Genomic DNA, 117,256 nt, shown 5'->3' on the forward strand with positions numbered 1-117,256 from the left:
GCAGATTCCTTGGGTGGGCGATCCAGACGCGTGTGGGGTGTGGGAAGAGAGGCTCGGCAAATCAGGAAGTACCTGGGCTGCCCTGGGACCATCCCCTCCCCTCCCCTACTACTTAAGGTGGGTGATCCAGGAATGTGCTGTGGAGACAGGGGCGGGGGACAAGGAGGAGAGACTCGGCGAATCTGGAGGCACCAAGGACGGTCCTTAGGCCCTATCTCCTTGTCGACCCCCTCTTCCCTCATACCCTCTCCCACCTTGACTACATTTCCCGGCGATCTGTGAGGCGAAGAGCCGCCATCCGTCCGGGGCCCAGAACGCGACGGGGGCGGAGCCAGAATCAGGGCCTGGCCCCCTGCTTCCCCATTCTGGGGCGGGGTCGGAGAGAAGGCACCTCCCACCGCCTCCGCCTCCTCGGCGGCCGCCGCCGCCGCGATGCCGCTCTTCATCGAGGGGCGGCGAGTCCGGCTGCCGCAGTCCGTAAGGGAAATCGTGCGGGCCCATCCGCCCCTGGAGGTGAGCGGGGCTGGGGCCCAGGAGATGGGGGCCGGGAGCCGGGACGAGACACGGCACGACGTGACGGGCAAGGGAACCCTGGCGGCCTCCCTGCTTGAGCCATCGCCCTCGGTCCAGCTGAACGAAGCTGCGGGCGAGAATCGCGAGGCTTCCGGGGCCGCCCAAAGAATCGAAACAGAGGCTTCCCCTGCGCCCGTAGCGATGGGAGCGTCCGGAGCCTGGTCTTGTCCCGCCCCCGGCCCCGCTTTGACTGATTGGTTCATTTCATTAAACTAAAGATCTGGGGCGGATTCGGGTACTGCGGCTGCTCATCCCCAATGAAGGGACCCTGTGAAGGCCTCCTTAGGCATAGTAGTGATAATAGGAATGATAGAGAGCTTGAAGGTTTTCAAAGCGCTTTACAGACGTGTGATTTTCATACAACCTCGAGAGGTAGGTATTTGTATTAACCTCATTTTACAGATGAGGAAACCGAGGCACAGAAGTTAAGTAACTTGCCCAGGGTAATACAGCTTGTAAGTATCTATCAGAATTGGAACTCTTCCTGAATCTACCTCCATCACTATGCTCTGCCCCACCCAGGCTCTTCTATCAGTATTTTTATTATTGTCATGGCTTACATTCATATAGTAGTTGAAGGTTTGCAAAATACCTTACAGATATTATTTCATTGGATTCTCCCTAACATCTTTGTGAGCTGTGTGCTGTTTTCACTCCATTTTGCAGAGGAGGAAACTGAGGCCTGAGGTCACACCATTCAGTTACACATCATTGTCTAAAGTGGGATTAGAACTTTGGTCTTCCAGATTCTAGAGTCCAGTGCTTATTTATCAGATGTGGGCTAACCTGATGATTATTACTTTGACCAAAAAAAAAAATTCCACAGTTGCAGGTAAAGTGCCAGGTATTAAGATCTGAGTTCAAATTCACCCACAGACACTTATTAATTTGGCAAGACACTTAACCTCTATTTGTCTCAGTTTCCTCATCTGTAAAATGAGGATTATGAAAGCACCTAACCCCCCCCCCCCATCCCCTGGGGTTGTTTTGAAGATCAAATGAGATAATAATTATAAAACACAGTGCTTGGCACATAATAAATGTTAGCTATTATTATTAGCTATTCCCAAGGCAAGAGAGAATACCCAAATTAAGGGAATTGTAGAGTAGGAATACTAGATAATTGGCACAGTGGTTGGCCCATAGTAAGTGCTATATCTCTGGAGAATAAAAGATTATTACCAAGAGTCTGGCTTCCTAGTGGCAAGTCTCTGGTGCTCAGGCCTTTGAGGATCTAGGAATGTTAAAGGTAGGAAGGACCTTAGAAAACATCAGATCCATACTCCTTACTTTATTAAGGAGAGACCTTCAATCCAGGAAAAGATAAGTGCCTAAAGTCAGTTAGCCAGTAAGTGACAAAGGTAGAATTAGAAATGAGTTACCCTGACTCCAAGATCTCTTACCCCTTCACCATGCGGCTTCCTTTTTTTGAAGGGATATTATTGGGCATGACATTGCAGCCAGATCTATTTTAGAATCCTTTCTTTAGAATTCTTAAAAAAACAAACAAACAAACAAACCCTTATCTTCTGTTTTAGTAACAGTTCTAAGCTGGAGGAGTGGCCAGGGCTAGGCAATTGGGATTAAGTGGTTTGCTCAGTATCTAAGGTTGGATTTGAACCCAGGTCCTCCCATCTCCAGTTCTGGTATTCTATTTAATGTGCTACCTGCCTCCTTACCTCTAAGTTTGGAACCAGGTTTTCTATAAGAGTCTTGAATTCTAAGCTGAGTTTAGATTTTATTTCCTAGGTCAGTGATGGTGAAACTTCTCGTGCTGTGCCCCCTCCCTCTCACCACACAGAGAGGGAGATAGCACTCCCATTGAGCTGCTGGTGGGAGGGGCAGGTGAAGTGAGGAATGTCTTTAGCAAGTGTAGATAGGGGGAGAGAAGTGGCTCAGGTTCTCTGCTCCCCTCCAGCTCTGCTGCATGTGAGCTGCCTACCTTACCCTCCTGTTTACTCCCATTGGGCTGCTAGGCAGAGGGGCAAGTGATGGGGAAAAATGTCATCAGGCATGGTGGAGAGGGGGAGGGCAGTAGCTTTGTCCGAGTCCCACTGCCTTTCTAGTAATGAACTCTTGGAGGAGGGGGAGAGGATGGCACCCACACCCACAAAGAGTGCTTTGTGTGTCATCCTTGGCACCAGTGCCATAGGTTCGCCATCACTGTCCTAGGGCAATGGGTAGCCATCTAAAGTTTTTGAGGAGAAAGTGAACACTAAAGTGGTGTTTCAGGTGAATAACATTGCAGCAAAGTGCAGAATGGATTACACTGAATAGAGTGGGAAACTGGTTAGAAAACTATTGCAGGAATTGGGTATAAGATGATAAAAGCCTGGGGTGGAATAACCAGGATCCATAGGACAGATCTAAGAAGCATGAGGAATAGTTGACTGAAGCAAGAATTAACCCAACTTGGTGATTAATTGAATACAGAGCTAGGAAGGGGAGTGAGAGTTTTAGGGATGGATACTTGAGGGAGAAAATGGTAGAAAAGAATGGCAAAATGAAGAAATGAAAAAAAAACAATTTGGGGATGAAGGGGAAAAAGAAATAAACAAATATAAATTTGTGTGTCTATATATAGTGCTGAATATCAGTTAGAGTTAAAAGAATAGTATGATATTGTTTAGGAAGTGAGAGTACAGGGGGCAGCTGGGTAGCTCAGTGGATTGAGAGCTAGCCCTAGAGACCGGAGGTTCTAGGTTCAAATCTGGCCTCAGACACTTCCCAGCTGTGTGACCCTGGGCAAGTCACTTGACCCCCATTGCCTAGCCCTTACCACTCTTCTGCCTTGGAGCCAATACACAGTATTGATTCTGAGATGGAAGGTGAGGGTTTAAAAAAAAAAGAAAGTGAGAGTACAGTCTACTCATTTCAGATGTAAAATGTTCTGAATGCTTTACAGTATGTTCTGTTTATTTGCTGCAAAGATGGAAAGGTCATGTTATAGAATTTTTTCACTACTGGTTTATTTGAAGGTCTGATATTTGCTTTCACCTTTTTTCTTTCTTTTGGGAATCAGTGAAAGGTTTGTTAAAAGGGTTTGTAAGGGTTCTCTGCCCTTAGGTCCCTAAGAGGTGAGAGGGAAGGTAAATTTTGGTCATATGAATTTTGTAGATTTAACTGTGCCTCCACTCCGCCCACCCCTTCCTCTGGTCATATAGAAGAGTCATAAAAAGGAAATTCTTCAATTTGTATTTAGAAAATCTCTGCTTTGGAGATTAAAAGATTGTTTGGTCAATTTTAATTAAGTGACAAATGGGGAAAGAATCTAGTGATAGTCTGGGAAAACAGGCAGCAACAGTAATATTTCGGGGCCTTTTTAAAAAGTTTCTCTTACTGATATAGTTTTCTTGTGAAATTGACTTTAGAGTCAATTTACTAAGTTGGAGGTTTGGGGAATTTTAATCACTACTTGGGTTTTAAAGAATGGAGACTCCTTATAAGACAGGAACTCTGTCCAGTTAATCAAAGTGGTCTTTCTATTGATTGCACTTCCTTTTGCTTCATTGTTTCTATAAAACCATCAAGGAAGACTGTCAAGGCAAAAAGTACCCACGTCTTGGTTTGTTTGTTTGTTTGTTTGTTTGTTTGTTTAAAAGTTACCTTCTTTCTTACAATGGATTCTAAGTTAGATTGGTTCCAAGGCAGAAGGGTTAAGTGATTCCTGTCTCCAGGGCTAGTGCTCTATCCACTGGGCCACCTAAGCTGACCAGTGCATACGTCTGAAGTAAAGAAATGTTCTAAATGGCATTTTATTGTATCCTTCTTTTCCAATGGAAAGTGTGATCAGAGGGAATGAAAATTTTGATAACTTTTGCTTCTAATAATTTTGTTTAAATTTGACCCTTTTGAGAGAGGAATAATAATTCATTCAGCCTCAATACATCATTTCAAGGGAATAATAAAGTCTTAAAAATTATAAGGAGGCAGCTAGGTGACTCAGTGGATAGAGAGCCAGGCCCAGAGACTCGGGGTGGGGTAGGGGTGGGGGTTCCTGGGTTCAAATTTGGCCTCAGACACTTACTAGCCTTTATTGCTCTTCTGCTTTAGAACCTCTACATAATATTGATTCTAAGACAGACAGTAATGGTTTAAAAAAATTATAGTATATTTCGCTAAGTTTAGTTGCCCAGTATTAACAAAGCCTCTTAAATACACCATTCTAACCTCCTTAAAAATAAATCAGAGAGGGGGGCCGCTTGGTGGCTCTGTGGATAGAGAGCCAGGCCTGAAAACAAGAGGTCCTGGGTTCAAATCTGTTTCAGACACTTCTTATCGATGTGGCTTAGCCCCAGTGCCTAACCCTTACCAGCCTGTTGCCTTAGAACCAATGCATGGTATTGATTCTAAGAGCAGGAGCAAGAGTTTACAAAAAACCCACCCAAAGTGTCCAAGGGAGTCTCCACCCACCTGTATAATCCAATTTCTTTGTAATAATTCCACTTACAAACAATTCACTTGCGAAGTGCTGCTGTAGTCAGCATATTTTGGGGATTGGAGGGAATGCAGGATCCGGAGTCCCTTTCCTTATGGAGGTTAGTTTGAGCTTTTGAAATGGTCTTGATAAGGTCTTAGGAAAAGACCCCACTGTAAAAAGGAAGAATCCTGGCTCGGGGCTTTTACCGCATGTTTTCTAACTAAGCACGATTTCGTTTTATTTAAATGAGCTCATTTTTCCCTTGTTCTAACCGCGTAGCTCTGGCGCCTTTTACGGCATAGATCCCTCCAAAGATGTATCCATTCGCTAGCGCTAGGCTTGCGTCTCCGCGTCGCCTCCTGGCGGAGCCCTCTCTGACTGCATCACTTGTGTTTTCAATCACACAGGAGCGAGCCAAGCTCCTCCGGGGCCAGCCTGTCCAGCCTGTGGGCCCCCGGGGCCTCCTCTACGTGCAGCAGCGGGAGCTGGCGGTGACCTCCCCGCAGGACGGTATGTCGGGGCGCAGCGCGTTGGGCCCGGCTCCAGCGCTGCCCGGTGCCTGATTTTGTTTCTCCTTGAAACAGGCTCTATTTCCGTCCTGGGCTCTGAGGATGCAACGACGTGCCACATCGTGGTCCTGAGGCACACAGGTAGGGAGAGCCGGGAGGCAGCGCCTTCGCCGCGCCCCTGGGGCCGCAGGAGCCGGCCCAGCCGGAGCAGCCCCTGCTGTGCCCTGACTTGTTCCTGTTTTCCAGGGACCGGGGCCACGTGCTTGACGCACTGTGACGGGTCCGACACCCAGGCCGAAGTCCCTCTCATCCTGAAGTCCTTAAAGTCTTTGTCCGGCTGCGGCCAGGACGGCAGGTGAGCCTGTGGAGAGGGGTGGCGGGGGCCCAAGGGGACACCCGTCTGCCTGGGCCGTTCAGGGGCCCCTAGAGCCCTGCTGTCGGGCCTGCCTGCCCCCTTTTGTGCCCCCCCCCTGGCTCCAGGCAGCTGTAGCAGGCGCCACTCGCCCCCCAGGGAAGCTTCTTGGCAGGTGGGGGGCTCAGACCCCCCCCCCCCCAGAGTCGGGAGTGTCTGCCCTCGGCATGCAGACTTCCCAGCGCTAGGGGCAGGCAGGCAGTGGAAGCAGACACGGGGGTGCCACGGCAGTCCACGGCTTCCTAGCTGCCACCGTGCTTGACTTCTGCACTCGGGCGTCCCAGAAAGGATGAGGCCGCTGACGTAGTGCAGCTCTGACGCCCCTGATGGGGGGTTGCATTTCCCTTCAAGTACGAAGGTCAGCCGCCCGCCAGCCCAGTAGATGATCAGGGCCTCCGAGGGGCCCAGCATCCCAGAGGAGCCCTTGGAGATCCTCTGGCCCAGCGCCCATCTGAGACCGAGAAAAGCTGGTGCCCTCCCAAAGGCCCAGAGGGAGCACGTGGAATGGCTGGGATTTGAACCCAGGCCCCATTTTGCCTCCCAAAGACCCGGGTCCAAATGTTCTCGGATGCCCAGATCAGCCCGTTTGACTTTGTAACTGGCTTCTGAGGATTGCAGTGACTCGTGACCACCGGTAGGAAAGAGATAAAGGAAACAGGGCTTGTGGGCGGGGCTGCGCCGTGGGGCTGCCGGGAGTCTTGTTCCTCCTCCCCGGCTCAGGCCTTGGCCCCCGCCCGCACAGCCGCCTCATGGGGCCGCTGAATCGCTTGCCCCGCACGTGCGGGCTGATCTCCTTGGGTGCTTCCATTTTTTACTCTGCTGCTGTGCCAGTCTTGATAGTCTTCTCTGAAGATGTAGCTGAGGTCACTTAGGAAATCGGTCAGACAGGGACTGCTTAGTTGTTCTTTATAAGGACTCAGCATAGCACCCTGCACACAGGCGAGTGATTGACTGTAAAAGAAAGAACCACAATTGCATAGACACAGTCACTGTTTAACAGTAAGGGACCTTGGGATGCCACTTATAAAAGAGAGAGGTGTGGGGGCAGCGGGGCGCCTCAGTGGATGGAGAGCCAAACTCAGAGGGGAGGTCCTGGGTTCAGATGTGGCCTCAGACCCTTCCCAGCTGGGTGACCCTGGGCAAGTCCCTTACCCCCCATTGCCCAGCCCTCACCGCTCTTCTGCCTTGGAGCCAATACACAGTATGGATTCTAAGATTGAAGTAAATGTTTAAAAACAAAAAGATAGAGGTATGCCCAAGATCTGAAATCAGAAATGATCTTATGCCAAGGTGTTTTAAGAAATCCCTGAGTATTTGTTATACTACTTCAGATGGAGAATACGGCATGACATAATTTTTAATTTTGTGGTGCTCTAATTCTGTAGGCTGTAATTGTTTTGATTGAAACTCAAAATGTTAATCTAGTTTAATATTAAAATGTGAAGAGAACAGAATATAGAGTGGGTTTGGGATGACACAGCAAAACTGCTACCTTGTGGATGTATTTTAACTGTTCTTTATCATGGCTCCTTTTTGTTAGGTTAGAAGTGCATCTAGTTGGCGGTTTCAATGACGATAGGCAATTGTCACAAAAACTAACAAGCCAGCTTCTTAGTAAGTGCATATTTTTTCTTTCTTTTTTTTTTTTATTTCGGGCAAGAGGGTAGGAATGGAGGAGGGGAAGCATTTTTTTTTTCTTATGATCTGTACCAGAGCTCTGAATGTTGTCTGGGGGTGGGAGGGATGCCCAAACATCTCACCAAGAATGGCCCCTGGGTTGCTACTGCCAAATTGCTATTGTAAAGTTGTGGTTCGTCTTAAAGTTCGCCTATCTAGGAATAGGATGGAAAGAGTTTTCTAAGGAGAAAATTTTGAACCAGTATTTTCTAAAACAGCCTGTTCTTTGAATGAATTAAAACAGAATCACCTTCCTGACCTTAAAATTAAATGCCAGTTAAAAGTAGGATTGCTTGATATACAGTTGAATTGGAAGAAATAATCATTTATCTCTAGCTAGATGGCACAGTGGCTAGCACGCTGGGCCTGGATCAGGGACACATAAATTTAAATCCAGCCTGAGATACTTACTAGATGTGTGACCCTGGGCAAGTCACTTAACCTCTGTCTGCTTCAGTTTCTTCAGGTCTAAAATGGGGCAAGAACAGGGCTATTGTGAGATAGGAATCCTTTCTTCCTTCCTCTCTCCCTTTTTCTTTTCTTCTTTCCTTCTTTCTACCCTTCCCTCCCTTCCTTCCTTTCTCTCCTTTCCTTTTTTCCCCTCATTTTCTCCTTCCTTCCCTCCTTTCTCCATACTAAAGGAAAAGAATTAGTTTCAAATATCCTAGACATCATTTTACTCATTTACTCTTTTATGAGCAGGTGTAGCTTCCCATCTAGCACTAAGAGTTCTATCTATGTCTGAGGAAAGGGAGGGAGGGAGACAATTTGGATCATATAACTTAAGAAAAATTTTATGGAATATTGTTATTACATGTAATTGGTAAAATAAAGTATCTTTCCTCCCCCTTCCTAGAAATGGTAAGCAATTTGATCTGGGTACATGTATTATAATGCAAAACTTATTTCCATTTTGTTCATTTTTGTAAGATAATAATCATATGAGACTAAAAGCTCAAATAAACTAAAGTGCAAAATCATAGCTTTCATCTGCTTTCTGACCCCAACAATTCTTTCTCTAGAGGTGAATAGCCTTCTTTGTCATAAGTACCTCAGAATCATCCTGGATCATTGTATTGCTGGGAGTAGCTAAATCTATCAGAGTTGATCATTCCATGCTATTGTAGTTTTTTTGTACAATGTTCTCCTGGTTCTGATTATTTCACTCTGCATCAGTTCATGTAGGTTTTTCCAACCTTTTCTGAAATCATTCTGTTCATCATTTCTTACAACACAATAGTATTCCATCACCATCATATACCACAATTTGTTCAGCCATTCCCTAATTGATGAGTTTCCCCATAATTTCCAATTTTTGCCATCACAAAAAGAGCTGCTATAAATATTTTTGTATGAGTAGGTTCCCCCCACCTTTAAAAAAATCTCTTTGGTCTGCAGAATTAGTTGTGGTATTACAGGATCAAAGGTTATGCATAATTTTATGACTCTTTGGGTATAATTCCAGATTGCCCTCCAGAATGGTTCAGTTTACAACTCCACCAACAATGCATTAGTGTCCCAATCTTGCCACATTGTCTCCAACATTTGTCATTTTCTTTTTCTGTCATATTGGCCAATCTGATAGGTATGAGGTGGTACCTCAGAATTGTTTTAATTTGCATTTCTACAATCAAGAGTGATTTGGAGCATTGTTTCATATGATTATTGATAGCTTTGATTTCTTCATCTGAAAACTGCTTATTTGTGTCCTTTGACCATTTGTCAATTGGGGAATGGCTTTTATTCTTATCTATTTTCTTATTTCTCCATATATTTGAGAAATGAAATCTTTATCAGACATGTTATAAAATTTTTTTCCCCAGGTTTTTGTTTTCTTTCTAATCTTGGTTACATTGGTCTTTGTACAAAATTTTTAAAAAATATTGTCAAAATTATTCATTTTACATTTACATTTTACATCTTGTAATGTTTTTGATCTCATATTTGGTCATAATTTTTCCCTTCTCCATAGGTCTGCCAGGTGTACTATTCTGTGTTCCCCTTATTTACTTATGGTTTCACCCTTTATGTCTAAATCATATACCCATTTTGACCTTATAGGTATAGGATGTGAGATATATATACCTAGTCCATACCTAGTTTCTGCCATACAATTTTCCAGTTTTCCCAGCAGTTTTGGCTGCTTTCTCACTGGTGACAACAATAGTGGTCTTGGGTAATGGTCTCAGACAGACAATAGGATAATTCATAAAAGAAAAGGAGTTTAAGAAATAATTCAGGCTGCTCTTTTGCTCAATGCTGGTCGGAGTCTTTTTAATTTCTTTCAAAATTCCAATTTTAGGTGAATTTGACAGACAGGAAGATGACATTCACTTAGTGACTTTCTGTGTGACCGGTAAGTCCACAGGTGCCCCCAGGACCATGTAGTGGTGCCTAGCAAAGTGGCTTCCAGGAAATGTTGGCTGCGGGCGATGCTGCTGCTGCAGAGTCGGCTTGCTGATGGTTTTCCTCAAAGAAAGAGCTGGAGTTTGGCTTATCCCCAGAATACTGATAGCTCTGCCCGCTAGTCTGTGCGTGCAGCTGGTCTTGATGGCAGCCATACTGGTATTCCTAAAATTCAGACCTAACTCTCCCCCTCCTCACCAATGGGAGATTGCTGTCGCTTCTAGAATAACAAACCAAAGTATCAGGCTGAAGTTTGAAGCGGTTCCAGTCCGACTCCCTTTCCCGCCCTCCCCATTCCAGCCTCCCGGCCTGCTAGCCATTCCTTGCGCTTGACCCTCCCTCGTGTCTGGCATGAAAGCTCGTTTTCCTCTTGCCTAGAGTCCCTCCCTCTGATCGGGCGCCCAGTCCAGACGCCCCCTCCTCTAGGGCCCTTCCCGATGACTCTCACTTGTAATTACTTTGGGGGAATTCTTATTTTCTCCCCTGTGTACAAGTTGTATCCTTCAAGTAGAAAGCAGGCAGCTTGAGGCAGAAACGTCGTGATTTTTGTCTTTGTATACCAATACCTCACCGTGCCAGAAGTCACCATTTATTCTGTCCTATATCAAATATCCTGACTAAGCAGGGAAACATGAAAGCACAATGTATATGTATGTTCTTGCAGTTTTCACCTTTGAAAGATGGGGTGGGGGTAGCTGGGTGGCTCGGTGGATGGAGAGCCAGGCCCAGAAACAGGGGGTCCTGGGTTCAAATGTGGCCTCAGGTACTTCCCAGCTGTGTGACCCTGGGCAAGTCACTGGACCCCCATTGCCCAGCCCTTACTGCTCTTCTGACTTGGAACTGATATTTTGTATTGATTCTAAGACAGAAGATAAGGGACAGAACTAAAATTTGTCTTCGTCTTCCTCTCATACGATGTTATATTTTTCAAAGTTGCCCTAATTTACTTTGGTTGCTGTTTCCTTTTTCAAACAGAATTAAATGATCGAGAGGAAAATGAAAATCACTTTCCAGTCATCTGTGGGATTGGTAAGTACTAGTAGCAACCCAGGAGAGGTACTCAGAAACACCTTGGAAACTGTATGAACACGGGGGGGGGGGGGGTGGGGGGGGGGCTGTGCCGGTCTTTTCAAGATAGAGGTCAGGGCAAGCACAGGGGCCAAGAGAGCCGACAGGGGCCGCTCAGCCGGGGTTGGCTGCCTGCTGCTCTGTGCTCTGCTCTGGGGCCACTTTCTGGGACGCTCGTTAGTTGGCTTTGCTTTAATCCAGGGTGGTAGACAGACTGACCCACAGACCTTACTCTGGTCACTGCTGCCGCAGCAGTGGTCGCTGGGACAACATCCCATATAATTCACTTTAAGTTCAGCACCAGACTTGGGAAGAAGCTCACTTGGGTTCTGAATTTTAATTTTCAGTTCTATCGGCATGCTCGTTCTATTAACATGTTTTCCTAACGGGATGAAATTTTGATTGAATGTCAGTCTAGTTCCCAGAAACTTCGTCATGTTTGATGCAAGGCCCGGGTTTTCTGTGGGCCGGGGGTGCCCTTCACTGGTGCGTCCCCCGTTCTTCTCCGGTGTGATGCTTGCCTTTGTCTCTCTAAAAATCTTCCATAAATGGTTTCCCCGCCGTGATGGAGGTCTTGCTTGTTTCCCAACGTTTTGAGGGTGTCGATGCAGAGTTCACGTTGTTCAGCTCCTCTAGTCTTGCTACGTGAACAGCCTCCCTTGTTTTCTGGGCATTTATGTTGTTAATGATGTTTTAGAGTCACACCTTACATGCAAATGATCCTTGGTCACATGTCATATGCCCTTCTTTTGCCTTTTGAGTTAAATTTTTTTTTTGGAGACTCTGGTATTTTATCACTCTCAGACAAATAATATCCCTGGGAGAACATTGCTAATTAGAAAGACAAAAACTTTGTTTTTTTAAACCTTCACCTTTGGTCTTAGAGTCAATACTGTGTATTGGCTCCAAGGCAGAAGAGCAGTAAGGGCTAGGCCATGGGGGTCAAGTGACTTGCCCAGGGTCACACAGCCGGGAAGTGTCTGAGGTCAGATTTGAACCCAGAACTTCTTATCTAGACCTGGATCTCCATCTACTGAACCACCTCGCCCCCCCACCCCCCTTTTTTACTAAAACTTTATTAATGGAATGTTTGCCTAAAAGTTGGAAGCTTCAGAGGCATCTTTTACTTCTTCCTCCTCCTCAACATCGCGGTAGTTAGTTGTCAGGTTACTACTGATATTATCTCCACATGGCTAATCTGTCCCCTTAGTCCAGGTCTTCGTAACTACCTGACTTGTCGCCGTCTCCACCCTCTTCTTTCCCTCCTCGAGCCTTCCCACAGCCACCAAAATCATCTTCTGAATGTCCAGCTTCAACCGTGTCCTGTTCTGGCTCAGGAACTAGCGATTCTCCGCTGTCTCTGGGAGAGAACCTTTACCCCAGGCTGGCACTGAAGGGCCTTCCCAGGCCGGCTGCAGCTTCCCTGTCTAGCTTTGCCCCGCAGGGCTTCCCCTCCTCCTCGCCACTATCCTTTTTCCTTCTTGTCACAAAGAATTATGTGAGAAAGAGGAAGAAGACAATAGAGAAAAACTGATCCATGCATGGAAAAGAAGCGAGAGTCTGACACCCCCAGGAGAGCCGAGCCAGGCGGGGGGGCAGAGAGAAGCCGCGCTCTCTTCTGCCTCTTCTTGGAAGCCGAGTGTGTCCGGCGTCTTGGAACGTTCCATTTGGATGATCTTGTGCTTTATATCTATCTGTTTCCCTCTGCCTGCCTGTCTCTACATACCCTTATTCAGATGGAATCCTCGCCTTCTTGTCTTAGAATTGGTGCCCTTTCTGGTCTAAGGGAGGAGAGAGCAGAGCCGGGCAATGGGGGTTAGCGCCTCGCCCAGGGCCACAGCTGGGAAGTGTCCGAGGCCAGATTGGAACTCGGGACTTCCTGCCTTGTGGCCTAGAGCGCTGTCCCGGAGCCTCCTCGCTGCCCTTCCGACATCCTCTTAAAAGCACCCTCTCTTCTCATCTCCCGCACTTTGCTCCGCTCTCGGGCTCAGCGCGGCCCCTCATCCTCGTCTGTGTCCTCCACGTGACAGAGAGGATCCATCCGTGCCTGGGATCGCCCAGAGAAGAGGAGGGGGTGCTGGCATCTCTTAAGTGACCGCGTGGGGGCGGGGGCGCATTTAAGAAGCGCTCAGTGTCCTGGGAGGACGGGGATGGAGGCTGTCAGCGGGGAGATGCACGAGAGGCTCAGAACCCCGGGGAAAGGCCAGAGGAAGGGAGGCCACTGGCAGGCGTCCAGGGCTCTGAAGCAGTCACAGGAGCGCACGGACAAGGCTGCCGAAGGGCGGACGGGGGGGAGGCCTCCGTTTGCATTGTCAGAGGAGACTCCCAGATCCACGAGACCCCGGATTCACTTGAGAACAGGACAGGCTCTGATTCATGGCAGATTGTTGGAGATGTGATCGAACTACAGCGGTCTCCTTAGCGTCACCGGAAAGCAGCAGACCCCCACCAGTGTTCTTACAGTACATTGTGAATTCATTGCTTTGTTTTCTAAGTCCTGGATTTTTGTGGATATAAACATTAAGATGTCCCTTGCCGTCCGATTGCCTTTTAATTCCCAAATATCTTCTTGTCACAGCTGTCAATATTAAAACTGCGGAGATTTTCAGAGCCTCATTTCCAGAGAGAGGCCCCGAGGAAGAACTGCGTTCTGCTCGCTCTTTAACTGGAGGACCAGTGAGTGGGAAAAGTGTGATTTTTTTTTCCTATATTCAGGATTTACATTGAAAAAAATACATTTTGGTTTCATGTGTTTCACTGGAGCGCAGGACTCCAAGACTTACTGAGCCACAGGTAGTTCAAGACAGTTCAAACCCTGGAAATGAGATGTGTTTTCTAGCCTCCTAAAGCTGTGACCTGGTATCAGGACAGTGAAGAAAATGGATACTGAGGGCAGCAAACGGAACAGTTTCACCCAGTAAGAGTGACCCCCAAAGGATAAGTAGACGGCTGTAAACTCGGTGCAGTTTATGTGAGATGCAGAGCCCAGAGCTCTGGCACGAGCTTTTTCTTTTCTCCCTAAGCAAGACTTCCTCACCTCCCGCCTCCTCGCGGGGAGCCTTCTGTTCTGCCAGAGCTTTTTGACCTTTTACGCCTAGACTCGTTAAGCGAGGGAGGGCCGTGGGGAGGCAGGGTTCCACATTCAGTTAGAATGAGTGCTTACCCTTCTGGCCTGTGCTTCAGTCTAATAGCTAAGAAGTCAGATAGATACTGGATGCAAATGAGAGCCGTCGGGAGCCTGAGCAGGTTTGATCTCCCTGGAGGCCAGTTACTTTTCCTTGATTCTGTAGTCACTGACCAGTACCGCTAGCCAGCCATTGCATTTTTGTTTCTCAAGCCCTCATTCACTGGCCCAGTAACAACTCCTGGAACTTCGCAATCAGGGTTAAGTGACTTTCCCAGAGTCTCACAACTAGGAAGGGTCTAAAGACAGATTTGAACCCAGAATGTCCCATCTCTAGACTTGGCTCTCTATCGAGATATACTGTGTAAAGTTGAAACTGAATTAATAGCAAGTCCTAAAATACATTTCAGGTTCTTTTTGGGTTTCATTCTTAATTTTTTTAAAATCCTGAATTTAACAAAAACAAAATTAAAGGAATGTTTCCATACACGTAGAACAGAAAAAGGATTATACACAAAATTAATTGTGTTCATCTTGTTTTTCTTTTTATGTATAGTTATAATAAATTTAACATAGAACTTTCAAAGCTGTCATGCTTGTCTCTGATTGCTTCTGTCATCTTCTGCACATTTAAAAACTGCCTCAGTGACTCACTTTTCTTTTTCTCTTTTTTTGGGAGGAGGGGCAAAGACTAACCTCATGCGCTCCCTTCTCTCATTGGCTTCCCCCTCCACAGAGAACGCAGGTACTTTGTGGGGATGATAATGATACTGCTGATGAATCTAGTGTAGTGCAAATTAATTTAAAAGCAACAATTTGCCACTACAAACCATTCAGAGATGATTCTCACCTTCCTTTCCCCAATTCATTATTTGATAAAAGCGTTTTTAGTTCCTTTGGGACCAACAGCTGTTAATAGTTAAGCAAAGCGTTTCTTTAGACAAAACCACGAATGTTGTCCCACCTCCCTCCCAACGCTGCAGTTCAATTCAGCAAGCATTTATTATTGTCTGCTCCAGGTCTTGCACTGTGCTTATTCCTGGGAATTCAACAACAGAAAAGGCCAAGTTCACCCTCAAGTTGTGTATGTTCTAACAGATCTTATGTCCAACTCTAGGAGTAGTGGGTAGAAATTTGGCCTTCCCATCAGGAAGGTCATTATCATTAAAGCCATGACAAAGTAAAGTTAAATGGGGAGTGAAAAAATACCCACTTCCAGGTAACTTGCTGTTTCCTGGCTTTCCTTTCATTAGAGGTTCTCAAATAAACGCTGCTTGACTGCTTCGGGGAATATGTTCTAGGAAGGATTCCATTTCTGGTATAAATGTACTACGAGGGCTTCTCGAAGCCTCGTCTAGGCTAGGATGCTGTCATTTCACTTGTGAGTGGTGTGTTGTGTCTTAAAACGTGACATTTTATGCTTCTCTCTTGAAATTTTTATTAGATGATTAATATTTATGATGCAAAGACAGAACAACTTCATATTGGACCTTATTTCTGGATGCCCTTTCCTCATGTGGATTTTTGGCTTCAGCAAGATGATAAACAGCTATTAGAGGTGAGATATGACATGGCAGAGAGAACCCTAACTTAGTGAGAGCTGGATGTGAGTCTTGGTTTTTCTTCTGGCCATGTATGGTCTTGGTCAATTCTTTTCACCTCTTTGCACTTGTTTCTCATCTGGAAAATAAGGGGATTGAACTAGGTGATCTCCAAGCCCCTCCCCCTTCACTCCTGACATTTTGCCTAAATCCTTTTTCCTTAAGAATTATAATTAAGTTTTCAGGTGGGCCTAGAATAGCCCCTACTTAGTTTCCTTCTTTAGTAACAAATGATGTCTGGTACCAGAAGTGAAGTCCTCTTTTGAGAATGATTACATAACAAGACTGTTTATGCTGTTAGTGGGCCTACTGTGTCTTATCACTGTTGACCCTATGCTTCAAGTTTCCCCATCATTATCACAAAAATTTGGTTTTCTGTTGTTTGGAGGACACTTGCCTATTTTAACTTATATTGCTGTCAAAATAAGGAAATATAGCAAGGCTTATCTTTCCTCTCATCATTATCTTATTTTTCAGAATCTTTCCACTTCGCCTCTTGCCGAGCCACCCCACTTTGTTCCGAACATCAGATCTACCTTGATGTTTTTAAAAAAATACCCATTTCCAGGTAACTCACTGTTTCCTGGAAATAGGGCTCTGCTCTACAAAAAAAATGAAGGAGGATTATGGGAAAAGATTTCTTCACCAGGAAGCTAAATATAGGCATTAACAACTAAACTAAAAGGCTTACTAACTGTAACCCTGGCAAAGGCAACTGGCTCTGAGTGGAGAGAACGTGAATTTTGAAATCTGCTGACATGAAGTCTGATGTCTCATTCCTCAATGTCTTTTAAGTGCTTTTCCAAATAAACCTTATTTTGGCAGAGTTATTTGTTTATATTGTTGCTTTATGGAAAAAGAAAAAGTAAATGGTCCAGTTTTTTAGAATGTTTTTTTTTTTAAAGTAACCATTTTTCTCTTACTAGGCCTATATTTGCGTCTCCTCTTGTTTCTTTCTTGTTCTAAAATAATTGCTTTTCAGAATTTTTTATTCCACTTCCATAGCAAACAAGATAAAATATTGAACTTGGCAGAAATATCTCAAATACCTTGATATCTTAAATACTATTGTATTCAGTGGTGCTACTTAAAATGAGAGAAAAATGTCTAAGTAATGGAGGAAGAAGAGAGGCCCAGGATTTATGCTCTTTCCAGATTTTCTCCGTTCCATCCTGTAAGCCAAAAGGCTTGCATGGAGCATTTTAAAACGTTGTTAAAATAAATGTAATGTCACAACTAGTCATCATACAAGTTAAAAAGTTTTAGAATCTTTTCACTCTACTGAAGTTAGAATTCATTAAAAAAAAGTATTAAGTACCTACTATATGTTAGACACTAGCATTACACACACAAGAAATAGTTTTTACCTTTAAAGAACTTACATTCTATGGTAACTACCATAGAATATATGTGTTATATATACAAATGCAATATATACGTTCAGATTTTAGAGGCAGTACAGGCTAGTACAGTGTTTGAAAACCTTTTAGAGACAGCATGCCCAAATGGCACCTTCAAGCCATCTATGAGCACCACCCCTCCCCCCTGAATTTACAGACATTGGAGGAAGTGCTCGCATTGGGCAGCTGGACAGAGGGGCAGGGCATGTGGACATTGTCCTTTGAATGCAGTGGAGAGGGGGAGGGGAGCAGCCCCCTCCATGCTGCTGGGGCACGTGTGCCATACCTTAGCCAGCACAGGCCTCTAACTAGAGAGCTAGTCATTAGAAGAAGACTTGAGTTCAAGCTGTACCTGGGACACGTAGTCCCTCTAGGCAAGTGACTTAAGTCTAGGCAGCTAATGCTATTATTAAGTTCCAGAGAAGATGCTGACTTGCATTAGGAGGGGTTTCCTCACCATTTATCAGTGAGATAAAAGGCAAAGTTCCTATCCATATGTAACAGGAAACAAATGCAAGGGAATTTGAAGGAGAAAGCTCTAACTGGAGAGCTGAAGTTATACAGGGATGGGGTGATCCTGTGATTCTGAGCCACAGTTTAAGAGAGATTGCACCCTAAGTATAGGGAATGTTTATAGAACTACAAAGAAGTAGCAGGTAGAATGCTGATTGGTCAGAAGTAATGGGCCATTCAAAAATGGCCTCAGCCACTTACTAGCTGTGATCCTGGGTAAGTCATTTTACCCTCTTTGCCTCAGTTGTCTTATCTGTAAAACGAGTTGAAAAAGGAAATGGCAAACCATTCCAGTATCTGTGCCAAAAAAAACCCCAAAACCCAAATGGGTTGACTGAAAAACATTCAATCAACATTTATTAAAAACAACAAAAAAAAGGCCAATGAAGAGTGTATAAAGGGGAATAATGTGAACTAAGGGGAGTAAAGGGGAGATTGGAACCAATTACAGACATCCTTAAATAGTCTTCATTGAAATTTATCCTTTCAGCATAGGGAGTTACTTAAGATTTTGAAGTAAGGGAATGACAAGGTCAAGTGCTAAGGAAAATTCCTTTGGTTGTTATCTAAGAATGGATGGATCAGGAAAGGGAGAGACTAGGAGTTAGGAGACAATTAGAGAAATCTAGGTAAGAGAGGATGAAAACATGTAGGTTAAACAGGAGTTGGCCATTGACTGGATGTTGGGGGTTGGGCAGAGAAAAAGCAGAGGCAAATTTGGAGGAAAGGCAGTTTTAAGGGGAACGATGATGAAATCAATATTGGACAGTTTGAGTTTCTGGAAGAAGTCTCTTAAATTTAGAAGAGCTCCTGAGATTACTACAGAGATTGCAAATAGAAAAAGAGAGCCCAACGTAGTCTTAGGGGGCAGAAGACAGATGGATTTGAAACCATAAGTCAAAAAACCAGTTTCCAAGAAGGGAAAAGAGAAGAGTCAATAGTGTCGGAAGCTGAAGAAGGAATCTTTTGTGCCCTCTGAGATCCAAGATAACTAGGTATGAAGTAAGTTTTCCAGGGCCACTTTGCCAGCTGTGGTGACAGTGCCAGGAATGTAGATGCCTGAGCATATCTGCCTGAGCAAGCTTCCTCTAGCTGGGGTGAATGACCCAGTAATGGTCAGTTTAGAAGGGCAAACTAGAGCTCCAAGGGAAAGTGCATCCATCCATTAGTGGCAATCCAGCAGTGGGAGTCACACCAGAGTAAAAATGGCATGTGCACCCCTCCATATTTCAAAGACAAGGCCTGGGTCACAGAAAAACAATAAAGGTGGAATGAAAGGTTTAGCTATCACAGGGCCCGTTTCCAGGGAGGATGCCGACTCACTTAGGATTGCATCTGCATGGCCCAAGTCGGCTACAGCTTGTTGGTAAAAGTGCCTCATTAAAGTATCACTTGTGGAAAAAAAATAAAAGCTAATGAAGGTTGAAGGGTGAAATAAGGGAAATGAGAATATTTATTATAGCATTGGGGTTTTTTCCCAGGAAGAGTAAGGCTGTCATCTGTTGAATTTCAAGGTCCCTTCCAGCTTTATATCTTTGAGCCTATAAGAAGTTGTTGGTATTGGGAGCCAGAGGGGAAGATCTAGGACAGATGCTGTAGGGATCATGATGAAAGAATTACGGAAGGAGATTAGAGAAGGTGGCTTTGTAGTAGACCCAGTTGTGACTTTCTCTGGCATTCAGCACTGAGTAGGAATGGAGAAGGTGAATGGATGGTGGGGGGGAACTCCAGGTTTAGGACTGACATAGTATAATGGAAGGAAGGGACAAGAGATTAAAAATGAAGTGTAAATTCAGTCAACTAGAGTCAAGATTGAGGAAACACATAAAGGATGGAATAGAAGTAGTCATGCTTATTTACTTCATAGTAAGGTTTATTGTATTCATGAACTGAACTCATTTGTAACAATTTCAAGAACCTTTATTGAATCCAACATTCAAATAGTATCTAAAGGGTGAAGTTCTATTTCAGCAAAAACAAACCGTTTTAACAACTCCAAATATAAAAACATTAAAAATTAATTTATTTAAAGATAATTTTATCCCCCAATTCTTGTGAGTTAATTGCACCAACTAAACTGATAAGGAAGACCATTTGCCTTTTAATCGTCTGCTCAAGTGAAAAATTGTACTTTTAAGACAAGTGCCAAGTGTCAGGAATCACATTAAATCAGAAAGTAATTATAAGTTGAATGTGATGTAACTAAGACTCCCCAAACTAAATCAACAAGCCTAATGTGAAGCATGTGTAAATATACATCGTAAGAATAGTCCAGGTTGCTTGATTCAGTAGGCAAAAAGGCAAAAGGGCCACTGCTATATAAATGAAATATTCAGTAGTTTTAAAAGTTAGGATGAATAGTATATATAGGCCATTTTCATTTTAAACTCAACAGTAGTCCAGTGCTCATTTGGGGAAGATCATACTTCTGTTCCTTTAAAAACAGTTTTTGTCTTTTATTGATAGATTGGGTCAAATGAGGAAATGTAACTGAAAAAAAGCCACTGAGTCAGCTTTTGGTAAAGGATAAAGTTATGCTTAAATTAAAATTGTGGGTTTGTGTGTGACAGTGCCTAAGATTTGGTTTTATACATATCTACCAGGCTTTAATGTATTAAGTTAATCAAAGGAAAACAAAAGCTAGCACAATCTGTATATCAGTTTGCGAATTTATAACTTCCACCTGTAAAAATATACATGGGAAATAGACTTCAGTTATGGTTGCTCTATACATTTAATAATCTGTTTACAAATAGTGCATAGGGGAGAAAATGGATTTATGGCAGAGAAAAAAGTCTCAGGCTGAAGTACTGCCCATTCTAAGGTGCCTGACAGTCTTGTCAGGACACAGCTTGGTAGAGTGGACGCACTCCCTTCTTAAGTCTCCAGGACACGCAGCAGTGGGACAAGACAGATGGGGGCTCAGGCATTCATATTTACAAGAGCATTTAAAACCCATTTTTCTTCAAACAAAAGACATATGTCACAAGACCAATTTGGTATGAAGACGCTACAATTCCATAAAACAAAACCACCAACTAACCAGAAGTCCAAGTGAGTTCCTAGCAAGTGATGAGCTGTCTCCTTGCCTGCAGGATGGAAGTCCAGTAAGCAGCAGCCTGGAGTAGTTACAAACGAGAAGTGTTTATCAAGAAGTGACCGTGTGCAACCCAATCACTTAAGCTTGTGTTAGAAGGATGAAGACAATGATTTCAAGTGACAGACACACCTGAAATTAGAAATGTTGCTTGCAAATAAATAGCAAGGATTTAAATCAACTTAAAAAGCCCCACCAAAAACATTCTTTTCAGCTTCTTAGTGTTGCGAAGGATGTGTAGGGTTGAAGCAATAGCCACAAACGGGCCTATAAACAAATGAAGTGACCATCACTGAGAGAAGGCCTGGCTTTCAGTCACACTTCTGTGCAAGAATCCCAGTTAATTCCGAATTGCAGTTCTTAATGTACTTCATGTGGCACTGTTCACATTTCATATGTATCCTTACCATTCCTGGAACGTAGGGAATAGTTATAAGTCTTAAGCTACAAAGTCTGAATTTTATCTTAAGCTTTCTTGTTCTTCTACTTCAGTGCAGTCATTGTCCAGGTGCTGAGATCCATTCCTGGGAATGGCCTCCATTTGGTCTGTTGCCTGGGAGACGGCATCCCCAGGCTGCGGCTCGGTGCTGTTTAGATTTGGAGTCTCCTGTTGTTCCACCCCAGAGCGAGCTGGGGCCTGCTGTTCCACCTTTTCTAAATCTTCAATATGACTTACTGAGCTTGTCTCACTAAAGGCATCTGAACTTCTTAAAGATCTTTTAAAAAGTTTTTGACCTGGAGTAAATTTAAATAAACACACCATTAAAAGATAGAAAACGTTGAAATAAAGTCTTTGTATTAAAAAACAAAGGGGCAATTAGGTGGCTTAGTGAATAGAGAGCTAGGCCTGGAGTTGGGAGGACCTGGGTTTAAACTTGGCCTCTGCCAATTCCTAGCAGTGTGACTGTGGACAAGTCACTTAACCCCATATGCCTAGCCCTTGCCTTTCTGTCTTAGGGTTAATATCAAGACAGAAAGTAAGGATTTAAAATAAAAAAGTTAAAAATTGCTTTATTTAGGAACGAGTGTAGTTAATCTAAAATCCTGCAAAGGTAATGGAGGAGTCAGGCTATGTGGGAAAATTTGGAGCAGAAGAGTGTTAATATTAACACGGTACAAAAACAGAAGAGTTAATTAAACTAGTCATAGTGAAAAAGTATAGGATAGCAATAATTAGCTTAATTAATTCAATAGTTTAAAAGACCTCTTCTTCAAAAGGGAAGTACTGTTAAAGAGTTGGCAGCTTTTGCTACTAAAGTAGTCATTACTGAAAAGCAATGACTGGCACTGAATGATGCGAGGCAGAACTTTTGGTTCTAGAGAATAGAACTTGGTTCTGGAATAGAACCAGGAATGGAGCTAAGCACAAGAAATGTCTTTTAATAAGTAACAGAATTTTTAGGGAAATGATCTCTATGTGAATCAATGACAAAGTACTTCTCCAGAGTAGTAAAAGAGGTTTTCTTTGGTCCAATTCTGATAAGGAGACATACCTGGAAGTCTTTGTTTGGTGCGGTTGGCTAGGGGGGTTGGAGGTGGAGTGGCTCCTGTACCTTGTACCTTAGAAGCATATGTGAGCTCAGTGGATTCCAAAGAACCTGTCAAATGGAAAAAGCAGGGGCTGTGTGAGGGGATCAAAGTAGATCACAAGTGCCTGGCAAAGGTTATCCTTTGGGAAACCTCTCCTCCTCCTCGGCTCTGAGATAAACTTTTGCAAACATGTAATAACTCTGTTCTTCCAAAGGCTTGTCAGGTATCAGTCGTAACAGAATTTGACCACTTAATTCTTAGCCTCCTTGTGGTGGTCCATTCTTTTCATCTCAACCATAAAAGAAACAACATCACTGGTCACCTCGAGAAAACGAGGCTGTGAGAAAGGAATTGTCTAATTAAGAGAAATCGTCGGATTTCTGACTCTCTACTGAGGGATGAATCTTAAAATGATTTAAAACCAAACCATATTTTTCTGTTAATTGTCCACTGTCATCAGGACTTCTTGGGGTAAATGGGTAGACCACATTTCAGAAGTCAGAACTCCCAAAGAGACAGATATTTTGGTAGTAACTTTCCTAAATTCAAATGAGTGGCATTACTGCAAGTTTCCCAGGTAGAAATAAAGTTAACTTGGGAATTATCACAACCACAATCTTTTCCTAATATATATACTTGTGAGAAAGAGCAACCCAACCAACCGTTTTCATTTAACAATATATAAAGCCTACTCTGTTTTTCAGAGGAAATTCTGCTTTCCAACTCTTTCAGCATTCACAGAACAATAGAGAGAGTCATCTTACAAGATATCATAGTATACAATAGGAAATAGAGAATATTGCACTAAATATAATGTTCTTTGAGAGATGAGAGCATTTGACTAAATGTCTCAACAAAACAGATTTTGGGAGAAGTAATTTAATCCTACCTGCTGTTAAGTTAAAAGTTCTTCCTTTTTGAGAAGCTTGAACTGGAGAAAACCAATTGAGCACTGATCCAACAACTGGGATCTGCCGTAACACTCCCTGCAAGACATAACCAAGATCTCAAGGTTAGTCTGATGACTTTTAAGTCAAGATGGAAAATTCCTTCTGTGGGCTCACCTCTTCCAAAAGTCGTTCCTCATTTGCTTTCTGTAGTTGAACCTGTGCTTCCAGAATTCCTTTCCGAACAACTTCAGTCATGTTTTCTAGTAACTAATTAAAACCAGAAGAGGCCTTGTTTGAGTATGGTTATTAACAGAATACTGGGGACATTTTAAAAAATGAGATCAATGAAGAACTAATTCTTGCTTTAACTGAAAATATATAAAGGACAAAAGTGTTATAAGGACCCACATTCCTGCTATTGATATATTTACTATGGAATAAGTAGAGGGGAGATCAGTCTACCACCTAAAATTTTACACTAGAACTTAAACTACCAAGTCAAGGAAAAAATGCTCTTTTCCACCCCCCCTCTCTGTACTTATAAATGCATACAAAATGCTAGAAGTAACCTTAAGAAACTAAACCAGAATTTTCAAATTTAGTAGGTTTTTGCTGCTGCTGTTTTGTTTTTGCAAAGGGCTGTAAGTCATATGATGAATGGCTTCTATTACTTTTTCTAAATTAGCTGAAAAATATTGACTTTGCTGCTATGGTTCTGTTTTTCACTTCCTGAATATTTCGCCTAACTCAAATGTCTGATTTGAAGAATAGGCCCCTGGCCATCTTCTAGACTGTCTCCACATGATTTTTTAGAGAAGACAGTATTCTTGGTTGCTGAAAGAGCAAGTATCACTTAGAGAGGCAGCTTCTTCCTTTATGGCTTCAGCAAGCTGTTCTAAAAGGGCACAATTCCCTCCTCTTTCCTCCTGTTGTCCCAACCCTAGATCAAAAATTTTAATCCTACAGGATTGCCAAGATACTACAAAGAGCCAATGTCTCAGGAGAGGGGGGTAGGGTGGGGAAAAAAGAGGTCAATTTGTCTTACGAACCCTTGAATTTTCCTCTATTTCTCGGCCTGTAGCTGCAATCGTCTCTACTAGCTCAGAAACATCAAGGTCCTCAGTTGCCATACCAATATAAATACAGTTCTTTTGTCTTCCAAACTCAGGGCCTGTAGAAGATTCAACCAAATTCCTTAGTTCCATCATTAGCAAATTTTAGCTCTGCTTTCTTCTGTATTCCTTTATGTATCCTATTTGGCACCATCTTTTGCTTGTCCACAAACAAAAAGCTAAGATGGGGCAAGATCTGGGAATCAAATTCGCACATCTCTGTGATTGTTTGGGGCATTCAGGAGTGGTTTTCATCTAGGAGAGGGAAAGCCCACAACAAGCTGTACACAGGGAAGGGAGATGCAAGGCTGGGCAATGAGCTATACTTCCAACTGGAAGCAAATCAAAGCTTCTCCTGGCACTATCCACATCAGCTCATAACTTTAATGGTCAGGAGTGTTGACTTAAAAAGTAGCAGTTACCCAGTGAAAATGAAAGGTCAGATTCCAGTTCATTTAATTTTTTCAGGATTTCAGTATTGATTTTCTCTACTTCTGCTTCTGATTTCTCATTAATCTTCTCTTCAATTATGTGTTCATACCTATAAAATATCAAATAACAACACTGCAACTATATGGATGCGAACTATATCTTCATATATCACAGAGTTATAAGATGAATTAACATATACATGAAGCCAGGCAACAGGGATGGAAAAACCAATGGATGGATCCTCAAAACCTAAGCACTTTGGTTTGTAGAATGTAGAAAAGGAAGCACAAGTCTGTAAAGCTATGCAATCTAAGGAAATTTTAGTTTCCCCTGATATCAGAAGTTTAAATATAGTGCATTGTAAAAAACTTAGAATTTAAGCCCCTTGAGAGGGCTTAATTCATTCTTTGTTTTTCTATTCCCCAGCACCAAGCACAATGCCTGGCACATACCAGATGCTTAGTAAATGCCTGCTGATTGGTTAAATAGTAGAATAGAATGTCTAGCAAATATAGTCAAAGATGACAGAAACACCAGAATAATTCCTCATTAGGTCATCTTTCAACTTGGGTCTCTAGGTTACAAATCAAACATCAGCTGATGGAGAGCTGAGCCTGTACCTGACTACACCTAACCCAGGCCAGCTCAAGTCCTCAATGTGTGAGAGGCCCGCTGTTCTTCCCACTTCTTCCTTGAACTCTTCTCGGAGTTGTATCGTACACATCAGGATTGGAATCTGGGTTTTTAAGCATGCCACCAGCTGATCAACATCATCTGCTTGAGTTCCTAGAACTGAAAAAGGCCCATCAGTTTATCATCAGAAATGTCACCATAGTAGAAATTAGATCAAAATGTGGAGGAACAATATTCCTCTTTCACTGTCAAAAATGGCCCCCACAGAAGTTCCTTGCATTTTCAGATAGCCAGAGCTGGGGATTTTTAAATGCCTAAGTTCACTGAAGCCAGGGTAGGAATAGTCTAAAGCTATTTTAAAAAGGAAACATTGGGAAATTGTCCCTTGAACCCAAGATAAAACTTATTAACATGGTTTAGATATATAGCTCAAGAAAGGATGATTAAAATTAAATGATAATTTACCCTTTTTCTTAATTCCAGCAAAATATAATAAAGGAAACAAAAGCTTTGGAATCAGAAGTCCTAGGTTCAAATTTCACCTGTTTGGCCTTGGATAACTGATTTCCTTGTTCCTCAGTTATCTCATCTTGGACTGGATTAGATGCCCTCTAAGGTCCCTTCAAGGTCTAAATCTAGTATCCCTTTTTCTGGTAGTGGTCCTACTATTCTCCCACGGATCCAAGCTTGCCTTCTTTTTTTTCTCCATGACTAGTCAATCCCCAAAATTTCTGTCCATTCTGCCTCCACTATACTTCTCATTCTCTCATCACTGGGGCCACTACCCTAGTTTAGGCCTTCATTTCCTTTACTGTATTATCTAAGCAGTATCCCAGTTTCCATCACCTTCTTGTCTAATCCATCTTACACATCAATAACCTCCGAATTCCTCATTTGCTGGTCTGTCTCTCACTTACCTTTCCAAACGTATTTCACATTATTTGACATGAACTCGACACTTCAGCTCAACTGGGCTCCCCATACAAAGAGCTAGAAGAGGCCTCAGACACTCTCTGTTTAGAACAACCCAACCAAAGAAACTGTCTATGAAATCCCCAACAAAGGGCTGCCCTACTTCTGGAATGCTTTCAACAAAGGAGAACCCACTATCTCGCAATGCAGCTCATTCCAAGTCTAAACAGTTCTAATGGTTAGGAAGCTTTCTTTTATAATGGACCTAAATCCTTCCATCTATAGTTTACACTTATTGCTCTATTTCTGGGACCACGATGAACAAGTCTAATCCTTCCACAAGTGTGGTATCAAATGCAAATAGAAATGGGGACCACTAATTTGTATATAAGGATCCTTGCAGACCACAAACTGACTTATCTATGTGTCACTATTTGTATTTATTTTGTTAAGATTATTTCCTAATTACATCTAATCTGCTTCCAGTCACACTCCAGAGTGTTGTGGGCCACATATTCAAAACCTCTATTCTATATTATTGAGTTATCTTCTTAGTTTTCCATCCTTGAGGTTAAAAATTCCCAGTTCCTTTAACCAATTCTTGTATAGCTTGTTTTCCAGACCTCTCACCATCTTGGTCACTCTCTTCTGGACATGCTCTAGCTTTTCCCCTCCCCAAATGTGACGGCTCACAATTGCACACACTAGCACTAAAGGGGTCTGATAGAACTATAACCTCACTTGTTTGGGGTACTAGTATGTCTTTTAACATAGTTTGTAATAATAACATTAGCTTTCTTTGGCTGCCATGCCAAAGTTGACCAAAGCATTAAAATCATAAAATTTCTTTATAAGAACTGTTCTCTGAGTGATGAACTCATCCCACAGTTTTCAGATGTGTGATCTTTGTTTATTGGGAATGTGTTCCTAAATTCTACTGGTTGAAATTCTGTCCCTTCAAGGCCTGGTTCAAATGCCACTTTCTACACAAAGCCTTCTCTAATTTCTCTCTCCCTCCAACAAGTTGGAAGTGATTTCTTCCTCCTCTGTCCTTTTCAATACTTCCTTTAAGTTGTGGCAATTAAAATTCTATTTTGTGTTAGTTACTTGTATATACATTGTTGTTCTGAGTTACGTACGATAATCAATAGAAACAAAGAAAAAGACACAGCGAAACCAAATGTATCTGATGACGTGCTCTTGTTCTTTTGGGGGCAAATGAAAAATGACTTTTCTTATTCTCAAGAATCTGTTTGAATTATTCCTCCTCACTAAAAAGTGTTCAAATCTTAAGATAAAAACCCAGAACAATTATAATATCAACTCAATATTTTTTGTTGCTTCCTGATTTGTCTGTCAGAAAACAAAACATTTAAATCATAAACATCTAAGTGTTGTACTTGATAGATGGAAAAGTGACTTAAAAGGTTAGATCCAAAGTCAAAGAAAAATCCAACAATTAAATCCATCAAACACTGATTAAGTACCTTCTCTGAGAAGAAACCTGTGTTAGGCCCTGGGGGTGAGAGAAAGCAAAGCCTTGCTTAAGAAGGAAGAAGGGGAAAAAATAAACTCATTCCTGATGAAGGGAAAAGGAATGTTTATCCAACTGGCAGCCTACACATTAACCATGAACTCTCATTATTTCTTTAATAGGCCAAAAGCCCCTACACAACCAGAATTCAGTGGCAGCAATTACCTGCTGATGTCATGAGTGGGCTAAACCGTACACACGTGCCCTCATCTTCCAGTTCCACGACATCGACCCCACCAGCAGGAACCAGCTGTGCCAGCTGCTCACCAAGCTGATGGAAACAAGCAGGTGAAGGGGCTGCGGGAAGCCCTCCAGCCCTTTCCTCCCAGCTCATTCCAGAGGTAGAGCTCTCCAATCCCCGTTAGTGCATCAGAGAAGGTCTCTACAATCACGAGATGGGAGGACTACTTGTTTTGGAGCACATCTATCTTTCCCAGGGTGAAGGAAAACACTTGGTGGTTGGTGATCAAAATCAAAATGACCCCTCCCCCCTGCAACTTCATCTATGAAGTTTGATTCCTACAGCTATGCAGACACACATGTTGCATCTCAGAGACGACTATTATTATTATTGTTACCATCATCTCATCTGTTTATTGAGGGAGTGCTTATCTTTTTAAAAAATCAGACAGTATTATTACTAGTCTAACACTTTGTGTGTTTAAGAGCTTATTCAAGTAGACCTCAGCTGACATAAAGGAAAACTGAGGCAGAAGATGGAGAAGTGATCTGATTTGATACCATGTCTGAGTTAGTGGTTAAAAACAGCTTTTATATAGTATGTCAATATTGCTGTGGTAAGTAGTTTATGGCTACAAATGCAAATTCCTGACATGGGAAAGGGGAAGAAAGGGAAGAAGCATTTCTATGTATATTGCCCATCACGTTCTAGGAACTGTGCTAAGTGCTTTTATAAAATATTTCTTTGAATCCTCACAACATCCTCAGGAGGAAGGTACTATTATTATCCCCATTTTACAGATGAGGATACTGAGGATAAGTGGCTCACAGAGGGTCACACTGTCTAGGTTGTATTTAAACTCGGATCCTCCTGACTCTAGGTCCAGTGTTCTTCCTGGTGCACTACCACTAAATGCCCCAAACTGCCAAATGGACAGAGATAAACAAAACAAAGTCCCTCCAGTGGAATGCAAGTTGCTCAAGAGCAAGGACTTACATTTTTCTGGGTAGTCCTAGCACTTAGCACAATGTTTTGCACACTGTAAACACTTAATAAATGTTTCATTCATTCTCTCTTACCCACTGGTTAAAAGTATCACAGATGTCTCTTTCCTGGCTAGTTGTCTGGGGCTGCATGGTGGGCCCTATTCCTCCATGCACTGCTTTATCTGATCCTGAAATGTAGAAAGAATAGTCACTCCCAGGAATATTACAATTTTTCCAACAAACTGAAAGATGAAGCTGATGTCACAGTAACTTCAGATCCAACAACTGTAGTTAATTAAGGTTCCATACATATTTGTATATTTTAAACCCATACTTTCTATCTTAGTAACAACTCTCAGATAGATGGGCAAGGGCTAGCATTGCATTATAGAGGCATATTCTTTCAAGAAATTACAGAGAGAAGTCTTACAGTGTTATGTAATTTTATCAGTTAGATAATGAGCATTTCTTAGGTGTCTGCTGGTACCTAGCAGCACTCTGGGTAAATTATGGTAGCTAGATCAATGAAGAACTGCAGAACACTAGGGTTGTTGGGATGGAGTTATCATGAAGATGAGATTCTCACATAAATTATGGCTAAGGATTTAAGTGGGTTAGTTAATATACTTTGGTGATTCAAAGTTGCTCACACTAACTTACTCTCTAAGCTACTCACCCAAGCTTGAAAGGTCCTTGGAAAATTTGAAAACTACCACTGGAGAGGTGAGTTCATCTTCCACCTTCAAAACCAAATGTAACATTATCAAGCAAGATATAAAAACTATACATAAAGACTGAAATATTTTGCTTTACACAACCGACTGAAGAAGCAACCATTTCACTTAACAAAAGGTTCTAAGAGAAACAAGTTTCTAGGTTTGATCTACCTTATTATCTAATGAATGGAAAATAAAAATGGTGGTTTTGCTATATTCTTCAAAGTCACTATATTCTATACATTTTCCACATGCTTGATCTCTGAATTTTCACATATAGTCTGCTTAATTTCAATCTCAAATGTTAATTTTTCACTCAAGTGTAATGAAAACCAGGAAGAGATTTTAAAAAAGACAAAATAAAATACAGATATTCACCCACATAATTCAAGATAATTTTGAAACAAAGGAGCAAGCAGAGGGCCACAAAGGACATAAGAAACAAAAAGGTGGCAATGCTTAAAGGAGATTGTGGTTTTAGGATTTAGAACTTATGTAGATCCAGGCATGTATGATTTAGGCTCCTTTAAAAAACACGTTTATAAGAAAAAAGGCACATTCTAAAATTAAAAGAGTCATCTCTCTTCTACAAGTTCACCTTCCAGAAGGATTTGGCCCTTAATGATGGTACTGAGAAAAAAACAAACTGCTATGTGTATCCAAAGTCTAATATTTGCATTTTTTAAAACATGAACATGAAAATGTACCATTACTCTAGCATTTTGATGTGGACTGGCTAATTACACTATTAACAGATGGCAATTTTTTATTAAAGTTACCCTAAGACTGTATAGAAACAACTCATCTTGTAAATAACAAGCTATTTTAGGTCTGTGAGACTAGTTTGAAGGATGATTCATCCCAAGTAATTAATTCCCATACTATGGTACTGAAATATAGAAGCAACCACTGTAAAGCAGAGGAAGTTGTAAATATAAAACTACTACAATGCTGGAAGCATTTCAGAAAGGCTACATAGGGATAAAAGTGATGGAAGACATCTTAGAACTGGCCTTTGCAAACTTTAAAACAAGAGCTACAAAATGGCCTATGAAGTCCACCTATTTGCTGGGTCTGATATGGACAGTTTCTTGGAACTTTTTTGAAAGGCTTTCTAGGTTGGAAAGGGAAAAGTAAAGGTGGGAAGAAAGACAAAAAGAAAAAAGGCATGTAGGAGAAGTGGAGAGAGATTCAAGCTCCTGCCCACTCAGCTACTAATTCCTTGATCCCAATTCAGGGGGAGGGAGGGAGGGAGGGAGAGAGAGAGAGAGAGGGAGGGAGGGAGGGAGGGAGGAGGGAAGGAGGGAGAGAGGGAGAGGAGAGAGAGAGAGAGAGAGAGAGAGAGAGAGAGAGAGAGAGAGAGAGAGAGAGAGAGAGAGAGAGAGAGAGAGAGAGAGAGAGTGTGTGTGTCTAACACATCCTGGGGTTACTTACTATGGCTTGAATTTCAGTGTGAACTAAAAACTGGAATGAACTACCCTCATTTACTAAATTTTGAACTAAACTAAAAAAAAAAAATCCCAAATAAACTTAAGTCAAAGAGATCTTAAAAAATATAAAACAGGTCAAATTAGAAGCAAAGCCTCTTATAAAACTACCTTCAGAGAAGTTTTTGCTACTTTAGGAAAACTATCACAGGAATTAAATGCTCACTTTTATCCTTCTTACTCTATTTTAAAAGGAAATGATGAAAGAAGGAAAAAGTTTAAAGTTGAGATTTTGAAGTTTTGTGTTTTTTTTTAAACTGTTATTTTCTATCTTAGTAACAATTCTAGCAGGGGTTAGGCAATTGGGTGGCTTGCCCAGGATCACACAACAAGGAAGTGTCTACTGTTGGATTTGAACCCAAGTCTTCCACTGAGCCACCTAGCTGACCCAAGAAAATGAAGAGTTCTGCTAGAAAAAAATGCTTTTTCTCCTAGAGATTTTCTTTGACTATGTTTTCTTTCTCTTTTTTTAAACTCCTACCTTCTGGTCTTAGAATCAATACTATTAGTTCATAGGCAGGAGAGTGGTAGGGGCTAGGCAATGGGAATTAAGTGACTTGCCCAGGGTCACACAGCCAGGAAGTAAGGCCAGATTTGAACCCAGGACCTCTCAACTCCAGACCTGGCTTTCTATCTACTGAGCCACCTAGCTGCCCCCTTGAATATGTCTTCTAAACTATAGGTATAATATTTATAAGTTCCTCTTGTGGCTGAATTTTATTTTAAAAACTATTCAACTACAATATTAAATAGAATTAAGCCATAATAGGCTTTTTAGAAGAGCATTTAACTGTATAGTTAGAACTGCTAGGCTTCAATAAATCCACCTTATTATGTCATAAATTGCATACATGATCCTATCATAAGAAACAAGATTTGTAAGTATCAGAAGAGCCTCTTTAAAATGCATCAAAATAGGGATAAAAGTAATCAATATTACTGAAACTTAATGTACTATATTAATGCCATGCTTGACATAAAAATATTTTAATACCGAAGTTTTGATGAAGTCCAATTTCTTCAAGCTTTCCAGCAACCTTTGACTCTGCAAACAAGATGATTGTATGAATTCAGCAATATGAAATAACATGTAAGAAATCATTTTTATAAGAGTTTGTTACAAACTGATGAACTTATCTAGATCTCCAACTTGAGGCATTTGTTTGTGTTCCATTTATGCCATCAAAGTAAAACAAGACTTTGAATCTAATAAAGTTACCCAATACTTGGTAATTTGTAAATATGGTTGTCTATCAGTCCCAGAGGCTAAATTTTCTTCTTCCATCCATCCATGTATCTATTTATTTTAATTTTGGTTAAAACTGACACTTGCTATAAGAAATGATAAGCAAGATGGTTTCAGAAAAAGCTAGAAAGATTTGCATGAACTGATGCAGAGTGAAATAAGCACAAATGGGAGAACAATGTACAAAGTAACAGCAATATTGTAGAAGGGTCAATTGTAAAAACTTGGCTACTTTAAGCAAAGCAATGATCTGGGACAATTCTGAAGGACTTATGATGGGGAATGTTATCCACTTCCAGAGAAAGAACTGTTGGGAGTTCGATGGATACATATCAAAGCATATTATCTCTCACATCAGTGATTTACCATTTTATTTTGGGGTTTTGGTTTGTATAAGTGTGCTCTTACAATAATGCCCAAATGGAAGTGTGTTTTGCATGATAATAAAAAACTGACATTGATTCACTCAAGTTAAAAAGATAATTCTAAGGAGAGAGATAAGAGTCAGAAGTCATATTTAATACTACAAAAATCAATATACAAGGCATTGTAGTAGACTGGACAGGGAACAAAAAGATTAATGTGTGTGCACATGTGTGTATGTGTATTCTTTATCTAATAAGAAAGATGAGTAGTGTGTACATAATAAATACCATCTAAGATTTCTAATGAAAGCCTTTAAAGATATCTTTGATAGACTTCCAATGGCAAAGTACTCGCTCAATGCAGTTACCTTTTTAAAAGTATCAATGGCTAGTTTTTACCATCATTTCTCCAAGGTCAGTACAAGTGCCTTTGGATACAAATAATTATTCAGAATTTGAGAGTTGGCAAAGAATTTAACATATTCAAGTCAACCAACATCTGAAAAAAATCCTGTAACAAGCCCAACAAATAGCTAGTTTCTGCTTGAAGAACTCTAACAAGGGAGGTTCACCACCCCTCAAGGCAATCCATTTCAAGGGACTCTTAAATTAAAGAGAAGTGGTAAAGTCATAGAGCAAGAGAATTGGAAGGGCTCATGTAATTCAACTCCTATCATTTTACAGAAAAGAAAACTGACTTTGAGAGGGAAAACATGTCCAAAGTTACCGAGCAAGTCAGTAACCAGGGCTAGAAACTGGCTCTCCAAATTTTCAGGACAATGTTCTGTCCATCACACCAGTGTCTGCATGTCCATCCCATCTGATAATAATCAAAAACAGTGTGGTTGTCTTATGTGCAATAAGTGTTCAATACATGTTTGCTTGGCTTATTGAAAGAATTAAAACTCTGAGCTCAAATTGTTTTCTGAAGAAAGAGTGCATTTGTATGAAAGTCCACACACTCCCTCTCTTACAATAAAAAGTCTGAATGGTACCCCAATCTGTCCAGTCCTCCATATTTTCTATTTTGAATCTAGTATCTCTTATTTTGGACTATTTCTCCTTGTCATTTTATTATGTGTAATTTTTATGTGTAAACTTTGTAAATTTTATCTTAACTAGATTATAAACTCACTGCAAGAAGGTATTATGTCTAATTTGTCTCTGCAAGCTCCTATACAATAACCTGGCAGTGCTATGAATACACCAACCAGTAAGTTTTACAGTTATAACTCTGTGAAAAGAGACCATGCAAATATCTTTAGTTTGCAGATAAGTGGAAAGCTTTGCTAATAGAAGCACAAAGTAGAAGTGGTCTCTCTAGGTATATGAACCAGGATCCTTTCCTCCAGGATAAGGGTATCAGCAACTCCTGGCTTGAGTCTCTTGATTCTAAATGTAGTACTTTCTTTATTCCATCAGGCTGTTTTATTATTTTGAATTTTTTGTTGTTGTTGTTGTTCTGAATTTGACAATGGCCAAATGAGCACTAAATATACATAGTAAAGACAGAAAAATTGAATTATTCATGGAATTGTAGAATTCTATTATGTAGAACTTTATTTCCTATTTCTTACATTATCACAATTATCTCAAGTACTTTGCCCACTTCTTCTTTCAGAAAGCAATCCAAAATAGTAAAAACTAAGCACAACTGATAAATAGATCGGAAAAGTCTTGAAAATATATGCAATGTGTAACATCTATGGACCTCCCACCTCTATGAGGTAGTGGGTTGGAGGACATCCTGTCATCTCTCTCCAATTCAAGTATTGCTTGAGCTTTATTCTCACTTTTGATTTTTGGTGTGTGATTGTTTCCATATTGTTATATTCGCTGTGTATATTGGAGTGTTTTTATTGTTTACTTTGCATCAGAAAAGCCATACCAACTGAAAACTCTACCAACAGTGCATCTGTTTTTCCTATAGTCTAACAACTGTCATATTCCTTTTTATTTGGTTATCTTTGATAATCTGGTTGGTATGAGATAGAATCTAAGAGTTTTTTGTTTGGTTTTAAATAATATTTACCTTATTTTCTTAGAAGCAATACTAAGTATTGGTTCTACAGCAGAAGAGTGATAAGGCAAAGTATCTAAGGACAGATTTGAACCTATCTCCAGGATTGACTCTTCATCCACCGAGCCTCCTAGCTGCCCATTAAACACTGTTTTAAATATACATTTCTCCATCAGTGATTTGGTACATTTTCATATTGTTATTGACAGCTTAGATTTCTTCTTTTGAAAATTACTCATTTGAATTTTTAACTTACTGGGGCACACTGCCTTTTAAAGGATTTTATTTTCTCATATTCACTTTTAAATAGCCTTAAGAAGCTTGGAAAATACATATCCAGTTTAGGCTAAGCCTAAAGTTATTAACTAGGCTCTATTCATTCAACAAACATTTATTGAGTACTCCCTGAACACAAATGTAATGTGGTCAGCATTTAACAATACTCAATTAAATTAGCAATTAGGGCATTGGCTCTCATAAATATTTAAACCTCGGTCTTAGTTTTTGCTTTCAAGGATGTGCTTTAGTTGTGGGTGACCTTAGGGGTTTGGTGGTATGAATTTTAGATTTACTCCACCCTGCTTAGTCTTTAGAATTCTAGCATTCTATACATTCTAGGAATGTCTTATTAACCGTGAAGAGGATGGCCTATGACCGACATGTGATAGCAAGTGACAAATCAGAAACAACTGACTGACCCCCTGGGCTGTCCTAAGCCAAGCTTAAGTCAACATTGGTACATGTGAGTCACAGTAAGTGATGTAATGAACTGCCTATATAATTCACATCACTTCCTGAGAGTCGCTCACTCGGCGGCCTTGGGAGCTTTTGGCGGTGGAGTTTACTGGGAGGAGCTCTCCCAGCAAGGTTTAGGTGAGGTAGTTTCCCTGAAGGACCTTGGTGAGTGATAAGGCTGACTCCCCTTTTCCTTGACCTTCTGAAGGCACTATCCTCTGAGGAGGTCCCTCATCTTGGAGGAGGCCTCTGAACTTCCCTTGGCTTAGGCCAGGCTGGAGAAAATCTTATACCCTTTCCCTCTTCTCCTTCTTCTTAATTCTTCCTTCTATTGTAAATAAACCACCATAAAATCCTATACTGACTTGAGTATTTCATTGGGATTGAATTTAAATCCCTGGAGACCACTAATATAATCAGTTTCAACCCCAAATTTTACCCCTAACAGCTGCTAATGACATCATCATCATTTTATCATTTCCTCCTGTCTAATGGGAGGAAAGCTCTCTACTGAATGTCTGCACATTCCCCAAATGCACAAAATTATGACATCATGCTAACCAATATCTGTAAATGGTCTCTATGAAAAGGTCTTCCAATTTAGAACTGTTTTACTTTTATATGCTATCAGAGGGCAAACTTTTTTTTAAAGTAGTGGGTTGAAAAAGTAAATAAACTGTTAAGTCTAACAATTATTTCTCTAACATATGAAGAAACTATCACATCACAAAACAAAGGACTACTGTCACAACAATATGAAAACACTAAGAGATGTAGTTTTTCTATACTAATCAGTTTTTTTCTGGGTTATACATGTATTATCATGCAAAACATTTCCTTATTATTCATTTTTGTAAGTGCCAAAACCCCAAATCATATACCCAAATAAAAAATGTTATATCATATGTGGTCATCTTCATTTCTATTCCAACAATCTTTCTCTAGAGATGGATAGCATTCTTTTTCATAAGTCCCTCAGAAATTCTAAAATTCAAATAAATAATTTAAAAATGGATTTGAGTGATTATACATATATAACCCAGTGGAATTGCTTGTCAACTCTGAGAGGGGAAAAGAATGAAGGGAGGGAGAGAACATGAATTATGTAACCATGGAAAATTTTAAAATAATCATAATAAAATAAACATAAGTCCCTCAGAATTGTCCTGAATCATTATATTATTTTTAGTAGCAATGTCTATCACATTTGATCATTCCACAAAATTTCAGTTACTGTGTATAATCATCTCCTGGTTATGCTTATTTCACTCTACATCAGTTGATGTGTGTTTCCAGTTCTTTCTGAAATCATCTGGTTCATCAGTCCTCATAGCACAATAGTATTCCATCACCAGCATATACCACATTTGTTCAGTCATTCCTCAATTGAAGGACATCTTTTTAATTTCCAATTCTTTGTCACCACAAAAAATGCAGCTATAAATATTTTTGTACCAACAGGTTTTTCCCATTTTTTTCCCTATCTCTTTGGGATACAGACCTAATAGTGGTACAACTGAACAAAAGATATACATTCTTGTACAGCCCCTTTGGCATAATTCCAAATTGCCTTCCAGAATGGTTGGATTACTTCACAATTCCACCAGTGGTCCAATTTTGTCACATTCCCTTCAACATTTATTATTTTCCTTTACTGTCAAATAGGCCAATCTGATAGGTATGAAGTGGTACCTCAGAGTTGTTTTAATTTGCATTTCTCTAATCCAGAGGGATTTAGAATATATGTTCTAATCGATATCATATCTATCTAATTGATAGCTTTGATTTCTTCATCTGAAAACTGCCTATTCATATCCTTTGACCATTTATCAATTGGGGAATGACTTGGATTCTTATAAATTTGACTTAGTTCTTTATATATTTGAAAAATGAGACCTTTATCAGAGAAATGTTACAAACCCCCCTCTCCACCCCTCAGTTTGTTGCTTCCCTTATAAGCTTGGTTACATTGGTTTTGTTTATACAAAACTTTTAAATTTATTATACTCAAAATTATTCATTTTACATTTTGTAATGTTCTCTATCTCTTATTTGGCCATAAATTCTTCATCTTCTCCATAGACCTGACAGGTATACTATTCTACTTTCCCCTAATTTACTTATAATATTACTCTTTATGTTTAAATCATATACCCATTTTGACCATATTTTGGTATAGGGATATGAGATATTGATCTAAACCTAATTTTTGTCATACGGTTTTCCAATTTTCCCAGCAGTTTTTGTCAAATAGTGAGTTCATCCCCAAAGCTGAGATCTTTGAGTTTAGCAAACATTAGACTGCTAAAATCATTTAGCCCTAGTCCTAGTCCATTCCATCAATCTACCCTTTCTATTTCTTAGCCAGTACCAGATTGTTTTGATGATTATTGCTGTATAGTACAGTTTAAGATCTGGTACTGCTAGGCCACCATCCTTCACATTTTTTCCCCTTGATATCTCGACTTTTTCTTCTTTCAGATGAATTTTGTTATAGTTTTTTCTAGTTCTAGAAAAGTTATTTTTAGTTGTTTGATAGATATGGACTGAAGAAGTAAATTAATTTAGGCAGGATTGTAATTTTTATTATATTAGCTTGGTCTACCCATGAGCAATTAATGTTTTTTTCCAATTGTTCAGATCTAGTTTTATTTGTGTGAAAAGTGTTTTCTAATTGTGTTCATAGAATTCCTGAGTTTATCTTGGCATATATTTTCCCAAATATTTTATATTGTCCAGAATGATTTTAAATGTAGTTTCCCTTTCTAACTTGTGCTACTGAGTTTTGTTGGGAATATATAAAAATGCTGATTATTTATGTGGATTTAATTTGTATCCTGAAACTTTGCTAAAGTTAATATTTCAACTAGTTTTTAGTTGTTTTTTTTTTCTAGGATTCTCTAAGTATATTATCATATCTTCTGCAAAGAGTGATAGTTTAGTTTCCTTACTGCCTACTTTAATTCCTTCAATTTCTTTTTCTTCTCTAATTGCTAAAGCTAGTATTTCTAGTATAATATTAAGTAATAGTGGTAAAAATAGGTATCCTTGGTTTGAAGATAGTATTAACTCTCCCCTTGTCTATTTTTAGCTAATCAAATCAAGAACTTAAAGTGCCCCTACTTATTATTAAATATGAGAGTTCACAAGTCACTTACTAGAGTAAGAGCATACCTCCAAAGGCCACTGCCCACCCCCTACCCCCACCTGCTACAGTACTAGGCAAATCAAAAGACAGCAATTGATTTCTGTGAAGAGGAAGAGAGCAGGAAGTGACATGGAAAAAAGAGTATAAAAAGAGACCAACATGGTCTGGGAGACCATTCCTTTCCTGGCATTTGGAGAGATTGGCTGAGGTTCCTGTCTTGGCTTTGGAGGAGGCTGCATTGGTGGAACTTGGCTGAAAACACCATGGAGACTTCTGGCTGAGGATTACTGGGAAATCCATATGGAGATAGGGACCAGGGGAAGCTCCTACTAGGGCTGAGCTGGACTTCACCAGACCAGGCCCGGTAGGACTGTTAGGAATCGGTCTCTTAACATTTTACACTTTCACTTTTTCCATCTCTTTGTAAATAAAAGCTGCTAAAACTCATTTTGACTTAAGCTATAATATTTTAAAATCGGGGACCACAATATTATTTTATAATTTTCATATTTAGTCACAAAACCCTAAATTTAAATCTTATATTGGTTTATTCTTGATCTTATTAGGAAGGCTTCTAACTTATCCCCAGTGCAGATGATACTTGCTGATGGTTTAAAATAAATACTACTTATTACTTTAAGGAAAGGCCCTTTTATTCCTATGTTTTCTAATGTTTTCAATAAGAATGGGCATTGTATTTTGTCAAATTCTTTTTCTATGTCTAATGAGATAACCATGTGATTTTTATTAGCTTGATTATTGATAAGGTCAATTATGCTGATGATTTTCCTAATATTAAACCAGTCTTGCATTCCTGGTGTAAAAATCCCACTTGGTCATAGTGAATAATCCTTGTGACATACTGCTGTAGTCTCTTGGATAGTATAAGATTTTTGCATCAATTTTCAGTAAGAAAATTGGTCTGTAATTTTCTTTCTCTATTTTTTTTTCTTCTTTCTGGCTTAGGTATCAGTACCATATTTGTGTTACAAAAAGAATTTGGTAGGACTCCTTTGCTTATTTTGCCAAATAGTTAATAGAGTATTGGGATTAATTGTTCCTTAAATGTTTGATAGAATTCACTTGTGAATCCATCTGACCCTGGGGATTTTTTCTTGGAGAGTTCATTGATGGCTTTTTCAATTTCTTTTTCTGAGATGGGATTATTTAAGTGTTCTATTTCCTCTTTAGTTAATCTAGATAATTTATATTTTTAAAAATATGCATCCATTTCACCTAGACCAGTGATGCCCAATTCATGACCTTTTGATCCTCCTTTTTTCCATTTGGTCCATTCTACTTTTCAAGATACTTATTTCTTCACTGGATTTTTTTTTGGGGGGGGGCCTCTTTTTTCCAGTAGGTCACAATTCTGTTTTAAAGAAACTCCCTCATTAGATTTTCATACCTCTTTTTCTAGTTGACCGATTTTGCTTTTTAAGTTGTTATTTTCTTTTTGCATTACTTTCTTTTCCCCAATTTTCTTCGATCTGTCTCATTTGATTTTTTAATTCCCTTTTGAGTTCTTCCAGAGCTTGAGATGAAGTTCTAGGTTTTTTTTTTTTTTTTAAGTTTTGTTTGTGGTTGCTTGGCTCTCACAATTCCCTGTTGATTCTGTGCTTGTTTCTTGTCCCCATAAAATTTTTTCAGCATTAAGTGTTTCTTTTGCTCTTTGCTCATTTTCCCAGCCTTTTTTTTTTTTGCCTGTGGACTGGGAATTCTGAAAGGTTACTTGCTGCTTCTGTCTCCTCTGCAGGTGGCTTGGAGGGTTTGGCAGTGTGAGCTATTTCCCCCTGGTGTTTGGTCTTCACCATAGTGCAGGCTTGAAAGGGCCCAGTTCTATGGACTTCTGGATCTCACTGCAAGGTGGTGCCAGGGCCTTATACTGAGGTTACCCTATGCCCAATCATGGAGCCTGGCACAGTAGGTGGTGGTAGTTGGTCAGCACTCCTCTGTGTGCAATTTTGCTTCCAGTTCTCTCTTGTCTCATGAAAGTCAACTCTCTCTGACTACCTTTCAAGCTGAGTTCAATATCTTGGAGAGCCCCCTCACTCAGTCTTGCTGTTGGTTTTTGACTCTTGTCATCTTGAGGTGTTTTTTTAAAGACTGGTTTGAAAGGATTGTCAGAGTGGTTTTGGCTTTTGCTGCTAAGCCACCATCTTGACTCTGCCCCACAATACTAATCAGGTTTGTCAAAGACAACTTCCTTAATAATCGAAACTATCAAATAATACTCCACATAAAAGCTACTCCCCTAGAGGGAAGAAGGAAAAATGCTTATGTTAGGGCTGAGAACTCAAGGTTTTTCTTAGGAGATTTTCATCTAAGGAAAAAGAATTATTTTCCTCAAAGTACCTCCTATGTTTAAAAACAATTATTATTGACTAAATAAAATTATTAATGATATAAATTACTTTTTAATTATAATTAATTAACCCAGTGTATAACTGAAAACATTTCTTAGAAGGACACACAATTCATTAAGTACAACCTAAGACTTGAACAGGAATTCTCTAACACCTCAAGCGGTCATGCAACCTCTGCTCAAACACTACCAGTAACATAGAATTTACTATTTCCCAAAACAAAGCATAGAAGCATTCCTGGTCTACCCTATTTGCTAGATAATTCTGCCTTGTCCCGAAGTGAATTCAGCCTCTTAACTGCCACCCACTATTCCTACTTTCCTCTGGATCGATCAAAACAAATCTATTGTCTCTTCTATGGGACAATGCATCAATTACCAGAAGACAAGATTATACAGTTCATCTTAGTCTAAATTTCACATTAAACACTTCAGGTCTTTATATGCCAATCCTCATAAGCCATGGTTTCAAACCTGTTTGGGTCCTACATCTTAGGAAGGACAGAAATAAAGGGTAATTAATATAATTAATAATGATTTATTTAATCATTAATAATAATTGATTTTAAATGTAGGAGGTACTTTGAAGAAAATACTTATCCTTTTTCCTTAGATGAAAACTCCTAAATGTAGGGCCAGGACTAAGATGTTGATTCCCTTTGTCCCCAAGAGATTCCATTGCTGGGTATATACTATCAAGGTCTTTAGAACAGAAAGATCTTGCCAATTCTAAAATATCATAATAGCAAAAAATTTAAAAAGAAAGTAGGGATTGTTGGGATTGGGCTAAATTGTGGAATGTTGAAGAATTTCTTGCTCCCAACTGTAACTTCCAGACATTCATATTGCTGCCATCACTTAGCAGCCTTTTCTGTTTAGAAGTTAATTCTACTAATATTGATTCTTTAACTCAGACTGTGGTCTATTTTGTCTAGTGAACCCAACACATCACTTTCCAGAAAGCTCAAAATCTGGCTAATTGTCTTCTGCCCTTATTCTAAGGGACTTTAAAATATATGTGGATATTCCCTCAAAAGCCTTCCTCTCTCAGTTCCCTCAATCTCTGGGTCCTTCATTCCACCTCAACCACACAAAAGCTTGGTCACACCCTAGATTTTCACCATCATCTATGAGGGAAGGTTGTGGGGGTGGGGGTGGTGGAGGGTGGGGAGGGGGGAAGGAAGTAAATAAAGCTAGCCCTAATCACTGAAAAACTGCTGCTGGAGGCCTGTTGCTTTTCAGTCATTTCAATTGTGTCAGACTTCTTGTGACCCCATTTGGGTTTTTCTTGGCAAGGATACTGGATGGTTTGCTATTTCCTTCTCTAAATCATTTTACAGATGAGGAACGGAGGCAAACAGGGCTAAGTGACTTCCCACAGCTGGTAAATGTCTGAGGCCACATTTCAACTTGAGTTTTCCTGTCTCCAGGCCTGGCACTTTATCCACAGGGCCACCTACCTGCCTATTACAGGCCTCATGCTGTGGAAAGTCCTGTCCCATAATGAAGGCAGTTAAGCAATAATTCAGAAAGCCAGTGAAGAAGTAGCTCTTCCACTTGGAGCTAAGAAAATTCTGTAGCACATAAATACATAGTCAGGTCCTCCTTGACTCTTTACATTTTTCCCCTTGAGATATCTTCCATTCCAAAAATGTCAATTCTCATTTCTTTAGAGATGGCTCTCATATCTGGACATTCAGCCCTCAATTCTCCCTTGGCCTCCAGTGCCACATTTCCAAATGGATTCTGGTCATCCCTTACCTGGATAACTAGCCAGCAACTCAAACATTTAAAACTGAGCTCATTTTCCTTCTTCCCCTATCTGCCCATCTTTCAAATTTTCCAATTCCTATTAATGGCACACCACTATTCTAGTCATCAAAGCACCTTGGAATTACGCGTGACTTTTTTTTTGTCCATTTTGTTTAACTAATTGCCAATCCCTGAATATTTTATCATCATAGTTTCACTCATAACTGTTCTTCCACTCTCCTCACACTACCACTACTCAAGTTTAGCCTCTCATTATTCTTCTTCTGATTATTGGATTTTGTTAACAGTCTTCTAATTTCTTCAACTCATCCTTCAAAAAGCTGACAAAATTACTTCCCATTATGCTTGCTCAACTATATGATTCTGCTCAAAAAACATTTAGTGGACCCCAATGCCCACAAAATAAAAAGTATCAACTCCTTAGCTTGGCATTTAAGAAACTCCATAATTTGGCTCCATTTTATCTTTCCAGTCTTTTTTTACACTGCTTCCCTTTATGCATGCTTTATTTTGGTCTAATTAAACTTATCAATTGTCCCTTGATATTGTCTTGCTTCCTCACACAGGCCATCCCATAGGAAATTTGCTTGATTGCTCTGGTAGGTTATAAGTTTTCCAAGGGCACGAACTGTGTTAGTTTTCCTTTCTGTCTTCCTAGTGACCAGCAAGATGCATTGTAGAAAGTAGGCACTAAATACACGTTTTTTTGTTTTTTTTTAAGCCCTTATCTTCTGTCTTTACTATCAATTCTAAAAGAAGAGTGGCAAGAGCTAGGCAACTAGGATTAAGTGACTTGCTCAGTCACACAGCTAGAAGGGTCTGAGGTCAAATTTGAACACAGGTCCTTCTTACTCTAGGCCTGCTGCTCTATCAACCATGCTACTTAGCTGTTCCTTACATGTTTGTTAAGTTAAATCTTTTTATCTTCTACTTAACAATAAGTCAGAGAGAATAGGACTCCCTTTGATATTCATATCTTTCAAGCTAAAAGTTGCATTTTTTGGCCCTTTTCCCCTGCTTTTAAATGAACACCAAGAGCATCTTTAATCTGTTCTCATCTATTAAAATGCTCTTATGCTTACAAAGGGATCTGCCTTCTTATTGGTTATACTGTAAATCTATACACAAATTGAGTTACTGAAAGGAAGGCATTTGACTGAAATACAATATTCTTAGTGTAAGTAGCATGGCAAAAAATCCCCAGATTTGGAAGTAAGAGAAGTAAGGCTTCAGGCCCAAGGCCCACACTTCCTCTGATCTTCATTTCCCACTTATAAAACAGAGATAATATTAACTGCCCTCCTTACTTCATAGGCTTGTAGGGAAGATTGCACTTTATAAAAGCTTAGGTGCATCATAAATGGGAACAGTTATTAAGTTCCAGAATTCGGAAACTTAATTAACCCTAAGGACATCTACTCACCAATTGAGAGGCATGTTTGATTCTTTCCACAATCCCATCAAGTCCCAAGTACTGTAAAGATAACCATAATGGTAAGGCACGAAGTTTCTCTACTGGTTGACTTGAAGTAAGTCCTGCAACCAGTGACTACAGGAAAAAAGACAAAAAAACTATTAGTGAGAATCACTATCAATATGGTACCTATAGTAAAATACAAAATTGTGTTGTCGGGTGATGAATAAAATTAGAAACATCTTTATGAAAAAAGTTTTTCAAATTATTTTTCTTGCCTAGAGAAATGAAAGAATACCTTTGCATATTTTATTTTGAACCTAAATGGAGCTTGCTTTACAAGTTCTTGTTTCTAAACAAACCAAAACAAGAATTCTCTTGATTTTAATTTTAAAAAAAAATCAATAACTAAGTATTGGTTGCAAAGCAGAAGAGTGGTAAGAGTTAAGCAATAGGGGTTAAGTGACTTGCCCAGGGTCACACAGCTAGGAAGTTCTAGACTTGAACCCAGGACCTCCCATCTCCAGGTTTGGCTTTCTATACACTGAGCCATCTAGCTGTCCCCTTGATTTTAATTTTTAAAAGTTCCTAGTACTTAAATAGTAATTTTAAAAATTTCAATTTTAAAATTAATTTAAAATTTACTTTAATTTAAAACTTAAAAAAATTAATTAAAAAAACTGGCCATATAAGCAAGCTTACCAAAGAAGGATCTTCATGCCTATAGAGTGTTACTGCAGGAACAGCTGGCAAGCCTAGCCATGGGCCCAGGGTTAGGGTCATACTGTCGCATTTGGTTGCAGCCTGCCAAGAAGAGGAGAATTCATTACTATTTTTCCAAGAGCCAAAGGTTAAAATGTAAATGTCCCCATTCAAAAAGGTTAAGAGAAAAGGCTATGGCAATTTTTAAAGGGATGAGAAATTCTGTTTAAGGGGGATGATTTTTGTTCTTTTGTCAATTTGTAAAAAAATAACATACCAGCACTGAAGAGGAGATGTAGCCTAATGCCAAAGTTGCTAAATTCACTCTGGAAAAGAAAAGAGGAATTTTAACAACTAATTATGTATGTATTTATTAAAGTACAAATGTACAGTTGTTTGCTTAAATAATGTTGTCAAAGTTTATTTCTTTTAACTGGATAAGAAACAGAAGAGATACTATATAAGCTTCAGACCAAGGGTTTTTCACCTGGGGCCTATGTACTTACTTTACTTTTGCTTTTAATATTTTGATACCTGTATTTCAATAAAACTAGTTTCCCTTACACTCCTATGTATTTTATTTTGTGCATATACAAACATTATTCTGATGAGTCCAAAGACTTCATCACACTGCCATGACAAACAAAAAAGGTTAATAACTCATCCTATAGACAAAACTTTGAAAATGAATTTTAGTCAAAACTTTTCTCAGGTGATGGATAAAATTAGAACTATATCTTTGCCTAGTGGAATGAAAGAATACTTTTGCATATTTTGTTTTGCATAATTACAAATTAAGAGATATATCTTTCCTTGGAACAAACTATTAAGTTGGGCTTGAAGAAGTTTATTATACTTACCCTTCCACATGGAGCCACATATTATGTTGCTCACAAAGTTCTTTCAAACGTCCCAGCTTGTCAGTGTGTCCTGCTCCTGGAGTACCTATAATGAAGGAAAAAAACAAGATTTTGATTCTTTATCTTTAATAAATAATCATCAAGAATAATAATCCCATCCTTATTTCTTCAAATTGCTTAAGTAATAATTAAGGATTGGCAGCTCAAATTTAACAGAAAACAATTAATAGTTCAAGTTATACAAAACATCTATTTTAAATATACTGCAAATGTCAAGTTTTTTCTAGAAAGAGGAATCTTTCACTAACTGAAGTCATGTAGACACATTATGTAAGAGCTACCATTAGTACTTATTGAGAAGAAACAGCAAATCAATTTATGCAATTTGTGAAAAGTATGAATTCTAAAATATTTGAAAGAAATATATGCTTTCCTGTGAATTGAGAGTTGGATTTGGAATCAATAATACCTTTGTTTGAATCCTATTTCTGACACTCCTAGTGTACATCTATGAACAAATCATTTAACTATTCTGAACCCCTTGTTTCCATATCAACAAAATAGGAATTCCTGGGTTTTTTTGTATCTTGAAGGGCTACGTTCTCTCAAATAAGAGAATGTATGTAAAGTGTGTTGTAAATGTTAAAATGCTATATAAATACTGACTGTTGTTACATATAATATCTAGAATGAGGTTAAGAGAGAGAATATTACCTAATAAAAGTTCTTAAGAGAGGTCTGCTTGAAGAAATAGATAAGAAACCATTTAAAATGAACAATGCAATGGTTTGTATAAACAATTTGTTCTCTTAGATACTTTTGACATTCCTGCTATAATTTTTCTTACACAGTTGTCAATCTCTTTCTTCACAAATAACACAAAAACCTCTAGTGTCTCTGACTCTCTTCTATTGTCTCTATTCTCTCCCATGATAATCAGAATCTTCCCCATTCCTCCCAGAGTTTCTACCATCACCTCTATCCAGGGCTGGGGTTAAGACTAATGAGTAATCCACAGAGGAGAATTCAGGCTCTGGAAGCAAATGAGATCATCAATGTAGAGACTACATAGAAAAGAATCAAAGTCAATGGAGAAGATTTTTGTATGTCTCTATCTAGATAACTTAAATCAAAACTTAGTTTATGATCTTTTTCCCAAAACCTATTATCTCCTCTCTAAACTTTTCTATTTCTGTTAACCAGACCATTTCCCCAGTCATTTAGATTCAAAATAGAATTATATTTGACTTTTCTCCTTCATATCCAAGTATTCTACAAGTCTTATCTACTGTTTCAACGATCACTTTTAGATTAATTTCTTCCTTTAAATGTAAGCCACTATCACCATATTTCAGGTCCCACTAGTATGAGAGAAAGAGCAGTGGTTTTTATTTAAAATTTTTTAAAAAACCTTTACTTTCCATCTTGGAGTCAATACAATGTATTGGTTCCAAGGCAGAAGAGTGGTAAGGGCTAGCAATGGGGGTTAAGTGACTTGCCCAGAGTCATACAGCTGGGAATTGTCTGAGGCCAGATTTGAACCTAGGACCTCCTGTCTCTAGGTCTGGCTCTCAATCTACTGAGCTGCCCAGCTACCCCCAAGAGCAATGGTTTTAGAATAAGAGGACCTTCCAACTCCTCTCTGGGCCTCAATTTTCTTATCTGTAAAATGGGGAGGTTGGACTAGATGATCTCTAAGGCCCATTCCAGTTCTAAAATTATGATCCTAACATTCTCACTACACTGTTGTAATTAACTTCTTCTATCCAGACCATTCTACTATATATTACTGTAGATTTAATTTTCCGGATGTATAGTTGATTATGTGACTTATTTAAATGTTTGGTGGTACCCCAATACCAATTAGACTCAACTCAAATATTTAATAAGTACTGTGATTAATAAGCCCTGTGATTAGCACCATGGATACAAAGTGAATCAGTACTTGTCCTCAAAGAGCTTATATTTTACTGAATAAAGTCCCAATCTCTTAGCATGGCACATTGAGGATCTCTAAAACTGGGCTCTAGTTTGTTACTGTGACTTTTTCTTATACTGCATTCCTATATGTACTACATGTTCAGTCAAACCAAACTATTTGTGGGTTCTCCAATATAACTCACCTTTGCACCTTTTCTCAAATTTCCTTTTAATACAGTTCTTGCTTGGGGGGAGAAGGGGAGTTCAGGAGGCAGAACCCCAACACTGGATCTAGCTCCTAGCAGGTACACTGGGGGTGGGGGTGGAAGCCTCAGTGCAGACCCATGTGCTCAGGCATTGAAACCAGGCAACTTCACAGAGCCCTTAGATGAGAGTAGGAACTCTGCAGAGCAGACCACTTACATTAAAGAACTCGATGAACTCCTTGTCTTCATCAAATCAACTCCTGCTTACTGAATACCCAGTATTTCAATATCAAACTTCAAATGCCGCTTCTCCACAAATTCTTTATTGATATCCCCATATGCAGTAATCTCTCCTTCCTCTGAGGTTTATAAGTATTTTGTACCTCTAGTGTACTTATAGTCCAAGTCTAAATCCTTGTGAGCATAGTCTATTTCTCATTTTTCTGTGAATCTCTCTAAATTTATAATTCTAATATAGGGAAATTTATGTTATCGCCCAAATGCTTTTAAGAAATATGACCAAAAGGGTTATAGTAATCTAATTTAAACACTGTTTCTCATTGAAATTCACATATATCAAACCTATCACATACACTTAGCATATCATGATTTTTTTAAATCAAATTAAAACCCTTACCGTCTGTCTGGAATCAATGCTGGGTATTGGTTCCAAGACAGAAGAGTGGTAAGGGCTAGGCAATAGGAATTAAATGACTTGCCCAGGGTCACACAGCTAGGGAGTGTCTGAGGCCAGGTTTGAACCCAGGACCTCTTGTCTCTGGGTCTGGTGCTCAATCCACTGAGCCACCCAGCTGCTCCCCATATCATGATTTTCAAGGCAACTAGTAGACAGAATATTAGAATATTAGATCTGGGGTTAGGAAACCATGGGTTCAAATCTAGTTTCAGACACTTAATTTGCTGCATGGTCCTGGGCAAGCCACTTAATCTCTATCTGCCTCAGTTTCCTTCTCTCTAAGATGAGGATAATGATGCATCTACATTTCAGTCATTTTAAGGATAAAATGAAATAATATTTTTCAAGTACTTTCTTAATCAATATTTATTTAACCATATATCCAGAATGGAAGCTTTGAGTTCAAAATACCTACCAGCATTTGCAACAAGCAACAGTGGCAGCTTTTTACTCTCCATATCATCTTTAATCAATCTGTCCAATAAAGCAACATCCTGTCACACACAAAAAAACACCCAAAGTAAAAATGAGGCAGAGAACAGAGAAGTTATAGAATTAGAAAAGTATAGGTTCTAAAAATGGCAAATGGTATTCTTTTTTTTTAAAATAGGATTGTATTTTTACTTTTTCAAGAAAGTTTAATTTTTTTCTGGGTTATACATATATTATCATACAAAACATATATCCATATTGTTAATTTTATAAGGGAATAATCTTATAAAACCAAAACTTTGAAACATATACCCAAATTAACAAGTGAAAAATCATATGCTTTCATCTGCATTTTGACTCCAACAGTTCTTTCTCTGGAGGTGGAGAGCATCTTTTGTCATAAGTCCCTCAAAAATGTCCTGGCTCATTGTATTTCTGAGAGTAGCTGACAGTAGCTAGGTCTATCACAATTGATCATTCCACAGTACTGTCTTTATTTTATACAATGTTTCCTGGTTTGTTTGTTTGTTTGGGTAGATAGCATTCTTAAAGTTGATAACATAACTAAATTCTTAATGCTATCTCCATAAGAATGCTCTTTTTTTTTTTCAAATCAGAGAATTAAATATAGAAATAAGTTGAGGAGTTTTCCTCCCTTGGAGGCATTGAATAAAAAAGAAATTTAAAATGCTACATAAATACAAAATAAAGCTAAAAGGATAATTTCCCAAGTCAAAGTAATTTTTTTGAGACTACTCATTGATGAATGTAAAATAACTAGTAAAATTGCCTTAAAGGGGCCTTACAAAGTCTATTCTAACAAGTTTTTAGATAATTTCTAGAGTTTTAGAATTCACCAAGACAAGAACTCAGAACACTTACCTTAAAAGTCATCCATTCCTAGCCCATTCAATATTGATAATTTTATTATTTAAAAATTATTTAAAATATTTAATTTATTTCAGTCCCATCTCCTCCCTTTCCCCCACGAAAAAAAAAAAACAAACCAAAAGAAAACTTTTGTAACAAATGAGACTAGTCAAGCAAAATAAACTTCTAAACTGACTAAGCTAAAAATATGTCTCATGCTATATCCTGCATCCATCACTTCTCTGTTAGAAAACAGGTAGCATGGATCATCATCAGGACTTTCAAATAGTACTTGGTCATTGTACTACGAGTTCTTAAATCTCTCAAAGTTAACAATACTTTTTTTTTTTAAATAGCACAGACTTTTTTTTTTTAACCCTTACCTTACATTGAGTTTTAGACTCAATGCTAAATATTGGTTCCAAGGCAGAAGAGTGGTAAGAGCTACACAAGTGGAGTTAAGTGACTTGCCCAAGGTCACAGAGCTATGAAGTGTCAGAGGTCAGATTTGAACACTCAGGACTTTCTTTCTTTAGGCCTGGTTCTCTATCCACTAAGCCACCCAGCTGTCCAGTACAAACTTTTTGAAGGAAATGCTTATACCAATTTGGTCTCCCATATTTCGATAAAATAGAAATTCTAATCTTAAGAGTTAAAGAGAAAAACCCAAGATTCTTTAGAAATCACACATTCATAAGCTAATTCACAGCATATTTATGAACATCACACTCAGAGAAGGAAACCATAGCAATTTAAATGCTGTTTTTCAGATATACATGAAGAGATTAATATACTAAAGAAATTATAGTCAATAGACCAAAAGAGTATGGAAACCTAGTGAAAAAAACTATTTGTGTACCAATAGTTTTAAAATAAGATTCACTACCATTTTACAAAATTAACTGGCTAAAGACTAATTAAACTTACCATCTGATGTTGGGATCCAAACATAGTATTACAAGGAACAGGACACAAGCAGGACAAAGGTAAGCCAAGCTGCAGGGATAAAACTTTTATTTAAGCAACTTTAAATCAGAAATGCCTTATTATTACTCTCTTCTTCAAGAGACCAAATAAAAGAGCACAGTAATTAGAGCTCTGAGAAAGTCACAATTCCCATTTGAAAAATTCTACCCTCTTGGGAAACACTAAATAATCCTCCCCCATTTCCTTTTGCCCAAAGGAAAAAACCAGAAAAACTTCTCAGAGAAATTAAGAAGGAATATGCTCTCAGTTCAGAAACTTAAAAAAGAAGAAAGAACTTTTAAGGTCTGCCTGATTTTTTAGGGAATGTAAAGAAAGATTTCACCAACAAAAAATAATTATCCCTGAGCAATTTTTCTTGGGATAATTTTTTATTCTTCGCACTTTCCCTAAGCTTCACTTATGAATTAATGCTAAGTGAATAGTCTCCTATGTATCATTGCATTCAAAGAAGCAGCAATAAATATGGTTTAGAAGAAACAAGATATACTTGTTGCAGACATCTACAAATCTCCTGGTTACTTATCAACTTCCTTACTGCTGATGGGGCATCTGGCCTTCCTTTCTATCAAATATCCTGTCATTGTTCTCAAAAGTTTCAATATTCACTTTGATGATCTCTTTTAATATCCTGACCAACTTCATATCTAAGATACTCCCTTCTGAAAAATTCACTTTAGTCACTAATACAGTTACACTTTAGATGTGGCCATCTTTTGGAAATAGTCTGCCAAAAAATAGCAAACTCGAAAACTTTTTATTCTCTTATCACAACCTCCTAAGCTCCCACTTCTCTCACTAAACTTGCTCTTTGTTCTCCTCAGGACCTCTGATGGATTATCTGTTTTATATTCTAGTCAATCAATAAAATGACATACTTATCACCATAACCAGCTTAGACTCCATCTACAATCTGCAACTTTAACAAATCTCTGGCTTAAAAATCCACCTCTACTCCTAACTTTCTGCTGTTCCCTACCTAGTAATCTTCAGTCATATTGTAACTCCCATCACTTCATTCTCTGTTGTTACTTGTTAATCTTCACTGGAGAAAGTCACAAAAATCAAAATGGTTTTATTTAGAATAAAGTTAAGACTTTAACCTTACTTCAGCCTTTACTGATTTTTGGCAATTCTTCTATTCTACTCTTAATGACTATCTTAGTCATTGCTGACAGTGACTATTTCAAGCATTAGCCACCTTCCTTCACACTGATAACTGGGCCTCTTCACCAAGAAGAGTGAGGGTATCAAACAGGATCTCCCTCCACTACTCAAAACTTTTCATCATCATTGTCATCATCAACTTGTCATCATCATTCACTCTTCCATTCCTCATGTCTCAGAGGAAGAAGTATCTCTATTCTATGTTAAAGTTAATTCTTTTACTGATGTCCTTCCTCCTACCTCATCCTGGATCATTGAAAACCTTGCTCCAGCTTTCAACCCTTCTCAGTCATAAATTGTCCCTCCATCATTCTCTGATGGCTCATTCCCATTTGCTTATAAATATGGTAATCTTCTGTAATCCTAGTCTTCCTTTGACCCTTCTGCCTCATTCAGTTACCATCCTATCTCTCTCCTCTCCTGAGTCAAACTTCTTAGAAAAAACATGCCACACAAATGGCAAGGAAAACAATAAACAGAAATAGTTAATATTGGAATTTAGAGGGAAGGGAGACATATCCAGAAAGGACTGTGATATAAAAAGAAAAGGCACTAATGAAAATCATGTTAAAAAAAGAAAGAAGAAAGCAGTATATCTATCATTTGCTAATTTCACAGGCTCTCTCTGCAGTCCTCAACTTCCCTTGGCCATTCCCAATCTAGTTTTTATTCTGCCTTTACTAACCTCCTTCTCTGGTGCTTCTTCCTAACCCCCATAAACTGGATTTCCCAAGACTTTTCCCTTGGATTCTTTTCTTTTTTTCTCTCCACGCCCTTTCTTCACAATCTTATTCCCTCTCACTGCTTCAACTATCACTTCTATATAAGTAATGCTCACAAATATTTACCTCCAGATTTACTATTTCTTTGGATCTCCATTCCTACATTTCCAATAGCTTACAAAAACATCTTGATGGTAGCACCTCACACTCAACATACCATAAAATGAATTTATCTTTCCTTTAATACCTTCTTCCTACTTTTTTATGTCTATCAGTGGTACCACTACCATCTATACTATGTTGATTTTCTCTTTTCTCTCTTCCCACCCTCCAATATTCAATTAGTTTTCAAGTTCTATTGATTCTACTTCCACAATATTTCTCACAGCTGTCATCTCTTCAAAAACACTGACACCAGTTTATTATAGGCCTTCATTATCACTGGTTTTCAAATATTTCCTCTAGTTCCTTCCCTTCTGATCCATTCTCTATATCAATGCCAGATATATTATTTACAGATATATTAGCACTGTATTCCTCTGCTCAAGACCCTGAAATATCACCTATCAGTAAAGTTCAAAATTACTTAACTTGGCCTTCAAGGTCTTCTATAAACTGGTGCTACCCTACTTTTCGCTATGTATTTCTTCAATATTTTTTCCTTTCACATTGTCTCTGATCAAACTGATTTGATGACTTCAGTTTACATACCTTAAACTTTCCACAACTTTGTCCAGTATTCCCTATGCTTAGGATGTCTTGCTTCTAACCTCACTTGTTAAATCATCCTTTAAAACTTAACTATTCGATAAAGCCTTAAAGTCCTTATCTGAAAAAGATTTTTCTCACCTTGTACTTCACATGACACTTTTGTTAGCATTTCATATGCATTAACTATAACATGAAGTAATACATAACAACTTGTATATATTTGTGTCAGATTCCTTTACTAACCTAAATTCTATGAAGATAGTCATGGGTCACTGATTATATGAACCCCAGTATCTCACATAAAGTAGCAAGAGTGGTAGTAGTAGCAGCAGTCATCATAAAAATAATAACATCTCATATTTATATAGCATTATTTTAAGGTTTACTATTTTTTCCACACTTTACCACACAACTCTATGAGGTTTATTTATTCAAGTTAATTTTCTCTATAAAGCCTGAAACTAAGTCAGTCTCTCCCAAATGGATTAGACAAGCCCTATACTTATCTGCAAATTTATCAAGCTACAGCACAAAGGATAATATTTATATGTACCTAGAATTTCATTCTTAATCCATCTTACCTGATTACAAAGGAATTGGCCCAGGCCAGGCCTACATGCAGCACTAATATATATAACAGGCTGTCTGTTATATAACACATTGAATCCTTCCATTGTGTAGTCTTCATAACGTGTGTGAATAACAAGCCTACAGATCTTTAAGAGACCCTCACGGTCATCTTCATGGTAATACGCAGAGCCATTTTCATACCTGCAGGACAAATGATCCCAGATAGTTCTCATTTTTTGCCTTAGTTCAGTAATTTCCCCCCTAAGGTTCAATCACAGAAATAATTCCTACACCAAATAGATACATAAAAATTTGATGAGAATAATCTCTCCACTCCTACCCCCTTGTTCTACTTTTATTGGGTGAGGTCCAGATAATGGAACCATATCTCTTCTATACACAAACCAGTTAAGTTTCACTAACAGGGAATCTCAAAAAGTATTAAACTGCCAAACAGACTGACTACTCTATGTCAATTTTGATCTTTCTTAAGCTTTCCCTTGCCGCCCCCTCACCCCCAACTTTCCTAAGGAAGGAAGAAGTATTTCAAATAGAGATAAGTGGTGCTATTTAATACAAAAAGGGATTATTCATATATAAAAGTTTGGTAATCCCTCAAAGTGATGTTTTTCCAGATCAAATCCTAAATTAAACCATAAAACGACTCTCTTTCAATTGGCTATATAACGAATGTTTTATTATAGCGACTGTAAATTCCTTATCAAAATAATCACTAATGTACTGTTAGTCACCACTAATATACTCCAACAATTTTGGAGAGCGATTAATCTAGAATTATGATCAGATTTTAATACTGTGTATACCTTCTCAATCTAGCAATAGCACTGTTGGGTTTGTTTCCCAAGGTTATCAGGAGTGAATTTTAGATTTATTCTACCCTGCTTAGTCTTTAGAATTCTAGCAACAAGGAATGTCTACACCCCCACTTAAGGATTAACTGTGAGGAGGATGGCCTATGACCGACATGTGCTAGCAAGTGACAAATCAGAAACAACTGGCAGACCCCCTGGCCAGTCCTAAGCCAAGCTTAAGCTACCATTGGTACATGTGAGATACAGGAAATGATATAAAGAACTGTCTATATATTTTGCATCACTTCCTCTCTCCGGGATCTCTCTCAGAGACATTGGGCTCACTCAGCGACGTTGGGCTCTTGCAGCTCAGCGAGGCTGGGAGCTCCTGGCGGCAGATTGGCATTTGCAGCATGGTTTAGGTGAGGTGTCTTTCCTGAGCGAGACTTGGTGAGAGGTTAGGCTGATTTCTCCTTTCCTTTACCTCCTAAAGCACTATTCTCTTAGGAGGCCCTTCATCTCAGAGTAGACCTCATGGCTAGAAGCCGAGCTAGATTTAATCTTTTGAGGAGGTCTCATGGCTGAGTTCTCTGAACTTCCCTTGGCTTAGGCTAGGCCGGTGAAATCTTATACCCCTTCCTCTCTCTCTCTTCTTAATTTCTTTCTACTATTATAATTAAACCACCATAAAAATCCCAAACTGATGAGTATTTTTATTGGGATTGAATTTAATCCCTGGCAACCACTAAAATAATATATTCAGTCAACAACTCTAATTTTACCCTTACACAGGGAAAAAGAAGAAGAGCCAATATGTTCTAAAATATTGTTGGAAGCTCTCTTTGTGGTTGCAAAGAACTAGAATTTGAGAGGTTGCTCATAAATTGGGGAATGGCTGAACAAATTGTGGCATGTGATTGTAATAGAATATTATTGTACCATAAGAAATTAGTGGATCTATTTTTTAAAAACCCTTACCGTTCTGTCTTAGAGTCAATATTGAGTGTTGGTTCTAAGGCAGAAGAGTAATAAGGACTAGGCAATTGGGGTTAAGTGACTTTCCCAGAGTCATACAACTAGGATGTATCTGAGGTCATATTTGAACCCAGGACCTTCTGTCTCTAGGCCTAGCTCTTAATCTACTGAGCCCCCATACCCTGAGCAGATTAATTAAAAACAACAACAAAAAACATAAAAATACCTATACGAAATTATGAAAAGTGAAATCAATAGAACCAAGAGAATATATGGCTACAGAAATAATGTTTGAAAGATAAATTGCAAATGATACATAAAAGACATAGTTTATATATACTTTTTTTTGGGGGGGGGGTCCAATAATGCCTTCTCTAGTTTAGGGAGGAGAGAATGAAAGATATATCTGGGAATTTTGATATAACAACAAAATATTAGTTAATTAAAATTTTTAAAAACTCTTGCCTTCTATCTTAGAATCAATATAGTATATTGATTTCAATGCAGAAGAGTGATAAGGGCTAGGCAATGTGGGGTTAAGGAACTTACCCAGGGCCACACAGAGAGTTTTTGAAGCCAAATTTAAACTTAAGATCTCCTATCTCTGGGCCTGGCTCTCAATCCATGCACTATCTAGCTGTCCCCAAATAAATTAATTTTTTAAAAGAAAATTTAAAAAGATAAGTATAAAAAAATCATCAGCTCTTGGTAAAACAAGTTTTAATTTCATAAAACATTCTAAGTTTACTTGCAAAGTACAACCTATGGGTAAACTTAAGTCAGGTTCAAGGAAGGTAAAATAATTTGATGAAGAACATATTAGAAACTAGATTATTGTTATTTTTTTCTTTTTAAATGCACCAATTTTCTCAGGAGGATCTGAATTCAAATCTAGCCTCAGACACACCCTGAACAATTCACACAGCCTCTCTCTGACTCATTTCCTTCACCTGTAAAATGAAGATAATAATAGTACCTAACTCACAGGACTGTTGTGAAAATAAAATGTAATAAACATTAATAAAAAATATAAAAATAAATAAATGCACCAATGTGCAGGATAGTTTAATAGATAGGTGGAAATGCTCTCTTCATGGCGTCTTGTTACGATTCTTTTTTTCTTCTAAAAACCTTATCTTTGGTCTTAGAATCAATACTGTGTATTGGTTCCAAGGCAGAAGAACAGTAATGGCTAGGCAATGGGGGTTAAGTGACTTGCCCAGGGGCACACAGCTAGGAAGTGTCTGAAGCCAAATTTGAACCTAAGACCTCCCATCTCTAGGCCTGGCTCTCAATCCACTGAGTCACTCAGCTGCCCCCAAACGGCATATCTTTTATCTTTTAAACCCTTACCTTCTGTCTTAGAACCACTATTGCGTTGATTCTAAGGCAGAAGAGGGGTAAGGGCTAAGCAATGGGGGTTTAGTGACTTGCCCAAGGTCTGAGACCAGATTTGAACCCAGGATCACCCATCTCTGGGCCTGGCTCTTGACCACTGAGCCATATAGCTGCCCCATGATTAATTCTTAAAATTTTTACCTGAAAAGTCTGCAAAGCCATAGTGTAGTATCTGAAAGTATTCTAGTTGTGAGTTTTCTCAGCTTCTCTCTATCCAGTACTGAAATATATGCAGCCAGACTGTGTCCCAACAAAGCCATATGGCCTTGTTCACCAACATTTTGGAGTCTATTAAATAAGAAAGATGGAATTAAAACACATTCATTAGGATCCCAACTCTTCTACAAAATTCCACATGATTGCTTCTGGATCAGAGTTTAAATTCATCCTAATGCAAGAGAGTACAAAAAAGTCAGAAATTAATCAGTGTACAATGAAATATAAATGTATTGTAAAGAAGAGTTACTAATTACAAATGATGTTATCCAATCAATACTGCATATTTTGTGTCATTTTTTACCCAAACACATTAATAAAATAACATTATAATCAATTAAACATTTTATTAATTAATTGAACACTTACTAAGTGCCTATTACAAATAATATATTGCACTGTTCTGGAACAATAGTTTTTGTTTTGTTTTCCAATTTTAAAACTGCAGTGTTTGATGATATAATTTTTTTAAATGAAAAAAAAAATAAAAGGAATGAGTGGGTCAGGAAGAATTCCCTATTACAAGTAGCTATCACAATTTATAACAATTCATAAAGGAAAGGAAAATTGTTTCTCTACATTAAAAACAAAAATGGACAATGGACAATGCAGGTGGACACTTGGCTAATTTACCTACAGCAATTAATAGCAAACATGAAGTCAAACTTAACACTGTTTTGTGATCCAATTTACCAGTGTAACACATTGAATTATGAAAATTACTAAATTTAATATTTAACTTTTATAATCATTAGTCTCAACTATTTATTTAAAAGAAAAACAACTACAAAATCTCTCAGCTACACCATGTAAATGTCACTTGGAAAAGAAAAAATTGGATTTTCAAATAAGATGTATTGCAAGTAATGAAATACAACTTATAATTTTTATAACACTCACAAATTCAACAATTGTTGAAGTCAAGATTAAAACAGTAAATGTAATTAAAAATTATTACCGGGAACACTGGGGCTCCTCATCTTCATCTCCATGCATGAGGTTCTGAACCAACTGGAGAATGCTTACCATATCTTGTCCACTAGAGAAAAAGAAATAGGAGATAGATGGGAAAAAACATATATCTTTTCCCTCCCCACTCCTGCCCCTAGCCTCCAAAATTAGTATACTGTTATAACATTTTGTTTAGACATGGCACACACCTTAAAAAAATAAAATGGTAGAGTTAGTTGACTCTGAAAGTTAGTTAACTAAAATAAATTAATCTCCTGTCCAAGTAGTATTCAGAATTTTTTAAAAAAGAAAGTATACCAGCATTATTGAACCAAGTGTTTTTACAGATATACTCTGTTTATCTGCAAATTGTAGTAAAGGACAGGAAATATTTTCGATAACTTTGTAGACTTTTCTGAAAAGACACAGTAGCATTAAGTGACCCTTCTATAAAAGTCTCATTCACATTTGGATTACAGCCATCTTTCACCTCCCAGAAAGGAACTATCTGTTCTTTTTATTTTAGCTGCGGAACTTGAAGATCTGCCTGGAATACTGGTAAATGGCTTTTGCTCCCATTAAAGATGCATTATTAAAGTCATCACAAAGCCAAAAAAAAAAGCAGTGTCTGAAATATTATACACTTGAAAATGTATATTATGATGCCATAATAAATAATAGTATAATAAACATGATTTCTTAATGATAATATGGGCAATTAAAAGTTCCTTCCAAAAATCTTCCCAAACACTTTCCTCTAGAGACCCTGGAAGCTAATGGCTAACTAGGTAAAAACACTTAGTGATAAGTGCTTTTGTACTATCATCCTGCCTCACCCAGAGCATCGAATTCTTTTTAAAACTCTTGATAATATCTTCTCCAAGCATTGCTAGTGGAGTTGTGAATTAATCTAGCCATTCTGGAAGGCAATTTAGAATTATGCACATAAAAGAATGCATACTGTTTGATCCAGTCATACCACTACTAGGTTTGTACCCCAACAAGATAATAAGGAAAAATACTTGTACAAAAATATTCACAGCCACATTCTTTGTGATGGCAAAAAATTGGAAAATGAAAGTTTGCTCCTCGATTGGGGAATGGCTAAACAAACTGTGGTATATGATGGTGATGGAATACTATTGTGCTATAAGGAATGATCTGCAATATTTCTCTATGAACTGGGAGAGCAATGCAATAATCCAGGACACTCCTGAAGGACTTATATAAAAGAATGCTAACCACATTGAGAGAAAGAACTATGGGAGTAGAAATGCACATATCACTTATCACATGTATATATATATGGGTATGTGATTTGGGGTTTAGGCTTTAAAAGAGTGCTCTATAGCAAAAATGAATAATATGGAAATAGGCATCAAGTGAGAACAATTGTACCACCCAGTGGAATTGGTCGTCAACTCTGAGAGGAGGGAGGGGAGAGGGGAGGGAAAGAAAATGAATCCTGTAAACATGGAAAAATATGTAAAAATAAAATTTATTTAAAAAATATTTTCTCCAAGAGTCAGATCTATATGAACTTCAAACTCTTTCCTCCCCTCTTGTTATAAGTCTGGAGTAGTAGAAACCTTTAAAGTTTTTCTGCATTGGGTTGCTTTTAATAACCACCTTGTATAGTAGTAGCAAGTTTGATACCAGAAAGAAAACATCAAAGTTGTTATTACTTGGTTTATTTCACAGATGATTAAATTTGTTAACTTGACTTATTCATCTTGTTCATATATATCCTTCATCCACTTCTCATCTTTTACACACATAAATATTTGGGTCAAAGAACTCTTTAAGGGGGTTATATTATATTTGCCTACATACTGTCAAGTTCCTAGTTATAAAAGAAAAATAAAGTTAAGTATTGAACAAGGCTAACAGTCTTGGGGCAATTGGGAGTTAATTTAAAATAGATTTTTAAACTACCTGTGGAAAGAGCTTTTCTCACCAGAAAACCAAGTAGCTAATTTTAAATATTTGCTTTTTGACAAATGTTTTTAGGGGCACCTTGGTGGCACAGTGGATAAAGTGTTTGCCTGGAGTCAGTTAGACCCAAGTTCAAATCAGCTTCAGATGCATACTAATTGTGACTCTAGGTAAGTAACAATCTCTGTTTAGCTGTGTTTCCTCATCTATAAAATGGGAACCATCAATAGAACCTAACCCCACCAAGGTAGTCATGAGGATCAAATGTGACAAAAATTACAAGATCCTTTTAGCACAATGTCTGGCACTAGTAAGCACTCTATAAATGCTATTTATTATTATTAATGTTGGTAAAAAGTTTGGATAACTGAAGCAATTATGGTATGTTGGCCATTAAACTATTTTTTCTCTTCCTAGTTCAAACATTAAAATGCAATGTGCTTATTAGTCTTCCAATAAAATGATTATGGAAATTTATTTTCATTAGCTATAATTTAGGAAAAAATCATATTCTCCAATATATCTTTAAAAATAATTTTCCTTCCAGACAAGCAAGTAAAAATACATATTTCAGTCAAAGTAAATAAATGGCCATTTTAAAAAAAAACTTTACTCAGAATCAGTATTGTGTATTAGTACCAAAGTAGAAGAATGGTAGGGGTTTAGACAATTGGAATTAAGTGACTTTCCCAGTCATACAGCTAGGAAATATCTAAGGCCAGATTTCAACCAAGGTTCTCCAACAATCTGTAGGCCTAGTTCTCAATCTACTGAGCCACCTAGCTGCCCCTCCCCCCCAGCCATTTCATTTTAAATTAATTTAATACACTTGATTTTTGAGCTTGTATTGTCTTTTCCATTCAATTCAATAACAAATAATTACACACTGATTGTGTGAAAGGCACTGTTCTAGGTGCTGGGGGAATAGAAAGTTAAAAAAAAACAAAAAAACAACCAAAACGGTCCCTGACCTTGATGAACTTACATTCTGGGGAAAAGGGAAAGAGAATGCAATTATGTACATAGAGAAGCAATTAGGTAATTTGAGGAGGGAATGAAGACTAATGTCTTGGAGGGATGTCAAGAATGGCATCATTTCTGTGAGAGGGGGACCCCTGGAACTACGCCTGGCCAATAGCTGGTGAGTGGAATGGTTGGGGGATTTGGACTTGGTCCAACTCACTCCCCAGCTGATTGGCGGCATGGCCTGGGACAGTGTGGCAGAGTTGGGGGTCTGGCCAGGTGGGGGTGCGGTCAGCGTGGAGCAGGTAGGGCCTCGAAGCCACTGTCTGAGACTACACAACCTGGGGCCACAGGATGAGGGAGTTTACCACTGTGCCCCCAGTGCCTGGGTGCAGCATGCCGACTACAGCTGATACCAAGCAGGCAGGGCCTGCTCCAAGTCCATCACTGTCTACCCCTATACCTGTCCCCTGGACACTCTGTTTGTGCCCCTTCTAGTGGGCACAGGGGTTGCTCTGGTCACTGGCATTACTATCCTTAGCATTGTTACTTGTTGCTTCATGAAGAGATTGAGGAAGCAGTGAATCCTCACCCCATCATGGTAAAAGCTGTCTTCCAGCCCAACATCGGTTACCTGGATTTCTCTGCCCTACCCTCCCAATCTGGTCTTTCTGTCTCCTGCCCTTTTTATTTATTTTATTTGGGGGGACTAGGATTCCCCCTCTGCTCTGTCAGGCTGGGAGATTCTTCAAAGCCACAGGCACAGCCCCAATACTTCTATTTGCCTCAAGAGGAGATCAGTGCCCTACAAATTCTGGCTCTCTTATCTGTCCTTTCCTCCTTCCTGTGGGTATGCCCTTATCCCTTATCCCAAAATTGGTTTTTCTAAAATGTGAATAAAGTTTTTTTAAAAATAAAATCTAGTATCAGACCCCCCCCCAAAACCCCCAAACCCTCGAAGGAAACCAGGGATTTAAAAAAGTGACATGAGAAGGGGACAGATTGCACCAAGACAGAGCTATGAAGGACATGACATGGTAACCAAATTCTAATATGGCTAGAAGCAAGTGGGTGATGGGGAGTGAAATGAATTAACCCTAGAAAAACAGGTTGAAGAGATTGTGATAGTTTGTAAAAATCAGGCCAAGGAATTTAACTTTATCATATGGATAACAAGAAACCACTGAATAACACAATATGACCTATCTCTTATAAAGGTTATTTTGGCTATGGATCAGAGAAAGGAGAGATTGCAAAATAAAAGACTAATTAAGGAAGCTATTATAGTAATCATGGTCAGAGATGACTATTCTCAAATAGGACAGTGGGAATATGAGTGAAAAGAAGGTGATTATAACAGAGGTAAAACAGGCAAGATAAGATACATGATTAGATATAGGGAAGAGAACAGTTCAGGATGACTTTGAAGCTGCCAGCTCCAGGAATGAGGAAATTTGTAGGAAGATATATAGGTTTAGGAATGGAAAAGATAATGAATTCCATTTGAGATGTGCTGAGTTTGAGTTGCCACTGAACTTGTGGAGAAATCCATTAAGCAGTTGATGCTATGGGATGGAAGCTCATGAAGAAGATTAGGGCTGATACAGATTTGTGCAATAACTGAACCAACGGGAATGGAAAAGTTCAACTCAGGAAGAGAATATATATGAGGGAAGAGTAAAGCACTTAAGGCAGAGAATTGGGGGACACCTAAATTTAAGGAATAAAATACTGATGATGATCCAGCAAAGGAAAATAAGATGTGATCAGACTAGTAGGAGATAGCATAATACAATCAAAAGAGTATAAGGAACCCTGTAGTCCTGTCTGTGACTCCTACTCCTTGCAGGATCCTGCATAAATCACATAATCTTCCTCATCTGTAAAATGAAAAGGTTGCACTAGTTGGTCCAAGGGCCCCTCCAGTTCCCAATCAAGGAACCTATGAAGTCAAGTCAACAAGTATTTATTGATCATTTATTATGTGCCAGGCAGTGTATTAAGCACTGGGGATACCAAGAAAGCAATACAATCCTTGCTTTCAAGGAGCTTGCAGTCTAATGAAGGAGGCAACATGCAAAGAACTATAACAAGCAAGATATAGACAAGATAATCTGGAGGCTATTTCAGAGGGAAGGACCTCATATTAAGGGAGCCTGGGAAAGGCTTCTTGCAGAAAGTAAAACTTCAGCTGAGGTCTGAAGGAAGCCAGAAGGAGGAGGTGAGAAAAGAGAATGTTTCAGGAGTGGGAGATAGGAGTAAAAACATATAGAATCAAGAGATGAAATGCCATGTGCAAGACAGCAAGGAGGCTAAAGTCATTTGACAGCAGAGTAGGTAGAGGCAGGAGAGGGACAGGTTGTAAAAGACTTTAAAAGTCAAACAGAAGATTTTGTAGTTGATATTGGAAGTAATAGAAAGCCAATGGAGACTGGGGAAGGGACAAGGGAGACATGATAATACTGAGCCTTTAGAAGATCATTATGATAGCTGAGTAGAGGATGAACTAGAGTAGAGATACATATATAAAGAAGGCTAATGCAATAGTGCAGGTATGAGGTGATGAGAATTTGAACTAGGGTGCCTGAGAAAAGGAGACATACATATGTTAGAGATGTTTTAAAAGTAGAATCAATAGAACTTGAAAACAGATTGGATATGAGTAAGTGGAATGAGAAGGAAGAATCAAAGATGACATCTATGGTGTATGCCCGAGGGGGAATATGACAGCATCCATGACAGTACTAAGAAGTTAGGAAGAGGGAAGAGTTCGGGAGTAAAGAAAATAATTTTGGACATGCTGCACATGTCTATGGGACATCTAGTTTGAGATGTTCATTAGGCAGTTGCAGTTATAAGACTGGAGAGAGGTTAAGACTAGCTAAAGCAATCTGAGATTCAATAGCATATAGATGATAATTCCATTCATGGGATCTGATGAGATCACCAAGCAAAACAGTATAGAGGGATCAGAGAAGAAGGTGTAGAACAAAGGCTTAGGGCATAACCACTATTAGTGTGGAATACAGATAAAGAGGAGAAAGAGAAGAAGGGGTTAGAAATGTAGGAGAACTAGGATAGAGTACATGTGTCTTAGAAACCTAAGAGGACAGTATTAATGAAAAGAGGGTGATTGACAATGTCAAAGGCTGCACAAAGGCCATGGATGAGACTAAGACGAGACTATTAGAGCCAGCAATTAAGAGATCATTGATAAATACAGAGAGAGCATTTCAGTTGAATAATGAGGTTGAAAGTCAGTCAACAGAGTTAAGGAGAGAAGGAAGGTAAAGAAGATGGCATTTGAATGAAGTGAATTGAGGAAGGGTGTGAGGCTAAGAGGAAGTAGAACCCAAATTATTTGGATAATGAAAGCCAAAAGAAGAAAAAATATTCCAGAAGAGAATGGTTGATAGTATCAAAAACTGCAGCGAAGCAAAACAGAAAGAAAAGTCGAGGCCCACAGATAGCAGTTAAAGGTTTATTGGTAATCTTTAAGAGAGCCAACTTTACTCAATTGGAGTTGGAAGATAAATTTTTAAGACTTGAGGTATCAGGAGAAGCTACAGAAGTGGAATTTCTAAGACGTGCTTTGAAAAGAGAGAAGAGCTATAGGAAGAGTACTTGAGGGGATGGGAGAGTCCAGGTGAAGTTTTGTTTTTTTTAAAGGATGAATGTAATTCATTATATGGAAGAAGGGATCCAGGACATTCCAGGATTCGGAATATTACTGCATTGTCAAGGCAACAGAATAACTAGACTCAAACTTGCTTTAGACTCTTGTTAAGTGCAAAGTGGTACATCAGTGACCTAAACATTTTTTTAACTTGTAAAACAAAATGAAGACTTCCTGCATTGCTACCTACCTGCCTTGGAGTGGTCCTGGAATATCTCTTGGTGCATACTTCTTTTCATTTTCTTCTTCTGCTTTTCTAATTAAAAGAAAAAAAGTTTAATTTGACTTTGTTAATATTTAATCATACAAACAAGTGACACGTATTATGAGAATTCTATTCATGTTATTAAGAAAACCTAACTGAAAAAAATTAAACATTTCCCCCTACCCCTTTTTGAGAAAGTGTGCTTTTCTAAAGAAAGCACATAAGATACTTTGCTTAGTTAAAAGGATCATGACTTTTGCAGGTTTCACACAGAAACTGAATGTAGAAGAGTTGTTGATAGATTTAAATTAGGATGCTAAGAAAACTTAAAAAAAAAAGACAGATCCAATTAGACTTGTGACAGATTACTGATGCTTAAAATTCTTTAATTATAATACCTTTTATCTATCACAAAAAATAATTTTGACATGGAAGAAACTAAGTGTTACTACATGCCTAAATAGTAATCAGTGCCATCAGATTTCCAAGGTTCAGCATTATTCTAGGTACCTACCTTTGATTGTCCTCCAGCATCTTCATTGCTTCATTAAGATTTTTTCCCATTTCAGCCAGTGTAGGGTCAACCATCTAGTATATACAAGATAAATTGCATGTTAATAACTCTCTACCCTTCTTGCAATGTTTCAATCAGTAAATTACTTTAAATCAAAGAAATACTTTATGAAATAGCTGTAGATTAAGTATTTACTCCACAAATCCTAAAAAGTATGTTTTTATCTAAAACAGCTATTTTAAAACACTTCTAAGGCAACTATTCTATAAATACTTTAAAATTATCATATAAAACACAAGTGATATATTCTTTTTAACCCTGCAATTGATATCCTTTTAATATGCTAACAAACATTTTTAAAAAACTGGTGACTGGGGATCAATGATAGGGCTATAATCATTGATAAGTCATACAACTTAATATTTGCCAATAGACTCTTAATTGGTGTCCCTGAATCCAACACTATCCTCTAAAATAACTGCCACAAAGCTAACGCTGACTTAACAGTGAGGTTGTGAGGTGGTAATCTCTATCCTGGAGGCCTCAAAAAAAAAAAAAATAGAGGGCAGCTGCATGGCTCAGTAGATTGAGAGCTAGGTCTAGAGATGGGAGGTCCTAGGTTCAAATGTGACCTCAGATACTTCCTAGCTGTGTGACCCTGGGCAAGTCACTAACACTCCTCCCTCACCCCCCCCCCCCCACTGCCTAGCCCTTACCACTCTTCTGCCTTAGAAACAATACACAGTACTGATTCTAATATGGAAGGTAAGGGTTTAAAAAAAAAAGAACAAACAAACTCACTTCACTGGGTCCTACCACGCTCTCAAATATGTATCCTATAGTTCTCTCACAGCAAGCTCTTATAAATTCTTATTTCTGTACCTTGTTTGGATTTCTTAATCCTCAATAATCTGCCTTCTAATTCCACCAGCTGAGTAATATTGCCCTTTCAACAGTACTAATGATCTCTTAATGGCTAACACTAATAGCCTTGGCTTTTAAACTATTTTACACTCTCAGTCAACCATTTTCTCCTTCTGAATACTTTTGCCCCTGGGTGTTTTGTGGGGCAGGGGTGATATCATTTTTCTGCTTGGAGGAAAGGTTGGAATATAGACTTGAAGCAAGGAGGTCAAGTAGGAGGTTATTTCAGTAATCCAGAAAGGTGATGGAGAAGAAAAGAGAATAATATATATAGCATCTATTATGTTCCAGGTACTGTTTTAAGTACTTTAGCATCTCATTTGATTCTTACAACCCTGGGCAGTAGGAACTATTATTATTCCCATTTTACAGTTGAGGAAATTGACATCCATAGAGATTAAATGACTTGCCCAGGATCAGACAGCTCTTAAGTGTCTGGGTCATATTTGAACTTAGGTCTTCCTGACTAGGCCCAGCACACTACCCTCTGCAGCACCAGCTACAGCAATGGTTGTAAGAATGGAGAGAGATTATGAAGATAAAAATGGCATAATTTGGCAAATGATTTGATATTTGGGAATGAGTGAGGAGTTCAAGATAATATCAAAGTTTTAAACATTGGTTAGGTAGAAGAACAGTAGTACCCTATCATAATTGATAAGTTTAGGAGAAGGATAGGATTGGGCTGAATGATGAGTTCTATCAAAGGCATGCTGAACTTGATATGCATTCAGTCTGAAATGTCTAACAGGGAGTTGGTGATTTGGGAATGGAACTCAGGAGAAATCAGGTTTTGGTTCTGGGAGATCCATATACATAGAGATAATAGTTGAGCCCACAAGAGAATAAATGAGAAAAATGCAGATAAAAAAGGGACCAGAATAGGGTCTTGAAGTATAGCCAGTTACTGGGAATAACATGGATAAATATCAATTGAAAGGAGACTGAGAAAAAGCAGTCAAATAGAAGCAAGAATGAGTGGAATCATGAAAACTGAGGGAAAAAAAAGTAGAAAGAGGTTGCCAACAATGTCAAATGCTCCAAAGACATCAAGAAAGATGGAAAATGAGAAAAGTCCATTAAAAAAAAGTCCATTAGATTTAACAATTAAAAGACCAATGGTACTTTGGAAGAAATTATTACAGTTATAGAAAGTTTAAAAGAGAGTGAGAAGAGAAGAAATAAAAGTACCAAGTATAGACAACTTTTTCAAGTCAAGAAAAGGAGAAATAGTGGGTATCATTTAGTGGAGGGAATGTAAAGCTCTAATAAGGGTTTTTTGTTTGTTTTTTTAAAGGAAGGAGACTTAGGACAAGTTTTAATGAAGTTTGGGGAGGGGGTTGGAGAATCAAAGACAGGAAGAGCCCTGGGAAAAAAGAGGGAGATGACCAGAATAAAATCTGTTAATGAATATATAGAAGGGGATACATACATATAGAAGGATACATAGAGAGGTGCTGACCTTGGCAAGAACTGCCATTTCTTTATTATTACAGATTGGAATAAAAGAAGAAATGGAGGAGAAAATAGAGAACACAAGGCAAATGCCTTTATTTTTGTTAGTGAAGAACAAATCAAAGTCCTTAGATAAGAAGGAAGAGGAAGTGCTATGGGAGATTTGAGGCAAACTTCAGGGAAAAAAAGGTAAACTAAAAAAAAAAAGAGGTCTGGAATAGCTTATGTAGTAAGCGGAATAGGGATTCAATTAGGAAAAAATAGATGGGACTGCTTTGCTGCAATGAAGACCCAACCAACTGGGATCAGATAACATAAATCATGGACCAAGGCATCATACCTCTGTTCAGCTGCACATGTTCTGTTCAGCTGCACATGAATATTAGTGAAGGAAGCAGATGGGAATAACCCAAGTTTGGGGCTTGGCAAGGTGACAGCAAAAATGGGACAAGGGAGCAAGGGATTCTAGGGTAGAAAATAGTGTTGAACTGGTTGGCTACAAGGTTATGATTAACAAGAGAGGACAGTGTAGCCAAGAGTAGGGCTAATGGTCCTGGGAAAGTACTTGGTGACAGAGGGTCACAATGTAGACAAAGAATAAATTTAGGAGGAGTAAGGCACAGGTGTTATGAAAGATGGAACAATATAAATAACTAAATAGAGAAATTTAGGATTACACCAGTTGATAGTTCTCTCCCCACTTCTTCCTTCCCAAATGACTTTGTCTTACTTGTGTATGTGTTATTTCATCTCCAGCAGCATATAAATTCTTTAAGATCAAGAACTATTTTGTTATTGTCTTTGTATACTTGGCACCTAGCAGAGAGCTGCTGTTGAATGAATGATATTTTCAGGGCAACATCTACCCTTGTTAGAATGGTTTGTTAAAGATCTCAGGAACATGGTAAAAAACATGCTGCAATATAAAGCAAGATACAAGAGATTCTGTACACCAGAAATGAAGAATCAAACACCACCTGAGTGTGATTAATATTCTAAATTTATCACATTATATTCCTCTCAGATCTATTATCTTCTTGATGTGGGCACTCCCTTCCATTAATGCAGACTGTCACTTCCCCATGTTTTCTCAATCTAAGTAGTATCCAACACACTTGATTCCTTCCTCTTACAATTTTACTATTTGTGTAGACTAGTGCAGTATTTGATCCATTCTCTGATTATACTTCATTCTTGCTACATGACCAGCCCATCTCCTTTTCTGTACACATATGTCCTTGATGAGATCTCTTATGCCATGTCCTACAGACAAGCTATTGTTGATAATATGATATATCCTACTTCCAGAATCATAAAAGCTCAAGAATTAGAAGGGACTTGAAAGTTTATGTTTCATCCTATACCTGAACAGGAATAAACTCTATAACATTCCTGACAAATGGCCACTTAGCCTCTTCTTGAAGACCTTTAGCAATGCAGAACCAAACCTCTCAAAGCAATGTACTTCACTTCTGTATAATTATAATTTTCAGGAAGCATTCCTTATATTGAGCTAAATCAGTGATTTCTTAGTTTTGTTCTCTGCAGTTAAGCAAAATAAGATTCCAGGGCCTTCTGAATACTCTAAAGATACCAACTGTGTCTTCCATCACATCTACCCCAAGTTCTCTTCTCTTGGTTAAACATCACTGTTTCCTTCATCTTCTTACTATCCTGGTCATCTTTTCTGGATACTTGCCAGTTTGTCAATATTATTCTTAAAAAGTGGCACTGGAACTATCACTTTCTTCATTCTGGACACCTATTCTCTATTAATAGAGTCTAAGATCATATCAGTTTTTTGTGCTTTTATATGTTCTACTACTGACATGCATTAAACTTGCAGTCCACTAAAATCCCCAGATCTTTTTCCAGGATCAGTTGACTATACTTATCTACCCTTATCCTATAATGTAAAAGTCTATTTTTGGAATGCAAGAGTGAGATTCTGCATTTACTCTTATTAAATCTTCTCATTAGATCTGAACTATTATTCTAGCTTGTTGTGCTTTTATTTGAAAATTTGAAAAACATATCATTTATAACTATAACTACCTACCTCTATGTATTCATTTAAAAAAAAGTACTATATAGAGTACCAAGGACAGATGCCTAACACATACTATCAAAGACTGTCATTCCCCAATGCCAAAGATATATGATGACTACTCTTAGGAGTACAATTATTCAACCAAATACATTAATGCAGATTTCTTACTCCTCCATACTAGTATCCAGTCTGCATCATCCATTCTGTCTTGTCCATTCAAAGAAAGTAAGTCAAGTGCAAAGTACACAGAAAAATCTATGTATGTAATATTTCCTTGACCTATCAATCTAGTAATGCTTAAAAAAAAAAGGAAATGGGTTAGTCTTATATGACCTGTTCTTGATGAAGCCATTTCTTCTTACTGAACTAGTTCTTACTTCCCTTTCTAGTCAAAAACCATCCCTTTAATAACATGTTTGAGAATTTTGCTAGTAGACAAAGTCAACTTCACAAGCCTATAGTTTGAGAACTCCATCCTTTTCCTTTTTTTACATTTTTAAAAATGACAACACATTTTATCATCTCCACTCCTGACTGAGATAATACTGTCCTATGATATGCATAACCACATATCACCAAGGGAATACAAATGTTAAAAAGATGACTTTTGCAGCATTAGATAACTGGAGAACTATACAAACCAATACAATTTCATGCCAACCAATTCTAGGCCCAGCTCACTACCCTCTGCAGTACTAGTCCAAAGACTGTCCATTCAATTTCACGTCAGCATGTGGGCAATATGCAACATTCATTGTTTCACAAACAAAAATGAGATAATTTTTATAGTTGTTACTATGTACAATCCATTGAGCCACCCAGCTGCCCCTGCTCTGAAAATTTCATATAGTCTTCCCATGCTTGTCTCAAATTCTTCATATTTGTTTTTTCTGCATTACATTCAAGTACAACAGTTTTTTAAAACACTTGCCAATCAATGGCCATCTATTATTTCCAGTTCTTGATTTCACAGTAAATGCTGCTATCAATAAATATCTGGGTATATTTAGGGCCTTCTATCTTTGTTCTATTTATGTGAGTGCATATGTGCTTAGCCCTGGGAATCTCTAGGTCAAAGTACATAAAAAATTTAGCCACTTTCTTGGCATAATTTCAAAATGCTTTCCAAAACAGCTAGACCAATTTACAGTCACACCAACAATGTATTAGCTTGCCTATTTTTTCCAGTGCCTACAAAATTGACTACTTCCATCTTTTGTCATCTTAATCCATTTGCTGGGTAGGTAGTGAAACATTAGTGGTTTTTAACATTTCTCTTGATTATTGATTTAAGTAATCTTTCAGTTAGATATTAATAGTCTGCAACTTTTCCTTGAAAACTATCCATATTCTTTGCCCACTTACTTAACGGTGAATGGTTCTTCATATGTTTATTTTAGTTCTTGGATATTTGACCCTTGGCAGAATTTCAGTCATTTGATAAAAAAGATTTTTGTGTGTTCAATTTAACTTCAGGAAATGGGATTCTTATTCTCCTTGTTAAAAAATATTTTTTTGCATCTTTCACATATTATTCCTGGTTTCCCCCCATGGGGTCAACCTGAACAAGTCTAATTCTTCCTCCATACAACAGTCCTTCATATGCTTGAAGGCAGATACAATGTCCCACCCTAATCTCCCCTTTTTAGGGATAAATAGGCTTAATATTTTCAAATGACCTTTACATAACAGAGACTCAAGATCTATCATTCTGATTGCCCTTCTCTAGATACTCTCTGGCTAACCAATGTCCTTTTAAAACTATTGTCCCCAGAGTTGAACATAGTACTCCAAATGAGGTATGATGAAGGCAGAGTACAGTGAGTTTAGTACCTTCCTATTTCTAAAAAAAAAAAATGTGCTGGCTGCATCAGATATTTTGGGGGCCACTCAGACTGCTAACTCATACTTGATTCTGCTTATTTCACTAATGTCAACTTTATTGGCTTGTAAAAAAAAAATCTATAATCGGTTTTGGAGGCATAAAATATGCCAGACAACAGGAATTCAAATTGTAGTTCTTTCTATTGACTAGTTGTGAGACCTTGGACAAGTTGCTTAAATTGTCTCCTGTCTCTGATTCTTCTTTTGTCAAATAAAAGGGAGAGAAGATAGGACTAGATGACCCCCCAAGGTCCCTTTCAGCTCCAAGTCTAAGATTCCTTATTCCCATTATTTCAGTTCTTTTGTTTTTCCTTTTATTAATTTCTGTCTTAATCTTAATTATCTTCATTTTCTATTCTTCTCTGGTATATTACTTTGTTCCCATGTGTAAGAATTGTTCATAATGTTAAAATGAATCTAAGTTTTTAGAAATAAAATGTTTTCACTGTGAAGAACTAAACCACTATTAGCAAAGCCAAGTCTCCAAGATACTACAAGGAGCTCATGATGAAAATGCCAAAGAAGGAACTGTTGGAATCTGAGTGCAGATCAAAGCATGCCATCTTCCACTATATTACCTTCATGAGATTTCTACTATATGTGTGATGTCTTCTATTATGATATGAGTAATATGGAAATATGTATTGTATGAAAGTACTGCTATAACCTAGATAAGCCTATTTACCACCTGGGGGAGGTGGGGAGGAAGAAAAACCTGAATTTTAAAATGTCAAAACAATTTTCAAAAAGTGTTTCTACATGTAACTGAAAAAATTAAATGTTTCCTCCTATCCTTAAAAAGTGGATAACAATTCTAATAGTACAGCAGCTACTACAAATGGCTATTGTGAGGATGAATTAAAGATAATGTATTTTAAATGCTTTATGAGTCTTAAAGTATCATATAAATGCCAGCCAATATTATTATTACAAACCTAAAAAAGAATATGACAATATTGCAAAGCAGTATCATAAATACTTGAATGTTCAAGTATCAGTGGAGGTGTAATCACAATGTGTGTATTAACTCTAAAGATGAAGACGGAACCCATGTAAACCCACCCCAACTTGTGTACCTTTCATCTACTTTCTGCCAGCAGTTTGCCACAGAGGGCACACTCAACTGGTTTGTAGGGCGAGGAAGGAGGGAATTCTTCAATTCTCAGGACATCATTATTCATTCACTTTGCATTCCCTATGTGGATAGTTGGGCAGAATTCAAGTAATTAGGGGGTCTTGTTTTAGGATAACTTATACTGTTCTGGGGCTTGATATAATCAACATGATGAAATCTGAGAATTGGAGCATCTGAAAGATCACACCACCTATGGGGAACCCTCTTCAACTTAAGACTGTGTTTTATTTTTCCATTACTATTAGTGATTGGAGGACTGGAAAAGATTATTCTCTCTTTGTTCTTTATAACCCTTACCTTCTATCTTAGAATCAATACCATGTATTGGTTCCATGGCAAAAGAGCAGTAAGAACTAGGCAATGGAGGTTGAGTGACTTGCTCAGGGTCACACATTAAGAAGTGATTATCTTTTTTTTTTTAAACCCTTACCTTCCCTCTTGGAGTCAATACTGTATATTGGCTCCAAGGCAGGAGAGTGGTAAGGGCTAGGCAATGGGGGTCAAGTGACTTGTCCAGGGTCACACAGCTGGGAAGTGTCTGAGGCCAGATTTGAACCTAGGACCTCCCATCTCTAGGGCTAGCTCTCAATCCACTGAGCTACCCAGCTGCCCCCATGAAGTGTTTATCTTAAGGAACAGTTCATGGTTTTGAAACATGAACAATAAATATCATGTTGAAGGTTGAGAATTTAAGGTGTCATTTTTGTCTACAAGTCAAATGTAGTTTCATAGTAAAGAAATACTAACCTCAATGGAATTCTATATTTTCTATATTTTTCTGTCAATTATGTGATGGTCAAGATGTAGTCTACTGTGGAAGTTTGTGAAAACCTATAAATTCAGTTCTGACATATTCATCAAGGATGCTCTCAAATAATTATAGATTGTTTTAATTTTATATAGATAGAAAAAGAATTATCACTTTTGGGTAGTAATCAAGTTCAAGATCTCTCCTCCCTATAACTTTATCATCTTCTCCCTCTTCAAATACCCTTAGACTCAATACTTCAATACTTTCACATCTGTCACTTCCAGCATGGGTTTCCTCTGTATATATGTGGTTCAGTCCATCTATTTTCTTTACTTCAGAGTCATTTTTACTTCTTCTATAAGCACAACTGGAATCATTATGTTAAAGTCCATGTATAGTCATTTCACTGACTATGACACTACAAAGAATGTTACAAAAACCTTTATAGAATTTTTTATTTTTCATCTTTGTTATCTTCCCAGTTTCATCCTTGAATGCCCTCTGGTTAATTTTGCTTAATTGAGTCTCTCACTAAGCTTTCTTTCTTTTTTTTTTTTTGGGGGGGGGGGGTTGTTTTTTCAATCCGCAAAAATCTTTCATATACTTGCCCCCTCCCAATGAGAACAAAAGAAAAAATTGTTACAAACACATACGGTCAAGTAAAACAAATTTCACATTGGCCTTGTTCAAAAAGTATTTGTCTTATTCTGCACTCTGAGTCTTTCTTCTATCAGGGCATATGTATATTTCATCATTAGTCCTATAGAATCATGGATGGTCATAATATTGATTAGAGTTCCCATTTCTTTGTCTTTACCATATAGTTTTTTTTTTTAAACCCTTTCCTTCTGTCTTGGAACCAAGGCAGAAGAGTGGTAAGGGCTAGACTATGGGGGTTAAGTGACTTGCCCAGAGTCACACAGTTAGGAAGTGTCTGAGGCCAGATATGAATCTAGGACCTCCTATCTCTAGGCCTGGCTCTCAATCCACTGAGCTACCCCAGCTGCCCCCTTTACCATATAGTTGTCACTGAATAAATATTTCTCTTGGTACTGTTAACTTCAATTTGTATCAGTTTATACAAGTCTTCCCAGGTTTCTCTGAAACTATCTCCTTTACCACATCTTAATATACCATAACTTGTTCATCCATTCCCTAATTTATCATCACTTTCTGATTCCCATTCTTTGCTACATCAAAAAGAGCTATATTTTGTGAATACTTGTTTGTTTTTCTTAGGACTAATTCTTCCATTAATCTATACTCTTTCTGACTTCCACTCCCCACTATTTCCCCTTTTCCTATTGAACTGTACTTCTATACTTAATGATGTGTGTGCCTGTGTGCATTCTTTCCTTCTGTCACCAGTTCAGATTAGAGTGAGACTGAAGAGTTAGTGTCTCCTACCATCCCGATCTGTTTGTTTAGATGTTTATTTGTGCACCTTGACTATGTGAAATAATTTTGCTAACCTTCCTTCCTCCCCACCCCCACCATTTTATTCCTCTTCTCTTATGATCAAGACATAACTGAACCACTCCCAGTCCTTATCTATTTAGATCAGGGGTCTCCCAACTTTTTACACGGGGGGCCAGTTCACTGTCCCTCAGACCGTTGGAGGGCTGGACTATAAAAAAAGACTATGAACAAATCTGTATACGTCTGTCTGGGATAGCGGAGGTTACAGTGCTGGCTGGGATGGCCTGTCACACCTTGCACAGGCCCCTCACTGCCACCATTATACTGGGCAGCAGTATACTCAGTGTGGAATCCCTTCCCCCAGATCACTGATCACCATGCTGATGTCTTCCATTGTGTAGCCACATAATCCTTTGTGAAATGCCTTGTTCAGATACTCTCAGAACAAGGCGCCAAGCAAAGGATTATGTCACCAGAAGCAGTACTGTATATGAGTGATGCTATGCTTTGCAGTGCCACCACATACAGAGATCCTGTCACTGACCACCAATGGAAGAGGTGCCCCTTCCAGAAGTGCGATAGGGGCTGGATAAATGGCCTGGGGGGGGGGCACACATGTGATCCATGGGCCACAGTTTGGGGACCCCTGATTTAGACTCTATCCATGACCTCTGATAATGACAGGGTTCAGAAAGGACACATGTATTATCTCCCCATACTTGACTGCAAACAGTTTATCTTTGTTTAAAATCCTTTACTGTTCAATAATGTTTACATTTTTATGTTTCTTTTCATCCCTGTGTTTGAACTTCAAAGTTTCTATGCAGCTCTGATCTTTTCATTAGGAATGTTTGGAAGATCTCTCTATTTCATTAAAGATCCATTTTCCCCTTGAAGCATTATTTCTAAGTAAGTTATTCTTGACTGCAAATCCATAGCTTTTACCTTCTAGAATATTAAATTTCAAGTTCCCCATTTCTTGATAGTGGTGATTGCTAAATCATAGGTATGATCCTGATTGTAGTACCTCAGGACTTACTTTTTCTTTTTCTGGATAATTGAAGTGATTTTTTAGGAGCTCTGGATTTTGGCTGTGATGTTCCTTGGAATTTTCATTCTGGTATTTCTTTCAGGACCATTGGATCTTTTCTATTTCTCTATTGTTCTCTGGTTCTAAGAGATCTGGGTGGTTTTAATATTTCTCTGAAATGGAATGTTAGGCTCTTTTTTGATCATGGCACTTGGATAGTCTAATAATAAATTTTTTTCTTCTTGATAGTTTATCCAGGCAGGTAGTTTTTGCTATGATATCTTATATTTTCTTTTAATTATTCAGTCTCTGACCTTCTTTTAATGTTGCTCATTGCCTTTTGGAATTTTGGGGGGATTTGTTGCTTGGGTAAGGTTTTGTACCTTTTGTACTGACAAATTATTAACTTCTGATCTAAATGAGCTCAGTCTAATGGGGGAACAAAGAGCAAATATACACACCCCAATAAGCTATATGCAGAATAAATAGGACATATTGATGAGAGGGAAGGTACAAAAATTAAGAGGGATTGAGGAAGACTTCCTTTAGAAAGTGGGACTTTATTTGGAATTTTAAAGAAGCCAAGGAGGATAGTAGTCAGAGTAAAGGGGGGTGAGCACTCCAGATATTGGGGACAGTCAGAGAAAAGGCCCAAAGCTGAGAGATGGTAGTATCTTGTTTCTAAAATAGCCCAGGAGGCCAGTGTCACTTGATCAAAGAGTACAAGTTGGAGTATGAAAACTGGAAAAGTAGGATCAGGGGGCAAGTTTATGACTCTGAATGCCAAACAGAGCAATGTATATTTGATTCTTGGAGGAGACAGGTAGACACTGGAGTTTATTGAAAGGGTAGGGGCAGGTGGAATGTGACATGATAGGATATACACTTTATGAAAATCACTTTAGTGGCTGAATAGAGGATGTGTTGGAATATAGAGAGACTTGAGGCAGGCATCTTACAGACAAGAGTAGTTAAAAACCATTAAGATGTCAATGGACCATGGAAAAGCTTTGTTACTCTATTGATGGAACTGTAACCTGGTTTGCTTATTTTGGCAGGTAATACAATATACAATAGTTAGAGAAGACTTTGGTCAAGTCATGCCACTACTAGAACACTATCATAAAGATGATAAAAGGGGGCAGGGGGAAATCTGTATGAAAGTCTTCAATGCTATATTATTACAGCCTCAAAGAGCAAATGTCTTTTTACAGAATAGCATAGGAATAGGGAAAGATATTAAATGATACAAATTGAAGAAAACAGTTAAAAGAACATATTTTTTTTTATTCCAGTGCTCCAGCATTCCCTCCAACAATGTATGTCAGACCATCTACTAATGCCTATCTTGTGCAATCTCATCCACAAATATCCATAAATTCAATATGGGATGTCTAAACTAATGGGGGAGGGAAGGGGTGTCAGAGTTCCTCTAATTTCCTTCATATTGTGGGAATATCAGTGTAGTATGAGGGATGTAGATTTGCTGTCCCTCATTCTTGCTACATGATCAGTACAATATCTTTTCCAGTCATTCATTTCTTTAATGATATCTTTTATATAACTTCCCTTGTATTTGTAATGTATAGCATATAGTAATGTATAGCAGCCTGTTTGGCCACTATGCACCTTTCTATTGCTTTTGGGAGGTTCTTAAATTTAGTTCTCAAAGCCTGAAGTATTCTATGATTGTAGTCATATAATTCCATTGGAAGAACAAAAGGGTTTAAAAAAAATTGGGCTTCTGTTTCAAGGACAAGTTTTGAAAGAAATGTATAATTTGCCAAGAAAAATCCATCCTAGCCTAGTCTTTTTCCGTTTACACATCTGACAATTACCATTAATAATTAAAAAAAAAAGACAACAAAGCTTTACAAGAAAGTGTTATTATTTTGTTGAAGGAACAAGAGACTTTTAAAAACTTGTTTAAATTAAAAAAACATGGAAAGGATCAATATTTTACACTTTTTTTATAAGAATATACTTCAAATAGCAAATGACACTTCATATTTAAAAATCATAATTAAAGCTAGGTAACTGAGTGGACTGAGAACCAGGCCCAGAGACGGGAGGGTCCTGGGTTCACATCTAGCCTCAGACACTTACTAGCTGTGTAACCCTGGGCAAGTCACTTAACCCCCACTGCCTTACCACTCTTCTGCTTTGGAACCAATACACAGTATTGATTCCAAGACAGAAGGGAAGGATTTTAAAAAAATCATAATTAAGTGTATTTCAAATTTCAATTATCTCCTTGATATTACTACAAAGAATAGAAATCCTATCAGAAAATGTTGCCAAAAGGTATGTTTTAAAATCTTTATTAATATCAGCTTTGACTTTATAGATGGACTTCAAGCATGGAACTGACGATTAGTATGAATTAATGAACAAAGAAATAATATAACTAGCTTTTACATAGTACTTTAAGCTTTACAAAGCATTTTACAAATATTATTTCATGATATCCATATGATAGTACTGTGAGGTATATGTTATTATTTCCATTTTACAGATGAGGACATTGAAGCAGAAAGAAGATAAGTGACTTGTTCAGGGTCACATAGTTTGTGTCAGAGGCTAGATTTGAACTCATGTCTTCCCAACTCCAATCCATTCAATGTACTTAACTGCCTACATAATGAAACTAATTTATCACCTCATTTATGTCCCCTTCTCTAGATTCACATAGCGTAATGAAATTTTTTCAGGTGGTCCCTCTGCCTTATCTGGCCCCATTCCAAATCATTCTCCATTCAGTTGTCAAATTGATTTTCCTAAAATGCAAGTCTGCCCATGTCATGTCTCCCCCTACTCATTAAATGCAAAGGGCTCCCTCTTACTTCCAGATTGAAATACAAATCCCTCAGTTTGGCTTTTAAAACCCTTCATAATCTAATTCTTTCCTATCTTTCCAATATCCCTATACTTTACTCCTTCAAATAAGACAAAGAGAAATATTGTCCTGACTCCATGTCTTTTCTTTCTTTTTAAATTTTTTTTTCTGTTCCAAATTCTCTTCCCCTTCCTCCACCCATTAAGAAGGCAAGAAAAATAAAAAAAAACATTACAAATATATATAATAATACAAAACAAACTTCCACATTGGTCATGTCAAAGAAAAAGAAAAAATAAGCTTCAATATGTTCTGACTCCATCTGGAGGTGGAAATCATGTTTCATCATGAGGAGTTTCGAACTGTGTTTAGTCACTGTGTGGGTCAATAAGTCTTTCAAAGTTTGCTATCCTTATGATATTGCTGTTATTATATAAATTGTTCTACTGGTTCTGCTCTCTTCACTTTGCAATTGACACAGGCCTTCCTAGGTTTTTCTGAAATCATTCCATCACCAATTCCTTCAGCACAAAAGTATTCCATTACAATTGTATATCGGACCTTGTTCAGTTATTCTCCTATTGATGGACATCCCCTCAGTTTCCAATTCTTTGCCACACAAAAAGAGCTGCTATAAATATTTTTTTGTACAAATTGACAGACATATGAAGGATGGACTGGAGATCAGAGAGACTTGAAAGGCAGTGAAGACAATTAGGAACCTATCTATTATAATAGTATAGGCAGGAGACTATGAGGGCCTCAACTAGGAAAGTGAGAGATGGTGATGGTTACAGGAGCTGTTGAGGAGGTGGAAGCTTCATGATTTGTCAATCAATTAGTTAGAATTTTGAGTTGGTGATACCCATGTTGTAAACCTGAATAAGTAGGATAATGGTGCCATCAATAGAACTAGGCAGGGATGGAAGAGTAGACTGGAGGAAGTGGAGGAAGGAAGCTAATGACTTCTATTTTTGAAATGAAGAGTTCACAATGGCATCCAGTATGAAATGACCAATAGGTAATAGGTAATGCAAACTAGAGCTATGGAGATCAAGGCTGGATATACAGAACTGGGAGTCATTTGCCTAGATAATTAAAACCACTTCAGTTGATTAAGTTACTGAAAAAGTGTAGAAAAAGAAGAGGTACAGGACAGAGGAATGGGGAATATGTATGGAGGGTAATTTGGATGAGGATTCAGTAAAAGTGAGATATGGTGGTCAGAGAGGAAGGCAAATGAAGAGAGAACAATGCCATGAAAACCCAGGGAAGAAAGACTAAGTGTCAAGTGTAGAGAACAAGTACTAGGTAGAGAGAACAAGTACCGGGTAGAAAGAGTTGTATAGAAAAATCAAGAGGGATAAAGATTGGGAAAACAGAATTGGATATGGCAACTAAGAGATCACTGGTAACTCTGGAAAGTGCAATTTCATTTGAGTATCAAAATATCAGAAGCCAGATTGCAAAGGGTTATGAAATGAGAGAAGTATTATTTGCTAGATGTAGGTGATTTATTTGCATTTTTCTTATTCCCTTCATTACCTATTTCCTGCACTACATGGTTCCAAGGCAGAAGAGTAGTAAGGGTTAGGCAATGGGGGTCAAATGACTTGCCCAGGGTCACATAGTTAAGAAGTGTCTGAGGCCATATTTGAATTGAACTCGGGACCTCCCACCTTCAGGCCTGGCTCTCAATCCCTTACATCACCTACTTGCCCCCCAGCAACAACCTCTTAACAGGTCTTAATTGTAGTCTTTCCCCTATCTGTCCTTGACACTGCTGCCAAAATCATCTTCCCTACACAAAGGTCTGACCATAGGCAGTATAAGGTAATGGATAGGGCAGCTGGATTTGAAGTTCATAAGGCTTTAGTTCAAATCCCACTCCATATCCTTACTAGCAGTATGATCCAGGACAAGTCACTTAACATTTCTGTGCCTCAGTTTCTTCATCTGTAACATGAAAGAATACTCAATGATCTTTAAGGGACTTTTCAGCTACAAATCTAATTCTATGTCACTTTTCTACTTAAAAACCTTCATAGGCTCTCCTCTCCACTGGCTAAAGGACAAAACATAAACTCCTTGGCTTACACTTAAGTTCCTTCATTATCTAGCTACAACCTAACTTTCCAGGTTTGTATTCAAGCCAAACTGGAGAGTCAAAAGGTTCTCTAATCTCATCCTGCCATTTTTCTTGTCCCCTATGCGTATGTTACCTATTCATATTCTTATCTTTCAAGGCCAGGCTCAAATGCCACATCCTCCAAGAAGCCTTCTCTGATGGTCCAGTTGAACTTGAGAGTGCTCTCCTCAAACTTCTTAGCTGCTTTGTCTAGAACTCTTTGTCTATACCACATTCTACATGGTAGCATACTCATTTGCATTCTTGCCTTATGCTATCAATTAGATTATGCAGGGGTTATGTTGCTTTTTCATCTTCATATCCCTGGTGTTTACCTTAATAAAGTACACAGTAGAAGTTTGCTGAATTAACAAAAACTCTTAGATAAAAAGGGAAATTTAAGTATTATGCCAAATTATTCATAACACTAGAATTTCCTTGGGTAGGGAGGGTGAAAAGACATTGGGGGGGAAAAGGGAAAAGAATGAAAATAGTAATTAAAATAAGGGAAGACAAAAGAATTACTATGGAGCAGAGCTCAGTTGCTAATAGGAAGTAATAATTCCAGAAAAAATAATAATAAATAAAGAAAAAATACTTTTTGTGTAGCACAATACAGTTTTCAAAGCACTTTCACAATTGACTATCTTATTTCTTCTTTGAAGCAGACAGGTAAAGCAAATATTATTATCTCATTTTATACATGAGGAAACAGACTAAATGAAGTGAAATGACTTTCCCAAGGTCACATAACTAGTAAAAAAGGCTTGATCCGTGCTGAAATTTCTAGGTCTTATAACTCCTGGTCCAGTGCTATTTCTATTATACCACAATGTCTATTAGAGAAAATAAATAACTTGAATCTGAAATGAGATAGGAAAAAACATGATAAATCCATGATTGAGTTTCAAAAATCTGATTCTTAATTTTAGGGAACCAACTCACTTTTAAGATACCGAGTGTTCAGATTCTAAAAAAGATCCAGACACCTGAACCAATAGTTCTATGCTTGTCATTTGCTCATCCCAATAAATTTTCTGTCCTTTTAGGTTGCCTGAAGTCACTGCAGGACATAATCTATTCTGTAATTTGGATAGTTCATCACCTATCAAGTTAATCACAACTAAGAGAGCCAAATGGGCCCCAGTTTCTAGAAAATAGGCAGGCTCTATTTGCAATTCCCAAATACTTAATTTTAACTTAAAAATGTATTCAAGAGGAACTTGGGAATATTGTAATATAACTATCTGAAGTAAGCTTCTCAGCTAAAATATTTCAAAAAACTTGAGAGGATTTTAAGTCAGAAGAACATAGACTAGACGAGCGCCAGCTGGTGCTGGAGCTGTTGGAAACCGATGGGCTAGTGGTGTGTGCCCGCGGGCTTGGCGCCGACCGGCTCCTCTATCATTTCATTCGGCTGCACTGCCACCCGGGGTGCCTGGTGCTGGTGCTCAACACTCAACCTGCCGAGGAGGTGCGGTTGGGCGTCGGAACCGTAGGGCTGAGAGGAGCGGGAGAACCCGAAGAGAGGAATATTTTATCAATCAGCTGAAGTTAGAGGAAGTTGAACACCTTCCTCGACGAGTGACAAATGAAATTGCAAGTGGAAGTAGATATGAGGTTTATACCCAAGGTGGTGTCCTATTTGTAACAAGTCGAATTCTTGTGGTAGATTTCTTGACTGACAGAATTCCTTCAGATTTGATTACTGGTATTTTGGTCTACAAAGCCCACAGAATTATTGACTCGTGTCAGGAAGCCTTCATCTTGCGCCTCTTTCGTCAGAAAAATAAACATGGCTTCATTAAAGCTTTCTCAGATAATGCAATTGCCTTTGATACTGGCTTTTGTCATGTGGAAAGAGTAATGAGAAATCTTTTTGTAAGGAAGTTGTACCTGTGGCCAAGCAATTCTGGACATTTTGAATGCATGTCTGAAGGAATTAAAGTGCTACAACCCATCTCTTGAAGTAGAAGATTTATCTTTAGAAAATGCTATTGGAAAACCTTTTGACAAGACAATTCGTCACTATTTAGATCCTCTGTGGCACCAACTTGGAGCAAAGACTAAATCTTTAGTGCAAGATTTGAAGATACTACGTACTTTGCTACAATATCTCTCTCAGTATGACTGTGTCACATTTCTTAATCTTCTGGAATCTTTGAGAGCAACTGAGAAAGCATTTGGCCAGAATTCAGATACCAGAATGAATAAAAAGTGCAAAATGACTGAAAAAACAAACATAAAAGAAAACCAAGAAATGAAAAGAGAACTAGTTCTAGAAAGTAATCCTAAATGGGAAGCCCTAACTGAAGTATTGAAAGAAATTGAAACAGAAAATAACAACAGTGAAGCTCTTGGTGGTCCAGGGCAAGTACTTATTTGTGCAAGTGATGATCGAACATGTGCACAGCTTAGAGAATATATCACTATTGGAGCAAAGGCTTTCTTATTGAAAATATATACAAAAACCTTTGGAAAGGATAACAAAGCTGGAGAAGTGAAGGTGAAATTCAAAAAGGAAGACAATTCTAAGGGAAACCAGAAATCTAGCAAAGAATCCAAAGTCTCAAAAGCCAAGGTCAGGACTTCCAAAAGACCTCCAAAGAAGAAGCAAGAATTAACTTTAGCTCAAATGATAACAAAGATTGAGGATGAAAGTGAAGAAGTTGATTATAAAGAAACAAGCATCAACCAAGAAAGCTGCCTCAAGGAAACAGAACCTGAAGTGTTTCATATGAATTTATCATCTGATGCTGCATATGGCGTCCAGAAAGAACCCCTCACTATCATCCATCCACTTCTGGGTTGTGGTGACCCCTATGCCCTTACCAGGGTCCTACATGAAGTAGAGCCAAGATATGTCGTCTTATATGATGCAGAGCTGACATTTGTACGTCAGCTTGAAATTTATAGGGCAAGTAGGCCTGGGAAGCCTATGAGGCAAGTGTATTAAATTCTTGGTTTATTTTCTTATATATGGAGGTTCAACTGAAGAACAGCGCTATCTTACTGCTTTACGGAAAGAAAAAGAAGCTTTTGAGAAACTCATTAGAGAAAAGGCAAGCATGGTTATCCCTGAAGAAAGAGAAGGCAGAGATGAAACAAACTTGGACCTGGTAAGGGAAGCTGCCTCTACACATGCTTCCACTGACACTCGCAAAGCAGGTGGCCAGGAAAAGATTAATTTGCAACAAAGTATAATTGTGGATATGCGAGAGTTTCGAAGTGAACTGCCATCTCTGATTCATCGACGTGGCATTGACATTGAGCCAGTTACTTTAGAAGTTGGAGATTATATCCTTACTCCTGAAATATGTGTGGAGAGGAAAAGTATCAGTGATTTGATTGGCTCTTTAAATAATGGTCGTCTCTATAGTCAGTGCATTTCCATGTCTCGATATTATAAGCGTCCAGTACTTCTGATTGAGTTTGATCCCAGTAAACCTTTCTCTCTTAAAAAAAAAAAAAAAAAAAAAAAAAAAAAAAAAGAAGAACATAGACTATAAAAAGGACGCTCACATGTAATAATTATTCTGGAAACATATCCTAAGGTCTTTGCAAGGTAAATGCACATTTAACCTAAAAAATATCCTATCTGGCACAAATATAATCATAACATCAACAACTCAGAATTACATAGTGCTGTGGTATATTACTACTGCCCATATTTTAAAAATAAGGAACCTGAGGAAAGGTAGGATGATTAAGGACTTACCCAAGGCCACAGAACAAGAATTCAAGCCCATGTTTTCTGACTCAAATTAAGTCTAGCTCTGAGGAAGAAATTTTATTAACTTCCTGATGTACTCTGGGTTTTTTCAGACTTGGAAATCTTTAGACCATAATTCTATTTTCAATGAATATCATTACAAGGATTTTTCCAATTCAACAAACATTTATTGAACGAATAAATGAACAAAAAATATTAAACACTTATTATGTCATATACTATGTGAAGCACTGGAGACATAAATACAAAAGAGAGGCAGTTCTTGACTTCAAAGAGCTTTCACTCTAACAGATGGACACAACATAAAATGAAAAAGAATGGCTAGAGAAAGGAGTTTTGGTCTAGGAGATGAAGGGATTATAAATAGAAATAGAACCAGAGACAGTCAAACCCTTCCCAAGTAGCAGTAGTAGTGATTTGATTCCTATTCCCAGAGCAAGAACAAGAAAGAGATGGGTTCTGAGTAGGTCCTGGTTTGCAGGTGAATGGCAAGATGGAATGTGAAGCATGATTTAGTGCTGGCTTAGATAGGGTAGGTTAGGTCAGTTTTTACTCAATGACCAATCAATCAGAATAGTTCGGCCCCAGGGAAGAGCAAGCAAGGAGGGAAGTCAGAAGCCAGAGCAAAAAGAATAAATTCCAAGAATTGAGGATAGTGGAATGGACAGGACTCTCTTTCCTCTCTTTCCAGAAGAGGAGAAATACGGGGTCTAAATTCAGTTTGGAGGCTAACTGTTGAAGATGAGGAACAAGTCAGATTGAAAGTTTAATATGAGCAAAGTATATACTAAAAATGTTGAATGCTGACTTCACAATTTTATTCCATTGTAGTATTAGCTACTTCTATGGAACCTAGTTCATTAATTAGTGAACATTCTAGTAGGAAACTCCCAGTTTGGAAATTTCCTCTACCAATGTCCCTATCTGTTCTGAAACTTAATCTTGCAAAATTGTCTTGAGCAGTGGAGTCAAAATGGCAGAATAGAGAAGCACTCAGCCAAACTCTCCCAAATTCTCCTCCAAACAACTCTAAAATAACACCTCAAATAGATTTCTAGAGTAGCAGAACCAACAAAAGATAGATAAAATAATTTTCTCACCCTAGACAACTTGAAAAGTTCTGTCTCATCAAGATAGTGGTCAAGCCTGGAGCACAGTGCAAAATGCAAAGCATAGGCCCTACAACAGGCCTTGGAGGTGGCTGCACTGGAGGTAGCAGTTTAGAAAGCTCTCAGTCCATGAACAGTGGAGGTAGGGTGGAGTTGAACAACTGTTTGGAAGGAGATCACACGGGACCCTATGTTGGCACTGATTTTAGAACTCTGTAGCAATTGCCCAGATGCAATTCTAGGTTGTAGTCCCAGGGCCAAAAGGAACAATAGCATTTGCTTTAGGGGAAAGGTGCCTTAATCATGGTTCCAGGGTGAAAGGAGTATTTCTGGTCCCTCACTGAGTAGGGATACTGTTCCTAATTGCAAGCACTAGCAATTGTGGCTACAAAACATCAGGGGAACCTGACCACAAGTCCCAGGGCCAAGAGAAGCACCAGCACTGGTGGCTAGAGGGGAAGAACAGCTCTTCCAGGGTAAAGACCAGAAAATAAATCAGGAAAATTGTAGAGAATCAACTAAAAAACTAGTTGAAAAGGTTAACAACTTCAGCAAGGTTGCAAGATAATATAAAATAAATCCACAGAAATCAGCAATATTTTTTTTTTATCATCAACAAAATCCAGCAGCAAGGGCAATTAGGTACCACAATGGATAGAGCATCAGGCCTGGAGTTGGTAAGACTTGAGTTCAAATTTAGCTCAGGAACTTCCTAGCTGTGTGACTTCAGGCAAGTCACTTAACCCCAATTGCTTAGGCCTTACTCACTCTTCTGCCTTAGAAATGACACTGAGTATTCTAAAACAGAAGGTAAGGGTTTAAAAAAAATCCATTAGCAATACAACTTTATGAACTCAATTACAAAACACTTTTTACATAAAGTCAGATCTAAACAACTGGAGAAATATTCATTGATTGTGCGTAGGCCACACTACTATAAAATTCCAATTCTACCTAAATTAATTTACTTATTGAGTGCTGTTCCAATCAAATTGCCCCCACTAATTTTTTTTTCTAGAACTAGAAAAAAAATAACATTTCCTGGAAGAAAAAAAGATCAGTAATATCAAGGAATCAACGCCCGATCACAAACTGTATTACAAAGTGGTAATCAATATGAAACTGGCTAAGAAATAAGAGTGGTAGATGAATAGAACAGACTAGGTACACAACATCCAATAGTAAATGACCATAGTAATCTAGCACTGATCCAAGATTTGCAGACAAGAAATCACTATTTGAGAAAAATTACTGGAAAAATAAGAAAGCAGTTTGGCAGATATCTAGAATATAGACCAACATCTCACAATGTATACTGAAATAAGGTCAAAATAGATACTTGATTTAGATATAAAGAATGATATCAGCAAATTGGGGGAGGGAGAATGAAATAATTTACATGTCAGATGTATGGATAAGGGAAGCATTTATGACCAAACAAAAGATAGAGAGCATTACAGGATATAAAATGGGTAATTTTGACTACATCAAATTTAAAAGATTTTTGCACAAACAGAACCAATGCAGCCAAGATTAGAAGGAAAGCAGGAAACTGGGGGGAGGGGAGGGATTTATAGCAAGTTTTTCTGATAAAGGCCTTACTTCTCAAATACATAGAGAACTGAGTTAAATTTATAAGAATATGAATCATTCCCCAAATGAAGACATAGGCTTCAGAAGAATTCAAAGTTATCTATAGTCATATAAAAATGCCCTAAGTCACTCTTGATTAGAGAAATGGAAATTAAAACAAACACCTCACACCTATCTAATTGGCTAATAGGACACAGATGGAAAATGGCAAAGGTTGGAGGGGGAATGGAAAAATAAGAACATTACTGCTGGTAATAGGGATATTCTACTGTTGGTAGAGTTGTTAACTGATGCAAACCATTTTGGAGAACAATTTGGAACTATGAACAAAGGGCTATTTAAAACTGGGATTATGGCTTGACCCAGTGATCCCACTACTAGGTTTGTATCCTAAAGAGATCAAAGAAAAAGGAAAAGGGCCTTATGTACAACAATATTTATAGCAGCACTTTTTGTGGAGGCAAATGAATGGAGATTGAGGGGATGTCAATCAATTGGCAAATGACTGAACAAGCTGTGGTGCATAATTATGATAGAATACTATTGTGCTCTAAGAAATGATGAGCAAGAGGGTTTCAGAAAAACCTGGAAAGACAACATCAACTGATGAAAAGTGAAATGAGCAAAGCAAAACTGTTATACACAGTAATAGAAATATTATATGATTATCAACTGTGAATGACTTAGATATTTTCAGCAATACAATGATCCAAGATGATTCTGAAGGACTTATGATGAAAAATGCTATCTACTTTCACAGAAAGAACTGAATAGAGTCTAAATGAAGTCTGAAGCATACTTTTTCTTTTCTTTTCTTTTTTAAACTCTTACCTTCTGCCTCAGAATCAATACTATGTATTGGTTCCGAGGCAGAAGAGTGGTAAAAGCTTGGCAATTAGGGTTAAGTGATTTGCCCAGGGTCACATAGCTAGGAAGTGTCTGAGGCCATATTTGAACCTAGGACCTCCTGTCTCTAGCCTTGGCTCTCAATCCACTGAGCTACCCAACTGCCCCCTGAAGCATACTTTTTACATTTTTCTTTATTTTTTTTCTTGTTTTTTTTTTTGGATCTGCGTTTCCTTTTTCAACATGGCAAATATGGAAATGTTTTACATGACTAAAGATGTATAATTTATACCAAAATGTTTTCTTTCTCAAGGAGGGAGAGAAGAGAAATGGAGGAAGATAATTTGGAAATCAAAATTTGAAAAAAGAATGTTAAAAAAACTTTGTTTATGTATAACTGAGAATTATTAAAAGTAATTGGGAAAAAATTAATTTTTTTAAAGAAAAAGAAAATTGCCTCGGGGGACCAAGAGATTAAATGACATTTCCAGTCATACACTAAATATATGTCGGAGGTGGAGTGGTATTCTAGCAGTCCACAAAGTCAGTTGTTATCTCCAAAATCAAGCCTTAGGGTCACCTGACACTAAGGAGTAACCAGTCAATTAAATGGAGAGTGAGAAAATAGGCTGCATTCCACTCATCCCACCATGTGTTTGTTTCTAACACAACCACACACTAACCATTTATAGGTCAATTCTCCTGAAACCAAACCCATCTAACTATTAGTCTCTCTTGGAAATCTCCCTTGGCTGTCCATACTCCCTCCCCACACCTTGCCTTGCAGTTTACTGGCAGGTTCTATGCTCTCAGGCAGAGGCCAGTTAAAACTATCTCCCTTTCTCCCCACCTCTCCCCCCTCCCCCATGAAAAGGAACAAATTGCATAAGATGCATCAGGATGGGCATCATAGATCTCATTACATTACCTTTCCCTGCCACAAGCCCATCATACATCTTCCAAATTTCTTTATTTCCATAGAAAGCACCATCATCCTTCTAGTCTCCCAGTTACTCCTTAATTCCTCATTCAAATGAAAGTGTCAAATCTTTTAACTGGCAAAATGTATGGCATTTTCTTAATCCTCATCCTTCTTGATCTCTCTAGATCATGTAGTACTGTTGCTCACTCTCTCTTCCTGATATGTTTTAGTCCTCTCAAATTTATTGAAAAGGATTTTGTATGACACCTATAATACTCATATATGCATATATAAAAAATTTGGAAATAAAATTTTCCCACTTAAAAAAAATTCTAATTTCTTTGGATACTGAATGTCATATGTTTTGATTTGTTTGCAAGAACAAATGAGGGAAGGAAAATTACTGTATGTATTTCAGCAAAATTCTTTCAATAATTGTCAGTTGGGGCTGAAAAATTAGTATCATAATTTAGTAACTGCTGCCAACAATGCACTTTTCCTATTTAGATCTGTCTTTTGTGAGGTATCTTTCTCAGCTATGTCACCTACTAAGGTCAAGTATCAAAAATAAAGTGAACTTAGAACTAAATCTTCAAATCACAGTTGCAAAAGGGTTAAACTAAGATTTAAAAAAATAATGAAAGCACACTGACCTAACCAAAAATATTGTTCATAATACTTTAGTGAGAGCAAAAAGGGTTTTGCATCAGTAATACTTAAAAATTTTCATTTATCTTTTTTCATATCTACTTTTGTATGTCTTATAATGCACATAATTACTAGTAGTTATGGGTAAATTATAAATAAGTAAATATATATTGAGGGTGGAGAGAGTCTATGCTAAAAACTTTTTTCTTTTGTCAATAGTGTGTATGTATAATCAAAAAACTTAAGAGATCATTATACTATTAAATCACATGGCCCCACCCTCCTTGTTAACATTTATAATTACTTTAAGGTTTTCTTATCCTCACTCAGTTGACTTTCCAATTTTCATTTCAGCACTCTTATCAACTATACCAACCTGTTTCTAGTGCAAGAGTCATGGACCCAAGTTCTGTATTTAAAGAGATTATCTACTGTCTAGTATTATACTTCTTTGTCTAATATCCCCAATAACTAGCTCAAGAGGGGAAGAATCATTTTATCTTCTGCAAATATCAAACAATACCTTATAAGTAATAGGCTTTCTCCCTTCTCCCACCCCACCCCCCATGACCTATTGTGAAGAATATACACAAAACCTACTTGCAATGTAGGTGTTCATTTATAAATTTCCATGCAATTAGAGGAACATAAACAAAAATACTGTACTGTAATTTTAAATTAACTGAAGCAAATAAATTTTTCCCTATAGAATGACAAGTAATCTGAAAACCAGGGGAACTGAATTCTAATGCTGCTTCTGTTACTAACTAGCAGACCTAAAATGGTCATTAAATTCTCTGGGCACATTTTAGCTGTAAAATAAAAATGTTATCTAGATGATCTTTATAGTCTCATTCAGCTCTTAAAAAAAAAAAAAACTCCTAGCACTGAAACAAAACCCTGAGATTCAAAACTGTAATGGGGTTATGATTCTTAGGCAACACATTCAAAGATATGTCAATAAGATCTTGGTATTAAGAATTTTATATATTTGCAGACTAGCAGTTTTCCACAATGCCCAACATTCAGTTTAATATTATATATCATTTCACACCTGCATACAAAAGACTCATATTATAAAAGGAAGCCTGAGAGTCTTTAAAGAAGCAGGAAAATTACACCTTGTACAGGAAGTTTTCTCACTCTATATCAATAGATAGTCTTTACAATGCCACACATGCTATCCTGGATGGTTTCAAGATTGTTTTGAGATTTTCTTTTTGATCTATGTGAAGAGCAGGAAGATATTTTAAAGGCAATTTCTATTGGTAGATAAAAGTTAGGAACATTCCATTCCAGCAGAGGCTAAGCTCTTTATATGGTGGTAGCACAAGGAAAAAAGTATGTTAAATTTAGGCCCAAAGAAGAAATATTGTAGTACAAAGGAGAATGAGTTCAAACCCCATAATCTCATCAAAGACAATCAAAATCAGGGTGGTAATAATTATTCATCTAAGAAAGAGAATTAAAATTACTCTTTTGGAGATGAGTACTTAATACATTAACAATTAAAATAAGCCTGTACCTTCAAATCAACAAAGTAAAAAAAATATTACAAGACTTGTTCAAGGGTATAATTAAAATGAATAACAAAACAAGTAGCACACCCTCCCATGACATATAGTCAGTCCTTGAAGAGATTTCAGATGCAGCATTAAAAACAAATGTACAGTATTACAACTTTAAAACAATAGATTTTCTAAATTAAGAATTCAATTCAACAAGCATTACCTAAATTTGACAACTCTGAGCTGGAGGCTGTGTTAGATAGTGTGTAAAGACAAGATAAACAGAAGACAGTTCCTGGATTTGAGGAGCATATGTCCTACAGGTGCATTTAATATGTAACCAAGTAAGTAAATGCAAGATAATTTGAGAAGGGGAAGTGCTAACATTTGCTTATCAGAAAAGATTTCCTGTAGGAGCTGATATGTTGCTTTGTTTTTCAAAATTACATTAACCAAGTTCATATAAGTTTTTTAAAAGCCATTTGATGAATGAGGTAAGTAATCCTAGGCACTCAGTTAAAGTATCAGATCAATTAATATATTATAAATTATTAAATAAGTATATCATAAATCATTAAGAATGCTCCAGATTTTTAAAAAAGAATGATCTGAAACTATGATCCTAAAGTAATTTATTCTATTACTTCAAATAAACATGGAAATTGGAAGCCAAGAGCTATTCTAATTTTCACACTAACACTCCTGACATCTGCACTTTCAGAAAGTCAAGAATCGGTTATATCTTCTTTCTATATATTAAATAGTTGTGCACATTTACAGAAAATAATTACACAAGCCAACTGCTATTCCTGAAGCGCAGGGCCTGATCAAGTTCCTCCCTGGTTCAAGAAGCTCTGTGGCTCAAGATTTATTCTTGGGGAATAAAAAAGAAAATGAAGTTTGGCATTGAAATTCTTTCAACAATCTGATCTACCTACCTCTTCATGATTCTTTTACAGTCTTCATTCCAACCAAACTGTCTCCATGTACAAGGCATGATGGATCTATTTCTCACTTCCATGTGTTAGCACAAGCTATTTCCCTGGTTTGGAATACTCTAACAACCAGTTCTCTTCAAGACTATTTACGAGGCCTTTCCTTGTTCTTCCAAATGACACATGCTCACATTATTTCATATTCACTTTATCTATATCCTATATTTATTTGTCTGTCTGAGAACAAGTTGTACTCCTTCAGTAGAATGTAAGTTCCTAAATGGTAAGGAATAATTGGGTTTTGTTTTTGAGTTTCCAGCATATAGAAATGTAACTGGAAATGAGTAGGTGCTTAATAAATAGGATAGGGTAAACTAGCATAGAGATTTGACCCTATAACTTCATTGGGATACAGCAACTCCTGAATGAGGAAACTTCCTTTTTGAAATGAAAAGAAACTTTCAGGTGATACCTCCACTGAAAAATTAGAAAACTATCTAGAACACTAACTGGATAAGTGACTTACTTGCCCATAATCATATAGTATATGTCAGAGGAAAGAACTGTGTCCATATATTCCTAACTTGACAACCAGCCCTTTATTCACTATATATACACACTGTTAACTAAAAGTTAAGTACTATGTACATTTTGTAGAAAATGAAAATGAGACTTGGAAAGGTTAAATGACCTGTCCAATACACACTATAAGTAAAAGGGCCAGGGCTCAAATCCAGGCATCCTCACTCTCAGAAATTAATACTTTTTCCACTACACCATTCCTCTTTTTTGGAAAAAACTATGTCATAAGGAATTGATGACTTTTACTTTTACTTGTCAGAATACAGAGAATTAAATACTCTAATTCATATGAAAAAACGGTTTCATATATAAACTTCCCATGCATTTTGAATCTTTAAAAAATGCTGAAGCTTTCTGCAGGCAACATGATCTAAAAACGCTAGTTTTAGAACATCTTCAAATTCTTGATAGATAGTACAAGATCATTATGACCAATTAACTTTTAGGAAACACCCTAAATGATCTAAATACTAATCAATGGTAAGAAAGCAACATATGGAGTTGGGTCCCATTTTGGAGATGGGAGGTGGGGATTACTTCCTTTACAGGTCCTGCCTAAAAAATATTAGACTTCCAAGTAAATTATCTCACTGAAATTATACACAAGCCATCCCATTGTCTGTTCTCTCTCCCTTAAGTCCTTTACAGAATATAATAAGAGAAAACTCTTTACAACGAATAGCTTCCTGCCATCCTTTTACTCCATCACTGGTGATGTTCCAGGTAATAAAAGAAACCAAAAGCAATAAACGTGGAAGTATCATACAATTAAACTATGGCCTGAATATTTTTATTTTAGCCAGAATCACAATATTATAATATTCACAAATGAAACAAGGTAAGAATGAGAAGATGCTATTTAGTTTCCTTTCTAACCAGATTTACCCCAAATTGAAGATATATTATTATATGAGCATTCCTGGCACACAGTAGGCACTTACTGACTGACAATTCTTGTACAATTACTCCTTTCAATTCTCTTATGACTGGTAGAACAAGTCTACAGATGCCTATTTCAGTAACTGAACTTATGAGGAAGTAAATTAATTTTGTATTTGGAAATTCAAATGAAGTGAAAAAGGTCACTAGAATACAGGTAATTACTACCATACATACAAGTATAAAAGTTTGGTCAGTAGTAAGCTGGAGTAGTCAGAATCTCTCTCTCGGGAAGTGGTGTGGGTGGATACTTGAGAGGAATACCAGAACATTAGTATAGTAAATGACTGTACTACAATGCGGTATACTATTTGTTGTAGGTACAGTACCTAATTGTATGCCTATTATTGTTGGTACATTAGATCTACTATTGTAGGTAAAGTGTAGTAAACTATTGTAGGTACAATTTTTAAAACTCCAAAACTATTTCTCATTTCCAAGACGTATATTCTAGCCTTCATTTCATCTGATGAGATTCAAATTGGAAGAGGGAAAGGGAAAGACGGGGGGAGTTCTTTTTCCTATTTTGACATAATTTCTTTTTTCTTTTGCCACATGGATCACTGAACTGCTCTTTCCTTGGAGGGGTTGGTTGGGGGGAAGACGAATCTGGGAAGTTCTGGAACGTCAGCAGCAGTGACTCTGGGGTTATGTCTTATGATCCTAGGAACAGACAGCTCTTTCACTAACCCTTTCCTTAATTTGGAGGGAGGGGAATAAGAGAGTACGTATCCCTGCCCCCAAAGGCCTCTCCCTCCCTTCCCTGTCTTCTAGTGCCCGCTCCCTATTGATTATTTCTAATTTATCCTTTACAGTAGTTTTTTTTTTTGCATGCAGTCTCCAATGGACGGTGAGCTCCTAGACGGTAAGGGCTGTCTTTGACCTTTCTTGCTCTCCCCAGCGCTTTAGCCTACTATGTGCTGGCTCATACACAGCAGGCGCTTAATCAACGTCTCCTGACTGACTGACAGAAACCTCGGCAGCCCCCTAGCTGCAGATGTGCAGCGACAGCCCGTCACGTGCAGTCACGGCAGCCAGACCCAAAAGAACGTCAATTTGCCACCCCCGGCCAGCTCCACAGCCTCGAAGACCGGGGGCACCCCGGCGGAGCTCGTACCTGCGGCCGCCGCCCGTGACGCACGCCGTGGGCTCACAATCCGAACAAACCGTGCAGCCCCGGGAACACGGCTCCCGCTGCCCATTCGACCCGCAGCCCCCTCCTCACGCAACAGCCCCGCCCCCGCCCCTGCCCCTCGCCCAGTCCGGCTCAGCCCGGGCCCCGACAGGCAGCCGCCGCCCCCGAGGGATGATCGTCCCAGCGCCCGGATAATCAACACGCTCCGCCCGGGAGACTTGAAGCAGGGTCTCCTCTCCGGCGGGGCCAGGGGCCCGCCTCCCCTCGGCTCTGGCTCCCCACGAACCTTGTCCAGGGAGACGTCCATGACTGAGGACAAGCCACGGGATCTGAGGGCAGCCGGACTGTCCCACGTCCGACTTCCGCCTTCTGCGCCTCCGCTGCCGTTTCCACGCTGGCAGCGCTGACGTCCCGGCCAATCCGCCATGGGGGGGAGGGGGGGGAAAGGAGGGGGAGAAGGAGGAGGAGGAGGAGAGGGGAAGAGGGAGGAAACGAAGGAATGCCCAGAAGGGGGCGGGGCAGGCCTGAGAGGGACGCGACGCGGAAGTGGGTGGAGCCATCAGGCTTTCTATGCTGGTGACGTCATCGAGAACGCCACTATTCACGGGCGCGAGGGGGGGTGGGTGTGGAGAAAGGATGATATATTTCACAGCATTATCTCCTAGGGTCGTCTCTAGAACTTCTTATCATCTTCCATTTACAAAATGTATGTATTATAAAATTTAAGTGGCAGTTGTGCTATAATAAGATGATTTTTTTTCGTCCCGGTTCTCTAAGCCTTTCTTTTTTTCCTTAAGAATGGAACAGGTCAGGCCACTCGCCCTCGAAGAGGATGGGAGAGCATCAATCTTATACCTGCACATGCGTGGGATTAACATCTTGGCCCATTGGTGATTGGGGAAGCCAGTGGAGCCTGGAACAGGTGCAGATTTGAAATTAAGCGAGCGCTGTCCAGCTTTTCGGAGCACTCACTCCATTTCAACCTTTGCTTCATGTCAGGACCACTCATAAACTGTTAGATTAAAAACGAAAAGAAATTTAGCTTTGCCACATAATGTGGAAAGGAAGGAAAGGAAAGTATTTTTAGTGTCTATCTTCTGGTTTACAGAAAGGATAACAGACCAGGCCCAGGTTGCAGTAGACCACCATCTCCTGACAGTGTATTTCCTGTGGTTGCCACTTCCCTCCTCACATGAGCCTCTCCATTGGCTTCCTTCATTGTCCTTCAGTTATGTCCAAGTCTTCATGATCCCTTTTGGGGTTTTCTTGGCAAAGATCCTGGAGTGGTTTGCCATTTCCTTCTCCAGCTCATTTTACACACGAGGAAACTGAGGCAAGCAAGGTTAAGTGACTCGTCCAGGGTCACACAACTAATAAGTGTCTAAGATCAGATTTGAACTCAGGAATATGTGTCTAGCTTGACTCCAGGCCTAGAACTCTCTTTACAGTGCCATCTAACTGCCCTGGCTTCCTTCATGTCCTAGCTCAAATCCCATCTTCTACAAGAAGCCTTTCCTTATCCCTCTTAATTCTAATTGTCTTCCATCTAAGATTATCTCTAGTTAATATCCTGCATATATATTTTTTGTTCGTAGTTTGTATATTGTCTCCCCGGAGAGCCCAGGCATGGGAGGAGGGGCTTTCTTTGTATTCCCAGACTTAACACTGTTATTGGCACATAGTAGGAGCTTGATAAATATTAGTTGACTTGTTGATTCTGAACATCATAGGGAGCCATGGGAAGTTATTAATTGTCAGGATGACAGATGGCTAAATGGGGTTTCTAGGATACCTGGATCCCAATTAGCTGTTACTACTACATTCACTTATTTTTATACAATAATAACAATAGTTTGTAATCATATGACATTTGAAAGTTTGCAAAACTTTTTCACAACTGTTTTTGGAGATAAAATAGCGTAAGTATTTTACTCATTTTACAGAAGAGGCAGCTAAGGAGCAGAGAAACTTTTGAATTCATAAAGAAGACTAGGAGTTGGTTTTATGAAAAAACAAATAAGACAGAGCATTGATTAATTTGATTTTTTAAAAGGAAAGAAGAAAATCAAATTACCAGTATCAAAAATGAAATGGGTGAAATTCACCACCAAGGAAGAGGAAATTAAAGCAATCATTAGGACTTATTTTGCCCAATATTATATGACAAATCTGACAATTTATATGAACTGAATGAATATTTACAAAAATATAAATTGTCCAGATTAACAAAAGAGGAAATAGAATGCTTAAATAAGCCCCTCTCAGAAAAAGAAGTTGAACAAGCCCTCAATGAATTCCCTAAGAAAAAATGCCCAGGGCTAGATGGATTTACAAGTGAATTCTATCAAACATTTAAAGAACAATTAATTCTAATACTATATAAATTTTTTGTCATAATGGGCAAAGAAAGAGTCCTACCAAATAATTTTTATGACACAAATATGGTGCTAATACCTAAGCCAGGAAGAGCAAAAACAGAGAAAGAAAATTACAGACCAATTTCCTTAATGAATATTGATGCAAAAAAATCTTAAATAAAATACAAGCAAAGAGACTACAGCAATATATTACAAAGATTATTTACTTTGACCAGGTAGGATTTATACCAGTAATGCAAGGCTGGTGGAAACCATCAACACAAAATTGACCATATCAATAACCAAACTAACAGAAATCACATGATTTTCTCAAAAGATAGAGAAAAAGCCTTTGACAAAATACAACACCCATTCCTACTGAAAGCACTAGAAAGTACAGGAATAAAAGGGCCTTTCTTGAAAATAAGTAGTATTTATCTAAATACATCAGCAAGTATCCACAATGGGGATAAGCTATAAGTCTTCCCAATAAGATCAGAGGTGAAGCAAGGATTACTTGCATTACCACCATTATTATTTAATAATGTACTCAAAATGTAAGCTTGAACAATAAGAGAAGAAAAAGAAATTGAAGGAGTTAAAGCAGGCAATCAGGAAACTAAACTTACTTTTTGCAGATGATATGATGGTATACTTAGAAAATCCTAGAGAACCAAGTAAAAAACTGGTTGAAATAATAACCTTAGCAAAGTTTCAGGATACAAAATAAAACCACATAAATCATCAACATTTCTATGTTACCAACAAAGTCCAGCAGCAAGGGATAGAGGAATTCCATTTAAAATAACTCTAGATAATATAAAATATTTGGGAATATACTTGCCAAGACAAACAAGACAAGGAATTATATGAACACAATTATGAAACACATTTCACACAAATAAAGTTAGATCTAAACAATTGGAAAAACAATTGCTCATAGGTAGGCTGAGCTAATATAATAAAAATGGCAATTCTACCTAAACTAATTTACGTATTCAGTGTCATATCAATCAAACTATCAAAAACTATTTTATAGAAATAGAAAAAAATTGTAAAATCATTTGGAAGAACAAAAAATCAAAACTATGAAGAGAATTAATGAAAAATGCAAATTCTGGTGGCTTATCAGTACCAGATCTCAAACCATACTATAAAACAGTTATCACTAAGACATTCTACTTCTGGCTAAGAGATAGATTGGTGAATCAAGGGAATATATTAGGGGGAAATGACTGTAGCAATCTACTGTTTGATTAATGCAAAGATCCCAGCTTTGGGGATAAGAATTCACTATTTGACAAAAACTGCTAAGAAAACTGGAAAACAGTATGGCATAAACTAGGTCTAGGCCAATATCTCACACCCTACACCAAGAAAAGATCAAAATGTGTATATGATTTCAATATAAAGGGTGATACTATAAGTAAATTAGAAGAACATAGAACAATTTACCTGTCATCTATGAGAAGGGAAGAATTTATGATAAGAGAAAACAAAATCCTTCTTAATTAGAGAAATGCAAATCAAAACAACTCTGAGGTACCACCTCACACCTAGAGAATTAGCCAAATGACAGTAAAGGAAAATAATGTTGATGGGGATGTGACAAAATTGGGATACTAATACACTGCTGGTGGAGTTGTGAATTGATCCAACAATTATGGAAGGCAATTTGGAATTACATCCAAAGAACCAGCAATACCACTACTAGGTTTGTACCCCAAAGAGATAATGAAAAAAGGTTGTACAAAAAATATTCATAGCCACATTCTTTGTGGTGGCAAAAAATTGGAAAATGAAGGGCTGTCCTTCGATTGGGGAATAATTGAACAAATTGTGGTATATGGCGGTGATGGACTACTCTTGCACTATTGTGTTGTAAGGAATGATGATCTGGAGGATTTCTATATGAACTGGGAGAACCTCAGTGGACTGATAAAGAGTGAAATGAGCAGAACCAGGAGAACATTGTTCACAGAAAGTAAAACATTGTAGAACAATCCAACGTAATGGATTTTGCTACTAGTAGCAATGCAACAAGCCAGGACACTGCTGAAGGACTTAAGGATAAGAACACTAACCACATTGAAAGAATGAACTGTGGAAGCAGAAATGCAGAAGAAAAATATATGACTTATTATTTGTTGATATGGATACGTGATTTGGGGTTTTGGTTTCAAAAGTTTGCTCTATTGCAAAAATGAATAATATGAAAATTGGTATCAAGTGAAAACATTTGTATAACCCAATGGAATTGCTTGTTGGCTCCAGGAATGGGGAGGGAGATTAAAATGAATCTTTTAATTATGGGAAAATATTTAAAAATAAAAAATAAATTTAATATCAAAATTATCAAAAATAAGAGAGAATATTACAAGATGTAAAGTGAATAATTCTGACTATATTTTGAAATTTTTTTTACAAAGACCAGTGTAACCAAGATCAGAGGGGAAGCAACAAACTGGCAAAAGTTTCTTATAACAAATTTCTCTGATAAAGATCTCATTTCTCAAATATAGAGAGAATGTAAGCCAAATTTATAAGAAGACAAGCCATTCCCCAATTGACAAATGATCAAAGGATGTTAATAAGCAGTTTTTAGATAAAGAAATAAAAACTATCAATAATCATATAAAAAACATTCTAAAGCACTCATTATTAGAAAAATGCAAATTAAAACAACTCTGAGAAACCACCTCATACTTATGAGATTGTCCAACATGACACATAAGGAAGGTGATAAATATTGGAAGGAAATGTGACAAACTTGGGACATATTGCATTGCTAGTGGAGTTGCAAACTGATCCATCCATTTTGGAGGGCAATTTGAAACTGCCCAAAGAGCTACAAAACAATGCATATCCTTTTCATTGTAAAAAAAAAAAAAAAGAGTACAGATTCTGCTTCCGATATGTAGTAGCTATGTAACACTGTTTAATATCTTTCAATCTCAATTTTTTCAATTGTAAAATGGAGATAGGAATAGCTACTTCATACTTTTGTTATGAAGTTCAAATTTTACAATATATGTAAAGCACTTGGCATATCTTAAAACATTATGTGAATTATTATTACGAATAACTTGAATGTCCTGAAATCAAGGCATTCCATTCCCTTATTGCAAGAATCTCAATATTAAAATACTGGGCTTTTGTATCAGGGCCAACTTGTGAAAAATTGAAAGCATTGTACAACGTTACAGATATATTATAGTCCTCTCTGTTATTCAGTTTGGGGACTAACTCATAATCCATTTTTCAGTATCTATCCAAGACATATTTATAATGAAGGACAAAATCATAGACTCATAGAATTTCAGAGTTGGAAAGGACATCAGTAACCACCTAACCCAATCCCAAACTGAAAAATATTCCTTCCACAATATTTCCAGCCTCTAAAGAGAAGAAGCCCGCTGTCTCCAGAGGCAGTCCATTCCACTTCTGGATAGCTCTAATCATTAAAGGAGTTTTTTTTTTTTCATATATTAAGCCTAAATTTACCACTTTCCAATTCCCCTCCCTTCCCCCTAAGCTCCCAGTTTTGCCCTCTGGGGGCCAAAAAGAACATGCTTAATCTGTCTTCCATGGTATAGCACTTCAGATGCTGGAAGACTGCTATCATATTTCTTGATTGATTGATTTTCTCCACTCCCTTGACTCTTCCCCTAGTCTTTTTTCTTGTCTAAATATTGTTATATATGCCTCCCACGTTTGTGTTATCTGAAAATTTATAAGCATGATCTTAAGATCTTTAAGGAATTGACTTTTTTAAAAATACTAAACAGTTTAGGGCTGTGTTGGCAAAGTTATCCAGGGCATGCTGGAGGGAACTGCTCCCTTCCACCTCTCCACCCATGCCTAAGGACATTTCTCCCATCACCCACCTCTCTGCCCAGCAGCCCAATAGGAGCACTTCTTCCCTCCCTGTTTGGGGTAAGTTGAGAGGCTCACATGCAGCATGAGGATTGCAGTTTGGGCACTCAGTTTCTACAAGGTTTGCCATCACTGGAATAGGGTCAAGCCCAGATCTCTAGGATATGCCACTAAAAACTTCCCTCATTTTGACACTGAACCACTAATAATTTTTTTGGGGGGGCCCAATCATTCAACCTGTTTCGTGTCTATTTTGTTGTAATTTAATCTAGCCCACATATACTCATCTTTTCTACAAAAATGACATCATTAACTTTATCAAATGTACTGCTAAAATCTAGAAAAACCATAGCATTTCCCTGATTAACCATTTTAGGAATCCTGTCATAAAGAGAAATGAGGTCTGGCATATGAACCCATTCTAGATCTTTGTGATCAATGCCTTTTTCCAAATCTTCACGTACAAAATCTTTATCCTAGAATTTTGCTAGGAACCAAAGTCAGGCTTATTGTCCTCTTGTTGACAGTTTTGTTACCTTCCTCTTTTCAAAAACTAGGACAACATTTTTCCATCCTCTATTTGACAGGACCTGTCTCATTCTTTAAAATATTATAAAAATCATTAATAATGGCTAAGAAATAATAACTTTCAGTTTTCAAGTGCCTGAAGATACACAATTTACCTCAGCCAATTAATCTGAACTTAGTAAGAAAAGCTAGGTGCCTTCTTACAATATTTTTATCTTATATATCAACTCCTTGTCTTTTGTTGTTGTATACCGCTTCCTTTCCAGTCCAAAGTTCATTCTCCATGGCAAAGAAAATAAGTAAAATAAAGATTGAGTAAATCTGCCTTCTCTCTGTTGTAAGTTATTATCCTATCCCTTCTTTGAATCCTTTTCTTTCCCCAAATATAGTTAATATAATTGGGTTGCCCTGTCTGACTGAATTTCCCCACGTGGAGTAGCCTGGTATAATGAAAGTGCCTTGGAGAGATTTTGATGTATGTCGTTGACCTTTGGTAACTGGTTCCAGTCTCCTAACCACTAGGTCAGGAGAAGTCTTTTAAAATTTTTTAAATAATTAATTAATTTAGAATGTTCTTCCATGATTACATGATTCATACTCTTTCCCCTCTCTCCTCCCTCCCCCACCCTATAACCAATGAGCAATTCAACTGGGTTTCACATGCATCATTGATCAAGATCAGGAGAAATCTCTTAAGTTAGTTGCAAAACCAGAACTCAAAAGGCCTTCAAAAGGCCTTACTAAGCTTTGACCATTCTCCATGAGCTGCTATTGGTTTGACACCTTTGCTCACAAGCATCCAATGAAAAGTGAAGGTTATGATCCTATAAAACAGGTCTCAATCTTGTGCATTTGTTCTTTTGGATTTAGGTGAAAGGATATTGGAGTATGCTGACCCTGCCAGTTTTAAAGTTTTTAAATTAAAACTTTCATTTAAATTTCATTTTAAATGATCAGAGGAATGATCCTTTAGACGTCCTGGTGTTCTGAAGTCTTGACATCCTGACATCTGGCATCTAGCATTCTGGTTTTGCAGCCAGACCAACACTGATGCCCCAGTGGTTGCCCATTGGTTGGGTTGACTTTTGAGAGTGATATTCAAGGCCTTGCACACTGGTAAATAGGGATAGATTACGCAGGTAGACTAAGAATCATTTGGAAGTTCTGTTGAATCTGTATATAAACTTAGTGGAGCCAATGTTGTATAGAAATTTTCTGTCATCCTACTCATCCCTAAAACCAAGGTAACAGAGGGGAAAGTATACCTCTTAGGAATTGGGAGCAAAAGGAATGTTTCTATTTTGGTTCCTGCTATATCTTTGAAATAAATATCTCTCACTACAAAGCTAGTGGACATTAATTGGTTAATTGGGACTAAGGTGCTAGTTACTCACTGTTGGCTAGCAGAGTAGTAGGGTAGAATACAACTGGTAGAGGCTCAAGTCAATAGCATTATAGTAGAAATATGTGCCCAGCCTGTCATGGTATCCCCTTGAATCCTGAGGGGGCATATGTAGCCTCTGAAAATGAGATTCAATTATACTTGCTGCACTTAAAAAAAATGTCCTTTTCTTTAGCTTTTCTTCTTTCTTTAGCAACTTCAGCCTCCTGATAAACTTAAGTATTGCTGATATTATTCTTACAAGACCCAGATGCATTTTTATATTCAAACTCTGTTATCTATGTTTTCGTTTTCTACATATGTCTTTTTAAAATTTGAGTTTGTAAGAAGTTCCTTGTGGCATCCACACTATTATCTTGAAATTTTCACTTTTTTTTACCCTTCAGTTGCTCTTCATCTTCATTTTTAAGAACTTCCCAATCATCATGATCTAATTTCCTTATAAAACTTTAGTCTATGGTAAAAATGAATAATATGGAAAGAGGCATCAAGTGATAGCATTTATACAACACAGTGGTATTGCTTATCAACTCTGGGAGGGGGGAGGGAAGAGGAGAGGGGAAAAAAGAATCATGTAAACATGGAAGATATTTTTTAAAATAAAATTTAAATTAAAAATAATTTTTTAAAAGAACAGAAAAAAAACCTTCAGTCCATGGGGTTCTACCTGTCCTTACTCTGAATCCTTTTAAATGAACATTCCCCAAATCTAGAAGGTATGTCAGATTATTTCCTGACTTTCTTCTCCTCTCTATCATAAATCTAAGATGGAGTCATAAGTTCCCTTTATGGTTTCCATCATTTCTCCCCTAGCAACCAGTTCCTTCCTGTGGGAGAAAATCAGATTCAGAACAGAATTTTCTCTTGTTGACTCCTCCACAGTTTGAAAGATGAAATTATCATTGAGGAAAGTCAAGAAATTAGTAGCTGCCTTGCTTTTGGCAGTAGAAAGTGCTTTAGCAGCTGTTGATATAATTGAAGTTTCCCATTACTACTATATGATTTCTCTATGCCAAGCTTGTGATCTGTTTCTCAAACTCATTTATTTCCTTTTTCTGTCCACATGGTTGATAGCAGATTCTGCTAACAATATGGCTTCTGTCCATGCCTCCATCAATTATTACCCAAATTCACAACACCAAGCTTCCTGTATTTCCTCATATGAGTAATACATCTTAATACAACATGTCATTGAACCCTGCTCTGTTACCTATCTTATTCCTTTTAAATAAAATATACTCTTCCATATAGAGACATATTCTAATCATGGATCTCATCCTCAAGTCCCAGAGATAACTTTTTGTGGGGAGAAACTTCCTCTATCCAATGAAGATCATCCTTTTTTTGTAATTTATACTCTTATAGAATTTCCTAGGACAAAGGAGTCAGGAATCTAGCCCTTGAACAACAAACCAGATTAAAATATAATTGGGAAATATTTAACAAAATAAATTAAAATTCAATAAAACATATCACATTTTGAAACTAAGCCAATAATATGCCCTGCAAGATTCTTATGTATGGACTAATGACCCAGTTTCTATTTGAGTTTGTCAGCACTGGCCTAAGACATAGAGAGGTTAAAAACAGAGTCAGAAGAGGGCCTTGAAACCCCATCTATCTTCACTCCAAGGCCAGTTCTGCATCTACTTAACTATTCTGCCTCTTATTGACTCATAGATTAAATTTGTCTCCTTGCAATAAGATCTCTACTTATTTATTTTTAGACACATTTTGTATAATTGTGTATAGACATCTAAGGCTTATGTTTGTATAATTGTGTATAGACATCTAAGGCTTATGTTTGTATAATTGTGTACAGACATCTAAGGCTTATGTCATCTTAAATCTTATGACTAGAACCTTTCTTGGATATTGTCTCTTGTGCACATATGAGTATTTTGCCTACTGTTCTTCTTACAACATTATGGCTATCATTTATGGTTTCGAGTTTGTTGGATATACTTAAATACTCAAATGGATCTATGACCAATATGGAAGTGTGTTTTGCATGACAATAAAAATAAAATTAAAAAAAAAAAAACAACAACTGACCAATGGCTGAATAGAAGAAAAGGACCTGGGAGTCTTGTTTGGACACTGCAGAGTGAAGTTGAAGGTGGAATTCCTGTTAAGTAGTCTTACAAAATAGTTTGTTTTGAAGTTTTAAATATTGTCTTCCTGGGTTAGTATGAATCGAGTTTTGTTTCCTGTATTATGTCTTTATTGGTATAAATGAAGTGAATTGCCCTTTCTCCCAGAGTCAGACACGCCACAGCTGCCTTTCATATTCTAGGGCAGCTGGCATCAAATTCAAATAGTATTAGATCGCTATAGGTCACATATTGACTTGGGAAACCACAAATTAACATTATCTATGTTTTATTGGATTTTTATTTTGTTAAATGCTTCTCAATTACATTTTAATCTGGTTTCAGTGTACTTGGCAGGTCACGTGTTGACACTTCTCTTCTAGAATACCTTGAGAGGTTTTAGGGAATGTCTCTCTGCTGCCATTAGCTTAAGCCCCCACCATCTATTTTCTCCTTTCACTATTAAATGCCAGTCACATTCACTCCAGTTCATCTAACCACTAAATATCAATAGTTTTTACAAAGTGATATTTACTTCAAAGATATAGCAAGAATAACATACAAACCCCAGCTTTTGGAACAAAAATCCATTATTTGATAAAAACTGCTGGGAAAATTGGAGGACAGTGTGGGAGAGATTAGGTTTGGATCAACACCTCACACCCTACACCAAGATAAATTCAGAATGGGTGAATGACTTGAACATAAAGAAGGAAACTATAAGTAAATTAGGTAAACACAGAATAGTATACATGTCAGACCTTTGGGAAGGGAAAGATTTTAAAACCAAACAAGACTTAGAAAGAGTCACAAAATGTAAAATAAATAATTTCGACTACATCAAATTTAAAAGTTTTTGTACAAACAAAGCCAATGTAACTAAAATCAGAAGGAAAACAACAAATTGGGAAAAAATCTTCATAAAAACCTCAGACAAAGGATTAATTACTCAAATTTACAAAGAGCTAAATCAATTGTACAAAAAATCAAGCCATTCTCCAATTGATAAATGGGCAAGGGACATGGGTAGGCAGTTCTCAGATAAAGAAATCAAAACTATTAATAAGCACATGAAAAAGTGTTCTACATCTCTTATAATCAGAGAGATGCAAATCAAAACAACTCTGAGATCACCTCACACCTAGCAGAATGGCTAACACAACAGCTATGGAAAGTTATGAATGCTGGAGGGGATGTGGCAAAATTGGGACATTAATGCATTGCTGGTGGAGTTGTGAATTGATCCAACCATTCTGGAGGGCAATTTGGAACTATGCCCAAAGGGCGATAAAAGACTGTCTGCCCTTTGATCCAGCCATAGCACTGCTGGGTTTGTACCCCAAAGAGATAATAAGGAAAAAGACTTGTACAAGAATATTCATAGCTGCACTCTTTGTGGTGGCCAAAAACTGGAAAATGAGGGATGCCCTTCCATTGGAGATTGGCTGAACAAATTGTGGTATATGTTGGAGATGGAATACTATTGTGCTAAAAGGAATAATAAAGTGGAGGAATTCCATGGAGTCTGGAACAACCTCCAGGAAGTGATGCAAAGTGAGAGGAGCAGAGCCAGGAGAACATTGTACACAGAGACTGATACATTGTGGTACAATCGAACATAATGGACTTCTCCATTGGTGTCAATGCAATGTCCCTGAACAATCTGCAGGGATCTAAAAAACACTATCCACAAGCAGAGGATAAACTGTGGGAGTAAAAACACGGATGAAAAGCAACTGCTTGACTACAGGGGTGGAGGGGATATGACTGAGGAGAGACTCTAAATGAACACTCTAATGCAAATACCAACAACATGGAAATGGGTTCGAATCAAGGACACATGTGATACCCAGTGGAATTGCGAGTCGGCTATGGGAGAGGTGGGGGGGGGGGGAGGGAAGAAAAGAAAATGATCTTTGTTTCCAATGAATATTTGGAAATGACCAAATAAAACAATGTTTAAAAAAAAAAAGAATAACATACAAATATTCCCTCCCAATACCTCAATGACACTCTTAGTTCCATTCCTTTAGAGAATTGATGCCCCCAAGTTCTTGCAGAGTCCTCATCTCATCTTCCTTGGCTGGAAGGTCATTCAGACTTGTTCTCTGTAGCATTGATGCTACACTAATTACAAAACCCAGACTCTTGGAATGCTGGGAAGCTAGAGAACTACTTATTTCTTTTCCCCCATTTATTTATTTATTTAAATTTTTCTTTATTTCAGTAAAAAAATCTATACCTAAGTTTTCCAATTTTACATGATTCATGTTGTTTCCCTTCCCTCTTTCCTCCCTTCTCCTGTAGTTGACAAGTAATTCCACTGGGTTTTACATGTATTACCACTCAAGATCTATTTCCATATTGTTCATTTTATAATAAAGTAATCTTTTAAAACCAAAACTCCAAATCATACACTCAAATAAACAAATGCTAAATCATATGTTTTCATCTGTATTCCTACTCCAACAGTTCTTTCTCTTAATGTGGATAGCATTCTTTTCATAAATCCCTCAGAATTGTCCTGGGTCATTGCATTGCTGTTAATAGCAAAGTCTATGACATTTGATCATCCCACAATGATTCAATTACTGTGTATGATGTTCTCCTGGTTCTGCTTATTGCACTCTGCATCAGTTCATGTAAATCCTTCCAGTTCTTATAGAAATTAACCAGTCCATCATTCCTTATTGCACAATAGTATTCCATCACCATCATATACCACAATTTGTTCAGCCATTCCCCAATTGAAGGGCATCCCCTCATTTTCCAATTTTTGGCCACTACAAAAAGTGAGAACTGCTTATTTCTTATGGCTTTATCTCTTTGATGGAGAGAAGGCCCCCCACTCCTCCATTTTACAGCATTGTGTCTCACCAGTCTCCATGAGTGAAGGAGTCACCAAGATTCCCAAAGAGATTGAAGCAAAGAGATTAGACCAAGGCTAACTCAGACTTTTAAAAAATTCTTCCAGTTAAGATTATACAGCCAATCAAAAAAGCCTTCTACTGACCACATGTTCTTTGGCAGAGGAGACCTAGTTATAGAATGTCTATGCATGCTCCACGATTTATACAAGGCACTTCCATTCCACATTATCACAACTCTCCAGGAAGCAGGATTTCAGCTTTTTCATCTGGCAAAGACCTTGTCTCAGGGGTTCTGAGCATTCTCCAGATCCCATCACAAACTTTTATGAATCTTTGGTATTTTAAACATTTCTTTTGCGTAGAGGAAATAAATAGTTGTTCAGACCTGATTTACATCTTGCTTCCTTTTGGTGGAACCTTAGACACAATCCAAACCTACATCTTAAGTAATTTGCCTTAGGGGTATTGAAGAGCAGTGTAAAAAAGCCAAAAGTTGTAACAAAAAAATCCCAAACTTTCTTTGGAGTCTAGGCTCCCCCAGGACTAAAACTGGTTCATCTAAGCTCACAAGTTGGGATCCCTTAAGTGTCCCACTCCCTCCTGGGCCTTGTCTCTTATTTCATAATGCTCTTCCACTTGGACTCTGCCTTGGATTTCCTCCACGACACTGGCAAACACCCTCAGCAAACATATGTGCCCTGTTTTATGTCTCACCTTGTGTTTAGAATCAGAATCATGGAACGAGGTTATCTTTATAGATATATGCAGTTAGAATATTGAACAACTTTTATGTGTGCACAGAATGTTGTTGGACGAGAATCTTTAGGTAATCCATAAGTAATAAACACAATGGGATCGATCCTATATTCTCTATGATTCTCTAATCTTTTATTCAGTTGAATGATGGTGAAAATGTGGTCGACTGTGGAATGCCAATAGTGAAAGTCCTCCTGTTTCCTACTAATTCCCTTATCAAAGATGCCCTCAATGTGTATATATTCAGATTAAATCATATATCATGTGAAAATAGGCATATAGGTCACTCATGTCCTTTTTGATACGGCTTTGTGGTTTTTGGGGGGATATTAATTGGGTCTGAGATGCTTTCCATGCCTTTTTCATCTTCTCTTCCCTCGGGCATCTTGTTAACCCATTCATCAATGCCCTCCCAGTTTTGTTACATTAGTAAAAGAAAATTCTTCACTTAGAATTCCTAATACCATTAAAATCACAGGTCCAAATTTAAAAAAAAAATGAAATTATCACAATATTTATTCTTCTGTTATTGGGGCAGCTAGGAGGTACAATGGATAGAACACCTGGCTTGGAGTCAGGAAGACTCATCTTCCTGAATTCAAATCTGACCTCAGGCACTTATTAGCAGTGTGACCCTGGGCGAATCACTTAACCCTATTTGCTTCAGTTTTGTTATCTATAAAATGAACTGGAAAAGGAAATGGCAAATCACTCTAGTATCTTTGCCAGAAAAATTCCTATGGGGAAAGGAAGTGTCAAAACAACAACAACAACAACAACAACAACAACAACAACAACAACAACAACAACAACAACAACAACAACATCCTTCTGCTCATAGTCCATTTTAAAAAATTTGGCTAAATTGTTTAAGATAGAATCATTTGAATTAAATGTCATATTTTCTCAGTCACCTTCTTTTAGCTTTGCATTGATTTAGATTTTTTCCTTAATAAGGTAGTGGTATGATTAAACATAGATAACTGATTCAGGAATAATTACTGCATCAACAATGAGTTATTTTCTCTCTTTTTCAAGCTTTTTATTTGTTTGTTACAATAAAGTTCTAAGATATCTATATCCCTCCCTCCTTCCCCTCTTCAAAGTAAAGAAGACATCATTTGACTCTCTCTCTCTCTTTCTCTCTCTCTCTCTCTCTATATATATAGAAAATATATACACATATATTTACATTTATATACACATATATGTATTGTATATAAAACTATGTCTTGCATGTTTCTATATCAGTACTTTCATTGGAGGTAGGCATTTACAGTTATTCTTCAATGTTTCTGTTGCTGTATATAATGTTCTCTTGGTTTTGCTTATTTCACTCTTCATAGTTTCATATAGGTCATTCCATCTTTTTAAAAAATTAGCCTATTTGACATTTCTTATTGAGTTGTTTTCTCTCTATTGAGGTACAATTGATTTCATGGGCACCATATTGTTTGGTATTCACCACTTGCAGAGCCTTCTGATTCTTTTCTTAAAGAAAGTGAGCATGGCATATAAATATGAAATTTCTTTTTAGTCCACAAATCTGTCTCTTTTATTCCTGATCCATCTTTTTAAACCCAAATTTCCCTGTTCTCACCTATTCTAATCTTTCCATTGATGTTGCTGCATCTCAAAGAATATGCTCATTTAATTTAGAAGATCTGATCAAACTCTTTGTAGGAATTCTTCACCACTTCATTATCTGGAACACAGATTAGTGAGTGATAATTATTTAATGGTGGTCTTTCTGTAACTACTTATCATGACCATTGCAATACATGATAGCAAAATGTCCCATGAAAATTTACTAATTTTGACCATATGACAAAACCAACCCCAGCAGTTCCTTTATTTTCCTCTCTAATGAAAACCTATGGATCATCCCTTCCATTGTGAGGCAATTTCTTTATTTTGCTTTTAGTTAAAGTAAAAATGTCAAAGTTTATACCATTCAATTCTTCCCATATGATGTCTACTCATTGGTCAGTAGCCAAGGATCTCATTATGTGAATAACAATAGCTAAGTTAATATTGATAAATGGCCTAAATACTGTGTGATTCTCGGTATCTTCTGCCTCCTTTCACTATACTACTGTCTCTGAAGAAGACTGAATTAATGGCTATTTCATGTTCTTTGCTTCATGGATTGTCATGGTCAAAAAATTCACCACCAAGGCTGAGTTCACTTGTATTGATGGTAGATATATGTATACATTTTTCTCATTCCCCTTCCTTTTTTATTAGATTTATAAGACACCAAAAAAATGGATTCTTTTTTAAATTATGAATTTAAGATCAATAGTTGATGATAGCCAACATTTACAAAGAATTTCATTTATATTATCTCATTTTGCTTCCCACAACAACCCTGTGATTTAGATGTTATTATTATCATTGTCATTTTACAGAAGTGAAAATAGAGGCTTATTACTATTAAAATTATTTCAAGAGACTGATTTATGGATAATAGTATCAATTTATTGATTAGGCTAGCATTATAACCAATAGATTGACAGGTCTTTGGCCCTCTCTATGACCAAAGACTCCACTGAACCTCAAGGCAGATCTATAAGCAGAGTTTTAGGAGCTTATTATTCAGCCCCTCCCTTGAACATCCCAACACATCTCTATTTCGGTAATAGCTAATTAGGATGTGGTTCCTCCAACCTTCAGGCCTTCCATAAACTGATAAGTAATGGTGGTCAGGGTTGTAGGCAGGAAAAGAATCATTGCAAAACATTCCAGTAAGGTAGAATTTGTGAAATGAACACATTCATAAGGACAAAGAAAATGCAAAAATTTATAGAATGGATGGTGCCTGACAACCAAGACCTCAATTTAATAAATCTTTCTAATATACAAAGATTGGGCACTTTCTACTCCAAGATTCTGAAATAAGAATTAACAACAATATTGAAAAATAAATTCTCACCGGTTAAAGGGATGAAGTTCTGGGTCACACAGCTAGTAAGTGTTTGGGGTAGAATTCAAACTCTGGTCTTTCTGACCGCAAGCCCAGTGGTCTAGCTACTATACCACCTAGATGGCTGATCAACAAATACCAATATTTCTACATACCCAAATATAGAAAAAAAAGGATGCCACATAAAACACTGGATCTCTAGAATACAGCTTGTTTCAAAGATATATATATATAAAATTTAAAGTGATAGTTCTACTATTGCACTTTGTTGTCTATGTTTCCTTTTGAGCTTCTTTCTACTCTCTTCTGTGCATTTAAATTTTTTTCTTTTTCTTTGTGTCACAATCACTCTCCAACCCAAAAAAATCAAGTCTTCTCTTATAACAAATAAGCATAGTTGAGCAAAAAAAAAATTTACAAAAAAAATTACATTGGTTATGAAAATATATGTCTCATTATGTACCTCAAAGCCTATTTTTTTTGCCAAGAGGTGGGAAAATACAGTTCATCATCAGTCTTCTGGAGTCATTTTATTCATTTTATAATAGTTGTATTTTTTATATTTATATTTTTATATATTTATAAAGTTCATTACATTGATTACATTACTTGCATTGTCTTTCTCATTTTTTAAATCATGACCACATTGTTTAAATCATTTTTCTGATTCTGCTCACTTTACTCTCTATCAGTTCATACAAGTTTTCCTAGGTTTCTCATCATTTTTTGTGGTAAAATTATATTCCAAATCCATTATAATATTCTGTGCCTGATTTAAGTAGGTTTTCTGGTAGTCTAAGTCTGAATTTGAAAAGAATGAGATTCTTAAAATCTAATTGTTAATTATAGAACATTTATCTAGCCATGGTAGGGAAAGATGTTTAGACACAGAAGGGATATTCATCCAGGATAATAATTATATAAGTAACATTTAGAAAGCACTAAAATGTGCCAGGTTCTTTACAACTTTTATCTCATTTGATCCTGACAACAACCCTAGGATGCAGGTGCTCGTATTATTATTCCCTTTTTATAGAGGAACAAATGGAGACAGAGGTCAAGTGATGTGTCTAGGACCACATGGCAAGTACCTGAGGTCAGATTTGAATTTTGGTCTTCCTGATTCCAGGTGTATTGCTCTCTCCACTCTTCCACCAAAGTACTGATTAGATAGCACACAGCCTCCCAGTCTTATTCATACTGCTAGTCTGTGTTACTGTCCTGGTGGTTTTACAAAGCTCATGTGACCAGGAATCTACATCATTATCTATAAATGTTAGTCCCTTGAGCCAATCAAATCTCAATGACAGCTTCAAGACATCTCATTAATTAATTAATTAATTGATGTGTCTGTTTATTGAAACTGACGTTCCTGTTTCCTTTCAGATTGGAAGATGAGTAGCCACTGGTTCAGTCTGAATAGCCATCTAGAAGACGAGCTTTCATCTTCTCTGTTTCTTCATACTGGGCTGATTCTCCCCTCTTAGGTAGCCAAGCAGCCCGAGGGGCTCACAATGTTGGTGCTGAACAGATACCACACCAGCTTTAACTCAACTGAAACTCAGAACCCCCAAATTCAAGCTATTCACTAGGCTTAGCTTCCGCCAGTAGCAGGTGTGCACCATCATAATTTCAATGCCTTTTAAGTAAAAACTAGACTAAATTGCAAGGGAATGGGGGTTAGGTTATTTCTCCTACTACAACATTCATTTAAGGTAATTTATTCCACCATTCTGCAATTGATGGGTGCCTACTATTGTTGGGCGGGCTTGAGGTGAACCTCTGGGGTTCGGGAAGAGTACCTTTTGCAAGGATGCAAGACTCCGAAACTTAGCTTAAAAATAAAAAAATAAAATTATTAATTTACAAAGTAATGCTAAATCTGGCCAGGAAGACTGCTTGCTTCCTAGCGGGAACAGCATAGATGAAAAGTTGTTCCCAGATGACATGAATTTTGGGGTCTTTATACAACAGTGAAGATGTGACTCTAGAGTGGTGGGCACTGAGGGGGGAGGTTTGCCTGAAGCCAGAGGGGGTGACCCTCATAGTTTAGAGGACAGATGGATGTCTGAGATACAACTTGATGGTATCAAGGAAGTGTATCTCTCTGTCTATCTAAAGGAGGATCCAAGGAGGATAATCCTCTCAGGGTCTTAGAGGAGTTATCAGATGTTTTGGGTTAGGAGTCACAAGAATGTAAAGGAGCAAAGGAATTTCCCTGCTTATAGTTTGCCTGAAACATTTCCATGGTTTTGGGCGTACGATGCCCATGCCACTATGAAAACTGAAAAAGTTCTTTGCTAAGCAGAAAGTGCTGCTTTTAATATTGTTGTACATGTGAGTTATTTCTCTTTATCTTTGATCTCTTTGGGGTACAGATTTAAAATAGTACCACTGGGTCAAAGGTGTTTACAGTTTAATGACTTTTGGGGTATTATTGTTCTTTTGCAGTTGTTTCAATCATGACCCACTCTTCCCTGCCCCATTTGGGGTTTTCTTGGCCAAAATATTGGAGTGGTTTGCCATTTCCTTCTCCAGCTCATTTTAGAGATAAGGAAACTGGAGCAAAAAGAGTTAAGTAGCTTGCCCAGGGTCACACAGCTAGTAAATATCCGAGGCCAGAAGAGGAGTCTTCCTTATTTCCCACCCAGCATTCTATCCACTGTGCCATCTAGGTGCTTCATACATGCATATATATAGATACACACACATATACATGCCTTGTAGATATATGTAATATAAGCATTATATATTCATATGTATATCTGCAAATATTAATACACACGTGTATGTATGCGTGTGAAACTCAACAATAAGACAATTGAGGTTTTATCTTCTAAGATTTTATTTTTTGTGTATTAATATTTACATCAGGGCCTTGGAATAGAAAGGCCCCAGTTAGAGGGCCTTTGTATAGAAGAGAATTATAGAAGAGTTGAGGTTTTGGACATCAGGAACCAGATTTTTGCATTTTCTTTGGCTTAGCAATGTGTTCCTTTCACAAATTCTACCTAACAAGAATGTTTTACAATCATTCTTTTCCTAACAATGATTACCTGTCAGTTTGGGGAAGGGCTAAATGTTAGCGAGACCATCTCCCAATTAGCTCTTTACCAATTAGAGACACCTTGGGATGTTCAAGGAAGTAACTGAATAATGAACTCCTAAAACTCTATTTATAGATCTGCCTTGAGGTCCACTGGGGTCAAGGCGAGATGCTAGCCTAATCAATAAATTACTATTATTACCCATAAATCAGACTCTCAAAATAATTTTAATTGTAACAATCTCAGTCTAATTGGCAGAGATGAAAAAAGATGTCAACCTGGAAAAACACAGAACCATTAAAGCAGTTACAAAGAACAAATCTTTAATTGAGACAGGGAGACAGAGTTCTTGTAGCCACCACACAGAGCCAAGCTCTGGGACTCTGGAAACAATGTCTCCTGGAAAATGCACCTTGAATGGGAATCTGCATCATGGGAATTTCCAATGAACTGAAGAACTTGGGGTCTTATAAACACTCTGGGGAATAAAGGAAAGGAAGGACAATTGATGGGCTTATATGGAAATTAGGGAAGGAGGATTCCAGCCAGGGGCTGGACCTCCTGGGATAGGCCTAGATACAATGGGAGAAACTTCCAAGACAAAATTAAGATTTGATTACTACTATCTGAACTGAGACCTTTGGTTACTTGAAGGTTTATTGTTCAGTCTAGGACAATGATGGGGACCTTTTTTGAGTGTTGGGACTCTGTCCCCACCCCACCCCCAAACCAGGGCCATGCCAGCCCTCCCCCCCCCAAATGCCAGGCACATTCTGCCCCCTCTTATCCTACAAAGGGGAGGGAAGAAGTGTTCCCATTGGGCTACTGGGAAGAAGGAGGGGTGGGTGAAGTGAGGAATGTCTTCAGTGAGTGTAGAGTAGGGGAAGGGAGTGGTCTGAGCACTGCTTAACCACCCCCCCCCCCCAACCCAGCTCTGCCACCTGGGAGCTGCTCACCTTTCCCTCTGTGTGCTCCTATTGGTTGCTGGTTAGAGGGGTCTGGGATGTGGAAAAATGTTCTCAGGCATGGTGGAGAGGGGAAGGGAAGTAACTGTCAGAGTTCCTCTGCCTTTCTAGTAACAAACTTGGGGGGCATCACCTTGTGCCCACTGAGAGTCCTCTTTGTGCCTTCTTTTGGCACCCATGCCATAGGTTCGCCATCACTGGTCTAGGACAAGGGTCAGTCTTGGAGTTCCTTGAAAGCAAATTCCCAAGGAACAAAGGTAAATTTGGAGGTTTCATAAAAAAAGGTTGTCATACGAAAGGGGTTATAGAAAGATTAAGATATTAATGGTGGAGGTGTGAATTGGTTTAACTATTCTAGAAAAAAGAAAGCAGGATTTATGTGAGAAAGAGACACTAAATTGCTCATACTCTGACAAGTCCTTCTTGCCAAATTATTCACTCAAGGGAAATGAAAGAAAATAAGAAAGAACAAAGCAGGGTCAGGAGGACCAAGATAGCTGGTAGCCATCAAGGCAAATGTATTGAAAGTTTTATCTGTTTTTATAGGGGGAGAAAGCAAGCTAGGAATTTTGCACAAGTTTCCACTTACACAATGAAGGTAAATAATTGATAAAGTGGTACAATGAATCCGTTTACCTCTTTGAGTACACCCAGTGATTTCTATAAGATAATTAATCAACATGTAACAGCCTAATTTAGATTCCCAAAGAAAATGCATACATCACTGATTTTGCAGGATGAGAGGGAGGAGGAAGTTTGTGGCTGTAAGCCTTGGGGTGAAAATTTGAGATATGTGATAGACTTCAGCTGCTTTATGGCTCAGGGTTGTTCTTAATAGGGTCTCAGCCTTTTTGCTTTCCATGTCTCCAGAACTTTGCTCACTGGAGACTTGGGCTTTGCCCTCCTACAATACTCTTTGACCTAATCAATCTCACAGTTTGGCCTGTAGGTCCAATAGGTTAAAACAGAAAGGAAGTTTCTGTTATTAGTGGGAATATATAAGTAATGAAATATTGGAGGTCAACTGGTAGCTCAATGGATTGAGATCAGGCTGACCCAAAAATGGAAGGTCCTGAATTAAAATATGGCCTCAGTCACTTCTTAGCTGT

At 37.9% G+C, this 117,256-nt stretch overlaps 3 protein-coding genes across 6 annotated transcripts; 2 read left to right on the top strand and 1 right to left on the bottom strand.

The window, feature by feature from the left end:
- Nucleotides 1–316: 316 nt before the first annotated feature.
- On the top strand, nt 317–16,616 carry NTAN1 (N-terminal asparagine amidase). Of its 4 annotated transcripts, none has more exons than XM_056806188.1 (10): nt 317–513; nt 5,401–5,503; nt 5,578–5,643; nt 5,749–5,857; nt 7,455–7,528; nt 9,894–9,947; nt 10,973–11,026; nt 13,644–13,741; nt 15,634–15,747; nt 16,268–16,616. In XM_056806188.1, the coding sequence occupies exons 1-10, from the start codon at nt 433–435 to the stop codon at nt 16,445–16,447; spliced, it is 933 nt and encodes a 310-aa protein (XP_056662166.1). In that variant the 5' UTR covers nt 317–432; the 3' UTR covers nt 16,448–16,616. The 4 variants fall into 4 exon arrangements, with proteins under 4 accessions (XP_056662166.1, XP_056662167.1, XP_056662164.1 ...); XM_056806189.1 differs by having other exon boundaries at nt 424–945; XM_056806186.1 differs by having other exon boundaries at nt 473–945; nt 5,401–5,643.
- Nucleotides 16,617–19,558: 2,942 nt separating this feature from the next.
- PDXDC1 (pyridoxal dependent decarboxylase domain containing 1) lies at nt 19,559–95,899 on the bottom strand. Its single transcript, XM_001375036.5, has 23 exons — nt 95,614–95,899; nt 65,766–65,839; nt 65,237–65,302; nt 58,480–58,560; nt 57,447–57,593; nt 54,132–54,321; nt 50,894–50,962; nt 49,080–49,158; nt 45,842–45,926; nt 45,259–45,307; nt 44,982–45,083; nt 44,289–44,414; nt 32,208–32,258; nt 29,687–29,750; nt 29,104–29,198; nt 28,009–28,114; nt 25,385–25,556; nt 24,755–24,873; nt 24,270–24,391; nt 23,395–23,487; nt 23,220–23,316; nt 22,294–22,398; nt 19,559–21,535 (listed from the first exon to the last, which is right to left on the bottom strand). Exons 1-23 carry the CDS (start codon nt 95,752–95,754, stop codon nt 21,261–21,263), a joined length of 2,508 nt encoding a protein of 835 aa, XP_001375073.3. The 5' UTR covers nt 95,755–95,899; the 3' UTR covers nt 19,559–21,260.
- On the top strand, nt 80,640–84,829 carry LOC130455448 (DNA repair endonuclease XPF-like; the record flags this gene model as incomplete). Its single annotated transcript, XM_056804569.1, is given in 6 exon segments — nt 80,640–80,754; nt 82,427–82,461; nt 82,669–82,851; nt 82,908–83,281; nt 83,283–84,321; nt 84,323–84,829. Coding segments are annotated over 6 exon segments (2,253 nt in total), but the record flags the coding sequence as incomplete, so codon positions are not given.
- Nucleotides 95,900–117,256: the final 21,357 nt, after the last annotated feature.

This window comes from Monodelphis domestica, chromosome 7 (genome assembly GCF_027887165.1).
Source record: "Monodelphis domestica isolate mMonDom1 chromosome 7, mMonDom1.pri, whole genome shotgun sequence".
In the NCBI taxonomy this organism is placed as follows: Eukaryota; Metazoa; Chordata; class Mammalia; order Didelphimorphia; family Didelphidae; genus Monodelphis; species Monodelphis domestica.

Excerpts from the sequence above, each read along its gene's own strand:
- NTAN1 (XM_056806186.1), top strand. The coding sequence starts at position 831 with ATGAAGGGACCCTGTGAAGGCCTCCTTAGGCATAGTAGTGATAATAGG. Across the intron at positions 5,858-7,454 it reads GGCTGCGGCCAGGACGGCAG|GTTAGAAGTGCATCTAGTTG; the intron begins GTGAGCCTGTGG and ends CCTTTTTGTTAG. Across the intron at positions 15,748-16,267 it reads ATGATAAACAGCTATTAGAG|AATCTTTCCACTTCGCCTCT; the intron begins GTGAGATATGAC and ends CTTATTTTTCAG.
- PDXDC1 (XM_001375036.5), bottom strand. The coding sequence starts at position 95,754 with ATGGCGGATTGGCCGGGACGTCAGCGCTGCCAGCGTGGAAACGGCAGC. Across the intron at positions 44,415-44,981 it reads GGCATGAAGATCCTTCTTTG|TCACTGGTTGCAGGACTTAC; the intron begins GTAAGCTTGCTT and ends TTTTTCCTGTAG. Across the intron at positions 24,392-24,754 it reads TGACCTTTCATTTTCACTGG|GCCCTGAGTTTGGAAGACAA; the intron begins GTAACTGCTACT and ends AATCTTCTACAG.